General features: G+C 56.4%; 4 protein-coding genes and 2 non-coding genes across 6 annotated transcripts; 2 read left to right on the top strand and 4 right to left on the bottom strand.

The window, feature by feature from the left end:
- Nucleotides 1-40,945: 40,945 nt before the first annotated feature.
- Nucleotides 40,946-47,068, bottom strand: PPP1R15B (protein phosphatase 1 regulatory subunit 15B). The gene is made up of 2 exons (XM_050911250.1): nucleotides 45,355-47,068; nucleotides 40,946-42,353 (listed from the first exon to the last, which is right to left on the bottom strand). Exons 1-2 carry the CDS (start codon nucleotides 46,915-46,917, stop codon nucleotides 42,141-42,143), a joined length of 1,776 nt encoding a protein of 591 aa, XP_050767207.1. The 5' UTR covers nucleotides 46,918-47,068; the 3' UTR covers nucleotides 40,946-42,140.
- A 1,385-nt stretch (nucleotides 47,069-48,453) lies between these two features.
- Nucleotides 48,454-72,557, bottom strand: PIK3C2B (phosphatidylinositol-4-phosphate 3-kinase catalytic subunit type 2 beta). Its single transcript, XM_050911246.1, is given in 35 exon segments — nucleotides 48,454-48,779; nucleotides 48,860-48,988; nucleotides 49,073-49,179; nucleotides 49,283-49,364; nucleotides 49,600-49,717; nucleotides 49,794-49,918; nucleotides 50,051-50,252; nucleotides 50,377-50,486; nucleotides 50,581-50,737; nucleotides 50,912-51,081; nucleotides 51,209-51,345; nucleotides 51,636-51,765; nucleotides 51,875-51,967; nucleotides 52,054-52,161; nucleotides 52,258-52,438; nucleotides 52,517-52,611; nucleotides 52,716-52,809; nucleotides 52,955-53,143; nucleotides 53,986-54,128; nucleotides 54,220-54,331; nucleotides 54,531-54,698; nucleotides 55,579-55,701; nucleotides 56,655-56,850; nucleotides 57,188-57,221; nucleotides 57,525-57,671; nucleotides 57,913-57,976; nucleotides 58,057-58,136; nucleotides 58,244-58,355; nucleotides 60,596-60,716; nucleotides 60,861-61,015; nucleotides 61,136-61,236; nucleotides 62,959-63,450; nucleotides 63,453-63,577; nucleotides 63,580-63,940; nucleotides 72,511-72,557. Coding segments are annotated over 34 exon segments (4,878 nt in total). The 5' UTR covers nucleotides 63,869-63,940; nucleotides 72,511-72,557; the 3' UTR covers nucleotides 48,454-48,590.
- A 1,597-nt stretch (nucleotides 72,558-74,154) lies between these two features.
- TRNAK-UUU (transfer RNA lysine (anticodon UUU)) lies at nucleotides 74,155-74,227 on the top strand. The gene has a single exon. It is a non-coding gene; the product is annotated as a tRNA-Lys (tRNA).
- A 217-nt stretch (nucleotides 74,228-74,444) lies between these two features.
- TRNAK-UUU (transfer RNA lysine (anticodon UUU)) lies at nucleotides 74,445-74,517 on the bottom strand. The gene has a single exon. It is a non-coding gene; the product is annotated as a tRNA-Lys (tRNA).
- Nucleotides 74,518-74,988: 471 nt separating this feature from the next.
- Nucleotides 74,989-96,309, top strand: MDM4 (MDM4 regulator of p53). Its single transcript, XM_050911191.1, has 11 exons — nucleotides 74,989-75,046; nucleotides 81,686-81,792; nucleotides 84,532-84,606; nucleotides 86,042-86,175; nucleotides 86,636-86,685; nucleotides 89,578-89,639; nucleotides 90,405-90,501; nucleotides 91,895-92,055; nucleotides 92,606-92,740; nucleotides 93,483-93,563; nucleotides 95,321-96,309. The coding sequence occupies exons 2-11, from the start codon at nucleotides 81,718-81,720 to the stop codon at nucleotides 95,873-95,875; spliced, it is 1,425 nt and encodes a 474-aa protein (XP_050767148.1). The 5' UTR covers nucleotides 74,989-75,046; nucleotides 81,686-81,717; the 3' UTR covers nucleotides 95,876-96,309.
- Nucleotides 96,310-112,057: 15,748 nt separating this feature from the next.
- Nucleotides 112,058-114,148, bottom strand: LRRN2 (leucine rich repeat neuronal 2). Its single transcript, XM_050911464.1, has one exon. It carries the CDS (start codon nucleotides 114,146-114,148, stop codon nucleotides 112,058-112,060), a length of 2,091 nt encoding a protein of 696 aa, XP_050767421.1.
- Nucleotides 114,149-132,543: the final 18,395 nt, after the last annotated feature.

The raw sequence follows: 132,543 nt of genomic DNA, 5'->3' as shown, positions 1-132,543 counted from the left end.
CTGAGAGCTGCTCCCCCTTGCAGGTCCCATCCTGCACCCCGACACAGATCTGCTCTCCGCCAGCCCTCTCCCTCGCTTGGGATCACCTTAAAAACCTGGGCAATGTGTATGCACCCTGCAACGAGGGGCAGCACTCGCTCCCCAAACCCCCCCAGTGCCGGGCTTTTCTGTGCCACGACTGACACGAGTTATCGGCGGAGACAGCCTGCCCGGCCCACGCTCTGACAGCAGCAAAGGGGGTTTCTGTCACTGGGGGCTGGAGCCGCTCCTGGACCGTTTGCCCCCGGCATGTGACTTTGGAGAGCCATAACGCGGAGGTACTGGGGCAGCTCCCAGGCCCCCCGCGATGCTGACACACAGGGAGGGTGCAAATGCCAAGCGAGCAGCACCCCAACTGCGCCAGCCCTGGAAAGTGGGGGCTGCCAGGACCTGCCAGCATGCCTGAACCCCAGCCGGGGACGTCCCCCAACCCTGTCCACGACTCCGCACCACAGCAGGTTTCCATTCCCGCAGCTGGACTTTCCCCTGCCCCGCTACCAAGCCCAGGACACCCACCCTGCTTTGCAGCCCCTGCGGCTCCTCCTGGCACCCACCCCAGTGCCTCCCCCCCTCCCCAAGTCCGCCCCCACCCCCAGATGTGGCAAGACCTCAGGAACAGCCAGGGAACCCCCTTAAACCACCCCCCGGCAGCAGCTCCCTCGGCTGACCCCGCTCCAGAAACTCCCGAGTTCACATCGCCTCCCAAGCACTGCAATGCAGCAGCCACTGCCCGGGCTGAGGGTCCCCCACCACCGCCTGCCCGCAGCCCCCCCCCGCGACCCCTGCCAGCCCACCCCGGGGTCCTACCTCACCCGCCGGTCCGCCCGAAACTTCAGCATGATGCCAGGGGCCCTCCCAGCTCAGCGCCGGCTCCCGGCTCCCACCATGGCAGCGGTGGGCACGGCCAGCCCGGTGCCGCCTGCCGCCACGCTACGAAGCGATGGCACGTGCCATGGGGGCAGCAGCCCCGCGTGGGCAGGGGGATGCCGGCGGTGAGCGAAGGGTCTCGCTGTCCTCTCCCAGGTGTCCCAGTCTCCCGAGCCCCGCACCGGTGGCATTGGCGTTCCCGGTGGCAGCGGTGGCGGAGCTCCTGTGGGCTCCAGCAGCTCCGGTACAGCCGGGTTTGGTGAGCCCCGGTGTGCGGCAGCCAGCCGGCAGGCAGGCAACGGGGACAAACAGCTCCTGCTCGCGTCCCCGCGCAGAGGAGAGGCGAAGGGCAGCGCTGCACACGCCGCCTCCCTCAGCCCAGGTGCAGAGCCAGGCAGCCGCTGGCGGCAGGCGAAGGGCAAGAGGGGCAGGACGGGGGGCTGCCGGGGCCCCCCCACCCCGGCAGGGCAGTGGTACGCAGGGGCTGCTGCCTGGGAAGGAGGGGTTGTCGCGGTGAGGGAGGCAGCCGCGCTGAGATGAGCTCTGCCGCTGCCCTGGATTCACTGGCTGCAACCCTTCCCCCTGCTTCTGTCCCCAAACCATCCCCGTTCCCCCTCCCCGCGCCGCCGTCCCTTCCCCAGGTCACGCCAAGAGAAAATCCCGGGGAACAGGACAGGCACAAGCACCGACCATGGAACAACCCAGCAGCTGCAGGGGCGGGGGACAGGACCCTGCAGGGCATCCAGCAATGGGGCTTCAGCACCCCCAAAAGTCCGGGGAGCCCTTCACACCCCAGCAGGTTAAGAGTGGGGAGCCCTGGGAGCAGGATTCAGGGTGACCCACCCTCCGCCTGGGCACAGCACTTTGGAAAGCGAATGCAAATACATCAGGACTGTTATGATAATGCCTTGGGAGGGAGGGAAGGCAGCGCTGACATTTCAAAGAAACCTCCAAAGAAGGAAGCGGAGCGCAGAAAGGCAGCTGGCCTCCATCACGCCGCATCCCCGCTCCGCCAGCACCCCGGGACCACCTCAGGACCCCACCTGCCCGCCCGGCCAGCCCACAGTGCTGCTTAGCCAGGACTCTCCCAGCCATTGCATCATTCACCTGCTCCTCCCGAAAACCGGTGCCCTGAAGTTACAGCTATACCAGTCGGTCAGCCTGGGGCAAGCTGGGTCAGCACCAGTGCCCGGCTCAGGGATGCTCCCACTGCTCCTCGGCGGATACAAGTGCTCCCTGCCAGGAGGGTGGCGGAGAGCAGCCAGGGACGGGAACCACGTCCCCAGCATGGGCAGAGGATGTGCCAACACAGCGGCATTACCCCTCCCAAACACCTAAATCCACCCCTTTAGGGCACCCTAGGCCGGAGCTGCTCTCTGGGCATGGAGGAGCTGAGCTGTGCCGCCGCTGCTCTCCTTGCTGGCACGCTGCCGGCCACCAGCCACAGGGTGAGACACGCATGCACGGAGGAACCTGCCCACCACAACACCCGCGGGCACCACCAGCCTTGTGTCGGCGTCCACGCCGCTGGCAAGCCCACCGGCGCTGGCTGTCCCCACGTCCCCGCAGCAGCGACTTACCCGCTCCTCAATCACCGCCGCCCTCTGCAGCAAAGCAGCCGGGGGTCAAGGTCCCCCAACGGCCCGCGGGTGCGTGCCAGCCCTCCGCCGTGCGACAAAGCCGATGCTCACCCGGTGGCGTGGCCGCCGTGGAGGAAGGGGAGCCGCCAGCCAAAGCTGTGGCCCCTTTTGGGGACGGCAGTCCCAGGGGACAGCGTGGCAGGAGCAGGAAAGGCAGCTCCTGGGCGTGCCGGACGCTGAAGGTAGGAGCCACAGCATCCGCCCGCGGCTGTGCCAGAGGCACCGTCCCCCACAACGGCAGGGCTTCACCCCCCGTCACCCCAGTTCAATGGCACAGGGGGCTGCGCTGGGGTCAGGGGCCGCTCTGTGAGCCTTTAACCCGGGTTCAGCCCCAGCTTCATCAGCCCAGAGCAGGCGCAGTTCTCCCTGCACCAGCTGGGCTATTTCACAGTCATTAGTGTCCAGGGGTGGGCAGGGACACGGCATCCTCCACGGCCGATCAAGCGGACACGCTTCAGGGCTCCGAACAGCAGCTCAGGGGTGGGGGGCTCACCCAGACCTCCTGGGAGAGCTGCGGGGGATAAGAGTCGGTGCTTTTCCTCTGGGTAAACGCCAAAGAAAAAACCTCTAAACCTCCTCTTGCTTTTTCATAAAGGTAAGGGCAAGAGAAGGGAATAAATGCAGTAACTGAAGAACAAAACTTTCACTCAATGCTGCTCTTCTTCCCCCTCCCCAAAGCTGAAGTTAGTTGAGAGCAGGAGGACAACCCTCCTGGCTCCCCCCTGCCCTTCCACAGCCCATGAAGGTCGCAGCTTTCCAGCTCTTGCAAACCACAAACCATGACTGGGACACGTCCCCGAGCGAAGGCCGAGGACCCCCACAGTCACTGGCACGCTGCGTGGGTGCCACTCCCCACCCACATCGCCCTGTGGTGTGAGCAGGAGCAGCACTGGGTGCGACCTGGCCGTGCCAGAGCAGTAGCAAGCAGGAGGGCAGGAGGGTGGGCTGCTTTATAGCTGCTCTCGGCTGCAGCTGAGGGTGTGAGAGAGTTAACACCACCCCAGCTGGGAAGAAGCAGGTGAAATGGTGACAGGAGGGAGCGATTTCCCGGCACCAGCCCACGCCAGGGCTTGGTGCATCAAGGGTACCTGCAGCCAGCTCTGGGGGAGCGGGTACGGGGAGCAGTGAGTCCCCAGCACGCCTCGCCATGGGGCAAAGCACTGGTGGGTGATGCCAGCCGTGCTCCTGCTGGGCTGGATTCCTAGCCGGCTGTGTCGGGACCCCTTCTCGTGGGGAAGGTGGGATGCACCAGGGGGGCTGGAAAAAGCCCATTGAGGGCTGGTGCGGGGCGCAGGGGGGGGTCCTCTCCAAGAGTGGATGGCCAAGCCCAGCTCGGCTGGCTGGACGTAGCCAAGCAGCCCCCAAAACCCCGTGGCGTGCAGCAGACGTCAGCTAATGGGAACCATTCCCGCGCCACGGCCCTCCCCGGGGCGTCGGGGCTCCTGGCTGTTATCTGGCGGCTGCGAGGGCGGCGAGCAGGCGGGAGGAGGGGAGGCGCAGGCTCACTGCCCAGGCGCCGGAGCCTGCCAAGCCCTAAATCCAGAGCAGAGCGGCCAGGCAGGGGGGCTACGGGGAGCCCGACCACCCCCTCCCCACCGGCCCTGCCCAGGCTACGCCGGCCAGGGCACGATGCCGGAGCTGCGGGGCTCCCCTCCGAGCGCTCGCCACAGGCTAACATCATCATCCCTCCAGCTCCCAGGCTGGCTGCGTGCCACGGGGATCCAACCGCCTTGTCCTCCCACGCCCCAACCTGAATTTCAGCTCCAGCAGGCCGCCTCGCCGCCCCCATCGCCCCAGCCCCGCGGGGGGCTCGGCTGGGATGGAGGGCTTACCGTCGTGGCTGCTGGGCTCTGCCACCCCAGGACTGCAGCAGGAGGAGGCAGGCGGCCAAGGCTGCCTGCAGCCCCCTCTGAAGCGATAATGAAAACCCTTTGTCTGGAGGTTTTACCCCTGTTCTTGGGGCGAGCATCCAGGCAGCTCCCAAGCAAGGGGCTTGCGTGGCCACTGGCCAAACACGTCCTGCGCGTTGGCCTCCTTCCTCTGTTTTTCTAGCCCTTTCTTCACCTCTCCCTCTCCTCCTGAGCCACATCCCTCTCCTCCAACCAGAGCCCTTGAAAACCCTTTTCTCCCAGTTAACTGCAGTGCTCAGCACCCACGGGAACGGACGTGGGGTCACCCCATCACCCACGGCCCCTGGAAGGGGGCTGGCAGAGAAAATCCACCCTCAGATAAGCAAGTGCAAACTGCCAAGTCCTGTCTTGCAAGGGGAACCCAGGGCAGGAGCAAATGCATTATAATGCACTAATAAACCGGACCCTCCACACCCCCGGGGCTGTCCCGCTCTGCGCAGGGGGTGCATGGGGCTCGGCTCTGCCCCACGGGGCTGGCGCAGCACGTGCTCGAGATGCAATAGGAAAAAAAAAATTAAGAAATTTAAATTAAATTCTGCAGGCGCAGAGTGAGCGGGTCTGGCGGAGTCGCTGCAGCCAGGGGACGAGTGCCAGCAGCTCGGCTGCTCCAGCGTCTCCGCGCGGGGCCGTCCCCAGCTCCGGCTCTCTGCCGAGCGAGGCCCCAGGCTGCTCCATCGCTGCAGCTACTTCAACCCCCGTTGGATGGCTCAAGTAGGAAAAAACAAAAGCTAGCCCTGCGCGCTCCCCACACCCTCGGCAGGGCTGAGCTGGCTGCGGGGCGTCCTGTGCCAGCCCCAGCCCTGGCCAAAAGCCTGGGCCACAACCCAGTGGGAAACACTGCTTGGTGTTTCCGAATCGCCCTGGACTTGTAAGAGTTACATGCCAGCCGTGGGAGAGGGCAGCGAAAGGAGAGAAGGTTGCAGGGCAAGAGGAGACAGAGGCAAAGGTGGGATGGAGAGCTGCAAGAAATCCCCCCATGTCTGGCTGGGCACCGCTATGGGCTCATCAGAGCCGACCGGCAGCCCTGGAAATCTCAGCGCCTGCCAGATTTGCAGCGAGATCCGCCTCTGGGAAAAAAGCGGCTTGTGGGCACTCAAAAACCAGACCTTGGTGCGGAGCTGCACACAGAGGTTTCCCTCCGGCCCATCCCCGCCATGCTGCCAGTTGGCCGGCTCCCGTTGCTCCCGGCACAGCAGGGACCGGCAGCCGGTTCTCCTCCGTAACCTCATCCCTGCCCTAATCCCAGCCCTGAGCAAGCATTTCCGGCACCGCGTCCATCGGGGCAGGGGGCCAGGAGGCAGCGCAGCCCTCCGTGCTAACGAAACCAGGCTTCCGTGCACGCACAGCCTCCTCCCGTGCCCGGCTCAGTGCTGGCACGGGGGCACAGCCGAGCAGCGCCCGTGCCCCTGACCACGGTGCCCGCCTGCCATGCTCCCCCCTCCAGTGCAGCCGCTTCTGGGATGGAGCCAGGGAGGCAAAAGCAAAGGTTAGTTTTGCCTCCTGCCCTCGTCTGTGCTGGGTGCTGCTGTGAAGAGGGTGCCAAAGCAGCCCCAGGAGGGAGGGTGCCGGTCCGAGCACCCTCTGCCACCTCACCCCTGTCACAAACTGTACACGTCAGCTGCCACCACGGTGCCCAGGGAGGGAGCAGCCCGGCTCGCCACCCACCACCGATGCCAGCAAGAGCCTCCCCGGAGCAAGCAGCCTCCGCCCGGAGAGCTTTGCCTCATGTACCTTGGGAGGGTTTCGGCACGAGAGGCTGCAGCCAGCGAGCACTGCGGCCAGGCCAGGCTTTACCACCCGCTCCTGCAAGCACACTCTCGCCATCAACCCTGCAAGTCCCCGTAGGAGCCTTGCCGGGAGGGAAGGCAGAAAAGCCTGAGCTGGATCCGGCTGGGAAAGCAGCAGGGCTGCTGTGCCGGGCTTGCCGAGCCGGGGCAAAGTCCCCGGCAAGGGTGGACGGTGGCTTCCGCACACCCACAACCCACGTGCAACGTCACCGTCGCCACGCAGCCGGGCTGGCACAGGAGCGGCAGTGGCTGCAAGCAGGGACATCCTGGCTGGCCAGGGTCTGTAGGGAGGAAGAGTGGGAGCAGCCCCCGCTGTTCCTCGGCACTGAAGAGCGGGACGGCCGGGAGCAGGGGGAAGTCAGGGGATTTCCAGAGAACAAAGCGGCTGCTGGCAGCCAGCGTCGCTGGCAGTGGGGAGGGTGACTCCCCCGCTCCCGCTCCAGCTGGGGTCAGGAAAAAGCACAAAAAGCACCGGGAGTTTGTGTTTTATCTCCCTGGCAACCCCGGCTCCATCACAGGCATGGCCCACAGGGGCGGCCCGGCCAAAACGCGCTGCTGCGGGAGACGGAGAGTTCAGGGCAGGCGCAGCAGCATCCCATATGCATGGGATGACATTTGGGGGGTGTTACAGCCGTGTGACGGGGTGGTCCAGGACCCAGGGCAGAGCAGGTGACAGTCCATGCCCTGGCAGCACGGAGTGTGTGGCCCTGCTTTAACCATGTCGCTCTGTCGTCCCTTCTTGGGGACAGAGCCCAAACCCCATGTGCATGGGATTGCCAGACTCCCCAAGCCACCGTGCCCTCTCGGGACAGGGCAGCCCCACGGCAGCTGGCAGCTCTGCTGCGGCATCACTGGCCAAGCACCCTTCCCCAGTAACGGGGTGGTCCGGGAGCAGATCCCGAGGGGACAAGTCGGGATGAAATCAGTCATGGACAGATGCAAATGCAGACTGCGGGGCTCAGAGGCGAGGGGCGGGCGGAGGGAGGCTGCCGGCACACCGAGCCGGACCGCGGCAGGCACTGAGAGGCATGGGGCACCAGCATGGGTGAGCAGACACAAGACACCAAGAGCGTTTATCAGATCAGGATGCAATCCTTCAGCCTCTCTCCCCACACTCCACAGCCTCCTACAAATCTGGAATCGCTGTGGGGCTGCAGACCTTTCCCCTCCCTTGGGCCGGGGCTGGGGCCGCAGGGGGACAGGGTGGCAGGGCCACAGCTTGTGGCTGGGCTTGGCGCTGCTGCCGAAACCCAGCCGGGGGGTACGGAGGTGCCTGGGCAGCTGTGACACCTCCGCCAAAGGTGATCCGCTAATACAGCCTCCGAGCTGCAAGCCGGACCCAGACCTGGAGGGTTTAAACCTCTCGCTAAGCTCTTTAAGAAACCACTTCCAGCGGGTAGAAATACCTGTCCTGAGCAATCGCTGGTACGAGGCATCAAACAAACACGGCCCTAACCCCTCCCCAGCCAGGTCAGGTCAGGAGCAGGGATTATGGCAGCGGCGCTGGGGAAACCCTGCTGGGACAAATCCTCAGTACCTGCTGAACCCATCGCACACAACAATCACACCAGCATCCCAACAGCAACGGGCACCGCAATGCCTTCCCTGCTGCGCGCCGCGCCTGCCACATTTCCAGCTGCGTCTGTCACCGCACCGGCCGCCCTCGGGTCCCCGGCTGCTCTCGGCCACTGCCGGGCACCAGCCGCAGACAATGGCCCACGTGTGCCATGGCCGGGCTCCGTGCCGACGCTGCACGCATGCACACACGCACGCACTCACCGGTGCCACCGCGCGTCCCCTCCGTCCACGCCGCTCGCCAAGCCGGTGGCTCGCTCGCAGCCGGGGTAGATGATTTCCTTCCAAGCCCATGGAGACCATCATTGGTATCAATCATTAACAGCCACGGCAGCTGCCAGCAGCCTTAACCCTCTCGGCACCGTGCCGCTGCGGGACGAGCATGGGAAGGCATCCTTTCCTCGCACTGAAAGCCCCTTTAACGGCACCGCGGCACAGCAGGCCACTGCAGCCCAACCTGCCGGGGATGCAAAGGGATTTCCAAGGGGCTCCGCACCCGCCATGGACCCGCAGCCGTTCCCACAGCATCATGTCTCTATGCACCCCAAACCGCTCCCTCGGCAGCACGGGCCCCAGGAGCAGCCCTGCATGTTCCTGTGCAGCCCCGAGGGCCGTATCCTGCCTCTGCATCCAGCCGAGCCACGAGCAGCTCAGCCCGGCGGGAGCTGCAGGGAGACCCTGCTTTCCCCCATCCTCGGGGGCAGCTGGCAGCGTTCATCCCGGGGGGCTGAGCCCCCCAGCCCTCTGCCCCCCGAGGAGCGGGGCTGCTCCTCCCCAGCTGCCCACAGAGGCCGGAGGCACATCCATCCCCTCCTCAGTGCGGGAGCCGGGGCAGACCAGGATCTCTCAGCTCAGGGGTCCCGGAGCTCTCCCTCCGCGCAGCTTTTCCAAGAAACATCAATGGCTGTAACTTTATCCGAGTGTGTTTACAACCCAGCTGCAGCTCTTGGCTCCCTCGGCCGTGCCGGGGGCCGGCTCGGCTCCTGAGGCTGCCGCTCATCCGGCGCGCGGTGCTGCCAGCGCTCTGATGCCAGGGTCTCCCACACGCTGCAGTACCCAAGGGGCTGTCCGGATCACCGCCACATGCATCCCTATGGATAGGGGGCACAGGCACCTGGAGCTGGAGGAGGAGCATAGGGGCTGTTCCTATGTCTGAGGTCTGGGAAGCAGATGGACAGATGTCCCCGTCACCCCCCTGCCACTGGCCGTGTTAGCCAACCTGCGAAGGGGTTGAATGATTAACCTCCAGCCACACCATCGCCAGGAGCCAGTAGAGCCCTGCTCTGCCCATGCACAGCCCTGCGGCGCGACGGCACCTGGGGAGCAAACCCCTATCCCCCCCCCGGCCCCAAGCCCAGCCAGCATCACCAGCCCCCACTGCCCCAGGAGCATCCCGTGCCAGGCCCCGGAGCAGGGACACGTCCGGCTTGGCCAGCCCGGGGCAGCCACCGCGTCCCCTGCAAATGTAGAGGGACACAGAAGGGGCTCAGCTCCTGTCCCTGTCCCAGCTCCCGTGGGTCTGGAGGTACTCACAGCCCGCGATGCCCTACCGGCACCGCATCCCAGCTCCGGGCTTCGGACACCGACATGCAGCGAATTTCGCCTTCTCCAGCCCCAGCCGCGGCCCCGGGGGCGTCCGGGCTGCGAGTGCTCATAAATAGCCTTGGACAAACATCTGCACGGCACCACCCCGCGCAGGCTGGAAAGCGGAGGGCTGCTGTGGGGATGGTTTTAATCATGATATAAGACCATCAAATGGCTAAAAAAAACCATGGACAGGAATGAGACGCAAATAAGTGCAGACACAGCAGCTGATAAGACCCGCTGGCAGTGGGGCTCGGCTCGGCTCCCCATGCCTGTGATGTGTGCGGCCCCTTTGCATACAGGCACGGCTTTTGAATTTCCCGTTCCCCACACCCACGCGGGATACGAAGCCACAAGCTCCTTGCAAACACCCCGAGTTGGGAGCACTTGGAGGGCGCAGGGCGCGGAGCAGGGTGCAGCGATGCTCTGGTGCAGGGTGCTGAAATTAAGCATCCCCCTGCTCCCGGCAGTGAGTCTTGGGGCTCTGCAGAGCTGGGCGCCGCTATTCCTACTCACCTCTGAGCCCACCAGGACACGGAGCAGGGTGAGCCCCAGCCCGGGCTCAATCAGCCATGGCAGGTTGTGCCGCTCCCTACAGAAGCTCTTGATTGTTTTTGTCTAAATTACCAATTTTCCGCTGTTGGATCTCCCACGGGCAGCTCTCACTCCAGTGCTTTATCAAATGGGTGCGCTCATATGGATGAAAAATAAAGTCGTAAATGCAGCACCCCAGGGTGTGGGGGGCATGACATGGCACGTTGCTCTGCTAACACCGACACTGCCAGCCTGCGTGGCCCTGCTGCCATTGCGGGACCCTGGCAGAGCGCTGCCGGCACGCTTCCCACCGGTGTTTGGGTTCGGGGAGGCTCTGGGTTAGGGGGTTGCGGCAGCTCTGGCTCTGCCCCAGCTCACGAGCTTCACCGCGCCGCTGCCAGCCCTCCAAGTGACTCACTGGCTGCTCTGCACCCCAACCTCCTGCAGTCAAGTCCCAACGCATTCGGCACATTCCTGGCATAGCCGGCTGTGCCGTGCCGCACTGTGCCGTGCCGGCATGGAGCCCCACACCTGCCGGAGCGGTGAGGCTGGGTGGATGCCAGCAGCACACTCAGGGCTCTGCAAAGAGGCTCATGCAGCCCAGGGCTTTGTCATCGTCTAATGGCCACCACGGCCCAGCATGGCCACGTGTGCCTGTGGGGATTTAGCCCTGGGCAGGAACAGCTCAGCTCTACCTCCCATGCCGCGGCAAAGCTGGCCCAGCCGGCAGGTTGTCATCGCGGGCAGCCTGTCATCCTCCCCAGCAGCGCGACTACCGTCCCAGTTGCCTTCCTCGTGCAATGCCACGCTTCGCTTACGTCGGCATGGGTGTGATGGCGGTATATGGGGAAACTCTCCATTTTTAGATCTGATCCTGTACCTTCGCAGTCCTCGGAACAGCTTGTAACCGAGCTGTGATGCAACAGTGCACGCGTCTCAGTTGTGCAAGTGCATTGCACCAAATAGGTCCCAAGGACAGGGTGAGCACCAGCTCCGGGCAGCTTGGGGCTGGCCAAGGCTCTCTGACCCCGCAGCCGTCTGCAGCACATCCCACAGTCCCGGAGAGCAGCCCGTGATCACAACGTGGGTGCCAGCGGGTGCAACGTGCGGAGCAGCCGAAAGCGCTCCCGAGTGCCTGGGAAGAGCCACCACGGTGGGGATCCGCCATGGGCAGGAGCCAAGCCTGGCACCCATGGATGCCTCCAATTCCTCCTGGCCCCAGCCCCGACGGACCCCAGCCCCAGAGCTGCCCGGGCACATGCCCATACCGCTGGCCTCCGTGTACAAACAGAGCGGGAACCAAAGGTCCCCCAAACCGGGAGGTTTGTTCTTAAGCAAACAGACTAAACCAAACACGCACAGGCACCCTGCCAGAGCCCAGGCACAGGCTCGGGATCCGCTGCCTTTGCCGAGCTTGCCTCCGCCTCTGGCAGTGGTGCCATCCCGGTGTGGGGCATCCGAGGGGGAACCACAGCCGACCCCCCGAGCCCTGTGCCGAGCTGACACAGCCAGAACAGGTCTCTGGAGGCAGAGATAAATCAGCATGTCAGGACTCTCTGCACCAAATCCCAGCGGTTCCATAAACCGCAGCTGACCAACGCACGGGTCCCACTCCCCGTGGCCCCGGGGGATCTGCCAGCTCCTGCCTCCAGCACAGCCGTCCTGGGGCACAGCCTCCAGCGGACAACTGAGGCTGGACACCGGCCGGTTCCTATTAATACCCACCAAGAGCTTGGCTACCTGCAGCTGCTTGCCATATCAAGCCATTAGCCTACTCCACCGGCCATTAAACGCTCAGCCCAGCCATTAGCACCAGCGTTAGGATGGGCGCAGCAATTCCCTCGCTGCCCTCGGATGGGATGGCCCTGATTTTATTGCCATCTCCAGCCCACCACACCCTGGTGTGGCAGGGCCGTGGCTGGGGCAGACGGGTACAGCTTCCCAGTGAATCACTGGTCGTTCCCAGCTTCCCAACCGCGTCCTAATTAGTGCATGCAGCCGACAGCAGCCCCGGGGGGCAGCTGCACGGCAAAAGCAAGGAATTTGCTGGGGGAAAAGCAGAGGGAGCTGCAAACCCTCCGGACCCACCAGACCAGACCTTCAGAGTCTCCTGGGGTGGTGCAAAGCCAGCGTGGGGACAGGGCACGCCTCTATGCCACCAAACAGCTCTCGTCTTCTTCCTCATCCCCCTCCGCGCAGCCACCTCCGCAACGGTGCAAACACCACGGGCGAGTTTAGTAGCATGGCGTCGGCTCTGCAGAACGAGATCTTCCCCTGAATGAAGTTTAGTCACCGTGGGATGTTTCCAATTGGAAATCAGGACAGTTCCAGGCTGAACGCACGCCAGCTTTCCACTTCCCAGAAATCCCATTTGCAAGCAAGCCTGTTGCCAGTTCCCCCTTTTCCCCCAGCATCACGTAAATAAACGCTGCCTCAGCCCTCCCTCCGCCCCGGCGGGGAGATGCAGCCTTCGGGCTCCGGCTGCAGCACAGCCCAGCCCGGCTGCACAGCCTCCAGCCCCAGCCCTGCGTCCGCTGCCGTGCCCGGGGAGGGAAGCCGGTGGGACGGGAGTCGCTGAGCCGGGCTGGCGCTGGAGCCGGGCCAGTCCCAGCCCGGTGAGGGCCCTTGGCGATGCCTTTGCCGGTGGCGGTGCAGCCCGGATGAGCCCTTCACCGACGCACCTGCCTGCAGCGTCTCCCCGAGGATGCTCGCAGGCAGCTGGGGCCGGGGAGCTGCATCAGGTTTAGTCGAGGGGAGCAAGTGCGGTGGCTGCCCTCTACAAGGAACTGGTTTGCTTGGTGCTGGGAAGAGCCAGAGGCTTGTGCCGAGTTTCCAGAGGGCAGAGATGGGCCGATACACATGGGAAGAGCAGTCGGGCGCCGGAGAGGTTGGGAGATCCCTTCGCCAGGTGCCTGCAGCACGGTGGCTCCTGCTTTCCTGTGGGTTTGGGTCAGGGGAGGATGTTCCACATGCATGGAGACCACTGTCCCCAGCCCAATCTGGCCCCGAAGTCACTGGGAATCAAGGGAACGGACAAGGGAACGTGATCACAAACCTCAACTCCTTAGGAAACCAGTAAGTGGAAAAAAGCCAGCCATGCACTTGACTTGCCCTGATGCATTCTTCCTCCCCACGTGTCTCCCTGCCCCAGCAGGATGGAGCAGGCACTGCGTGGGGACCGCAGAGGTGACATCCCAGCTCTGCACTATGCTAGGCATGGCCAGAAGCTGCGAAAGGTCCATCCTTGTCACAAAACTAATTAGTGGCCCTGCGGCACTGGGATGGAGTGAAGGACGTGCTGCCAGGAGGAGGGAGCGCTTTGCTCCAGACCAGAGCTCGGTTCTTCACCCACCAGCACTGGAGCAATAGGGGAGGAAGGAGCAGGACAGTGCCAGGATCAGGCTCAGCTACAAACCCACTGCCCTGCCAGCGCTGGAGAGCAGCGGGGAGATCACTTTCATCTCCCGGGCATCCCCATGGATGGCTGGGAGCAATGGGATGGAAACCACAGCCATCCCATACTGCAGACCAGAGAAGACCTACAACAGCCACAACACTGCTGCCAGCTGCCGAACAGGGGCTGCGGCACCCACCGCTGCCCGGTGCTGGAACATCCTCCAGCACTTGCAGGGTGCTGGTGTCATCATCCCTCCCAGCCGCTTCGTGAGACAGCAGCGGCTTGGCTGGAGGGTCTGGGGAGGAAAGGGCTTTTCCAGGCTCTGGGAAAGGAGAGGGGAAGCATGGCAGGGTACAGCAGAGGGTATAGCAGGGTACAGCAGAGGGTCGCTTTAAAAAAGCCTTTCTTAAAACATCCCTTTAAACAGAACAAAGCAGGCGACGCAGCTGGGTCTCTCCCCCAGGAGGAGAGGTGATTTTAAGCAGCGCTTCCAGGAGATTGCAGCATTATTCCCCAGCTGGCTCAGCTAAGGGCAGGGACGGCAGCTCCCCCAAGGCTTCGGAGCCAGCCCATGGCACAGGGCACGGGCATGGGCACAACCCCTCCCAGCCACGAACGGCCGGGTGGGCAGGATCCCACCCCGCATCCTGGCTGGAAGTGGAGCTGTGTGTACGGGCTTGGGTGCCTCTGCCCCACTCCCAGCTCTGCCAGCCTTATCATGCTGCCACACCTTCCATTGAGCTCCCTGCAAGGAGTTTAACCCCTGGGAGAGCGCAGCCAGGCTTTCCCGCGCACCATGCCCATGCCTGTGCCCGGTGGGACGCGCTGCCCGCCCGTGGGCATGGTGCGAATGCCTCCACCGTGCCGACGTCCAGGGCCACGTTCACAAGCCGCCCTCCCCACGAGCCCTCACCCCGTGAGCGGCTCTGCAGCCGTCCTCCAGCAAAGCCCGTCTCGCCGGCTGCCCCGGCGCAGTGCAAACCCCTCCAGCATCTCCATCCCTTTTGCTCCAGCCCTGGGGGCTCTTCCTCCATCCCTCCCGGTCCCCTCCTTACCCCCACCATGGGCCAGGCTGCGAGGACAGAGCACCCACAGTTGGCTCAGCCTACCCGCTCGTCGGGCGCTGCCGGGGCCACGGCACCGGCCGTGGGGAGGGCGGTGGGCTCGGTGCCAAGGCGGGGAGCCCCGGGCTGGCGGGGAAGGGGGAGAAGCGTCGGTTGCCTCTGAGAGCCGCCACGTCCGAGCGTGGCAGGGACGGCCCGGTTGATAAGCGAGGTCTGAAATCTGAAACTGTAGGTTAGCTCCTTCCTATATAAACAGGCGCTCGCACACACACACACACCCCCGTGCGCGCCGGCTCTCACGCCACTCCCGCTGCTCCCGGCCACGCCAGGCACCCGCCAGCCCTCCGCCGAGGACGGCCACGCCGCCCAGCCGGCCGGCACCGCTGCCCGAGCCCCCCGCCACCAGTCCTGGCCCTGAACGCGCTGGTACTGGCTCAAAGCGAAGCTTGACACTGGTTTATATTGTGCTCCATATGTATTTTCATTCCCCATAGAGTTCTGCCTCTGGGCAGCGGGAGCGGGCTCTGTGCTTTGGGAAAGGGGCAGGGACCCAGTGGTGGGCACTGGCCAGGCACCATCTGCCTGGGTGCTAAAAACAGCAATATGGGAAAAGCAAACAGTGCATTTTTTAACCTCATAAAACAGGTCAGAGGGACTCAGCACCATGCTGGATCAGCCGACGGGGTGCCTGTGGTCATAGAAAATTTTGGTCCCCCTCGCCTAGCAGTGATGGGCAGTGATGCCACGTGCACAACCCAGGGTGGTGGGTGCCCGTCGCCATCCCTGCTGAGCAGTGCCCGCAGCTGAGCCCCTCGCTCGCCAGGGCCACGGTGGCCGACAGCCAGAGCGCAGCCGCGCCGTGCCACCGTAGGACTTCCTTGTGCCAGTGCCGCCGCAGCCGCGCTTCCTCCAGCGGGACGAAACACTCAAGAAGACAAAACCCTGCCCTGTTTTTCCCAGTTCTCCAGGCTCACCTACAGCCCAGAACCGGGGCGGCCACATACCATCGGCGAGGCTGGGCTGCGCACACGGCTGCTTGCTTCACCCCAGCTCCAGCCCGCGGGGTGAGCGGGGCCGAGCGGTGTGCCCTGCTCAGGGACGCGGGGCCGGTCCTGGGCATTGCCCATGGGAAAGGGGAATCCCAAAACTGCTTTGCCAGCTAGGGGTGAAGCCACTCTGTGGCATGGAGAGGGTCTCGGTGGGCACATCTGTGAGGACCTCTCCATCGTGTGGCCGCACGTGGCATCTCTGTGCCGGGGAGGTCGGTGCTGAGAAGAGGCAGCTCATGTCTGGGGGCTGCCGGCTCTGCATGAGTGCAGCCGGGGGTTCCCCTGCGTTCCTGGGGCTGGATCCAGCCAAGGAGTCTCCATCTGGGGTGCAATGAGCCCCACAGTGCTCTGAGCCAGCTCCCCGCCCTGGTTGCACAAGCAGCCCTGGGGCGCTGCCGGGCAGCACACAAACAATAACAGCCTGTTTACGAGCAGGCAGCACGAGGCCCCGGCTGTAGGCAGGGCATCGCCCCAGCCACCTGCCTCCAGAGCTCTTATCGCCCTGCCGGATCCCAGGGAGGAAGAGCGGGAGACATGTCCATCTCCAGCCCGGCTGCCCGCGGCTCCCCGGGCACCCTCTGCTGTTCATTCATCCCGGGGCAGGGCCACCAGCTGCCCTCAGAGCCCCCACCGCAATGCTGCTGCAGTGCAGGGCATGAGGACCCTTCCCAGTACAGGCACCAGCACGGTGGGTCCACCCCATGCAGCACCCTGACCCCCAGCATCTTGCAAAGGTACTTTGGAAGAGCAAATTTGCCTTCGGAGACCCTGGATTAACTGGGCACAAGGGGGATGAGACGGCCTCGGGTGAGGATTTCCTCCCCAGGGCCACCCCGAGGGACTTTGGCCCCACGGCAGGTCCTCCTGCCCCACTGGGACAGCACCCACTGTGCCCTGCAAGCAGCCCTGGCACCGGGCAGCACTTCTGCACGAACATCTCCCCTCTCCGGCTCCTCCGGTGCACACCGACATGGGCCGGCAGCACCCAAAATCATCTTCTTCCAGCAAACCATAAATCCCCTGGGAATGGAGCAGAGACCACCAGCAAGGTGCGGGGCTCCTGCTGGCACAGACTGAGATTTTGGGGGTTGGAGGGAGAAGCTGGGGGCTCATCCTCAGATATTTTGAATACACCACTTCTACGTAAGCAGCCAGAGGAGCCCAGAGTTATCTCCTTGGCCTAAAATGGTTTTTTTGCACTTTCTTTTGCTTCAAGAGAAGAAGGGACAGGGTGGAACCTGACACGCTGTTCCCAACCTCAGTTTCTGCACCATCCATGCAACGAAAGGTGCACGCTCCACCCGCCCGTGGGAGCACGGCAGCCGCGGGGGGAGCTGCTTTGTGCTCCCACCCCTGCGCACCGAGGTGTTGGGGAGCCAAGCCAAGCCGCAGAGGGACCCCACACCAGTACCCCCACCCCTGAGCGTGGGGACTCAGCCCCCACGGTGCGTCCCTGCTGCCCACCCGTGCCCCGGCACCGGGACACGGAGCATCGCTCCCCCCAACAACCCGCGCCTGAACCCAAGGTCCTGCTTATCTGCAGCACAAGCATGTCTGGTGATAAGCCCAGGGATAAGATAAGGCCCCATGCAGCCTCGCTGCTATCACAAGCCCTTCCTCCGGTGCTGTGCCCCAAGGCTGAGGGGTGCTACACCCCCCAAACTCCCCCCCCAGCCTTCCCCCCCTCCCCCGTGGCACGCACACAACCTCTCACTTTGATGAGCTTTAAAAGATTCATTATGTTCACACACAACAGTTGCTTGTTGTTTCCAAATCAGACGATCCACTTGATTCAGGGGAGAGGGGAAAAATAAAAAAAAAAAAAACCAACAAAAACCACACACCGAAGCAAACAATTTGTCTGGGGAAACCTGGCAGCAAAGGCGGGGTGAGGGGGCATGACGGGGGGAGAGAGGCGCACACAACCCGATTGCATTAGGCTCGCAATAAAAACTGGAATTGCTAATCATTGCTGCTCAGCCAACCTGAAAGAAGAGATGCTGCCGAGGAAAACAAACCCACAGGACGCGAGCATGGGGCATGTGGACTTCACCCGGGGCTGGCACACACACCTGAGCCTTCCTCGGACGACTTCTCCTCCTCCTCGCTGCCTCTCACCGCATCACCCTGCCTGCACTGCCAGGAACCCAGGGCTGAGCATCCCTCACAGGGCAATGCCACATCCCAGGGCAGGAGGATGCTAACCCACCCTGGGAGGGGGGAGAGCGGCTCTTGGGCCACCCCAAAATATGAGCTCTCCCCTGGTGCCTGTCCGTACCCAGCCCCTTCTCCCTCCCACCCGAACTCAGCGCCACACAGTGCCTGGGCACGGCAAGGGAAGAAAATGGGGTGGATTGGCACGCTCGGGCCCATTCCCAGGATCTACAAACGGGATCTGCCAGCACGGGGGCACCCCCACCTCCGGCAGAGCCAGCCTGGCCTTTAAAATAGGAGGATCGGGAAAAAAAAAAGACCAAAACAACCCCTCCTCCACACATGTTTGCCTCCCAGCATCCGTGCCAGGCTATAAATACCCGGCACTCTCCGTTCAGGCTGCGGGGAGGGGGGGTTTAAATAGGACCGGAGGGAAACGGTCCCACAGGGCAGGAGGAAGGGAGAAGAGCCCTCTTCTCATCCAGCAGCACTGGGGGGATGCGGGGCCAGGATGGGGTGGCTCTTCCCCTGGGGCAATATGGGAGCATGGCACGGTGGCCACAGGTCGGGCAAGCCAAGGGGGTGGCCGTGCCAGCAGGGACAAGCGGGGGCGAGGCAGAGGAAATCCCCAAAGGGCCCTGGAGGCAGCGGGGCGGGTGCCAGGAGGGAGTGAAAGGCAGCGCTGCTAGGAGCCGGGGCAGCCTGCCAGGCTGGTGCGGGCACTGCAGGGACACGCCACTTCCCAGTGCCCCCAGTGCCACCCACTGGGAGGAACAGAGCAGGAGGGGGGCAAGCGCAGAGGAGACCCCTCTATCTGGACATCCTGCCCCAGCTCTCTCCATCCCACTCCCAGGAGGAGTGGAGCCAGCGTTGACCCCATGGCAGGCACCCACCCACCCCAGCAGCCTGCGGAGGAGGACGGGGCTCGGGGTGCAATGCCGGGGGGGCTGCGAGGAGCGGCCAGGGGCGGGGGAAGCCCTTTTAAGTGGAGCCGCGCCGCAGGATTGCTACCTCATTACAGAGCAATTACAGACTAATTATATGATGGTAACACCCAAACCCCGATCAGGAAATGGGACTGCTAGGTGCCAGATAGTGCACGCGTGCACAGGCGCACACACACACACGCACACACACCCCACGAAACCTCAGGAGCTCTCTGGAGCGGAGACAGGACATGTCAGAGGGAGGCACCTGGCCCGAGAGAGGTCACCGGCTCAAATCCCCACTGTGCTGGCTCTGTGCCTCAGTTTCCCCACTTGTGGCTGGGCATCCTGCTCCCAGCCGCTGGCCTGCCTCTCCCCAGAGGCATCGATACAGCCCCATGCTGGGCTGCCCCAGCCCTGCCCTCCGCTGCAGCCCCCCTGCGCCCCAAAAGCACCGACAGTGGCTCTGCCTCGGCGAGCAGCATCCCCATCCCACCAGCCCCATCCCGCCGCGCTCCCCTGGCCTCAAGCCGGCAGCGGGATGCTGCTGCCGAGCCCTGGTCCCATGGGACTGGGAGTTGGGGTCCATGCTGCTCCACTGCCCACGAGCATCCTCCCGGGAGCTGGAGCAGCCCCGAGAGCCCACTCCCAGCAGGACCAGGGCTATGGTGGCACCCGGACCGGGGCCACCTCGCCACCCCCGGGACAGGGCAGCCCTGCTCTCAGCAGCCCCAAACCTCCCGTAAGCATGTGCCCAGGACAGCTCCTAACAGCAGGTGAACTTTAACCGCATAAATAACATTCCTGTTGGCTCCCCACCGGCACAGCCCTTATCTGCGGTGGGCTAGCACAGGCCTGTCCACAGCCCGGAGAGGCCACCGGCCCTATCGCCGTGCCCAAGGACACTGGGGAAGGGGACAGCTCACCAGGAGCGTGTGGGGCCAGTGGTCACAGGCAGGAGCCGGACCCTCACCACCGGCACCCGGTGCTCTGCCCCATCACCCCACAGCACTGCGAGTCCATCCCGGGCTGCCCACTTCCAGGGACCCTCGGGGACAGGGGGGACATTTTGCCATCGGAGCCTCCTGCGATGGCAGCGGGGACAAGGTCACGGCAATAACAGAGTGCAGCTAGCAGGGAAGAGATGCAGGGAGGACGGGGACAGGATGCAAAGCAGCAGCACTGATGGCTGGTGAAGGGCCTGGCATCTCCGGGCACAGGGGGAGAGATGGGAAACGAGCTCTTTCCTCCCCTCCGGGAACTCATCACTGCGATTGCAACTGAGTGTTGGAGCCCAGAGGCCCTGGAGTTTGCACGTAGCTCTCGAAACCCTCATCTCCCTGACAAGCGGGAGAGCAGCCGGCAGCCAGAGCCGGAGCTCTGGGCGGCCCCCGCGAAAGGTCACTGCATTTGCACATTCACAAAACATGCATTTAAAAAAAAAAAGGGGGGGGGAGGGAAAAAAAAATCCCGCGCTCGCACAGCAGAGCCGGCGAATGAGCTGTGGGAAGATCGGCACGGCGGAGGAGCCGGCGCACACGAGCCCACCCTGCCCCAGCCCGGGGTCCCCCCAGCCCCCAGACCCCTGGACTTGGCAGACTGGCACCGTACAATTGGCTTTTAAATAATCAGACACAGGCAAAACCAGCAGATTTGTATCTCCTGATTTGCTTTCGCTTTCTGGGCCCTGAGGGTACAATCGCATTTTCAAATTCTCTGGAAGAATAAAGGCTAGAAAATTAGTTTCAGTGCATCAAGCAGATGGCCGGGGGCCGAGGCTTTGGGAGACCTCCCACCCCCCGAGCATCCCCCTGCAAGGGGGGGCAGAGCTGAACCCCCACCAGGGCTGCAAGGCCTCGGGGTGTGGGTCCCGGCCGTAGGACCCAAGCAGCCAGCCTGGTCCCGGGGATGGCTGTGCCGGGGGACACGGGGACAAGTGACAAGTGACGGTGACTCCAGGGACTGCGAGGATGGGGGTGAAAAGGGAGAGCAGGAGCCTGGAGCGGGAGCTGAGCTGCCTCCGGCCGTGCTCAGGGCGGGTCAGGGATGCTAAAGCTGCATGAGCTGCTCTCTCCAGCACCGCTGGAAACAAGCAGCGTTGTCTCACTGCCCCACGCACCCTGGCCTCATCCTGCATCTGTCCGCCGGGCCCCGAGAAGCACACAACCCCGCCACCGCCAAATCAACCAAGGGTTTTAACCGGCTGGAAGGGAATCCCTGAAAAGCCAGGGGGGATTCACCTCCCGTAACCGCAGAGAGGGGCAGAGAGCACGGTGCAGGAGGGGAGGCTGGGCTGAGCCGCTGGCACGAGCGAGCGACCGCGCCGAGCCCACACCGAGCTGCAGCCGGGCTCTCCCTCGCCAGCCCAACCTGCACCAGCAGAGCCCTTTGAACCCAGCCAGCTCTGGGCTGTAATTAGCCCTCGCCCTACAGATCACAGGCACTGCACCACTCCCCCGCCGGCTGCAGCTCAGCACCCACCACGGAGGGGCCGGGACCTCCCACCCTGGCCGGGTCCCTCCAAACCCTCCCGGGTGCCCAGCCCGGAGCAGAGGGTGCGAGGGTGCTGGGGTCAGTGCCAGTGGGATGGAGTTTTTAAGGTATTCCCCCCACAGCCTGGGACGCTGTGCCCAGCACTGGCTCTGCCACAGGCACATACACCCCATCCTCACCTGGCACCGAGCACGGTCCCCCCGGGGCCCAGCACCCTAGGATGGGTGCTGAGCCCAGCACCCACTGCATCACCCAGGTGTGCAGCAGCATTGCCACTCGGGCGCCCGGCCGATGCCCCGGGAAGCGGTGAGCACAGGCCTCGCCGCGCCGGCTGGTGCAGAACCGGCCAAGCAGGGCTGGGAGGCGGCTGGTGCTGCCGGCGCTGCCAGACTGGTCTTGGCTGTTCTGCCGGGCGCCAGCCACGGACGGGAGCCTGACCCACGGCACATCATCCCCCGGGTCTCTGGGGCAGGAGTGGCACTCCCGCCCTGGCTGCACCCAGAGAGGCAGCTCCTGCTCAGCCCAGCCCCAGCTGAGCCCGGCGATGCCAGTGCCGGTGCCCCCACCGTGCGGTAGAGGCAGTCGGCAGCCACACGCCTATTGCCAACGTGGTGCTGGGGTGGCCCTTACCTGGCTGCCAGCGGCCGGTGCGAGGCTCCAGGCCCCAGCGGCACCGAGCTGCCTGTGCTGCCTGCGCTGCCGGAGCGGCTGCGCTGCTGCTGCTGCCGGCGGTTACGTAAGGAAGCCTCGGAGGCGAGCGCCGGCTCCAAGTCCCCGGCGACTGCAGGCAGGCGGAGAGGAACAACAACCTCTTGCTGCTCGGCAGGCACTCATGGCCCTGCCGGCAGCAGCAGCGGGAGGAAGATGGGTGCCAGAGCAGTGGGAGGATGCGGGAGGATGCTCTCCGCTCGGTCACCGAGCGAACCGCGGGGACAAGCCCCTGTCCCCAGCCCCAGTCCCCAACTCCAGTCCCCCAGGGGCTGGGGACACTAAGAGAATAGGGAAGGATGGTACCTGACGAGGGGAGATGGTGGCAGTGGAGGGGACAGCCCGAGCCCCGCGTTGGCCGGATCCTGCCTCCCTGCTCCGAGAACAAAGGGCTGCGCTGCAAAGGCTCTGGCGGCCACTTAATTACCAGCGGGACTCGGGGGCTCAGAGCAGCCGAGCTGCCACCCGAGCCCCGCAGAGCAGGGACGGGAACTCCTCTGCTTTAAATAATCAGAGGAGCATCAAGCGGCTCTTTTGAGACCCATCGCGGTGGGGACATGGGGTGGTGAAAGAAAACCCCGAGCTGCCCAGGTCTGCCAGGCTGGAGCAGTGGGGCAGGCAGCGGGGCAGGCAGGGGGGGCAGCATCCACGGCAGCCGGCGAGAGGGGCCAGCGGGACACAGCACAGGGAGATCACAGACACGGCACAGGGGGATCACCAACACGGCACAGGGGGATCACCAACACGGCGCAGGGCGTTTGTCGACAGGATGCCAGGCGCACACAAAAGCCATCTCATTATCCCCTAATTAGTGCCTTGCCAGCTCCTGCAATTAACACCCATGCAAGTGGCTGTTGTTGAAGTAAACAGAGGGTTAGAAGCACCCTAGAGAGCTGGGGGCCCTGGCAGGGTGCAGACCACCCATGGGCATGCACTGAGGAGCAGGCGGCCCCGGTGCTGAGCTGGGGAGGGTCTGACCCACGTCCCCGAGCCCCTCGGCTGCTCCAGAAGAGCCTGCCAGGGCTGGGCAGGGCACTCTCATCCTCGCTGCAAGGCTGCCCTGCACCTTGCAGAGAGCAGCACGGCAGCAGCAGGACCTTGCGAGGCTGGTGGCACTGCCCAGAGCATCCCAGGGGAGCAGGACGTCACCCAGCACGGCGCGGCAGGGAGCACCCGTGCTCCGCAGGGAGAGGAGGAGAGACTTTCTCCAGAGCTCAGCCCGTGACTCGGGAGCTGCCGGGGTTGGACTCCAGGCTGCGGGTCCTGCCTCAGAGGTGGCCGAGCCACACGCCCTCCTGCACAGCGCACACTGGCAAGGTGTTTATTCAAAAGTCGTCTCGTTCAGAAACATCAAAGGAAAGCAATCGCCCGGGTCTTAAATGGCCTTTCTCCAGCTGACCTAGAAACATGGATCAAGAGCTGTCTCATCCCTTAATTGAGAAGTTGGTGACTTTGACTCTTTATTAAAGAGCTTTGGTGAATTCACAGATTAAGGGCACAACCGGCCACTGCGATCATCCAACCTGATTCCCTGCATACCACGGCCGGAGCAACCTCACCCTGCAGCCGCTGCTCCTCGGGGAGCCCTCGCCGGGCTCTCGCCAGGCTCTTTGCGCTGCTGCTGCGGAGCGAAAACTGAAATAAAACCAGAACCGCACTGGACACCAGGAGGGCCTCGACCTGCCTGCATAGAAACAACACATTCCCAGGGTATTTTCCAGCTTCAGATGCTGGCAGGAGTGGGCAGGGCTGGGGGGGGGGGGGGGGTCGGAGCGCGTGTGCCCCCTCCCTCCCTCTCCCTGCAGGTCACCTCTGCCTTCCCATCCACCCATCGTCCCACACCGGGGGATGCTCTCCAGCAGTGCCTTGAAAACAGGGGTGTTCTCGGAGAGGAGGGCTGGCAGGGCACAAGGCACCCACCTTCCTCCGCCGCGGTGCTGCCCGTGAGGCGGTGGGAAAGGGCGGCACGGCTGCCACCGGAGCAGGGCTTCCCCGGGCGGCTGCGGAGCTGCCAGATCCCGGGGAGAAACGAGGCTAAAGAGGAGACGGCACATTCCTCAATGTACTTTTTCTGCCTGCTGCGGATTATCGTGTTTCAAGCTAAGGAAAACAGAAGGAGGGGATGCTACTACAAATGCCTGAGAGAGAGAGAGGAGCAGCTAAGGAGCTGCGCTTTCCCCTCCAGCGAGCAAAGGCAGGCAGGAGAAATCCCCAGCTCAGCTGATTCCCAGGGGCACAGATGGAGCAGAAAACAACCCAAGACTCTGCCTGGCTGCTAAGGGTTCAGGCGGCCTCAGCAGCCTCGAGGGGATTAAGCCCCGTGCTGCCCATCTGGGTTGGTGTTTGTGCCCGATGCCAGGCCTGGCCGCAGAGTAGCAGCGCAGCGGTGTGCATGGGTGTGCACACACACACACACACACGCACGCACACACAGCCCGTGGCACGGCGAGCCACGGCCGGCAGACAGGGTGATGCTGGTGCATCTTCCCCGTGGCAGGGAGCAGCCTGGGGTGGGCATGGCTGCTGGCACCCTCGCAGCAGCCGGCACCGGGTGCAGCCGCTTCATCCCAGCAGTGCCAGGCATGGAGCTCACCCTCCTGCCTGCTCCTGCCCATCCCTCCTCTCCCTCATCCCTGCCAGCCCAGTGGCTGCTCCCGCCGGTTTCTATGGGAACTCGGCAGGAACACACGGTTTCCAGCAAGGCCAGTGCCGGCCAGGCAACCCAAACCCAGGCAGCGAGCTTTGGGGGTTTGCCTGCGGGACCCCTGCGCCTGGCTTTGCCCCCTGTCCCCTCGCCACAGCCCCTCTCCCCGAGGGGACAGCCAGGGACGTGGGCAGGGTGATGGGATGCTCAGAGCCAGGATGGCGCTGGTAGCCCAGTGCAGCAGGATGGGTGCTGCAGCCCACTCGGCTCCCCAGGATGGGCTGGGGGTGCTGGGGCTGCTCCCCACAGGCAGACTCTGGCCGAGGCAGCCATAGACCGGCCAGAGGGGACAGGCTTTGTGCTCGCCATGTGATTTTTAGCAGACGCTCAAGAATTTTAATGCCTCGGCCACCCCTCTCCAGGAGTCCTAATCCCGGCTTTGGCTCCCTGAGGGGCTGGCTCGGGGTGGGCGATGGGGCTGGGCATCCCCCAGCCACAGCTCCTGCCAGGCGCAGGAGGGAAGGAAGCTCCCTTGGGGCCACGCGGGGAAGCCTCGTCCTCTCCCGGCAGAGTGAAGGGGACAAGAGGGACCGGTGCAGGTTGGAGCCGGACAGGAGCTCTCCTTCCCCACGAGGAAATGCCAGCGGGGTTCACGGGAGGGATCCGGAGCAGCCACATGCACAGACAGAGCCCAGTGTGTGTGCACGCGTGTGCACACACATGTGCATGGCTGTGCACCACAGGATGAGCCATACTGGGAGCAACGGTGCAGTGAGCAGCAGTCCCAGCTCCTGTCCTGCGCTCAGCCCCAGGGATGCACAGAGGGATGCACAACGGGATGCACAACGGGATGCAGACGCTCTTGACGTGGAGAAGTGGGAGAAACCAACGGGTGCTGCTGATTCCCAGCTGCAGAGCAGCATGCAGCACCGCAAGCAGCCTCGCCTGCCTGGAAGGACGTCTCCCCCAGCAAATGCCACCCTGGCTCCCTCCGTGGCCGGTCCCTGGCAGGCCTGCCTGCACCCCTCCACACCCCGGGATGGCCACGCACCCCCTCCCTGCTGCAGCTTCCCTCTCACCTCCCCACACGGAGGGATTACACAGCCGCTCCAGCAGCCATCTGGAGGGGGGAGCCGGCCCCCCGCATCCAAGGAACCGCGGCAGACGTCACGGGCGGGATGGCGGGGCCAGGCGGTACAGATCAAACCATGCACATGGGACTCGGCCCTCCCACGCCACAGCACGGCCCCACGGCACAGCCCTCGGAGGATGGCAAAGACCCTGCAAAGAAGTGACGGAGGGGCTGGACCTCCCTCTGCGGAGGGGGACCACGGCCAGAGCTGGGGTCCCCACCTGAGTCCCGGGGGAGAATGGCCCAGGGCGGCCAGTCCAGCCCCTTCCGCTGGGGTTTAATAGACTCGTGGCGTATTTAACATGCCCCATCATGTGATGAATCAGACCCTGTTCCCTCAGATCTAACAGCGGCACAACAAAGCTGCAATTGACTGCTCAGGGTAGCGGCTGCGGCTCGCGCGCCGTCTCCGGCACTGCCAGACACCTCGATGCAGGGGGGGCCAAGCAAGCACAGCATCTCGCAGGCGACACGCATCCATCCCCAAGGCGGTTTGCTCTCTGTCGAGGAGGGGGAGGCTGGCTCTCCGCTAACAAGCAGGCAGCGAGACGGGAGCTGTGAAGCCCAGGGAAGCGCTCGGGTCCCTGGGAAGCGTCAGACGACATCTCAGGCTCCATCCATCACAGCCTGTCCTGGCTGCAGCCTCAGCAAAGCGCCCAGCCACAGGGACGAGCCCCGGCACACAGGGTTGGGGGGTCTGGCCCATCTGAGCCCCCGGTCATAATCATAGGGGTTTGGGGGTGCTGAGCCAGGGTTCCAAAAGCCGGGTCTCTCCCAAAGCCTCAGTGCTGCCCACCTGTGCACAGAGTCGGGTCCCAGCCTGGGGGACCCCAGCCCGCAGCCATGGGGGTCTGGGGACACAAGCAAGCACACAGCACATAAACACACCGCGGGGGCAGCTCAGGGGGTCCCCACGTCTCACCGAAAGCGCGGCAGGAGGGGCGGGGGGGGTGCAGGGGGAGCCTGGCCCCCGGCCCCTCGGGCAGCCGGGAGGTGCTGGCCTCCGCAGCGCACCCCGCTCTGGCCACGGGGTGCACTCAGGGCACCCCGGGGGGGCTGTGACCCCCCCCGGCTGGAACACAGATCCCCCCCACTCTCCCCTAAGACAGCACCCCCTGCACAGCTCGCTCCCCCCCCGCCTGCCCCATGGCACACGTCCCCGATGAGGGGATGCTCTGCCGCCCCGCGGCCCCCCCGCAGAGCCCGGGAGGAGGAGGAGGAGGAAGAGGAGGAGGAGGAAGAGGAGGAGGAGGAAGGGAGCCGCGCTGGGGGCACTCACCGTGCGGGGCGGGCAGCGGCCGGGACCCCCCCCGCTGCCTAGGGGCGCAGCATCCTCCCGGCCAGCCCCAGCCCGAGCCGGAGCCGCAGCCCGAGCCCGAGCCGGAGCCGGAGCCGGAGCCGGAGCTGGGCATGCTCGGGGGCCGCCGAGCGGCACGTGATGCCGGGCTGGCACCGAGCACCGCGGGGGGCCGCGCCTGCCGCCCCCGCCCCGCCGCCCCCCTGCGCTGTCCCCCCGGCATCACCCGGGGGGACCGCACTGCACCCCCGCCTCCCCCCCCCAGCATCACTTATGGGGAGCCGCGACCGTGCTGCCCCCCCCCTGCAGCTCTTGGGGGAGGGGCTGGACCACACGGCCCCCCCGCATGCACCCCTGCATCCCTGGGGGAGCAGCCGGGACCATGCTGCCAGCCTGCATCCCAGCATCCGGGGGACAGCCGGGACTGTGCTCCCCCCTACAGCCCAGCATCCGGGGGACAGCCAGGACTGTGCTCCCCCCTGCATCCTAGCATCAGGGGGGCAGCCGGGACCGTGCTCCCCCCTGCATCCCAGCATCAGGGGGCAGCCGGGACCGTGCTCCCCCCTGCATCCCAGCATCAGGGGGACAGCCTAGACCGCGCTCCCCCCTGCATCCCAGCATCAGGGGACAGCCGGGACTGTGCTCCCCCCTGCATCCCAGCATCAGGAGGACAGCCTGGACCGCGCTCCCCCCTGCATCCCAGCATCTCTTGGGGCAGGGGAGCCCATTTGTTCCCAGCCAGGCTCATGGGACCTGCTGCAGCGGGTCAGGCAGCACCCCCAGGCTCTGCACCCCAGGGAGAGCTGCCCGCAGGGAGGATGCAGCACACAGAGAACGGGCAGCAAAACAGCTCAACAACCACAGCTTGTTCTCTGGAGCACAAAGGCCACCACTCGGTCCCCTGGGCCATGCCGAGGGCCGGCAATGGCTCAGGCAGGGCTGGCAGGACCCTTCCCCAGCCCTGCTCAGGCCCCCAGCCCTGGCCTGGTGGCAGAGTGACTCCCAGGCTGTAGAGCTGGGTGCTCACAGAGGCGCTGGGGAGCTACAAACTCCCTGTGCCCTACAGCAATGGCACTGTGCCCTGATCTATGGCACTGCCCTACTTCTGCCTTTCAGAGCTGCCAGGCACCACGGCTGGGATCCTGCCTGCACCCAGCCCGCGCAGCCAGAAGCTCAGACCCCGCAGCACACAGGGACCCTTCATCCTCCACAACCGAGCTGGCGTGGTGAGAGACGTGGGCTCTCCAGGAAGGAAAAACTGGCGGCTGCCCTTAATCCTATAATCCCCCCATTAGCCACACGGCACTAGGGGCTGGGGAGGGGGTTGGCTTTCACTGGATGCTCTGCCTCCTGCATCTCCCTCTCCTTCCCCCACAGCGATGGGCGCGATCCTCCCTCCCTGCCAGCCCACAGCAGAGGGACCCCCGCATCCCTAAAGTTACACGCTGCGCCTGCGAGTCGTCCCCTCTCCAAGGTCACTGTCCCCAGCCATTCCCCTGCTCTGCAGGCAGCGGGGACCTGCTGGGGCGGCTCTACCCCCTACTGCCCTCCTGCTGCCCAGGAGAGCCCCAAGAGCTGAAAAACATCCCAGGAAGCCCATGAGCAACTGGGGAGCTGTGCTGCTCTCGGGGGAGCCCCCCCCAGCCTAGCCAGGCAGCCCTAAGCACCAGCCGCGTGTGCACCCCAGCCAGTTTGGGGGCCGGTTGTTCCCCACCCCGTTGCACAGACGAGAGGTGCATGGTGCTGCCGCATCGGCTCCCAGCCGCATCTCAGCCCGAAGGCACAGACACAGCAGGGCCTTTTCTTCTGCAGGCAGAGAGCTGGAGGCAGGAGTGGGGTGGAAAAGAGCCCTTTTACTAGCAGTGCTTCCCCACGGGAGCACCCGGCCAGGGCACGGGGCTGGGTGCTGCCCTCCCGCACCCTGGGCTGGCACAGGCAGGAGGGTGCCCAGCATCGCACGGAGCCAGCGGTTCCCTTCTCTGCAGCTGGGCCCTGCGCACGTGTGCAGCAACGTGCAGGGCATGCACCGCTGCGCCAGCCTCAATGCCACCTTGTGGGTGCTGTCGCAAAGGCAGGAGCCAGCACAGCCCATGACAACCGGGGCTGGGGGTAGCATCTCCCGGTCGGAGCCCCCCACCTCCAAGCCCAGACCCGCTCCCCACTCCGCTGTGGCATTCCCAGCTGCCGCGGTGCACAGGGAATCACGGGCACAGGTAACACGTTGAGCACGCAGCGACAGCCGACTGCGAGGGAAGATGGTCCCAGCCATGGAGAAGCATCGCAGACATGCTGCAGGCACGCAGCTTGAACCTGACCGGGAGGTTCACCGCCGCAGCCCTCGCCCAACAAGTCCCACTGCCGGCGACGTTTGTGGCTACGCGACTCAAACACAGGGCTGATTCAAGGACACCTTGGCTCTGCTCGACAGATTAGACCGGATAATGCCGGTGCTTTGCTCCAGCCCTCAGCCCACCTTGGGATCTTTGCTCTCGCCAGGTTTACTGCCGTCTGAGCACACAGAGAAACCTCCGTGCGTGCCAGATAGGGACGGGCTCAAAGATCCCGTCTGAAACACCCTCACCCAGCAGGACCTGGAGCCCCGCGTGAGGTGAGGTGAGGCGGCGGCGGCAGCCTGCAGCTCAGCCTGTCTAGACACCAACATCACCTCGCCAGGGTCCCAGTTCCTGGACTGGAGGCAGGGAGGGGGCAAGAGGCAATGGGAAACAACCCGCCAGGATGAACGGGGGCTCTTGGAGCAATGCCTCAGGCCCGATCCTCACTGAGTTACACTCCTGTTGCATTCACCCCAGCGAGCACAGCCAGCTCTGCACTGCATGCCCCGTGGCAGTGCATGCCCCAGGGACCCTTTGCACCACTGAGCTCCCTCCCACAAGGGTAGGGTGCTGCAGGGCCCTGCAGAAAGTCCCCACTGGGCTCCAGGGGACCTTTCCCTGAGGGATGACGCAGGGCGGGGGGCTGGCTGGCTCGCCCACGCCACCCTGGAGCTCCCAGAGCCCTCAGAAGAGACATTTGCATCTGAAACAGTAACTTGGCACAGAAGCTCCCTTGTGTGCAGCGACGGGGCGAGATTCGCCTGTCCCAGCAGCACTGGTTGCAGGATCCCGGTGCAGGACATAGCCCAGAGCTGGGTCTGGTCCCTGCTAAGCACGTACAGGGGCTGCCCTGCCACAGCCACGCAGGGACAGGTAACTCCCGCCTGGCCTCGCAGTGCTGTGCTGGCACAAGCTTTAGCCCTCTGCTAAAGCTCGCTGTGCCCGAGTACGCAGGGCTCGCTCACCGCAGCATCCAAGCAGCCTCTGAGACATGGCCCCGCACATGTCTACCAAACCCAACACGCTGCTTTCTCCCTCGCCAGTGGGAGCTCCAGGTTTGTTCAGCTGCTGGGACCGCGGGACCATCACAGCCATGTCTGCAGCAGCGTGGGGCGAGCCACAGCAGGACCACAGGCATCCACCCACCCACCCAAGCCCGACATACACTAGCAGCACGGACCCTGGCCCCATCCTCTAGCAATCACTATGCTCCAAAGCCTCCCAAACCACATCTTTACTGCCCTGGTCCTCTACGAGGCTGGATTACAGCAGCCCGTGCTGCACTCGCAAGGATTTCGGCAGCGGCTGCCTCTGGGCAGAGACAAGCCCAGGGAGCAGCATCCTCCGAGGGTGCAATGGCACTTGTGAGCAGGAGGCAGAAGCCTCTCCCCTCAGCCCCTTCTCACTTACTTGATGAAGTAGAAGCCCCCGTGCAGCGTGGTGTCCACCTCCCAGCCTCGGGGTAGCCCTGGAAGGACAGGGCAGAAGCAGCGGTCACCCTCCCTTGCCCCACGCAGCCCCTGCCCTCCCTGTGGGGTGTTGCACCAGAGCAGAGTGCTTGCCCGAAGGATCTGCTGCCGGACAGTTAGCAATGCTCGGTGTCACACCGAAGGCCTCACTTCACCGGGAAGCAACCGTGGAGGAGACCCCCCTTGCAGGAGGCAGCACTAGAGAAGGGCAGGAGCGCGTGGGCAGGGAGCCACGGGACGATCGTGACACTCATGGGGTGCCACGTCCTGCCGTGGTTGGCTCTCATACGCTCAAACTGTGTTCTTTAAGTGGTTTGGGTCCCCTCCCCATCAGCAACAGGTCTCAGAAACTGCAGGGAGTCTCTCTGTGGAAGGTGACTCTTAAAAGCCCCCCGAAAACATCTCTCCAGCTGCCTGAGAGATGCAGCATCACCTCATGCATCATTCAAAGTCCCCCCACCCTCCCCAGCTGCAAGGCAGCTCCTGCTGGCTCAGCTTTTTGGGGTCTCCATTGCATTTCTGGAGGATTTCACTCCACACCTCCAGATTCTGATCAGTGTCCGGGGAGGGCAGAGAGCAAACGCTGAGACCCGGGAGCCATCCCTTACCAGCGCAGGAGAAGTGCCCGCTCTGGATGGAGTAGCCTGTGCCGGGGTGCACCCAGCTCGTGGACTTGGTCTCATCGCTGCAAAAGACAAGGAGTGGGGCTGTCAGCACCCACGGGGGCCCACGGAGCCCCCTCTCATTGCCGGGAAAGGGTCTTTGCAAGATGGGTGACTTTTCCAGCCAAAGGAGTGGAAGGACCAGATTTTAGGGAAAGAGGGGAAGAGCATCCATCAGGCTGGGAGAGCCCCAGGAAGAGAGAAGTGGGGGGAAAGGAGAGATGACCACGTGTGATAGGAAAGCAGCCAGACGCAGAGGCTTGCAGCAGGGGGTACCCCTTGTTCCCAGCCCAGACTAAGCCCCCGACGCCCCGCAGCCCCCCCAGCCATGCACCCGGCTCCCCCTGCACCCCAGCTTAAACCCCATGCCTGCGGCAGCCCCCGCTCCGTGCGAGCTGCCAGGCAGGACCGTACTTGATGAAGAAGACGCGCCCGTCCCCGCAGACGCCATAGGTCCACCTGCCCGGCAGGTCCAGCCAGTCGATGTCATCCCCCATGGGGGCGGCGGTGGGGGGGCTCGGGCGCAGAGCAGCCCCGCGCTGCGAGGAGGGACGGCACCCAGCTCGGGAAGTGCCAAACAACTCCCGGTTCCCCTAGGAGCAAACACTTGCTCAGCTCAGACCTTCCACCCCGACTCTGTTTGCTGCAAAATAACCAAGGAGGGAGGGGAAGAAAAGAAAAAAAAAATCCCAACCAAACCCATTAACTTAACCCCCTCGGAGCCGGGCTGCCACCCTGCCTGCAAGCCGGGGTTCAGAGGGCATCCTCCCAGCACCACGGCACGGCTCTCCAAATGACTCTTCGGGGCTAGCCCGTCACAGCTTCCTCCGCTGCCTACTGAGTGTAATTACCGTCAATTAACTCGGGGTGAGTAATTATAGAGTTGTTACTTCCCTCTCCTGTTCATTTTAAACAATGTCAAATTCTTCTCCCCGTCTGATCTCGCAGCCAAGCCGAGGCAGTATGTAGGGCACCCTGATGATTATCTGCAGCGCTTTCGGAGCTGCCCAATGGGTATTTTCTCTCTGCTTGTTCTTAGCCGTCAATTAAATGTCTTTTAAGGGGAAAGGTGGGGTCTGGGAGGCACCTGGGCTGGGCGACTGTGAAGCAGGCAATTGCCCTCGTGTCTCAGCGGCGCCTTTGCAAAGCTTCTCATGGCACAAGGAGAAAGACGCTTGCTCAGGAGAGGCCTGAGAGGCGGAAAGGAAGGAGCTGGTCCCCAAAGCAGGGAGGAAGGGGCTTGCCCTGCCAAACTGAAGCGCAGTCCCCACATCAGAGCAGTTCCCTGCCAGGATTTGGGGAAACCAGTTCACCCGAAGCCTCAGGAAGGCTCTTCCTATAGTTCTTTGAACCACCGGGTAGGAAAAACACGTCTGGTTAGTCCCAGCGAGCCTGTCGGGAGAGCATCCGACAGGACCCCAGCGTAGCAGGGAGCGATGTCACGATCCTGGGCATCAGTTCACCTGGGGAGGCTCCATTTCGTGGGAGAAATGCTTGGCTGCAAACTGTGGGCCAAGCTGGTGTCCTGCCTGTGCCACGGATGTGACTTGAGCTCTGCACAGGCGAGCGTGTGCTCAGACCTCCACACTTGCAGCCCCGGGGGGACTCAGAGCACGGCTCGCCAGGATTACGTTACGCATTGGCTTTTTGCAAGATTGGGCTTTTTGCCTGGGTTTGGGCTGACCCGGGATAGCGTTACGCCGAGCCTCCCTGCCCCAGTCAGGTTACGGTCACGCCAGGGCGGCCGGGGAGTTGCCACCCTTATCACGTTACCGTCTGCAGAGCTAAACGTCAATCACCGCCCGATTAACGACCACGGGAACTCCCAGGGCTCTGATGCTGCGATGCGCCCCGAGATTGGGGAGGTCACGGCGTGACCCTGAGGGAGGCAGCTCTGCTTCCCCTGCCTCCGCTCTGCCTCCGCTCTGCCTCCGCTCTGCCTCCACAGCCACGCAGGGTCTGCACGCGGGAGCCAAACCACAGCGAAGAAATCCCGGAGCTTAACGCTCGTGGCCAAACCTCGGGAAGCACATGAGCAGCTCGGTGTGGCGATGCTTCATCTCAGGGTAACTCAAAAAGAGGCAGCTGTGGATAAAGCTGCCACATTAAACTGTTTCCATCGTGGTTTTTTGGGGGGAACCCCGAAAGCCCTGGCCGAGAGATGGCTTGTGGCACGTGCTGGCTCAAGGCAGAAATAGTTTTATGAAGTCAAACGTGGCAAGAGGTCTGTTCCTAAGCTGCCCTAATCCTATTTCAGCGCTGGGGGAGGCACTTTGGGGATAACCACGGTGCTCCTGGAACCAGCGGGTCCTCCTGGCCACCCTGCCTCTGCAGCCGCTCGCAGACGGGGTTTTCTTTACTGGGGAGCAGCCTCTGACCTGAGTCACGGCTCACACACAGCGTTAGTCCTCAGCACAAATATTTCGGGGACCCGGGTCTGTGAGCGGCTCCACGCACCACTCCCGAGACTCCTCTGAGATCTCCCCATCATACAGCTTTCAAGACTGAGCTTTCAAAACCGATGCCCATTTATTTATGTAGATGTGAAACAGAAACCTTAAGAGAACCAAAACCGAACAAGCCCTCCCTGCAGTCCCAGGGTTAGCAGCTCACTGTGCATGGCCCTCACCTTCCAGCCCAGGGCAAAACCTCTCCAATTACTGCAGAGTTATTCTCACACGTACCTCGAGGGTATGCGGGATCAGGGTCCATGCCGGATAAGCTCATCTGATCCTAAAAGATTTCCTTCCTTCTCTAGTCACCCCCAGGGAGGGATGCATTTCCCTGACCGTACATACTCTCAGGGTCCCCCTCCTTTGTCCACGGCAATTACAGGGGAGCGACTCATCAGACACTAACATCAGAAAGAAGGAGCTGGTGCAGCCCCCAGGGTAAATAATGCTGAGGTTGTTGGAGGGCTTTGTAGGACCTTCAGCCAAGAATCCCGAGCAGCTCCAGGCTCTCTCCTGCCAGGTAAATGAATCAGCTTTTATTGCTTTCCACAAGAGAATTTTTTCCCCCTATTTCTTTATATCTTAATCCAATGGAAATTCAAAGGGGAAATACCAGCGGGGCTTTTTGTTTTCATTTGGTTTAAAATCCTTTTAAAAGCTCCTTGTTCACAACCATCCAGATTAGGGAGGAAGGGGACAGCAAGCAGGTACACACCGAGGTTTTCTTCGCAAAACCACCCATATTCAGTGTTTCTACTGATGGTCCCAGGGAGGCTCCCACAGCATCGGGCACTGCCACCTCTGCCCTGTGCACCGTGTCCTTCCTTTAGCAGGGACACGGAGGGATGGGGAAGCCATCAGTCTCCCACGGGACCATCCTGAGAGCAGAAGCCCACCAGTGGGGAAATGGATTTGTGTCGGGACCAGGCACAGGGAGGAGATGGAGAAGAAAGCCCAGCAGATGTATTTGCTACAGCAAGAAACAGCCCCAGCACATCAGCCATCTTCTGGAGACGTGTGGCTGCTGGCAAGCCCAGGGGCACCAGGGCACCCTTGTGCGTGAGATGCTGGTTTGGGCAGAAGGATTTCACTTGCCACCGTGCCAGGAGCAGCCCGGCACCGCGGTCCCTGCGGAGCAGCCACCGGCAGCCGCCACCTCCTACATCCACGCAGCGCCGAGCCTTCGCTTCGAGCCACGGTGGGACCACGCGGAGAACAAAAGGCAAAGGAAGCGAAGCACGCGGAAAAGGGCTGCGCTGGGTGAGCAACGGCGTGACACAGGCACCGCTGTGGCTTAGTTGTGGTCAGAGAGGACGTCTGGCCCCGGCTGCTGCCTGACACCCAGCCCATCGTGGGTGACCTGCCCTGCCGAGGAAAGCAAACGAAGGCTGAGGAAGTTTCCTGCGTGGAGTCCTCATGGGTCAGACGTTAGGAATGCCACAAAACCGGGTGCTTCTGCAAAGAAAGGGACGGTTATTGCACTTGCCCCACATTTGCCCGTCCTGCCCTGATACTCACTCCGGAGCAAGGCGGCAGAGCACCTTCGGGCCACTGCGGAGGGATGGGTGGGAGGGGGCTCCGCAGGGGGACAGCCGGGGAGGGGGGGGACACCCACTCAGCCAGAAGTGCCTTGGGGTGGCGGTGGCTCCGGCAGCGTTGCAGGCTGTGAGTCCCGCGCTGCCGTACGGTTCTGGCACCATCTCCTGGACAAAAGCTTCCCCAGAAACAAGACCAGAAATGCAGTCGCAGAGCGAGTCGGCCAGGCGCTTCCACCGGGCCCAACCTGATGCACCCCGAGATGCACGTTGTGCCCCCTTCCCGACTGTTAATACACAACAGTCTGCAGGCTGCCCCCCCGTAACTTCAAGCTGTCATCTCCTCCTTCCCCTTTACTCCACACGCTGCCCACCCAGCTGCTCAAATGCCCCATCTGGGAGCCAGGCTGGGGACACGATGGCCCTCGCACCACCGTGCTTTGCAATACCGGGGCAGGCAGGAGCGCGCTGCTCCCTCTTGGCTTTCCCAGCTCGAGCACAGAGACCAGTAATCACCTCAAGTGAAAGAGAGTTGCTAAGCAAAAAAGCTAATTGCTTCATATTCTTTATGTCTGGTTGTAAACTGCTTGTAATTTGATAGATGGTGCCAGGGAACGCCGCTGCCGGGAGCGCTAGTGGGTGCTGCTCCGTGGATCCTACCGGGCTGGTATGCTGGAGCCCAGACACCCAGATTGCAAGCAGATGTTTAACAGCCTTTTATCACCAATCTGAGTAACACATTTACCACCAGGCACGGCAACCCACCGCTCCCACATCCACCCCGAGAACTCCAAAGCCTGGTACGGCTCGTTACCATAGCTCCCAACAGCCGGCATGGGAGGAGGCATGGAAAGGTGCCAGCGCAACATCCCTCCAGCTCTAGAAGTGAAATCTTTTTAACCTGCTCCTGCTTCCCCTTTGCTAGAAGCTTTGCTTAACCTCAGATCTGGCCTAAATTATCTCAGCAACCTGAAACAGCAAGCCTAAACCAAGCAGCACAGTGCACGAGAAGGAAAGGGGAAAAGGTGCTGAATCCAAATGTCCCTGCTGGGTCTTTGTTGCTTCTCAGCACAAAGTCCCTGTGAGAGACCTGGGACCGTATCCCAACCGCTCGCAGCCAAAGGCTGCTCTTTGCATGCAGAAGGCCTGCAGTCGGTAGCTATTTTCTGTTTCTGATGAGGTGCCTCGTCTCTCGGTGACGGGGAAGGAAGCTAGCCGGCGTTTCCCACGGGGCAAGGAGCAGCTCACGGGGGGGAAGAGCTGCTCCAGAGCGAGGTTAAACACGCTGCTTCCATTACACAACCCTCCACAGACCCATCAAGCATCAAAGCCCTATTTTCCAAGCAGGACCTTTCTTTGCTCTGCTCTGTATGTATCAGTTATTCTTTATGGCAGCTATCTTCCCTGAAGACAGGCGTTTAGATTTAGCTTAAGATAGTACCATCCAGAGCTGTCCAGACTGTATGTGACAAAGATAGCAGGAATTTATCTTCAGCAGCTTCGTTGCACTAGCTGGTGGGCTAGCACAAACCAAGTTTGTCCCATGAACCAGTAAACTGTGCTGAGACAGACCTCCTTTCCCGCAGCCGCTTCAAAGCTTCGAGCCCAGCCTGCCGGAGCTGGATACCCCAAACAGTACATTTCTACAGGCAGGGGTTTTTGTTGGATATTTTTTTTTTTTTTTTTTTTTTGAGAAGCAACACACCTAGCAATTGCAAGAGGAAGAATGAAGCCAGTTCACGTGCCTAGCAAAACGCCACATGCCATCCTGAAAACAACAGCCAGGCAAGGAAAGCAACGAATATCCGATGTGCTCCTACAGCTGGGGCGGCTACAAAGCAGCCAGCGTTTTTATTGCTAAGTCTTATCGTAAGCATTAGCAGGAGGGGCAGATGGATGCCTGATACTAATGGGCTCTCATACTTTATACCCTCAAGACTAATGGACAGCTTTTACAAGACTTCATTTCCCCACCACCACCACACACACTGAAATGAACCTTGGATTATATCCGCGTTACAGCCCATCGGGTCAAGGCCGTGCGGCTGGAAAGCAGCGGACTCTCCCTGGAATTGCAGTCACGTCGTGATTCACAGTCATTGCCTTCTCCTGCCTGCCAGTTTCAGAAGAAACTTGCTTTTGTGGGACCAAACCAGCTCCGCAGCACTATTAATTTGCAAATGGCATTTTAGTGGACGCAGTCAGTAGTGACTACAAAAATAGCAGCTTATTTACTCCCCATGTGCTTTGCTGACAAACAAGTTCTTAAGTCCCGTGGAGAAGATGCAGCTACCAGAGCAAGAACAATTCTACTCCACCACAGATAAATTGTCAACTAAACTCCAACTGCAGACCTCAGTGCTGATAGAATAAAGAAATCCCAGCAGGATTCCTACATTCCAGATGGCATCTGGATGCACTGCCAGATACACAGCTTTCATTTAGCACGCTATTTCTGTAAGCTATCTCACTGAATAAAGAGAAATTACAATGTTCATTTTCAAGGCAGATTTTAGAGCCAGCAGAACAGGTGAATATGACTTTAAAAAACCACTTTAAAGAACCACCATAATGACTACATTCACTACGTTCAGCTTTGTTCACTGTTTTCAAGAGCATTGCAGGAAGTTCAAACAATGTTTTTCCTGGTCTAGTCCAGCAGTTTTCTACCCGTGATACTCTTACAGAAACAAATACTGCATCATGGTGTTTTAGAGACACCCAGACAAGATGCAAGCACAGGGCGAAACAGCTTGTGCTGCACGACAGGAGCAAATAGTATATAGTACCGTTCCAGCACTGAGCTCTAAGCAGCACACTTCTTTAAGGCATAAACTAAACGATGAGTAACTTGAAAGCTCTCCCCCCAAAATGTCGCTCTAGCAGAGGTGTGACCAACCCGCAGCCCTTGAACTCATTCCAGAGATTCCTATGCCATGTCACATGCAGAGCAGAGCGATGACACTCCTGGTGACACTTGTCACCGCTATCGCTGCTCCAGAGGAAGCTCGTCAGCAGGGTTTTGGCTGAGGCCAAAATCCTCACGCCCATCCAGGCCGGCCTCATTCCCCAGTAAGCCCCTGGGAACCCCTGGAAAAAGCCAGTTTGTGCCTATAAACCACACCAGGCACCTTCACGCCGGAACTCAGCGGTATAAAGCCCACGTCTTGTTGCTGCCCTGGTCTGCGCCGGCAGCAGCACGGCGCTTCCAGCCTCCTTCTTCCCACCCAGCAAAGAGCCACCAGCCCGACCAGCCCCAGCCGAGGACCCCAGAAAGCACCCAGCTCCCGTGAGGCATTCAAGCTTCACACTCGTGGAAGACTGTGCCAAAATTATGGTATTCCCTAGTCTAAAAAACACGGAGTGGTAGACGCAGCTTTACACAACAAAAAAAATCCTTCATTAAAAATAATTATGCTGGATAATGCTGTGCAGGATTAAGCGTCACTGGGCATTGCCACCTCTTGCGTATTCTAAACTCCTTACCAAACATTTTACTCCAGCTCATTAAAACATAACCAAGGGAACAAATCATTCACTGCATTATAGGCCAATGCTACATGGCAAAACACAGGGAAGCGTTCTGGCTCTCATCTAATAGAAGATCGGAAGTTTGGCACCTTCGAGCCACGTCCACTCACAAGGTGACACCTCAAATCTGTTTCAGTGCAAAGCCTGAAAATACATCAAAAAAACCCCCTGAAATACCTTTAAAACCATGCAGTATTCATATTTAAAGTTATGCTAACCAGTGAGGAAACTAAAATCAAATCTCAATACTCAGCTTCAATTAGGGCAACAAAACATTAACATCCCTGCTTACATCAAGCCAACACCTAATTTGCATACAACTAATTGCACTTGCACACTTTGTATTTTCGTTTAAAAGCTCCATCAGTACAAGGAGCCCCTACAATCACGCATTTACTGGTTCGGAAGGAAATTCACAGGGGAGAGTGCCTGCTTCTAAATTACCATAACCTCCTCTGAAACACCAAAGGTGATAAAAAAAATACTTAATATTCTCATAAAGCTAAACATACGTGCACAAATCGTGCTTTTGCAGTTGCCTGACATCTCCCATAAGTTCTTACAAAGAAAAACAATTTGGCATTATCTTGCAAATATCTTTATTACAATTTACAGATTAGTTCTGAATAGTTTTATTATGTACAGAAATATAACTTTAGATATAAAAACCCAACAAACTTGACACAAATCAATTAAAATCTGTATAAAGCCAATGTTGGAGGTTTTCTAACTTTCTCTAAATTATACAAAAATAAAATCTGATAATTACAGTTTTGATTTAAAGTTCAACAAGTGTTATTTTTACTGTCTCACTCAAAGCACTTACACGTGTACACATCCTGTATGACCACTTTAAGATATGTTATAGGGCAAAATGGTGACAACCAAGCTTAGCTTGCTTTTAAGATGACATTTATGGTGACAAATTTAGTGTTAATTTGCTATCACCTTACAGTGGATGCTTTGAAAACATGAGGTTTGAGAAGCTTACCCAAGCAGCTATGTTTCAGTGAGAATCAGCAGTGTTAGAACAGAGTGCTTGGTACACTGCACGTTGGAAGAAAATAATTTCTCAAATCTTAGAAGCACTTTGGAAGCAGCAGTTTTTAATCTAGTTTATATCCAATTTGTCAATTCTGTTTGTTTCCAGCTGTAGCCTTTTCCAAGCCCCTGCAAACAGTGGCTCAGTATTTGCAGGTGTTAATGCACACCACTCTAAAGCTTCTCACAAGCACCAGGAAACTGAGTTGTCCAGAGTAACTGAAGCACCAACAAGTTCTCCAAGGTCGAAGAAACTAAGAGAGTAACAGAAAAATGACTATAGTATATTTTAGCAAGAGCAATGAACAGCATTTTTACTTATCAGTCACACTTGGACCATAACTCAACAAATTTTCTATCTTAATTCGACATTTATCACCCTGCATGCTTTTTCCTGAACAAAAAAGCAAAACACCTGTTATCAAATATGATACAGGAAAATGAACTCCTAAAAACTAAAAGTTATTTCACAGGATTTGAGGGCATTAGAATTACGATTTCACAACTAAAATTATCTCTTGTAGGAGCGGAGAATCCAATATTTTTTATGCCATGGGGATGAAAAATAACATTGCTGCGTTGCTTTCAAGGAGCCAGTCTGTAAGGCTGCTTGAGGTTTGGCTGTATTTTAAGTTTACACGACAACTCTACTGTAGTTCACAGTTAACCCTCTGAATTTCATAATTGTAACACTTCTAACTTGTAGCAGAAAAAGTTAATTTTTAAAGTCAAAGAACATACTTTATGCAATGAGAATAAAGTATAAACCCAAAAACTCTGACATTTTTGAGAGAATTAAGAGATGGCCAAAAAGATGGCAGGATAAAGCAGAAAATTCAGTAAAACTCTGTGAAGCTCTTCTCTCCATGTATCTGTAATTTTTTTTTCAAATTAAAAATTGTCATCATTAATGAGATAACAAATCTGAAGTGTTTTTAGGTTTCTCCCTTACAAAAGGGAACCAATTCCGGTCAGCTGAATGAACCAAGTAGGAAATCATTTATTCATGCAACTTTGTGCAAACAGATACGAATTCTTTGATGTTTGGTATTTATTCCATTGCATGACTTCATACCTGCTTGAATAACAGCCACACAACATCCTTCAGGTCCAAACACATATCCAAACGGTGCTTTTTTATTTTGACTGAAATAACAATTAAACATTGTAAGTTAGGAACATAAATAAGGAGTGTCTTCCTTCCACCGAGGACCTCAACTTTCAGACCCCAAACATGAAATGTTATTTTGGTACCGGATGAACAAAAGTGCAGACGCATAGAGGTATTAATACTGGCTTTTGGTACAGAACACAGCGATTTGTAGCCTTAGATTTCCATAAGTCAAAGATAATTCTCCTTACAAGTACCAGAGCAAGCATACTGGATACAAAAAATATGAGGAATCCTCCACTTCAATCCATCTTCAGAAAGCAGAATCAATTACGGCAAAGTTACTCTAAAAGAACGAGGGGCTAGTTCCCTTTGCGTGGCTACTTAAATTCAAACTATCAGCCACAGCCTCGATATGTACCTTGAAGCTTTAATTATTGATCAGGATGAGGCCTTTCACTGCCCTGAAAGCAAAGAGGTTTGGTGCACAAGCAGCCAACACCCTTTGGAACAGTACTGGGTAAAGGTATTATTATTTAAATAAAGACAAACCAAAGGGCTTGTAGTGCACCAGAGTTCCCCTGACCCCCCAGTGTGCTAGACTGAAATATTAAGACATCAAAGCGTTACATAAACACTCAAACGTTAGATTACATGCAAAACTGCGATCTTAAAAGGAAGGAATAAACTGCCTTGCACAGTAAAGTTAACATTATTAGCTAAGAAAATTTTGAGACTTTTGTACAAGTTAGAGAAAATGGACAACCACAAGAAAGTAGCACATATCTCTAGAAACTTTAAATCAAAACTGCAATAACTAGGTTCTGAGCCCCATAAATATTTCCTTCAAAATAGGTTTTGCTTTTTCAAAGTGCAAAAATCCAACTTAATAGTCACCACTTCTCCACATATGGCAGACAAGGCATTTCTGGAATGGATTTAACCTAAAGCAGTCTGTTTCTCAAGTGTTACTTAAAAGGAATGCAATTATACCACCCTTACCCCTTGATGATACTCAAAAGATTTTGTCTGGATATCAAAATGGGACACACAGGTATATTCGTTGGCTGAATATCAAACTGGGAAAGAAGTGTTAAAATCCCACTTCTCTCCCCATTTCAAAATAGCACATGCAGCTGCCACCTCTTGTTTTGAAGATGCTCGTGAGCGATCAGGGTCACACAACTACCAGATCTTTTAAGGTGCTAGAAGAGATCAACCCTCTTGTAGTAGGTTTCTTGGAGTCTATTAAATACTCTTTGTCTATGCTCTGTTGTGAAGCAGTATCCTATGGCTTCTTCTGTTTCTTGGATACGTTTCTGGAACCTGCATCCATCTCGTGCAAGCTCTTCCCAGGGTCCTTTACGATCCTCCTCACTGCTTACGTAATACTCAGTAACTTTTTCAAGGAAGGTTACCTGGAAAAGACAAGTCATTTAGTAAAGCATTAGCCAAACACTCATGCAAAAGGAGCTTAATACTTATTTGCACATATGATTTTAGGTTTTTTTAACATAAGTTATAAAATGCGTAAAATAGCAAGAAACCTCAGATATGCTACCAGTTCATGCTAGGTCTCTGCAGCACCTAGGCCAAAGTGTATTTCACCTCTCAGCTTTAAAAGCAACCAGCTGCTGACTTCCCCCTCTACCAAAAGTAGTTCTCAAACTACTACAGAGTTTCTAAACTGCGGCCTAAGAGGCCTCTTTAGGCTGACAGCAGATCACACAATGTTCCCTGTGAAGTAACACCCCTCCCCGACATCAGTACTGGCTTATAACCTTACACAGATATAGTTCAAGCAGGTTACTCAGTAGGACATGCCAGGACACTCACTTCAGGCTAGAAATATGCTACCAGCCAACATCTCCGATTACTGAAGCTTACATAATAAAAAAAGGAAGAATCATTGTTCCGTAGAGTAAGCAATCGTGTGAGTCAGCTTGTACTTCACCACCAGGAAAAGAAATCACACTACGCTACATATAAGGAAGCAACACTCATCACTACGTGACTGGAACAAACCCATCTATTTAGAGCTGGTATCAAATTCCAGTGCATTTAAGTTCATGCTCGGAAATGAAGTCACAGCACTTCAAAATACGTATGAAAATTTTTACTCTTCACTATTTTTAAGAACTACTAAGCTATTTTAAGAAAACAAAGAAACTTACAGGTTCAGGATCTAAACTTGACAGTATTTAGACTATTACTATACCAAGGATTTAAGTCTTTCTGTTATCGAGTGATAAGCAAAAAGCCAGACTATTTCAGGCTCCTACTGAATTATGCATTGCTTTTCATTCAGCTACACAAAAGGCACAAAACTGAAGGACAAGCTAACTAGCTGTCAGCATCCATCAACTCAGACTACGACCAATTCTTGAAGACAAGCCAAACACTGTCATTACAGATGACTCCACTGAATTTGCTGCAGGACATCTACTTCTTGAAAGGTCAGGAAAAAACGTGGGGAGGTACAAAAAACTCCCTGCTCCATTCCTACATTTTATTAACAGAGAACCCTAGTTTCACAGTCCGGTCATGCTAACACAATGAGGAGTGTAGAGTGAGATTGCTTTTTGTGGTAGAGCCATCTTCCAACCTTCACAGAGAACATAAAGATAACAGATATGGAAGAGATGACCTCCAGGAATAATCAGCAGTTGAGGATACAGAGCCACAAGAGACTGTGCGAAAGCAACCTCCAGAAGTCATCTAATTCTAGTGCAGCAATCCCAAATTACTGCCGAGCTGCCTGTGAAAGCAGGGGCATCAGACCCCACACATCCTCGCACAGTGTCAATGCATTTGCCAATTCGTAAGTGAAACAAAACGCTCCCAGGTTTTATGACTTTACAAACATGAATATTGCTGCCGTTTGACTGCAGGATCCCAGATAGAAAATAGCCTTGAGCAGGATTAATGACTTGAAGATTTTCTGGGAACACCTTGGTCACTGCTCGGCAATCTCTGCTCTGTTTTGCAGACCGACCTAATTAAGTACCTGCTTTCAAGCACACGGAGCTGTTACATCAGCTTATCCCTTTGCGAGTTCCTACCTTACATCCTTTTTACATCAGTCTAAGACACCCTTGAGCACAATTACTGGATTTTGTAACGTCACGCTGAATATTGCATCTAGATCATCGTTCTTTCACCATGTCAATAGATTACACAGGAGCAAACAATCAATTAGTCAAAAAATTACTACTGTTAAGTCTACATCCCTGACACACAACAACATTTAAGGTCACCGCAGTATGAACTCACAGGAGGGCTCATCAGTGCTACCTTGCAGCATTTCAGACAGAGGCTGTCAGTTACAAAGGACCACTTGCAGAAACTGAGTACTTTCCATTTAGATTAAAATATAATAGTTTATCCTCTGTGAACCATTAAATGCCACTTGCCCTAGCAAAAACAGGTGTGAAGTTACCTCCACGTCAGGCTCTCAATTAAAGGAGCAAACAAATCTCTCTGCTGTAAGAATGCTAAAGCAAGCATTATACAACTTTTCTATTTTGATAACTTGTTAGACTAGTGTATTACCCTGGGACTTGGTATCACAACTCATATAAGTGTTTGAAGTATCAGGCAAGACTCAGACATTATGCCTGAAAAGCCATCTTGTACATCTGTAGCATCACAAAACTTAGGACGAATTTGTTTATCACTATTTACCTAAATCCTAGCACATGTATTAGAAGTTTTTTAATGCACAAACTCCTCATAAACACATTACACTCCCAGTTTGTGCTCAAAAGCCCAGTTCCAGATTACATCCTTTTTATGAACGACTGCTGAATTATAACAGTCTCTTAAATGGAAATGGGAGTATTACTATACTTTGTATTGAAACTTCAGTGGCTTACTGTAGCATGTGTTAACCCAAACAGAAGAGTTCTTCCTACTCCAAAAGACTTCTGTAACTCAAGCAGGCTTCTCACAAGTCCCAAAACGTTTACAGTGCTTTAAGTCTCGACTAGACTACACACGTGCAAAGGTCCTAAAATACTTTATAAACATTATTTGTAACAGAAACAGGTACTTTCCAGAGGAAAAACTTACACCACAGTTCTCATCTGTTTCTCTGATGACAAAAACTACGTTACAACACAAATACAGAATGAAAACCACAACTTAAAAGGAAAATTTAACTTCAAGTCTAGACATTTAAAGAAATTATCTGCCCTGCGTCACTGAATTACGAAATCTACCATCACGTGTAAGGATGAGGCACACTCACTTCAGTCAAATAATTAGACCATAAGCTCATGGGGGCATGATCTGCGTACCACCTTGGCTGGAATCCTGGCACGAGTGACCTCACCCACTCACATAGTACTTAGCGCAGTGTGGGTTTGTTGTTTGTTTTTTAGCATCTCCAAAACACAAAAACATAAACGAATTATATACCTTTTTCCGCTTGGTACTTCTACCTTTCTCACCAGAAAGACTGACATGCTGCACAAAGTCAGTGACCCCACAGTTATGTTTTTCCAGCTGCACCCGACAGACAGTTAAGTGACTGCGTTCAGAAGTGACCAAACTCGGCCCCTCTGCTGCTTTTAAACCAGGCGTCCCTTTTTTCTCTGCTGTTTGAAAGGCTGCCTTGAAATTTAAAGGATTATATGGATCATCCGAGTTACAGAACGAGTTCCAAAGTTTCAAGTTTTCTGCCTCATCCACACTGCTACAGTCCCACTCGTCCTCCTCTTCAGAACTAGGGTGAGGAGAGCCTGAGGACTCCTCTGCCCACGAAGAATCTTCCTCCTCCTCCTCCTCTTCCACATCCAACATATCCTTTCCCGGATAGCTGGAAGATGTCTGAATGGTGGCTGTGAAGTTCTGAGGGTTGTACGGATCCAAACTGTAGAAGGAATTCCAGAGATGAAGCCTTTCCCCGTCCTGGCTACCGGCATCTGAATCCGAGGGGAGCCCTTCGCTATCAAACCCGTCGTCATCATCATCATCCCAGTCTTCCTCATCATCCGCACTCTCCTCCCCACTGGAAACTCCCCCTAGGATATAGTCTATTAATTTATTCGCACAGACAGGTCTGGCTGAAACTGGAAGGGTTTGCTCTATTTCGGAGTCTTCGTCATCCTCTTCAGTCAAAGCTTCTCCCTCGAGTGCCCCCTTCTCAGCTGAACCCCTTATCCCCTCCTGCTCCAAGGGACCACCTCCAGGTTGCCTCCCCGCGTCGCTCGGCTCCTCGGGCCACTTCAACTCCCCGGCATCGCACCGCTGCTCCCGCCATCCCCCTACCTCTTGACAAACGCCCTTGTGCTGCTGTTGCTGCTCCTCCTCCAGGCTGTGATAGCCGTGGTCCGGGTCTGGCACGGCCAGGCTACCGCTCGCCAAATGCCACCGCTGGAGAAAAGCCAAGCGCTTGCTACGGAGGAACTCAACCTCCGGCAAGCCGCCCCGGGCGGGGCAGCCTCGCCAGGCCTCGGCGGGGACCTCGGCTCGCAGGGGCTGGGGCAGATGGCTCTTGCCGGAGCAGCAAGCCTGGCCCTGCTCCGGGCCCAGCACGTACAAGTCCACACGCGGTACGGGGAAGGACACCAGGCTGCTCCGCACCAGCTCGGTTCCCCAGAGGCCCGCCGGGGACTCCGTGCCACCCTCTCGCCCCTTCTCTAGGGGTTCCTCTGGCCACGGCAGCGTCTCCTCGGCCCAGTCCAGCGAGGCGGCCGGCTCCGACAGCAGCAGCAGCGACGGCTGGGGGCCCTTAGCGGGCCCGGCGGCGGGGCAGAGGGCAGTGCTCAGCGCGGGGCCGGGCAGCAGCCGCTGCAGCAAAGCGGGCAGCGGGGAGAGGAGCTGCGACATCAGCCGCAGCCAGGAGAAAGGCGGGCTCGCCTGGGGCGAGGCGCCGGCGGGGGCCGCGCTGGGCCCGGCCAGCTTAGGCCAGGCCGCGGCGAAACCCAGCCGGGTCCACCCCAGGCCGGGGCCGGCGCGTTCCCGACCGCTCGGCTCCATGAGCGGCGGCGGGCAGAGGAGGCTCTTCAGCGTTCCCAGCGGTGCGGTCGGGCCTGCGGAGCGGGGCTCCGTCGAGGGGCTGCGGGGCGGCGGGCGCGGCAGGCGGCGGGCGGCTTCCCTCGGGTACTCGACTCCATCCTGCTGCGGGCGGCGGCACAAAATGGCGGCGCGGGGGCGAGCGCAGCGCCTCAACCCGCCCGCGGCCGGCGCAAGCCCCGAGGGGCGGGGCGCGCCTAACGCGCAGGCGGCTGCCCGCCTCCTTACCGTCACACCGCGCCGCCGCCGCCCATTGGGCAACCGGCGCGGCGTCGCAACTTCCCCGCCCCTCCGGGGGACGGAGGCCCCACCCCCTCCCTTCGCGTGGGGATTGCATCAGCCGGAGGGCGGCGGGCGCCGCGCGGCAGCGCCCCCTCTGGCGGCGCGGCGGGGCGCGGCCTCGACGGGGCGGCCTCGACGGGGCGGCCCGGCCCGGCCCCGGCAGCGGGCAAGGCCGCCGTACACCGGGACAGGGCGGCCAGGGGCAGCTGCCCGGTGCCCCGGAGCCCGTCAGTCAGCGGCAGCGTTGGTCCGCGGAGCCGCTCCACCCGGCTGCCCACCCCCCATTAGCGTTAATCAGCCGTTTGCGGGCACGCTTTGTCGGTCCTCGGGGTAAGGATGGCCGAGGGATAACTACTGGGGAGATGAGGTGGAGGGGGCCGGGGTCCCTGCATGTGCCGATGGGACGGTGCCTGGGGACCGAGGGAGCCACGTCCCCGTCCCCCCCAGGACTCGTCCTCCTGGGCTCTGCGGCGGGCAGATGTGCAGGCAGAGGTGCAGGCAGGGCCCACGTGCCACCCCGTGCGTTTCATCTCCTTTATTTTCACGCCACCCTGTTACAGGCAGGAGGGTCCCGACCGCAGGAGGGTGCCAGCTCCAGCAGCCCCAGCCGCTGGCGGGCCCAGGCTGCTTCCCCCCCCCTCCACCTCCCGCTAGATACAATATTTAAAACTTTTAATATAAAGGTTAAGTTCATTATTCTCGATCCTGAGAAACATTTCGTCTGTTTACGGAGCTCTCGCTGTAAACAAAGCACCACAGGCACCAAGCCCGCACCCCGGCGCAGGCGTCCCCGGCTCTGGGGCCAGATGGCAGACGAGGAGACGGATGTCCTCACTGGCACGGGGACGGGAAGGGTGGCCGGTGGTCCCCTTCCCGTGGCGTCGGGGCCGGGGGGGGGGGGTGGGGTGTCAGCCACACAGGACGGGCACCATGCACGGCCCCGCCACGCCGCTCTCCTTTGGGAGCGAATTCCACGGGATGGGAATTGCCCGGCTCCAGGCAGGCAGCTCCTGGCTGGAGATCTACCCGGGGCTCTGCGGGTACACGCACCCCCAGCCCCCAGCGAACCTCCACGACGCCTCCCCTCTCCTCTCCGCCCCGGTGCCCGGCCGCACGCTACTCGTTATTAAAAAAAATTAAAATACAGATATCCCAAAGGAAGAAATACCCCCCCGAAGCACCCCACCGGTCCTCCCTGCCCCTCCCTCCCCACGTTGCTCCCTTGACACAAGGTAAACTTAAAAAAGAAGACGCCTGCGGCAGCGCCCATCGGTGCCCGGTCCCTACGGGCACATCCCAGGGCAGGCAGAACCGCGGCAGTGGTGCCGTGGGTCCCCAGCCCCGGCGGTGGGACCTCAGAGGGTGCCGTGGCCGCGGGATCCCAGGGCAAACCAGCCCATCTTCTCCTGCGCCAGGTCGAGGTCCCGCAGGCGGATGCCGACCTCCCCGAGGAGGATGTTCTCCCAGAAGCCTTCCTCGCTCAGCACGCTCAGGCGCAGCTCCCGCTGCTGCAGGTCCCCCCTGGGGATCCCATCGTAGACCAACTGCGGGGCAGAATGGGCAGACCCTCAGGCACGGCCCCCCCGGACCCCCCCAGCCCCAGCCCAAGCCCCAGCCCACATACCATCTCATTGTAGGTGGGGTTGCAGGTTTTTCGGGCCACTTTGGTTTTCCTCTTGGTTGTTTTTTGGGGGTCGGGCAGCAGGTAGGTCTTGACGTAGGGGTCAGGGTCATTGCCATCCTGCAACGGTGGCTGTGGGGCAGAGCAGGGGGCACCCCGTGAGCGCAGCGGTGGGGCGGACCCCCACCCCGCTGCCACCGGGTACCGCGCACCTACCAGCCCCCGGATGTGCATCACCATGATGAAGAGCTTGTTGTTCTTGTAGGAGATGGAGAGCTTCACCTCCCCGCCGACCTTCCCCACGGGCCGAGCCCACGTGGCGTCTGGAGAGGAGAGGAGAGGAGGGGCATGGGTGGGATGGGAGCCCCCCCGCCATCGCCCCGCACGGTGCCAGCCGGCTGCCGGCACTGCCGCCAGCCCCCCTACCTGCCGGCTTCGGGGTCGGGTTGGTGCCAGCCGCCTTTTCGTCCCGTGGCAGGGGATGGAAGAAGGTGTAGATGAGGTCGCACTGCGGGGCGAGGAGGTGACGTCAGCGGTGACGGTGGTGACCGTGTCCCCCACCATTTGGGACCGGTGCACGGTGCACGCGTCACTGCCTTATGCACACAGTGCACGCACCGATGCTTTACGTGGTGCATTGGTCCCCAAGCACTTTCCCACCTCGCCGGCGTCCCCGACACCGTCCCCACCTCTTGGGAGGCAGCAGCCCCCCTCTGCCCCACTGGCCCCCCCCAGCTCCGCACCTCTGCCACCTCGGGGGCAGCGTGGATGAGGTGCCAGATGTAGCCGTTCAACTCCTCCTTCCGCCGCTCGGCCACCGCTTCGCCCCGCGACCGTCCGATGACGAACCTGCTGGGGAAGCTGCGGGGACGGACACTCAGCAAAGCCCGGGAGGTGGCAGGGAGCCCCGGGGGTCTGTGGGGGTCTGCGGGGGTACCTGGGCAGCAGCGAGGAGGGGAAGAGGAGACGTAGCTTGTTGTGCAGCTCCTGGAACTCCTCGAAGGTACGCTGCACGAAGGTCACCTCGCCTGGGCTCTCCCGCTGCACCTTTACCACGTAGGTCTGCAGAGAGATGGGGCTGTGACATGGGATGGGGACCCCGGGGTGCCCCAAGCCCATATGGGGCCGGGAAGGAGCACCAGGACAGAACCGCCTGAGTTGTCCCTTCGCCTGTCCCCAACCGTCCCCACTCACGTAGCCCTTGCTGGGGTTGAAGACCCTCTCATGGCGGCAGAGGAAGACGTCGCGGATCCGGCCGGACGTCTTGATGGTGTGTGTGCGGGGGGCGAAGGAGAGGGTCGGGCGGGCGTCGGAGCCCGTGAACTTCATCTGCGCCAGGTTGTGGATGAAGAAGTTGAGCTTGGTGGCCACACTGCCCAGGCTGGACTCGATCAACCTGCAATGAGGCCGCCATGTGCTCAGCACGGAGGAGCCCGTCAGCGTGCCAAGCCGGAGCCGGTGCCTCTGTCCGAGGGCTCCCTCCATCCTCTCCTGCCCCATCACCCACCCATGTCCTCTACCTGGTGAAGTAGGTGGTGGCATCGGCATCAGAGTCCTGTGGCCTCAGGGCATCGTAGACGTACTTGAGGTCCTCCAGGTCGGAGAGCTCGGGGATGCCACAGGACAGCATCTGGGAGGCAAGGCAGGGGGTGAGGGCAGGCGGCGGCAGGAGGACCCCTCCGCTGTGCCTGGGGGGGACGGGCGTGTGGCCCCCCAGCTCTCACCAGCCCCAGCAGGTTGAGGAAGAGGTGGGTGTGCTTGCGGATCAGGTTGTAGGCCTGGCAGCACAGGTCGACGAAGTCGTGGAAGCGGCTGGAGGGCTTGTCCCCCCCGTTGATGACGTACGCCATGTCCGAAGTGAAGACGAACGGTGCCCGGTCCCTGCACCACGGAAGCAGGGACAGAAAGTGAGCACGGCCGGGGGTCACCCACCACCAGGACCACAGCATGAGATTTCGCCCCGTGAAACTGGGGTGAACCCCAATGCTAAAGAGCCACAGCCCCTCAGGGACGAGCCCAGGCGAGGGGGAAGGGGATGCCGGAGGCATTTCTCACCTCTTGATGTTGCCAAACATCTGCGCGTGGCCCAGGAACCTGCCGAAGTCGATGTGAAACATGTGGCCGGTGGTCTTGAGCATGATGTTGTCATTGTGCCGGTCGCAGATCCCCAGCACGTAGGTGGCCACGCAGCAGCCGGCGCAGGAGTAGATGAAGTTTTCCACGGCCTGGGAGGAGGGAGGGAGGGAAGGAGCAACCAGGCATGGAGAAAGGCTGGACACGTTGGGAAGTGAGGGGTCTCGTCCCTGGAGAGGGGGGCACGAGGAGTGGGGACTCTGCCAGGCTCCTCCTCACCTTCTCGTACTCATCCTCCTCGGGGTTGTGTTTCTGCAGCCAGTCTGCCAGGGGCCGGTCTTTGAAGGAGCCCGTCACGCCGTGCTCCACCTGGATTTTGCGTAGGGTCTCGGCGTTGGGGATCATCTCCACCATGCCTGGCAGCCGAGACAGCAGGGTGAGACCCATCCATCCTGCCCGAGGGGCACCGAGACCCCAGCCCCACTTTGCCATCAACCCAACTGCTCCCCAGCCGTCACCGTTGAGTGACAGCCTGCAAAGCCACGTTCCTACAGACGGGCTGGTGGGATCAGACCCGAAGGTGGATCACAGCTACCCACAGCAGCTCCTCTCTAGCAGAGCCCTAGGATCTCCCGTGCTGTCAGCAGCCCGAAAGCATCATGACCTGGGGCCCGATGCTGCCGGGGATGCCCCGATGCCGAGTTACCTCGTCCACGGCCGGTGGAGAAGCAGCGGAAGATGACCATGCGCATATCCAGCCCCTCCTGCACCCAGATCTTGTTCATGATCCGGATCATCTGCAGCGTCAGCATGTCCTGCCGCAGGTCGTCGCCGCACTGCAAGCCGGCGGGGAAGAGCCATCAGAGCCGGGGGGCAGCAGGGACAAAGCTGAGCCAGCCCCAGGTGGGCTGGGGGGTTTGGGCATCACCAGGAGGACGGGCTTACCTTGAAGATGACTCGGATGTTTTCCCCAAGGGGATCAACGTTCTGGAAGGAGAGCTTCAGGGGGACGGCGTTGGAGTTGAAATAGGAGCAGTCCTGCCGCAGGGAGGAAGGCACAGCCCATCAGGGTGAGCTGGGTGCGGGCAGAGGAGCCCCCCGACGCCCCCAGCTCCAGCACTCACCCGGGGCACAATCCCCTTCACCAGCAGGCTGGGGCTGAGCGGCAGCCGGCACGACCCGTTCACTTTGAAGAACTGCTTCACGTCCTCCAGCCCCTCGCGGAGGATGCCCTGTGGGGTGGGCATGGGATGGGGTGGGCATGGGACAGGGGGCTGAGACACAGCCTGGCACCCCCCTGCACCCCTTCCCACCACCCCGGCACTCACCTGGCGTGCGGACGGGGCGGCATCCCGCACTTGTTGGGCCAGCCTGGCCAGTGTGCTGACGAGCAGGCACTGCCGGTCAAACTCCTCCCGCAGCCCCTTCCCACAGCAGCAGAGCAGAGCTGCCAGCAGGTACTGGTAGCGGATGCTGAACTGGGAGTCCTTGAGGCCGTCCTTCAGCAGCCTGCTCGGAGCAGGGGCACGCGGGGTCAGGCGAGCCCCAGGGTCCCCCCCGCCGCTCCCGGACCCCCCCAAAACCCACCAGAAGAAGTAGTGGGTGATCTTCAGGTCGCAGATCGCTCGCTTCATGAGGAAGCGCACCAGCGGGCTGTCCAGGTAGCACTCGTACTTCAGGGCCTGGAGAGGGGACAGTTTTGGGGCACAGCGGGACCGGCATGCACCCCATGCCACGTCCCGGTTCTGGCACGCACCCCATGCCACGTCCCGGTCCCACCACGCACCTGGACCAGCTGGGGCAGGTAGTCCAGCAGCTCGGTGTCGGAGATGGAGTCGATCCACTGCACAGCCGTCCTCCTCACCTCCTGGTCCGGGAACCTGCGGCCAGGACAGGCGTCACGGGGACAGCATCCTCAGCATCCCCCCTCCCATTGCTACCGCTGCCCTCTCCCTGCCTGCACGGGGAGGGCAGCAGTGCCAGAGCATGCATCCCTGCGGCACCCGCAGCCCACCGGTGGCTTACGTGGCATGCAGGAGCCCCAGGGCGTCCTGGTGGCTCATGTAGGTCCACTGGCCGAGCAGGGCATAGATGTCGGGCAGGCAGGCCCACTCCCAGCTGGGCGCGCTGGCCAGCAGCATGGGCAGGGCGCCGGGTGCCGCGTGGCAGTAGTAGCGCTTCTCCCACAGCCGCTTGCGGTCCGCGTCCATCAGCCTACGGCAGCAGGGGGACGGGGGGCACGGCTCAGGCTCAGGGCAAGGGAGGGGATGGCATGGATGGGACGGGGCTGGCAGGTTGGGGACATGGCATCCCTCTGCCCCCACCATGCGTGGTGCACGGGACACAGATAAATGCCTCCGAGCCCTCCTTGCTGCCCCACCATGGCCCTGCCCACAAAAAAGAGGAGTTGATGGAGAGCAGGATCCTGCCCGCATCCCCCCCGGCTGGGAGAAGCTCAGCAGACAGGTCTGTGTGGTGCTGCAGGATGCTGGGGGCTCCCCCCCATCCCCACACTGCATCCCATCCCCCAAGGGACAGCCAGGACCCGAGCACCCATGCACACGGGTGGCTGGGCTGCTGCAGGGATGGCCCTGGCTGTCCCCCTGCCCGGGGACCCCCAAGCCAGCCGGGCTGGCCGTGCACCCCAGGCCTTTTTTGCAAGGAGCATCAGCACCGTCCTGCGCAGCGGATCCTGGCGCAGCTGCCGACACCTGATCCTCCCGTTTATAGCCAGCGCCGGAGGACTCCGGCCGGCTTGGCCGTGCCGGGCTGGACGAGGGGCCGGGCAGCTGTCCCCACTGCGGGGGACGTGGCTGGAGAGACCCTCCCCAGAGAGGAGCAGCCAGGGAGGGCAGAGCACAGGAGGATCAACAACAGGCAGCTGTGGGCAGGCAGCTCTGCCAAACACCAGGCTCCAGCCTCATCCACAGCCCCCGGCAGCCAGAGGCAGGGTCAGACCCTCAGATACCCCCTCTGCGTGCCAGGGCAGTGCTGGGGGGTATATCAGCAGAGTCTCCCCTGGCAGAGTGATGCCATCCCTGCCCCGGGTTGCTTACCAGTAGAGCGATTTCTTTTGCATCGCCTCCCGCAGCTTCCGCTGGTCCTCCTCCCCCAGGCTGCCGAATTCGTACTTGGGGCTGAATTCGGCCGCCGGCGGGCTGGTGAACTTCACCTCGAAGGCGGAGGCGGGGAAGTCGATCTGGGACAGAGGCAGAGCGTGAGCCGGGGCCGCACGTGGGGCTCGGTGCGTGTGTGTGTGTCCCCCAGAACCCCCCGCCGCCAGGACGTACCTGCAGGATGACACTGTCAGGCTGGTTGAAGTTGGGGGCACTTGACCTGGCTCTGGAGTTGTCCTGGGTCGCTGGCCACAAGCCCAGGAGCTTTCGCCCACAGGTCAGGACCCTGGAGGAGAAGGAGGGGTGAGAGCCTGGCACTGGGGGCTACTTTGCTGGGGCAGGAGGGTGGCACCGCTACAGTGATGCTGTCCCCATGCTAAGCCGAGGTGCCGGGGACCCCACGGCGCTGGGCACCCTCCTGCCCCACCCTGGGGATGCCGGCGCGGCCCCTCGCCATGCCCGGCGTGGCGGGACACCCCACGTACTGCCTGAAGTTGAAGAGGGGGGTGGTCACCCAGCCCAGGGCCTCGGGGACCCGCCGCTGCTTGTTGGCGTCAGAGGAGCTCCCCGGGGGCGGAACGGGCACGGCGAAGAGCGTGACACTGAGCAGCGTCTCCCGTGGCAGACGGTTCACCTGGATGGGGAAGCAGATCCTGCAAGAGAGCAGCCGGCGGCTCAGCCGTGCCGGGGACGGGCGCTGCCAGCGCCCCGCGGCACCGGCCAGCCTCCCGCCTTGGGATGCCAAGCGTGCCCCGGGAGAGCCCAGCCCAACAGACGCCTTTGCTGCTGGCACTGGGGGTGCCACGTGCCCCCCAGCATGGGATGGAGGTCCCATGTCATGGGCAGACACCCCACGAGGGGCAGCCGGGTTTGGGGAGAGCCAGCTGCTCGTGTACCCCGGTCCTCTCCCGGCACTGGGGAGCCCTGTTGCTCTCTGTCCCGGGAAGGTGACCGCGGGGCAGGGGGGCCGCCATGGAGGGCCTCCACCGCACACTGACCTCGTCCCACGGCTGGGGGGGGCTGCATGGGACCCCGGGGCCGAGGCTCCTCTCCGATGCTCCCGGGGAGCCCAGGGTGGCAGCTACATCCCGCCCGTGGGTGGGCACGGGAAGGGGATTGCCCCGCGGAGAGGACCGGCACGACTCTGCTCCCCGCCGTCCCGCCGGCCGCTCGGCGCCTGTCCTTGGGGGGCACCGGCGCCTTCTAAAATTATCCTGTTCCATCCCCACCTCCCTGGGCCACTGCGAATGCCAAGCGTGGCGAGGGCTCGGCACAGCCTCCCTGCCTGCTCCCGGGGCTATTTTTGGAGCAGATCCCCTTTCCTGGGTGCAAACACGCAGGTCTCGGGAGGGCAGGGCTGGCGCCGGGGCTGGTGCTATTCCCGGGGATGACACAAGAGCTTCCGACACTTGAAAACCAGGGAGAGGCACGGAGAGGAGCTGCTGGAGCAGGGGAGGAGGAGGAGGAAGGCAGTGTGGCTGCGTATGGCACCGGGACCCCCCTGCCCACCCCACGGCCGGGGCGCTGCCTTACTGCTGGTCCCATATGATGAGGTGGAAGAGGTATTTGTAGACATGGGCCTTCCTGGTGAGCAGCGGGCTGCACAGCTCCTTGCCGCCGTGGCTGAGGGAGCAGGAGAGGTAGAAATCTTCGTAGCTGCAAGGGGAACAGGGGGAGCCATGAGCCGGGGGGGCTTTGCCTGGGGCAGGGGAGCCGGCACCCAGGGGTTCACCCCGCCATGGGGCAAATCCTGCACCAGTGGGGTGGGGAGGATGGAGGTGCTGACCCTCCGCGTCTTCCCCAGGCTGGGCTTGGGAAGGGGGCTGCGCCAGGGAGGGGGCGCAGAGCTGGGAGCCCCCGTCTCCATCACCATATGCCACCGTGCATACCATCACACGAGGGGCTGCCGGGGGGGCCCTGCCATGTGGCAGGTGCCGAGCGACAATCCGGGGAGGGCTGCGGGGCGCCGGAGGTCAGGGGATGCCGGCATTTCCCAGGCTACCCGCTTTGTTTGGAGCCAGTCACCAGGGGGAATACATTAAGGACAGGACAAAGGCGAGGGGTCCCCGGTGGGGCGGCTGCTGCTGGCGCCGCTGCCTCGCACGCCCTCCCCGCGGTGGGCTCCTGCCGCCCGCCCAGACCCCCGCTGTCCCCCTGCGCGGGGCCGAAAGCGGGTACGGGCACCGAGACACCTAACAAAGGAGCACGCCGCTGATGTGGGGCGAGGGCAGCCCGGCCCTGCCGCACTGGGGCCATCTGTCACATCCCCGGGGCGGCGGTGAGCCCGGGAGCGATGCTGCAGCCCCAGGGATTCGTGGGGTTGGGATGGGAGAGCACAGCAGAGCCAGTCCCACCCAGAAGCTCTGGCATCAGCTGGCTGCGAGCATCCCTCACCGCCCGTTGAGCACCAGCATCCCCATATTCCTGCCCTTTAGGAGGCTTGGGGTGGGTTAGCTCTTATTCCCTCCATGCCTGCTGAGTATCTGGGACAGGGACACACTCCTCAGCTGCCCAGGGGAGGGACACCCCTGCTACGGGGTGTTTAACACGGGTGTGAGCCCCAGGACGGAGAAGCAGAGGCTGAGCAAGGTCCAGGCAGCTGCCCTTACCTGGCAGCCCAGGTGATGGGGATGCGGTGGGTGGCGTAGACGGTGAAGGAGAGCGGGCAGGAGAGCAGGCGAGCCTCCTGCACCACGCCGTGCTCCCGGCTCCCGTGCACGGCCGTCTGGAAGTCAGCGTTGAAGGTGCTGCAGTAGAGCTCAACCAGGTTGAGGATGGCGGCCGTCAGGCTCTCCACGATCCTCTCTGAAGGGGAGGTGGGAGAGGGGTGAGACGGGCTGGCTGCCCGCACCGCTGCCCCCCACGGCGTCCCTCTGGGCTGGGGTCAGGATGCTGGAGGGACCCCAGGGCCAGACTGCGGGCAGGTCTCCCCCGGGACAAAGCAGGTGAGAGGGAGAATTTCAGGCTTCCCATTTTGCTGAGTTCATGGGGAGGAACAACAGCCATCGCCTCCAGAAACCCTCTTTTCTTAACCAGAACGGTTTCAAACACATTTTTGGCCTTAATAATTGAGGGGGAGGGGTTTGAAGATTAAAAGCACCAGGAACTTGAGCCCAGAAGGGGAGGAGGAGAACAGAAATACCTCGATTTTCCCTCTTGGCCAGAACATTTGGATCCTGTTGAGGAAAAAAAAAGAAACCACAAGAGCAACATCAGAATCAGCCCCGCGCTGTCGGCGGGGAGCAGCTCGCCAAGCCAGCCGCTTTACGTAACCAGCCCAGGCTCCTCGGCTGCCAGAGCAGGCAGCGTGGCCAGGCAGCTGCCTGCTCCCAGCTATTGAGGAATTTTCCACGTGGTACGGCGGGAGGAAGGAGGGAAAGAAGTCAGATGGAAAAACGTGCTTCCCCTCTGCACCTCCCGGCCGAGCCCCCCGGTCCCGCACCCCGCAGGGACCAGCCCCTCCAGCACCCATCACTTACCTTCTGGATTTTGGGCTGCATGCGGGAGGGGCAGGGGGGCATCTGGTTGAGGGCTGCCGTGATCTCCTGGGACTCCACGGCAGCCAGGGCGTTGCAGATGGCCATGACTGACTGGATCACCCGTTCCGCCTTCAGTGGGAAGTCTCCCTGGAGGGCACAGGGGGGCTGACGCGGGACCCCCGGGTAGCCGAGGGGGCAGGGGCTGCTCCCCGCAGCCCGCACGCCATGCACTGGGAGGTGCACCAGCCCGTGCCTCAGTTTCCCCTACTTTCATGGCCTTTCCCCTTCTCTGATGCACCCTTAGAGCCCCATAACGAAAAGGGGAAAGAGTCCACAGCAAATGAGGCAAGGTGGCCCCAAAAATGCCGCCTCCATCCCTGGTGCTCACCTCGGCTGCCAGGAAAGCATCCACCTCGTTGTGGAAGGTGTCGAAGAGGAGACTCAGGGCCTGCCTAGGGGACAGAGAGCAGAGCTCAGCCCCGGCCAGGCGGGCACCTGGCACGGGGAGCCGGTCCGGCCGTGTCCCCGCTACCTGCTGATGGTCTGCTTGATGGGTCTCTCCTGCAGGTGGATGTAGTGGTTGAGTGTGGAGGGGCTCTGGTCGTCGTTCGCCTGGAGATGGAGAGATGCTGTGCCATAGCTCGGCTGCTCACGGGTGCTCCCGCAGCAGCGAGATGGCACGGGTATCCCTGCGCTGCCCCCCGCACCCAGGCACCCACCGTCCGGGCCAGGTCGCTGCGCACCCCCTTCCTCTTCATCAGCTGCAGGCGGATGTCGATGTCGAACTTCCTGCAGTGCTGGATGTACTCGTGGCTCCCCAGCACGTGCTTGCTGCGGGGACAGAGACTGCACGCTGAGCCCGCGGCCCCTCTCCATCCCATGCGATGCCCCAAAATTCAACCCGGGATGCCCCATCCCAACGTCCCGCAGCCAGGCAGCGTCGGCTGGGGTTTGGCCGCGACCGCCTCGCCTGCAAACGGACGTTTGTGGCACTGGGTCGCTTGCACTAGGAAACCCGAAGAATAAGCTATTGTTTTCCCTCCTTCCTCTGCACCCTCCAAAAAGCCGTGCCCGGCCCAGCCGGCGCGACGGAGCCGGGAGCGGGCGCGGCAGAGCCTGTCATGCCTGGACCTGCCCGCCGATGCGTGGGAAGCAAAGCGTGGACCCGAGGAGCCAGAGGATGCTCCAGCTGACAGCAGGACCGGGGCGAGCCCTGGAGCAGGGAGTGACAGCCTGGTCTCACCATGACGACCGGCATGGGAAGACCCCCCGGAGCAGGACCCAGAGAGCTCGCCATCCAGACCTGCTTTCTTTGCCGGCTGCGGGGGAGAACGAGCCGATTCAGCCCTGGCCGGCACGGCAGAGCCACGGGCACGGTGCCGAGGGGGTGCGGGAGGCTCCAGGCAGGATGGAGCTGCAATGGCAGAATGCGGCGGGGGGGGTGGGTGGTGGGAGAGGCACCCCCAGGGGCTTGCAAAGCTGCAGGGGACAGGGACACGGAGTCCGATTGGCCCGTGGCCACCGGTGCCACGTCCTGCCCCAGGGCCAGGACGGGGAGGAGGTGCGTGGGGAAGGCGTCGCAGGAAGCCTTGCCCGCAGCCAGCTGCGCAGGCAGCAACGCGCCCACGGGGCCGACATCCTGCTCACCCCTGCCTGGTCCTGCCTCCCCCCGCGCCTTGCAAAAGCAAACGGGCAGCAAGTGACAGCAGTTCAGGCTGATTTGCAGAGCTCAAGGGCCCGACCGGCTCCGCAGGGAGGGTTTTGGCACTTCCAGCATCTCTTCTGCCGCGGGAAGATGTGGAAAGAAAAGATCGGCGACAAAAGGGCTTTATGTCCCAGGGCTTTCTCAAAGGTCCTTTGAGGGCCCCGGGAGATATGGCAGTGCCTGCCTGCACCAGCTCCCAGGGAAACGCTTGCTGGGGACTGTCCCGCTCCGTGCCCAGGATCCCATTCCCTGCCAAAAAAGCAGGAGGTTCATCCCTTTGGGAAATGCCCTCCAAGCTGGCTGGATCCGTCCTACAGCTGGGTGCTCCCTGGCAGCCCCAAGCCACCCACAGCAGAGATTTGCTGTATGGAAATGCTGCTGTACCCACGACTAGTTAACAGCTTGCACCCCTGCTGTGTGCAAACACACGTGTGTACACGTGTACACATGCATACACATGCACACACATGCACTGGGCTCAGCACCGATGGGAATAACCCCTTCAGACAGCCGTCCCAGGCAGCCAGGAGCAGAGGCTGGGCTCTGGTCACCCTCCGCTCGGGTGCCGTGCAGGCTCTCCCGGGCTGAGCAATTCCCAGCCGCCCCTTTAGGGCCTAAACCGGCAGCTCCTGGAGGCCATGGCAAAGCTCCTGCAGATTTCCCGCGGCAGGGCCAGGCGCAGGGCAGCTCTCCAGCAGCAGGAGCTGGCTCGCTGCACTGAGCCGCCGGGAAGGACGGCGTGTGCCTGTGCACGCATGGCTGCTGCATCTTCCTCTGCAGAGAGCTCTCCCAACCCATCAGACCCCAAAACCTCTATGGAAACGCAGCCTTCCACCAGGAAAGGCAGCAAGGCAGGGAGGGCAGGAGGGATCTGTGCAGGTCTCAGTCCCCATGACCCATCCCCGGCTCTGCAGCTGAGGGAGCCCACCACAGCCCTGATGCTCCCGTGCCCCCCACACCCTCTCCCCCCCAACACATCCCTTTTCCACCTCCTCCTGCAATTTAAACAGCAGGCTGGGAGAAGCCGGGCTCTGCCGCTCCGCTCAGTGACACAGTTGTTATTAGTACTGCTCCAAAGAGCTTTTTTGGCAGCTCCCTGGTTTTCAGGCCTTTCTCCAGGCGTGCGGGGGTCAGCGTGACGGATACCCTGCCACCGGGAAAGATGCTCCCAACATGCTGCTTTTGGCAAGAGCATCGCCGCAGCTCGGGAGGCAGGAAACGGAGTGGAGGGGCTCCCGCTGTGCACGCCAGGATCAGCCCCGGCCATCCATCACACCCGGCCGAGGCCACACACGGGGCGAACACGGCCGAGCGCGTGAGCCCCGGGATGCCTGGGTTGTGTTGTGTCCCCGCTCCCGACACTCACTTCTGCAGGAACTCCTCCAAACCGCAGATCTTGAGCACAAAGTCCTCGACGTCGATGGCGTGCAGCTCGTCGTGCGTGTAGCACAGTGTCTGGTAGATGAGCAGGTCCACGGTGGAGGAGCCTGCGGGGAGAAGGTGCAGCGCCGTGAGCCCCAGCGATGGTGGGACTCCCCCCTCCCCAAGCCTTCACCTGGGGGTTGCTGGGGTCCCCCCCGATGGCTGCAAGGGGGGGACGGGCAAGCGGCCATGCGGCGCGGCACACTTACAGTCGCAGGTGAAGGTGAGGGGCTCTCGCAGGCTGTCACACACCACCGTCACCTTCAGGCTGACACCGTGGCCCAGTTGCTCGGGGCTGAGGTTGACGGCGCTCCATACCAAGCCGGTGAGGGAATAGTCCTTGGTGCTGTAGCCGGACCGCAGCCTGCGGAGGCAGGGACAGGTCAGAGATGCTGCCCTGCTTTGGGTTATGCCCCACTCCTCAAAAAATGCCTGTTTTGGGGCATTTTGCAGTGGGATGCTCCAACCCCGGCTGAGTACTCACACATCCAGCATGTGGCAGAAAGCAGCCACCTCCTCATCCCGCTCCTCGGAGACTTCGAAGAGCTCGTAGCCGTTGGCGAAGGAGTGCGGCCGGGGGGCAACCTACGGGGCAGAGCACCAGCCTGTCAGCCGGCTGCAGCATCACTGGGGGGTCCAGCCCGCCGCCCACCCGGGACGGGGTTTGCTGGATGCCCCCATTAAGAGCACCGGGCACCGAGAGCCTTTGCTCACCCCGGCGTTGCTGCGGCCGGGTGAAAGGCAGCTCTGCAGCGGCGCCGGGGGGGACGTGGTCCAGCACAGGAGGGGTTTGGGCCAGGCAGGCGCCAGCCGCAGGATGCATCACCCACATCTGCACCAGCACCTTCCCCACGGCTGGGAGAAGGCAGACCCGAGGTCTCGCTGCCCCCAGCCCCCTGCCCACAAAACTGGCCATTTCCAGGCTGTTTCCAAAAGCCCCATCAGGGAGATTCTCCAGTGAGACAAGGGATGGGCAGAGACAGACCGGAGGACGCCGCGGGACAGGCAGGGACTGTCCCAAGGCCACTGGGGTGCTGCAGCAGAGCCCTGCCCATGCCCGATCCCACACGCCGCCCTCCTGCCATGGTGCCGGGGCAGGCGGCACTGCAGTGCCAGGCTCCCCCCGCGCGTGGGGGTCCCTGGGCCTCCATCGCTCTTTCACAGCGAACAATGGCCCCACTGTCAGAGCAATTAACCCAGCCAACAGCTAAAGGGAGGCAGAGCCGCTAGAGACAATTTTAATGCTCTTTTATAATTAGTTTCTGGCACTAAGAAAGCCGAGAGTGACTTACGTAGCCCCCGTCAGCGGTCCCCGCCTGCATCCCTCGCTCCCTGGGGAGGGGGGACCCCGTGAGGAAGGCGACTTCTCCCGTTATCTATCTCCTCCTCTTGCCGGAGGCGGGATGAGCCACACCAGAGCCGGGGCTCTGCCCCTGCAACGGGCACCCCCTTGGGGACAGAGGACCTGGCAGCCCCGAGGAGAGAGGCAGCGGCAGCGCCAGCAGCCCCCCAACGCCTCCGCGCGCAGAGGGGAGGTATCCTGCTCGCTGCTCAACGGAGGGAAGAAGGGAGCTGGGATCGGAAAGGACTTTGCGAGCCGAACAGGAAAGCGATCGCCTGGCTCTCGGGAGGAGACTCCCAGCTCTTTCCGGAGGATCTTGTGACATTTCATGAGCTGACGGGACACAAGTCCACTGCAAACCACCTGCAGCGCAGCCTCCGGAGACGGTGTGTGCTTGCATCCCCGGCGCAGCAGCTCCAGGGAGCTCGTGTGCCGCACCAGCCGTGGGGCCGGGGACTGCCTGCACCCTGCTGCGGGCGCCGGGCTTCGGGTGTGGGGTCTGGGCAGTATCTGGGGTCCAGCAGTGTCTGGGCGCAAGGGTGCGGAGAGGAGACAATGCTCGGATGGCAGCGCACGGAGCATCCCGCCTGCTCGGTGGCAGCAGGATGATGACTGGGTGGGACTTGCCCTTCTGCTTGGCTTCCCGGCCCCGGTTCACCCACCCCAGAGGGTTTTGGCCACGGCTGCACGATCCCACGCCCCTCGGGGAGCTGCGCAATCTGGAGAGGTCTTATTAACCCCCAGGGACGGTGTCTCAGCATGCGGATGCCTCCGACTGTGATGCAAACAAGACTCTGAGGAGCCCCAGTGACGGGACAAATAAAACCAACCCAGAGCGAAGGAAACGCAGCAAAGCCGCAGGCACCCAACAGACCCATTTGCATCCCAGCGCTGGGTTCCCTCTCCCCAGCACCTCGGCTCCATCCCAGCCCCACTTCCAAGGGAGAGAGAGAAAGGCCTCTTACCGGGTCGATGGAGATCCTATGGTTCTTGTTCGGTGCCAGATTCTTCCGGTTGCCGAAGCGGGAGACATATGTCCGTGGGGGGACCTGGGGGGGCATGGTCTTGCTCCGCGCCACCGGCTTGCCGCTTGATTCCTTCTCGAAGATGCTCCTGCCTTCCTTCCAGCCGCGGGCAGCTTCCCGCAGCACCTCCGACTCGTAGGTGGACTTCAGGTTGAGGCAGGTGATGGCGTCGTTGATGCCGCCATAGTCGGCGATGCCGTAGGGGTCCTCCTCAGAGATGCGGCGGCCGAGCAGTTTGCTGTGAGCCCGCTCGTGGGCCGCTGAGAACATGTTGATGTCCCTGGGCTGGGGTCCTTTGGAGGATGGGGGGGACCCCTTCCCCGAGCGCTGGCTCCCCTCGGGGGAGCTCCAAAGGGGGTGCCGGGGGGGCAGCGGGGGCGGCGAGAGCTTTTTGGGGGAGCTGCCCCCGCCGTCGTGGGGTGAGGTGCCGTTGAGGGGCTCCTCAAGGAAGTCCCCCCCCGACCCTCGAAGATGTACAGGTAGTCCCCGGCCAGAGGTCCCTTCAGCCAGGGCTGGGGGTCCGGCCGGGGGGGGCTGGGGCCGGGGGGGGTCCGGGTGCAGGGGGACCCTCAGGTGCCACCGGGACGTTGTAGCTGAGCGTGGGGTCGGAGCCGGAGAGACCACGTGCCGCTTTGATGCCGGCGCAGCCATTCCTCTCGGCGGGATCGTCCCAGGAGATGAGGGGCCGGTCTCCCCGCTGCTTGGCCCGGTTCTCCTCCTTGTCCTGCCGCAGGCGGGAGAGCGCGTCGTACTCCATCTGCAGCGCCTCCGCCAGCGCCAGCTCCTTCCGGCTGATGCCCACCGACTCCAGGGACTTCCAGTGCTCCCCATTGCCGCGCGTGGCGGACATCTCTCCGAGGACCAGGACCTCTTCCTCCCGGGCTCAGGGGTCAGGAGAAAGGCATGCTGCACCGCCAGCCACCTGGGCGGAGGGGAAAGGCAAGGGTTAATGGCTGGGCAGGCTACGATAACGATAACGAAGCTTGGCTAAGGAGGGTCAGGCTGGCAGCATTGGTGGTACAGCCCTTCCTCTCTGCGATGGAAAAAAGGAAACGTTTAGAGGCTCAGCAATGCGACGGGTTAAATAAAGATTTTGCTGCTGCCCGCCCCCCCCCCATGGCCACCAGTCAGGCAGCGCAGGCAGGGCAGGCAGGGCTGGCTGGCCCCGCAGCAGCTGCTGGGGCTATTGCTGGAGCCCGATGTATTTCCCCGAGGACAAAATAAGACGCAGAGAGGGGAGGGCAGTGGGGCCAGTGCCTGCAGCTGGGGCTGACTCAACCTGCAACCCTGCTGCCGTGGGGAGCCTGCCCCGGCACGGGCTTCGCAGTGGTGCTGATGCTGCGGCGGCATGCCTAGGACACGGCTCTGAGCCCCCTTGCTAGTCTCATGACCATCGCAGCTTTGCGAAAAAGACAGCCTCCGCAACCAAAACTAGGGCTTTTTGAAGCAGAAAGGAAAAGATGAGAGAGAAGGGCAAGGAAGGGACGAGACATGGTGCTGCCTGGCAGCACGCTGCTCTCTCCCCGTCTGAGGGCCACGGCATCCCACCTCCAAACCCTGTTTCAGCAGAGAGAACCATGCGTGGCCCGGGACAGCCAGGAGCACCCGCTGCTCACCAGATCTTGCTGCTGTTCCCCACCACCGACCAGCCCGGGCTGCTTCAGCGAGCAAGAAACGGGGCATGGCAACGGGCATCAAGGCATCACGCTCAGCTCTAATAACCACCGGGAGCTCCAGCCCGCTCGAACAGACCCGTGGGTCCCTCCGAGCCTCTCCACAGCGCCCGGCGCTGCACGGCCTCCAAACCCAGCTACTTTGCAGCATTCAGCTGCGCAAGCAGAGAGGCGAAACAGCCGGACTGGAAACCGCTCCCTGGCCCCCGACCAAAACCCACCGAGGGCGGTGACCGCAGGGGAGGCTCTGCTCTGCCCTGCCAGTGCTGCGCTCCCCAGGGAAGGATGTTTCACCTCCTCTTCCCTTCCTAGCAAAATAAATAACGAAGTGGATGTTAAACAGAAGAGTGGAGTGAGCCCGAAGCCCCTGGAGACAGCCGGCACTTGAAATCTCTAGAGCCGAGAGGCAGCTGAGTGTTTTCGGGCTCTGGCCAGGGCTGGCTCACGAGCCTCAGCACGGGGAGGACACGGGACCTCCGCTGCCACCCAGGGCTCTCCTCTGCCCCACACCGCTTGCTCTGCACCGCGCAGGGCTCTGGTTGATGCTCTGATTTAGGGCAAAAGGGTGCAACCGTCCCTTCGCAGTGATTGCAAGTGTTTTTGCTGGAAAGCGCTGCTGGGGGCTGCGGACACCGCTGAACCCGAGGACCTTCCTTCAGTGCTCGTGGTGCGGGGAGCCTGCACTTACAGAGCAGAAAAGCCCTTAACCACGAAGTGCAGGAGTGGGGAGAGGACTGGCAGACCCCGCCGCTGCCTGCTCTGACCCCCAGCGACGGAGGAGCCCATCTGGCACGACATGTGCCCCCCACATCCCACCCCACGGCACGGGGCAACCACCTCCAGCCTGGGCTATGCCAGTGACCACCCTCCTCCGGCTCACAGCACTCGGTGGAGCATCACCATCATCACCAGGCTGGTCCCCGCTGTCCTCTCCCAACCTGGTTGCTGATAATCGCCTGCGGCAGCCCCCCCGGACACATCACCCCCTCCCCACCCACAAATGGGCCCTCCTGACCCCAGGAGCAGATGGCTGCGAATTAGCCCGGCCCAGGCTTCGCCTGCTGCAAACACATTTCCTGCAAGCAAGGCGGGCTTGACCCCCTTGCCGGCACAGGTCCCCTCTTGGCCCCCCAACACCAGGCTGGCCGGGCACCTCACTCAACCAGCTTTTTTGTGCTTTCTAACTGGAAAAATGGCTTTGGGAGGGGGGGGGAAACAAGCTGGAAATGTTCCCTTCCCTGGCATTTCAGTCCCTGCTGGCAGCCGTGGGCTTTTCCTGGAAAAATAGAAATCCCAAAAGCTGGCAGTCCTGGGCTTCTGGAAGCTGAACAAAGAAAATCTGCTTTTAACCCAAAAGCAATAAAATCAAACCGATTTTTGTGGCTGACAAAGCCACAAACCCATTCTCGTCTCCAAGAGAAGCATCTACATCTTGCTGACATTTTGAGCAGAGAAACGCCCCTGCCTGGTCGAGCCGAGGCTCCTGCGTGTGCCGGCGGGATGCAGCCGGACCCGCACCAGGGCAGCAACAGCAAACCTGGTCCTCCCTTCGCCGCGAGCTGGGCGGGCACCGTCAGAGCAGACGGGACATGGGGATGAGGATGGGGAGGCAGGCTCAGCCCACACCAGGCACAGGAACCCCGCGGTGCCAACACCAGCCGGAGAAAAGCCACACAGGAGGGGGCTGCATGCAACCCAGGGGATGTCACCTCGGCTGGGGACACCATGGGCATCCCCGAGCAGGCGGCTCGGCTCCTTCCCTCCCGAGCCGGCACGGCAGCCGGACTGAGGCGATGCAAACCCATGTGGAAGAGCCCCAGATTCTCCTGGTCACCCTCCAGGTCCTCGGCCAGGGGCAGGACCAATGCTCAACAGCACCTCAGTGCCGCTGCCGGCTCCTGCTCCTGGGGGTTTGGTGAGCGGCCGCTCGCTTTTCCGCTGAACACCTCTCTCCCCCAGCAGCCTGTTATAAAAATTACCCAGGACTGCAAGCCGTGAGTTAGGTCTCAGCACGGGAGCTCCCGAGGCGGGAGCCGAATTCCAGAGAAGCAGAGACAAGCAGATTTTTTTCCTCTTTAAAATACTACTACTAATAACATAGGGATAATTTTCTGACTTTAAATTTCCTGGCATTTGCCACAGTCACGTCAGCCTCAGGAGACCCATCCAGCTTGGGATCCCACCTTTTGGAGAAATGCTTCGCTGTGCTGAGTTACTGCGGCTGCAGCACACAGCTTGGCTGGAGGCACACAGGAGGGAAAACCACTTGTCCACTGGAAACCCTTTGCCCTAAGCCCCCCATGATGGTTTAACACAATTTTCTTCACAGTTTGCACCAGCACGGCCCTGTAAGGGAGACTGCAGCCTTGCAGGGAGCCACGCACAGACACCACATCGCTCGTGTAACCCACCAGCAACCACTGCTCTGCTCTGCGTGGCCACATCAGCAGAGCAGAGGGATATTTCCCCATCGATGCACTGCCCAGGTGCATGAAGCCAACCTCCTCTCAGGGACAGCCCTCGAGAACATCTGTGCTGAGACCAAAGGGCAGCAAAACCAGCTCCAAATCCTTTCGGGAACCTCTTGCATTTTTAAATGCAATTTCAGAGCATCTGCTGGTTGCAGCGCGGCCCCTTGTCCGGCTCCCAGCATCGGCACCCGCTGCAGCTGTGGCTGGAGAAACGAAAGCCCTTGTCCCTGTGGGCTCCGAGCTCACCTGCCCTTCGAGGACGCATTTGCTTTGCCCTGATCTCACCCCCCGAACAGCTACTGCCTGCAGCCCAACCCCGTGCCTGCTTGCCAGCCTGGCCAACACCCCCGGGCTCCGCACGCCCTGGGCCACCCTCCCGGGATGGGAAGGAAAGGGAGGCTTGGGGTGAGGCTCTCACGCCTGCGTGCTGGCAGATCCCACAGAGTTTATTTCTCAAATACCAGAACAGTGGGATCCACCCAGGAGCAGCCCAGCCCTACGGCAGCCCTCAGGTCCTCCCCACCAAGGGCTGCGGGGCTCCGTTAGCCCCCTCAAAATCCCTCCACACCAGCCGGTCCCGCTCTGCGGTGGCTCTTGGGGACAGCCTTTCTGCAGGGCTTTGGGGCAGAGGATGCATGGGCTCCCCGTAGGGCTCTCCCTGTCCCCACACCCAGCATCGGTGGGACAGGGAGGGACGATCCCAGCCTTCACACAAAGAGCTGAGCATCAGGTTGGGAGGAGGGCGAGGAGGACCGGGGCAGGCTGGGGGGGACCCGGGGGGGCGGCTCAGCACCGCCTGCAGCCACCCCGCGCCCACCCCTGCTCCTGGCAGCTGAGCAGCACCTGCTCGGCGCGGGGAGGGATGAGGGAAGCCGAGCAGAAAATCATCCTACGGGATCCCACGGCAGAGCAAACGCCGCAGCCAGCCCTGCCTCCCCGTGCCCGGGGACGGGAGCCCGAGGCAGAGCCGCTGCAACCGGCGGGGGCTCGCTGTGTACCCCCGGCTCTCCCCATCCCTCCCTCCCTTCCCCCTCGCAGGCAGCTGCGTTGGGAGCAGATAGAAACGTCCGAAGCATCTGGGAAGACATCAAACATCTGAGGGCGAGGAAGCAAAGCAAGCCCCGGAGGGGCACCTCCCCGGGGTGTGGGAGCTGGGGATGGAGGTTATGCCTATCAGGGGAGACAATTCACACCCATTTATAATCCGGCGGAGGGAGGAGCGGCCGTGAGAAGGATAAAGCACCAGCCTTCACCTCTGGGGCTGCGGGTCCATCCATCCATCCTGCCGCTCCCGCTGAACAGGACGAGGCACTGCGTTCCCAGCCACCGGAGCGGCCCCTGCCCGGCCAGGAGGATGGCGGGGGCTTCCCTGCCTTGGGGACATGGAGCCTGCTCCTGGCTGCATCCCCAGCCGCATGCCATCGCTCCCGCTGCGAGTCACAGCACATCGTAGGGTAACAAAGCTCCCCGGACAGGCTGGACCCCAGGGCCGCCCTCCAGCAGCGGGGATGCTCCTACATCCATGAGGCAGAGCCAGCCCCTTGTCCCATGCAGCTTGTGGCATACGAGGGGGCAGCTTCCCAGGGCCCCCCACCAGCTCCAGCACCCCCCAGAGCAGGTGGGACCCAGCTCCCCCAGCTCCAGAAGAAACTCTCTGGTCTCAATTCTTCTCTTCCCTTCCAAAACGAGAGGGAAACGGGGCCTTTTGGGACCTCCCGGGCAACGTCATGACCAAGGAAAGCCCTTTGGGTGGGTCTTCGGGGGTGTTTTGACACAGGCAAAACACAGGATCTTCATCCCAGTTTGGAACTGGAGCTCCAGAAAAGGAACCCGGTCTCAAAGGTCATTGAAAAATGAAACTGAAACCCAGAGCGTTTCACTCCTGGAGCCACACTCAGTACTGCTGAAACACCACCCATCAACCCAAAACCCAGCAAAACCAACACTCCGGAAGTGCTCGCAGTGAAAACAGCATGATTCCCCCCAAAACCGAACCCAGCAGACATTTTCAGGCACCTCTATTTGTATTCCCCAGTTTGCAGACAAAAAGCCGAACTCCAAAAGCCGAGGGGCTGCGCTCCCAGGATTTTCCAGAGGGGGTTTGGAGCTGGCTCCCCCCACCAGGAGCTGTCACCAGCATTTCTCGCAGGGCGGTAGGAAGGGTCCGGAGTTGATTCCCGTCCCCTGGGATCCAGCCCCACAGCCGGGTCCCTTCACCAGGCTCCAGCCCCGCTTCATCCCCCAGGAGCCACCCTCACCGTGGGCTGGGCACGAAGGACATGGCTCCTTCTACACACCCCGAAGCCTCCCATCACCGGGGCAGATCTGCAGCACTCGCCGCTGCAATGTGGAGACCTGCAGGATCCGGTCAGTTCGTTTATGTGCAGCAAAATAAAAGCAGGCAGCTGCCGTCCCGCACACGCCGAGCTGAGCAAACGCCTTGAAAACAGCCAGTGCCACTCGCTTCCAACCTGTTGCCTTACGGCAGGAGGAGTTTCTTCCTCTTCAATCCGATACGTCTCCTATTAATAGCAGAGCCAAGTCCAGTCCGGTCCAAGCTCTCCAGAGGAGGCAGGATGTGAAGCTGGCTGATGCCAAAGGCTCTTCCATCATTTTTCTACATATTTCCACCCTCGGGAGGAAATCCTGCCCTGGGAAGACGGGTCGGGTTTGGGACGGGAAAGCCCCCGACTCGGGGCAGCTGAAGGAGGGAGCTCTGCAGAGGCACCACCCAGAGCCCCGCATGGCGGAAGCCGAGTCCGCGATGGGGACAGCGGAGGGGACAAGGGGGTCCCCTCCGTCCCGGCCAGCCGTGGGGCGGGAGGCAGCCTGGGTGGGGGGATGTCAGAGCCCCCCTTTGCAGCGAGGTGCGACAGCCACATGCTCGGCTGCACAGGAGATGCTGAACCTCACCCAGCGCCTGCGAAGCAACCGGGGGACAGGGAGGAGCGAGGGTGGGACCCTTCCGCAAAGCCACCCACCGCTGCATCCCCCCCGGCTTTCCCACGTGGCAGCTCTGGGCCCCACAGCAGCTCCGACGACGGGGCCAAGACACCCCACGCCTCCTCCTGCTCCCTGGCCCCGGGGCACACTCGCGGTTGCACTTTCCAAATTACTCAAACCTTGCTGCTCCAGCGCCCAGCACCCATCCCCAGGGCCAGGTTTTCTTGGTGCTCGGCCTCCCTGGGGGATGCTGGCGGTCAGGCTCTCCCCGGCGCGGCAGCTCTGGCACTCGGCTCCTATGCAAATCTCAGCTTCCTCCGCGGTGAGCACCCAGCACGGCGTGGCTGGCTGCGTGACGGCGCGGGTGTACATGCACCCAGCTGCACAGCGGCCTGCCGTGCACAGCCTGCACGGGGGCTCAGCTAGGCAAGGAGGGACTGGAGCCCTATATACGCCCAGGACAGTCGAGCAATGTAAAGCACGGCACCTCTCCAGCCTCGGTGCTTCTCACTGCACCAGCACCCACGGGAAGAGTCCTGCTTGCATGGCAGAGCTGGCATGGGCTGGCAAGCGGCAGCGTGCTGCCCTCCCTGCCTGCGCTGCCCTCTGCCCCGCAGTCTGGGTGAGCCCCAAGGGACGGATCCTGCTGCTGTGATTGCAGCTGTATCCGTGCCACATGCTCCGCAGGGCTGTTCCCTATGGGAACATGGGGCTCTCCCTGACCCAGATGCTCCTGCAGCTGAACCAGCGGGATGCACTGAGGACCTGGGGTGCACCCCTCTGCCCACAGCACCCTGTTGGGGTGCACGGGGCCTGGCTGGCCCCACGCTGCATGCCAGACCCAGCCCAGTCTGCAATGGGAACCAACTCCTTACGCTGCTCAGCCCTGCTCTGCCCGCAGGATTTACATGCTGTGGAAGAGAGCCGCAGCCCAAGGACACACCACAGACACAGGCCGGACACACGCAGCTCCTCCAGAGCACCTGACATGCAGGGAAACACCTCGCTGGGGATGGGGCTGGGGATGCTGCTGCTGCTACAGCTCCGGTGGTCCCTCCCCATGGCTCAGGACCCCAGGACCCCTGGCCTCGCCGGCACTCCGGCCTCGCACACATCTCCCCTGCCCCACAGCCTGGGGTGCCGGCGAGCACCGGCTGCGCACACATCCTTAGCGTGCATCCAGGCAACGCTCGCACACACACACACACACAGAGCACCTACTTACACTGCAGCACGCAAGGAGGGCTGGCGCCCGGCTGCATGTCTGCTGGGCTGGGAAGGCAGCTCCTTTCGGCTCCCGGCAGCGGCGCGGATCCTCTCCCCGACCTCGCTTTACTTGGTGTTTAGGAGGGTGCTCCCAAGGCGAGGTGGGGCAGGCGCCTTGCCAGGGCGGTTAGCCCGGGAGAGCGGGGTGCCTCGTTTGCCAGGCAGGTTTCCCTCACCCCACAGCTCCCTGCTACCCCGTCCCTCCCGCTTTGGGAGGAAAAGATTGATTTTTCTTGATCACACTGGTGCTAGTTCACCCCGGCCCAGATCCCGTGAACAATTACATTCGTGCTTGGCCTTATACACATGAATAGCTGCGGTTAAGTCAATATATCTCCTTCGCTTAGGGGTAATAGCTCGCATATCTCTGGAGTTTACTGCTAAATACACACATGAGCATTTCTGCAAGTTCAGGATCCGCTGTACCGCAGGAGCAGAGGGAGCATCGCAGCTCGCTGCAGCACGCCCAGCATCCTCAGAAGTACTTTCTGCCCCCACGCACCGTACCCAGAGCCCACGCCTGCACCGTGGCTTTGGTGGGATGAGCTGACCCTTCCTGGCCGCACACGAGTGCTGGCTTGTCCCTGTCCCCATCCCTGTCCCGGCGGGGGGACTCTGACACGATGGGAAAGAGCAGAAACCCCAGCCCTGCCTCTCTACTTTGCTGATGGGCAACTTTGCAATTTGACGGGGACCGTTTCATTGTTCTGCTTATAAAAATAACTCAACTTTCCGCCCCCCCTCCCGCTCCCCCCCCAGCCCCGACGGTGCATTTCAAGAGACCAGACCCAGCACCGTGCCCTGGGGGTGCAGCGCCCGGGACCCCGCCGCCCCCCCCCCCCCCGGGGCTTTTGGGGGTTTTCAGTCCTGGAAAAACACAAGGCTGGGCTGGAGCTTTCGGGCAGCGCTGGGGAAGCGACTCGCAGCAACCCCGTCCGCGACCCGATGGAGCTCCCGCATCTCCTCCCACGAGGTGAAATTATTTATATATACCTATATAAAAATTATTTTTTTTTTTTTTTTAAGGGGAAAAACCCGGAACGAGCTGCTCATTGGAGGAGCCGGCCTGCTCCCACCACCCGTCCCCCCCCCGGCACCCACCGTCGTTCCCCCGCTCCCCCCCCGGGGTGCAGCCCTACCTGCTCCGAGCGGGCTGCGGCGGCGGCGGCGGCGGGCCGGGCCGGGCGGGGGCCGGGCGGCGGCGGGGCCGCGCCGCGGCGGCGGCGGCGGGAGGAGGGAGGGAGGGAGGGAGGGAGGGGGAGAGAGAGAGGGAGGGAGCACGGCGGCGGCGGACAATGGAGGGGCTCAGCGCGGCGCGGGGCCATCTCCCGGCGGCCCGCCGCATTGCACGGCGCCGGGGGGGGCCGGGGGCGAGGCGGGGCTGGCCCCCCGCCGGGCCCCCGCCGAGCCCCCGGTGCCCCCTCGGCTTCCCCCTACATGTCTCCGGGATGCTCCCAGCTCCCCCCCCCACGGAGCCCCCGGGATGCCCCCCGCATCCCCCCCCACCCCCCCCAATCCCGAATCGCCCCCGCCCCGTTGCCGGCGGGACGGTCGGTGGGCGATGAGCCGCTCCCGCTCCTTCGCCCTGGCCGCAGCGCCGGCCCCCTCCAGCAAACGCTGCAGCCCCATCCTTGGGGACATCCCTGGGGTCCCCATCAGCACCCACCTCCTGCTGCTTCCCACTGGGCTAGTACTTCCAGGGGTGCAGGTGCTCCACTGTACTGCAAGAGGGTGCTGAGACACCCCGCTGGGGCTGGGGTGCTCTTGCTGGTCCCCAGAGCCCCCCAGGTTGCTGGGGACATGCTCCCGGCTGCAGCAGCCAGCCCCCGGGGGCTTGGGGGAGAGCAGGGGCAGAAGCGGCTGCACAAGCACATTGTGGGCAACAGATGTGCTGGAGCCATCGCAGCGGTAGCTGTAATTTGTTTTTGCAGGCAGCTGGCCCTGCTAGACTCTCGCGGACGGGGGTAATGTTCACCTCCGAAACCCCAGCGCCGTGCTGGAGAGCCGCGAGCCGCGCTGGGAGGGCTGCGGGTCACAGCCTGTGGTTTGGGTTTAGCAGCGAGAGAGTATTATCCCAGCCTCCCTGAAGATCCCCAGGAGATGGGAGGAAGGAGGTTGTTGCAGGATTCACCACGCCGTGTGGGGCGAAGCCAGGACTCAGGGGTCCCCCGGTGCGGCTGGGCACCCCCCAGGCCCCATCTCCCACCAGGCCCTGAGGGAAAAATGGCCCCAATCGGCGCCATGTCCGCCTGCGAAACCCGACGGGCTGCACCCTCCCTCTGACGGGAATCATCACCCATGGTGTGGGGATGAGTTGCAAGCGGGGCTGCAGGTCAGCTGGAGAAATCCCACTAATTAAACACACCCCAGTATCCCCTGTCCTGGGACGGATTATTCCCTGTCCTTCTTTTTGCACTTTGCCGAACCCCATTTGAAACACCCCAGGTTTCTCCAGCGCTGCCTTCCCAGCCTCATCCTGCTTTACTGGGGGGGAAGAGGCGGGTGGACCCCCAGGGCCCGCAGTGGGGGACCCTCCCCTGCCCAACAGCCCGTGCGGCACCTACAGTAAGAATAAGGTGCAGGATCAGTGAGAATAAGGTGCAGGAACAGCCTGCGCTGGTTTATTTGTATCCTGAGCTGTGCCATAACCGTGGCCTTAACCAGCTGGCTGGTGGGGGTCCGTGGGGATGTGGGCTGTAGCGGGGGGCAGGCAGGAGGGTGCCGGCAGCCGTGCGGACCGCGGGCAGCGCGATGTACAGGCAGAGCAGGCAGTCACTGTCAGAGCCCGGATAGCTCAGTCGGTAGAGCATCAGACTTTTAATCTGAGGGTCCAGGGTTCAAGTCCCTGTTCGGGCGACTAGTTTTTCCCTCTCCGCCTTCTCCTATATTTTTTTTTTTTTTTTTCCTTTCTCCTCAAAAGCCTTTTACACCCGCGGCAGGAGCGGCTCTTCCCGCAGGGGGGTCCCGGCTGCGTCCCCGCACAACCCTGGGAGGGAAATAAAAAAAAAAAAACCAAACCACCCAAACCAACAAACTATCGGAGGGGAAAAAGAAAAAAACCCAAAACTATTTTCGCCCGAACAGGGACTTGAACCCTGGACCCTCAGATTAAAAGTCTGATGCTCTACCGACTGAGCTATCCGGGCTCTGTGCAACGCCGTCTCGGGCCGCTGCTATCACCGCGCGCGAGCATGGGGGGGGGCTCGCACCGAGCTCGGGGGGGCTTGCAGCGGGCCGGGGTGAGGGCACATCCCTGTTCCAGCTGGGTAGGTGGAGGCATGGGAGGGCTGGCACTGGGCTGGAGGAGGGGGGTGCAGCTCCGTACCTTATGAAGCGGTTCCGGCGTGGGGGGCTTGCACCGGGCTGGGCGGGGGGGGGGCTTGCATGGGGCTGGGGGGACACGTGCTCCGTCCTACAGCTCGGTCCTCCACCGCAGAGGGGCGGGCGCGCTCCCTGCGCGGGGATTTCGTCCTCTCTAGGAGCAGCTTCCGGGGTGCTCTATGGCGCGGCCCCGCCGGACCGGGCGCCCCGGCGGAAGCGCCCGCGCAGCCATGTTGCTTGCGAAGGGAAGTGGCGTCCCGGAGCCCCGCTAAGATGGTGGAGAGGAGCGCTCGGGGGGTGTAGGGGTCCCGTCCCCCCACCCCCTCGACCCCGGCCCCATGGAGCAACTATAGGGTGAGCCCGCCGCGGGAGGCCGGAGCTCGGGGGCGCAGTGCTCCGGTGCCGAGGAGGCCGGGCCGGGGGAGGGCGGCGGGGGCCGGGGTGAAGGCGGCTGAAGAGCCAAGAGCGAGGTGCGGTGGGGGATCCGGAGGTGCCGGGGGCGCAGGGCTGGGGGGTTCGGCAGGAAGGTGCCCCCCTCCCGCGGGAGCGGTGCGCGGCTGGGCCCGCGGTGCCGGTGGGAAGGGGCCCGGGGGAGCGGGAGCCTCGCACCTGGGTTCTGACACCGAGGGGTTGTGCGTGTGCATTTCCAGCCAGAGGAACACTTACTGTGTCTTACCTTGAAAGCATTTCTGCTTGAGAATTATCTTCGTGGGCAGGGAAAAAATAAAAATAAGATCAAGTGTCAAAACCAAGATCCAAACCTTCCCGTTTGACTGAAAAAACGGTGTTTGGGTAGCATCGTCCCGCTGCCTACAGCAGCGCTGTGCACCATTCGCTTAATCGTGCTGGAAGCACAGCAAGGGCTCTGTCTTCACGAAGTCATGCTCTGAGAGCTGTGCCACTGCCATTCAGAAATATGCTTCCAAACTTCAGGTATTATTCTAATTATATTTCCTGCTGAACGCTTTTAAGGACATCTTACTGTTGTCTGACAACTTATGGGTTGCAACTGCAAAGTAGCTGATGCTTATACCATCTGCTCCAGTAATAAAAGGAGATGCGACAAGTGTTTCTGCATTACTGCATCTTTTCCAGAGCACACCTTTTGCTTTCTGATCTTTTGCATTCCTCATGGTTATCTGCAGCATTGATAACTTTGGCAGCATTTAGAGTGAAAGTTTCAGAGAAATACGATACGACCTGACTACAGCAGAGAGTGGACTGGGACTCTCTGTGGCCATGTGTCATCTTTCACACCGTGATTTTAACCTTAAACTCTGCCATGCTTTTCCAGGGCAAAACACTGCCAGACGCTGTGCAGTTTAACGGTTGGAAGTAGCTGCTCTGCTAAGTGCAGTATTAACAACAAGGAAGTATTTTCAGGGGGGGATTAATAACTCAAAGATCAGATGTGTAATGTTTCATGCTATTAAACAGATGGACTTTAAAAGATGATCCCTCGTTTCTAGGCTGATCACTTCTGACACATCCTGTCTGAGGTAGTGCAGAATTTAGGGCTGTAACGCTCACTGGGTTAAAAAGAGCTGAAATAAACCTACAACTATCCAAGACTTAAATTTGACAGAGGCAGAGTTGAATAGATGCAAATTATGAACTTTTAGAGAAGATAACAAGTGAGATTGAAAGGGCCACTGAAATATGAACACAGTGCCGTTATAAGAACTCAGACTTGTTTCTGCTCTGGCATCTGTTCATTTAATGCTCTCCAGCAGCTCCAAGTTCCTGCATTGCCAGCGTAGGTGGCCCTGCTCCAAGCAGGACAGCGTCAACTCTTTCTGCCGGGTAAGTCAGGTGCCAAGCACTGCCCTGCGTTACACCCATTGCTAGGAGACTGCATGGGGAAACGTACTGATCAAAAAGCGTTAAATTTCATATCCCAAGTGCCTGCTTCTTCGGAAGTGTACTGTGGACTGTGTGTGGCAGACAGACACGTAACAGGACTTTGAGTGAATGCCTGTATATTTAGCAACTCCGTTAGGAGTAGAGCAAAAGCACCTAGATGTTCAGCAATACGCAGACTCGTAAGTGAAACATCACGCAGCTAGTCCTGCTGAAGATGTGATTAAAATAAGGGCTTTTCTCATTTTTCACTGCTGCAAAAAATAGGTGATTATTAGCTTCAGTTTGACTCATAAGTTCTAAAGTACTTGGCTCAACACTGAAGAGAAAGAAGTCTACAGCTAAGCTGTAGATTTCTGTGACAGGAACAGTCAGCATAGTCACTTCAGGGTATTATATGGCCGTTACCTGGTGAAGAAGCTTGTTTCGATGATCTAACTACTTCTTGCTTCATGGTTGAATGCGTTAAAACAGTGATATTGATTTGACATTCCCTTAAGGAAGTATCTGCTATTGGGAAAAGCAACCCCAAGAAAAGGCCAATTTCATCTGTGAAAATAGAGGTAAATGGAAACAAGGGTGTGCACGGTGAGGTGGAAGTGCTGCCCCATTCCAGACATCATCAGCAACAAACATTGTCAGCAGCAGCTGATTTAGGGAGATGTGCAGAGCAATTTGCCAGTGTGCCTTTTTTAAATTGAAATGATCAGTTTTGTTTTTCCTCCTACTTGACACGTTTTGCAATAAAAAGAGTGTTGCATAACATTTGTATTTGTTAACTACTAACATTTATCAAAGGTTGGCTAATTTTGGTGCATTATTGGCAGACCTTTGGGGAGCAGCACACAATTTGTGGCAGATGTATCATGTCAGCAACGAAACTTATGTCAGGTGAAATTCAGAATTAAAATGGGTTTTGTGTTAGAAGATCTGGATTTTACTCCAGAGCAGTTGCCAAAAAGGAACTCTTTAAAATCAGTGTTTCAGCTAAATATTAAAAATAGTAGCCCTGCCTTTTGTTGCCATAAGTAATGCATTAAAGGACTTCTCCATAGTGAAACTGGGCTTTTCTCTGGATACTTTTCCTAGCAGAGGATCTTTTTCCTGATTGAATGCCAAGTCAATATCAAAGGAACAAATCTGAGCACAGGACAGCAAAAATTGAAGTGAAGCAGTCTATAAAGTGTGAAATCTGTTAGATCATGTAATTCACAGCCCAGTTTTCTCTCCTCCTGCTGCCAGTTCCCACCCAGAAGCCCCCAGATAACCAGCCAGCACTTGCAAGGTCTCACGGAGTAAAATCATGACAAGGCAGCACTTGTTGGGAGGTGGCAGTGGAAGGGCAGCTTTGACATTTCCTTGGCTGGCATTGTGCAGCTCTCAAAGGACACGTATGGACTTGTTGGGAACAGAGTGATGTGATCAGGTGAAATGTATGGCCCAGAGAAAGGTAGAAGCACTGTGACAGCATTGATGGAGCTAAGGCTGTAGTAAGGCATGGTTTACAGCGAGGAGTGATGGTGTTTCTGTCACAAGCCAGGTGAGATAGGTGGGCAGAAGGACTTGCAGGCATGAAAACTCACAGGGATTCACACCGATAGGGACAAACCTAATTAGCTCCGACTCAGTTGTCAGATTAGTACTTGTTTAAAGCCTCCCCTCCAGGGCTACTCTCTACGTGATACTGTACATGCAACTGCAAGTTTGTTTTCAGTAGAAATTTTGCTTTATTTGAAAGCATGAAAAAGGATGATGCTAACTGAGGACAAGACTTAAGTGTCAAACCTCAACCCACTGTTGAAGTGAGCCATTACAGAGTCCACAGGTACACTGAACAGTAATGTCTAGTTTACGCTCCCTGCTGTGTTTTCAGTTTGCACAGAAGGTAGAAACTGTATTCTTTACTTAAAAGGGGACTTTAAACCACAAAATGAACTTGAATTAGAAGTTTAGCTTCAGCTTTTCAAACACTGCTGTCAAGAAAAGTCCATGCACCCTATGCTTGCCCTCTCTTCTGGGTCTGTTAAGATCTTTTGTCTCAAGTCTTTCCTTCTGCAAGCATCAAAAGCTGTGGTCTAGTGGGGTTTTGATGTCTTAAGAGAAGGAACTTTTACTCACAAAACAGCCAGACAACTTGTTCCTGTAGTGTACATGACCATATAAAGTGTTCAAATGGGAAAAAAATGGTTAGTTCATGACTCCTTTGTGATTCATGGTTTCCTCCGAATCATTACTGTGGTCCAGTGTCATTTTCTTATATATGCAGCTCCAAAGCTATAGAGGGGAACAGCAGTAAGTTCACTGGTGCTTCGTTCAGTTGGCTGCGAATTAGTTTAGATGCTTCCAGGGTTGCGGGGTAAAATATTTGGCATAAAATAAGTGGGAAAATAGAGTTGCAGGGGAAAGTTAAGTAGGGCTCACTGAGCAAGAAGCTTCTCAGTTCTCTAGGAATTTCCACCATTTGTGTTTCTGGCTAGCCTATGTACAGAGGGTGGTAACGTAGGTGAGATTTTCTGTCTCGGCAGGACAATGACTGGTGGCTGCCTCCGTAAATCTTGTGGGTATCTGCAGTCCAGACATATTTTAGAGCTTGCATGCTTGGGAAGATAGCATTCAGTAATCCCGAGATTAATTTCTGATTAAAGGAAGTTAGTATTACGAAGAATCAAACTTACTAAAAGTACAGTTTATCTGTAAAGACTGGAGGCAAGGCACTAACTTGCCTGCCGTTCTCTAATAAAACCCGTATTGAAACAGTTAAAGTGATCTTCAGTTGAGTCTCTTAACCCAGGGGTAGCAGAGTCCCTTTCCGGGAATGCAGGGTGGAGAGGAAATACCCTGCTTTCTCCCATTTTGTCTGTTTTTCACACCAACTCAAGCTCTTATCAGAAGCTGATGTTCTTGGTGACTCCCTCTCCTGACTAAAAGAGTTGGAGGCAGGAGCAGTTTTTGAAAGAGCAACTCAGAGCTCAGAGCATCAGCAGGACCGGGAGCCCAGCCAGGCGTGGCAGAGCTCCTGGGGAGGCTTCACTGAGCACCCTCCAGGGCTGCTGGAGTTGCTCTCCTGCACAAGGACCCGCAGACTCTTCTTGGCAGGAGCAAAGGGACCGCTTGGGAAACTGAGGCGGCAGCAGCTGGCCCATCCTAGCAATACTCCTTATAGCAGAGAAGTTCAAGGTTGGTAAGTTTGTCTGCAGCTAGTACAAAGTACAGCTCGGCTTGTACAGCGTAAAGGATACTGTGGGCAGCTTGTGTTGCAATGCTTTTGGCATTATCAATTAGAAACCTTAGTTAAAATTTAAGACACTGATAACATGGAAGTGGTTTTAGCTGTTGTAAGTCACTTATTTTGAGTTACTACCTAGATCTGGTCACTGTCAATGTTATTTACCAGACCTGAACATTAGCTATGTTTTAATCAAGCTTTCCTAAATATTTAGAGGTATGTTTGATCTTTGGGAATGATTTTATTCCTGATAGTGCCTTACTTCAAAGAAATGTAATGCTGTAAGAACTATCAGAAGCCTCTAACAAAGTCATCATAAGTCCCTTTTATTAGATGGGGCAGGGGAGGGATAGGGGTTGAATGGTTATCAGTGGTCAGTAACTTGAATTGGTGCTGAAGCTCAGATTTTTGTCGTTGCTGAGGTTTCTGCACTGCCTGCTAGATAGATGTTCAGCCTGTTTTGTCTACATCTAAAATGTTTGGTTACATTCCTCAGGCATTAAGTCTGGTTATGTTGCCAGTATTCACTTTTTAATGTAGGTAATCATACTGGCTCACATTCTTTGTAACTGATGTAGTAATAACAAAATCATTCTTTGTAACTGATGTAGTAATAACAAAATCATTTACTATATCTGGAAAATTCTGTGAAAGACAATTTAGATATTGCTTTGAAAGTTTTTGGCTTCACATTTTCAAATCTAATTTAAACTGCTGCACAGGTTAAAAGCTGACACTTCTTCCAGATTCCACACAGTAAAAACTTCCCCAAAGTTGCATCTCTGTAGGCAAATTCAGGAGCCAGTCTTCTTAGTTCATCTCATGCTCTAGCCTTAAGTTTACCAAAACGGCAGTTGCAGGGCTTGTTTCGGTGTTGCCTGCAGAAGTGCAACCAGATTCACATTGAAATGGAGATTTCATTGTAACTAGATCCAGGGACACACAACAATTTTACAGGTATATTGGTCTGAGCTTTAGTGCTGAGACTAAGAGGTCAAGACTTAAGTTCCTTCTCCAGCAGGTTCAAGTTACTTTTTTTCAGTGGCTAGTTAATTTACACCATCCTTTCTCTTTAAATATAAAGAAGTTTTCAAACCTGTTGTGTGGGGTAGGTTAAACTGGATTGTGCTGTGAACATGAGTCATTACAGATCATTCTGCATATGAAGCTGTGCTTTTTGGGTGGATACTGAAAGGGCTTGACAAATTCGAATAGCTGCAGGACTTCCCCTTTTGTTCCTTTCCAGGAAAGGAGCATTTCACCTGCTCACTTAGTAATGCTGTTAAAACTGTTAATTTGTAGCCTGCATCTAGTCATTTGGGATGAAGGCTGCAGCAGCTTTAGCAGGTTTTCAGCTCTTGGAAAAGCAGGTGGGGAATGTGTTAATCATTGCCATCAGCACTGACTACTCCTCCTTTTGGGCAGTCAGGGGGTTTCTGTCTTGTGATGATTTCCATTGTGGTTGATTGTGACTCAGCTTCTATTTCCCCACCTTTGACTCAAGGACTTCACCATGTTAAGAGTTTGCCAATGGCCTGATAGAGACTGGCAATTCCCTTGAGCTGGCAAGGTCCCCAAGTTCCTCACCATGTTGTGCCACTCCTAGGGACAGGCAGAGTCAAAGCATCCTCAGTGCCACAGCAGATCTGTCCCAGTTGTTCTCACATGGCTGTTTGTCAGGCACTGGGATGCACTGGATGCAGCTTGGGTAGGACAAAACAGATCAGTTTGGACAGAGCAGGTGAGGGGCACAGTAACATTAGCATTATACAGCAGCCACATGCATTAGATATGCATGCATATCTAATTTTAAACACTAGTTTCCTGGAGCTTCTAAGAAGTGGAAGTGGTTAAACTCAAGACCAGGTTTCTCAGCTTAACTGGTACATGAACCTTCTCATTTATAGGTTTGTGCTATAAACAGCTAATCACTGCCACAATGACATCTTCAAGCTCTGCCCAGCATCCAGCAGCTGAGAATGCCTGCAGAATCACACTGGGACAAGTTAATCAGGTAATTATCTCTCCCACTTATCTTCACTGCTTCCTCCTCACTAAAGCAGTGATTTCTTCCATCAAATCAAAGCTCTCCCAGTACATTGAAGTAAGACGAATTTAGCCTAATGGAGTAGGGCTTTTATCCTGAGGAGTTCTGTTAGCTTTCACTATCAGATCAATGATTTATGAACATTTTAAAGGGGGAGGAGGGGAAAAAGCAGTTAAAACTGGCCATACAAGAAATTGTATAATGCATATTTTTGTGCTGGACCTGTACTTGAAGTATTCCACATACAGCACTCCTCCTAGTGCTAGACTCTTTGTGACAGTTGTATTGGAGCTTTGTAACCTTGTGTGCTGAACTTTGTCTAGTCAGTAATGCATCTCCATGCCTTTTTTAGAGTAGGTAAGTGTTGAACATGTAGTACTCCTGTTATCGACTATTCCTAGAGTGTCCCTGGAACAAGAGGTAGCTGTAGCTGCGAGCCAAGGCCAACATGGCAGGTGTGTGGTTTGAGTATGGCTCAATACCACATTGACAGCCAGTCAGAGAAGAGAAGTTTGCAAACAATAACAGTAAAAATCTGGTCTAAAAATCAGAAAGGTTTCTCCAAGACAGGCATCCAACCTTCCAGAGCCAATTCATTCTAAAAAGCATCTCCACAATATGAGGGGATGTGGCAGGAGTAGAAATAAGCTGATGGGAAGTTGAGAGAGCCTCCCATTTGAGGCTTAATTTAGAAGCTTTGAAATGTAGCCAAGTCTTGTGCAGAATTGATGTATATGCTTATTTATTCAATTCACTCTGCATGAAAAAATAAGTAAATAGGCTCTGATATTAGTAGCAAAATATTGATTGTCAACACTCAGTATCCTAGGCAGTGTGGAATAAACACTTCCATTTTGGCTGTACTGTAGTATCTGAGGGCCCATTTTAAAATGATCAAGCTAACTAGGTTGCTTCTTTAATCAGAAAGAGATGTATAAGAAGTTATTTCAAAATCCATTTGAGAGTGGTCATTAGAGAAATGAATGAATGCAAACACATAATGTCATCTTATTAAAAATCATGTGCTGATACAAGCACTTATTTGAGTTGTGCTGAGCTTTTTCCTAGTGAAAAAGCTGTTCTTCAGAAAGAGACTTGGGGCTGGACACAAGCTGTTCTGTTGGAGCTTGAAAATGCATTTAGCAAACGTAATAATGAGAAAACAGGCAGACCAGACACATTCATAGAGGAGATGAATTTTTACAATATTAGAAAAAAGTGGAACAAATACCTTGCCAAGATACTGTCTGGTAGCTGAGTGACAAATCACATTCATGACAAGCAACCAAAACCTGCTCTCCTTACCTTGTGCAGGCAAATGGTGCTGCAGCTCAGGCTGTCTCTTGAGGAGGTGTTGAAGGGCTGCAAGCAGGCTCCGCTCCTTGGGAAAGGAAGGGGAGATTGCAATTGCATTTATATAGGCAGAAAGGAGGGGTGGGTATGAGACACAGATGAACCCACCTAGCATTGATAGGTGAAGGCCTTACTAGCTAGCACAGGTGACATGCCTTGAGAGGATAAGCCTTGTCAAAGTGTAGAGGAAACAGCAATGAACATCGTGTGCTGAGGACTGGACTTTCTGTCCTGTGACAGACTGAAATATCTTGCTGTATTAGCATCTGATAGACAAGGAGAACAGAGGAGGAGATTCAGTGTGGGAAACATGCATTAGTATACAATATTGTACACAGTGGTGTAGCATTCAGAGAACAGTGAGGGCTTTTTGACGTTTTTAGGGGACGCAAGGCATCAGATCATGTAGTGGCACTCTCCTAGGAATTGTTGAAATTCTTGTGGAATAGATGAAGTAGCAACGTAGTGGGGAAGTAGCTATTTAAAACTTGCTGCTGTTTTATATAGCAGCATCTCTCTCATCTGCTACTCAAAGCTGCTTGGGTGTGTGGGTGAAACCTAAAGGGGTTGTGGAGCAGTAGCATCGTTCCCAGGGTGCTTTATATTTTATATAATAAAGATTTTGGTTGATGACTGAGATCCACAGAAAATACAGGTTCTGATCCTTGGTGTTAATTAACCACACCTTGTGTTTAATGCAGTCTTACTATTATGTGCCTGTTCATGGATCCTAATAAATACATACTCCCTAAGGTCTGTACAGAGCAGGCCCATTTGTTCAGTGCACTAATTGAGAAAATTCAGGCATGCTGCTCTTGAAGTGGCAGTCTGAATGCACCATCATTGCTCCTGAATATATGACTCAGTACATTTGGTTAGTCACTGCCTAGGACTCCATACCAAGGGTCTGAGTTTCCAGTCTTCCCTCACAGGATGAATGACATCAAAGTTAATGGGACAATGTGAGTGATTAAAGCCGTTAGGGCTGCCTGCCCAAATTCCTTGGCTTTTTTTGTCTTGCACTTGAGTCAGAATGATTGTGCTGATTTCCAGTCCTTCTAACTTCTTTTTAAGCATTTGTCCATGCAGATTACTGGTAAAAAAGAATACCAGCCTTCAGCAGGTTAGCCTGAGGCAAGCGGTGTTTCCCCACGACCTCCAAATTGTGTACCACAACCTCCAACTCATACCATGGTTGTCAGCTCTGTGCTTGGTGTGAGTCTTACATAGGTTGACTTGGGCAACTTGGGTTTGTTAGCTGTGATAAGCAGGCGTGCATGCCAGGGTGACGTGCTTTCTTTCAGCAGGGCACTGCTTCGTGTCATTCAAGCAAAACTGTGCTTTGTGTTTTAGGTGCGACCCAAACTGCCGCTTCTGAAGATTCTGCAGGCTGCAGGTGCCCAAGGTGAAACCTTCACACTGAAGGAGGTGGGCTCAGTTTCTAGGCACTGAAACTGTGCCTGTCCCTGGTTGTTTGGGAGATGGCTCTTTGTGGGGAAGGGATGGGACTGGCTATTAATTTTTCTGTACTTTGAAGCCCTATCTGCAAAATAGGGATACCTTACCCCTAGGGCTGTTGTGATTTGATTGATTAGAAATTGTCTTGAGAGCCCCCGGAGGAATTGGAATAGGAGTGTGAAATATTGGAGAAAATTATTTATCCTGGAAAATCAGAAACCTCTAGAGAAAGGAGAGATGGGATAGCCACATTCCTGAGAGAGAGTAGGAGATTCTGTTCAATAATCTTGCTCTCTGCTCAGTGCATGAAAACCTTAAAAATTGGATTCCAGTTGATATTTTTCTTTTAAGTTTCCTTTGAAATGGCTTGTCAGCTAAACCTAAGAGACCCTGTGAATTCATTTATTTTGAGATTACAATGCAATATATGTACAAGATTAAAAAAATGACACTGACTGTGATTTACAAGAGTATCCTGTCTGCAAAGAATTAGATGCAGTGGTTTTTCATTATGAATGTGTCAAATATTCCTGCAGAGCCCTGTGACTTATTTTAAACACTTATGCATTTAAATAACTTATTTAGCTTCTAAAAATTTTTGCAAAAATGGTTTAAATGGGGAGAGTTGAGTATTAAATGTAGGTTACTTGTATATATTAACATTTTAAGTCAGTTAAGTCAGTTTTTTCTGCAATGAATGAAGTACTGTTAGCAACTTTTTGGTGACACTGTCATTCAGGAGGGTCACTTTGGTGGGTAATGGGGGGTGGAACCTGTCTGTATTGTGCTTAATGCACTTTGCTTTCTCGTCTTGTACTCTGGATTCCTCACTGTAGCTGACAGTGTCCCCTAGCTCTTAGAGGATGTTTCCTCTCCATCCTTCTTTGTGATACTAATGCACTTATTTTTGCATCTTGCAAACTGTGTCCTGAGGGACAGCACTGTAAATGTGGTCATCCTTTAGTAATAGCTTATTCTTTTAACTGGGGATACCTTCTGCCTCCTCCGCACCCATTTTCTTCTCTTCTTTACTCTGAGTCGAACAGCAGCAGTCTCCCATCTGCAGCTCTCACTGAGACTGCCCAAATAAAAGTGGTCTCACCCATGTTGTGTTTCGTTTTAACATGGGGTAGCAGAGTGACTGCTATTTGTCCATCTTTGACTCAATTTTCCTTCTTGTCAAGGGTTAATAGTTACAAACCTTACAGCAATATGGTAAAGCATAACTCTTCCTTGGTTGGGAGGCACTGATGAATTGCAGATGTGCATAAAAAGCCGGTACTGTTTGACTCACACGGTATAGGGTAGCAGGAGGCAAGTATCATAAACCAAAGCAAATTCCCTGGGCCTTTGATGGTTTGGTTTCACCTGCAGATATGGCTAATGGTATGTTATGTATCCACAGGTTATGCATTACCTAGGACAGTATATAATGGTGAGGCAGCTATATGACAAAAGACAGCAACACATGGTCTATTGTGGAGGAGATCAGCTGGGAGAACTGCTGGGATTGGAGAGCTTCTCTGTAAAAGATCCAAGGTAGGATAAAGTCACCTTTAACGTATGTTGTATTATAGAGGTTGCTGAGACAGGAGACTGTTGGTGTCATTGTTTCTGTTCACTGTCACATAAACCTCCATGAATATCAAGTGCTCTGCTCAGTGGTTTATTGGTAATGCATTTGACAAGCTTGAGTTGAGCTCCTTTGTTCTGAAGAGCCAGTTCTCAATGGTCCAGGCAGTGAGCTGCTTGAGGTGACATCTTTTCCCTCCTTCTGCACCTTCTCAGGCCCTTGGTCTCACATTTAAGTGAAAATCTGCATCCTTCAGTTAAGTTCTGAGCTAGACTTCTCTGTAGCAAGCATTTAGGAGTGGCAAAAACCCCCACAGCAGTTTCCAGTGTCTCTCTGGATAATACAAGAGAATTTCTGTCTCTGGTTTAAAAGGGTAATGCTGTTTGGTTTTGTGAGTATACTCAACTGTCGCCTTCTTTCCCACAGCCCAGTCTATGACATGTTGAAACGGAACCTGACGTCTGCTGCAATGGCAGGTAGGTTTGTCACAGTATGGGCAAGTGTATTCAATATAGTGTTGATGTAACTTGGGTAAGTAATGATATTCAGAAAAGAGAAATGTTTCTGAAGTTGGAACAAACTGCTAATGAAGGCTTTGACAAGACAATCTCTTTGAGTATGTGTCTTTTCTGTGTGTCCACCATCAGTAGCTGTGATATGAAATCAGTTAGCTGTTTGTGAGTAATGTGGCTGCCTATAACCAATGGCCAAACCTCGGAGCAGCAGATGCACTCTGTCTGGAAGCACGCTGACAGAGCTAAATACTGTGGATGTACAAATCAACGTGGCTGAAGTATCCCATCCAACTCATTATTGATTTCTCAGTCTTTTCTCAGTTTCATAGCATGCTGCGACTTCTTGCTCTCACCTCGTTTTATACTTTCATAGTCTTGAGACTCAATATAAGCGTGCTGGAAAACCAGGCTAGTTCTGCAAGCCAAAGAGGTCTGGACTTTAATCGAACGCTCGAACCTTTAAAGGTCACTGTTACTTTCCCAGCTCATAAGAGAAATCAAATCTTATCTACATCAAAAGTCCTTCAGTCATAAATTAAAATTTATTCTTAAATTAATCGCAGCTGATGGCTTCCTTGCAGCCAGTTTCCATTGTACAGCTGGTAATCTTAATTTGAAAAAAAACTTCTGATGAAACTACAAGTGTGCAAATCATGAGGGACCTGCACCGGGAGAGTTGTGGAGTCTTGTGCCGTACTTCCTGGGGTCTCTAAGCAGATAATATGGACTTAGTTCTTCATAAGGGCTTAGTCTATTTTTGCCCACGTACATAAAAGCTTGTGCAAATTTAGAAACTGAGAAAACATGGCCCTAAACTGCTCAGTCGTCTGCTTTGAGCCTCTGAGGTCCCCCTCCTTTCTTTTATTTATATAGAAGAATCGTCCTAAGTGGACTCTCGTCTAAACACGTTACCTACAGAATAACTGTGTGAGTGCCGTTTCCCTCGCTGGTGATGCCCTGGCCTCTTCCCTATAGGCAGTGTATGTCGAGAGCAAAGGATCCCAGCGAAACACTCTCCTCTGCTGCCCTGTCCCCTTCTCCTTGGTGTGTGCATGTGGCTGTGTGCATGTGGTTGGGTGTGCGTGTATGGTCCAGTCATGGTGTAACTGTTTTTAAACCTGCCAAAGGAAATACTGTTCCTTTAGGGAGATGATCACTGAGTTATACCACCGTGTCTGCTTGTGTATGTGTGTGACTGTAAAACGAAACAAGCTTGGCAGACCAGACCTTTGACAAATACATAGGAAGGATGACTTTAGGTATTGTTTTTCCTTCATCGCAACATAGGAATAACTAGAAGTGCCATAGGGCTTAAAGAGGTCTTCATGTTTCATGTTTTGTAATAGCTGCTTGTATTCATTAGCCAAATCAGTGCTCATCAGCACATCATTTTGCAGGTTATCTTGGCTACTTCTTTTAAGTACACTTGTAGAAAGAAAAGTGACTGCAGTACATCTTGATAATAAAGACTAAGCTTTTACATAATGCTCTTTATCAGATGGTGTCCTTACTTGGCTAGCTTTCACTCTAAGTGTGACTCACAGGAGGTGTATTTAGGAATACCTCACGTTAAGGACATTTTGTATAGTATATGTTGGCTTCAAAAAAGGAAGCCTTCCAATAAGTGGAGTGTCTTTTCACACAGTGTTTAAGGCTAGTTTGCATTATTTATAAAGTGTTAGAAGGGTAAGTCTTCACCTCTTCTAATGCCCCTGTAGAGCCAAAGCAATTATGGATGAGCCAATTGGCTTCTGTTTTCCTTCAGGTATTAAATAATCAGTGACTGCAGAAGCTGTAGGGTGATGGAAGGGAAGAAAGGAAAGCTGAACAAATGCATGGAGGGCAAAGAATACAGGATAGAGCCGTGTCATTTTGTGGTCCTGTGTTTTGGTCCGTTTTATGGACCACTTTGTGGTCCACTTTTCTGCCTATAGCAGCAGTTTTCAGTGTCTTCATATCAGTGCCATGATTCATGGTGTGAATGGGACTGTTCATGTCTGCCTGGCATTCAGCAGAGAATTTCTCTGCTAAATTGAAAGGGGAGCAAGCAGGAGCCATCCTTGCATCTTTTTTTCTCTAGCAAGTCATTCTGTTTAAAGGGTAGACTTCCTAAGTGCAGCTCTCATGTAGAAAGATTTCTGTTAATTTGATTGTTCTTGCTATTTAGGTTGGCCTTTTAATTAACTCTTGGGGCCGGCACAATCATCTGGATTAAATTGTGTTATGGATGTGTACACAGTTACCCAGGAAAGAGCTTGCTGTGCACGGAATTTTCCCTTCTTTAGTCTGGTCATTGTTCTTCATGCCCACACCCTTTAAGAAAGGCAGTTTTCCTGTCTCAGCCTGAGCTGAAAGAGATGGTGTCCTCAGGTATTTATAAAAGTATTACTCTTCTCTGTTCACCTTCTTCAGCATGGATCTGATCCAGCCTTCAGGTGAGAGTCCCCACGCTCTGCTATTGCTCTGGGTTTCTGCCTCCATGCAGACCTCTTGTGTGAAGGACCTAGAGCTTGTGATGGCAGGACAGCCTGTAGGAAAAAGAATAGTTTTTCACATTGGGAAGAAGGTTCTTATGTGCTGTGAGTTTTCATCAAGCTTCATCTCCAAGGAGGCACAGACTGTATTCCATAGGCTAATGCCTCCATATGTACCTAGCAAAGCCTAGGGAATACTGGAGTAATGCCTCTTTAGGAAATGGCTAGCTCCCTAAGGAAGAAAGGGCTCTGTTTCTCTTAAAGAGTTACTTAGAGGTCTGCCAAGCCTGGCTCGTTGGTTGCTTGCTGAAGACCCTCTGTGTTGTGAGAATGGTTATTACCAGGGAAGGTTTTTTCTTTTGTTTTACCTGCCATCTAGATGCTGCACAGAATCTCGCAAAGGAACAGAGCGTCGATAAGCCAAGCCAAGACCAGCTGAAGGTAAACCCACTGCCTGGTGGTTTCTTTTGTTGTACAGAGTGCCCCTTCTCTGTACCTGTGCATGGTGGACTGCCAGAACTTTGTGCTGCTTGGCTGCCAGGTCCTCACCTTCCTGAAAAGTTCTTGGAGTCCACAGAGCAGGGACAGAGTGACCCTTCTCTGTTCTCTTCATAACAGAGTACCAGTCTCTGAGCGCGTTTCTCTGGGGTGTAGCACTTCTAGTCCTCAGTTCCTCCAGCGTGCTCTGTATTTTCATGTCTTTCCCCACTCTCTCCCATCCCCTCTCTGATTAGGAATTGCCAAATAATTAAGCTTTCTGAAACGTGTGAAGAAGTTTTGTGTTTAGTAGGATTGTTTTCAGAAGCTTTCAGGCAGAATCTGAAACCTAGGAAAAATCTTTGCACATTCAAACTTGTTTCCAGGTATATTTTGGGATTAAGGTAGTCTGATCTGGGAGGTGTCTGTTCACGTTGGGGGCCAGAGAGTCACAAAGATCACAGTATTACTGCATTAAAGATGGCAACTTTTGGACTTTTGCCAATCTTAAGATTTTTCCTAGGTTGCAAGTATATTGTTTGTGCTGATTACAGATGCATTAGCCTTCTTAAAGGTTAATAGTGTGTAGTTTTTGTTCTGAAGCTTTTATTTCTCTTCATAACTTCTTGGTCTTGTACTGCAGCTGGTGACTCGGAATGGAAGTGCTACATCCCCTTGTCCCTATAAGCTCTGATGGACTAACATCTGTTTTTTCCTTCCTTCATGCAGTTTAGCCGGCAAGAAGGTTCTGACACTGGCATCATGGAGGGTGAAAGCAATGCTTCTGCTTTGTCTACCTCAGAGCAAAAATGTGAGAACTATGAAGGTGAGTGCCAGCTTTTCTGCAGTAACACAATGTGTACAAGCTCTTCTGCTCCTTCTCCAGTGTGACACGTTGAGCTCTGCATCAGCAAAATGCTGGAGGAGGGTGTTGGGAGACTAATAAAAACCTGTTGTGGAATATAATCTTTAAAAGTCGTCGTTTTATGCTAAAGATTGAGAGAACTGCAAATGTTTGCCAAAGATATTTTATGATGGACCTGTTTTCTAGCTTGGATATTTGGTCTCATAAATAAACAAACACTTTGAATAAAATGGCAGGTTAAGCCCCAAAAGCACATCTATCACTAAAGAATGCCATGAAAAATCTTAGAGACCTTGCTGAAGGGTATTTTAAATGCTGAAATTATACTTGTATCTATTTATCTTCCCAAGGGACTCTCTCCTCTGATTACATAGAACACAGCCTGAGCCGTCTGCAGTCATTACCTGCAAACCAATCAGGGAACTGAATAACAATGGAATTTTTTTTCTATCCAGCTTAAGTGTAATACAGTTCCTTCATATTTAGACATTTCCTTTGTTTTAATGTCTGGGGATTTCTTGCTGGTTCACTCATATGGATTTCTGATGTTATGGAAGCAATTTTCCTGTTTTTCTACTTTCTATTCTCACGTCGTTCTCATATCAAGGAACCTAATTTGTAAAACGAAATCTTCTTTGCAAGTGTGGGTATTTCCAGATCAAATGGGAGTGGTAGATATTTGCCTGGCTGCGTGTACAAAAGAGGTTGAAACAGTCCTTGTCTGTGCCTTTGAAACTCTTGGCACTGAAGAGAGAGAGATTCAAGGTTATCTTGAAATTCAGACCGCTGAGTTTAGGATCATAGACTAAACTGCACGGGCTAAAAAGGAGGCTGAAGCATGGGGTTATGGAGGATGGATTCGTACCTTCCTGCTTCCTGTTTTGAGCCCGGTTTGGGAATTCAGGAGCTCCCTTCACTGGAAATTGGAACTAAATTCAAACCAGTTCTTTCTGCATCTTAAGTCACTCAAGAAATCTAGTCAGTGTTGACTTGGTTAGAGCTCTGAAAGAAGTGTTTGTGTTTCTGTATTGAGTCTTAAAAGTAAGGTAAAGCTAAAGAGAACCTGTACCGTTATAGGGACACTGGGAACACTGGAACACTGGGATGCTTTTCTGACCTCTGACGGCTATGCAGTGACTATTTTGCCAGGTTCACTTGGGTGGATACCCGAGTACAGATGTGCGGCAGATCTAACATCCCTGTGCACTCATACAAACCCCAAAGCTCTTAGCAGTAACTGGCTGTAAGAAGGAGCAAGAAAGATTTCTAAAATTGGATGGGGCCAAATTTTTCTCTGCTAGTCTCTTAAATAATGTAGGTGTGGCATGACTTAGATTCTACTTGGCTCTTACAGACAAAGACTTAATAGAAAACCTCTCTAAAAGCAAGAAGCCTAAACTGGACCTAGTGTTTGAGGAATGGGATGTAGCTGGTCTTCCATGGTGGTTTTTAGGCAACCTCAGAAGCAATTACAAGTCCAGAAGTAATGGATCAACAGATATTCAGACTAACCAGGTGTGTAGACATTTTAAATAGGTGCACTGTATTCTCTTCCTCTCCTCTTTTGGGTTCCAAGTAAATAAAATATTCTTGTTCTTTCTTTCCCCTTCCCACTCCAGGATTTTCAGCCTCTCCCTTGTGTGTTCCTGTCCCAGCCTTTCACATCAGGTGGTTGGTTACCTTTAGTGTTCTTAAATAAACTAGGCGCTCTCTGAAGGCTGTGTTCAGCCGTTGGAGGTCCTTCTGCACTCCAGAGCTTTGGTTGTATTTCAGGAGTTGCCCCTCTTCTGGGTTGAAAGTCGTTGCGCGGTGCAGATGGCTGTAGCGTGGTGGCCAGCTAGCAAGGGGAATGAGCGTAGTGCTGCTTGTGAAAAGGGGTGTCTGTGTGAGAGTAGTGAGCAGCCCCTTTCTCTCCCAGGGGTGACTGGAGAAGCTGCCCAGGGCTGAGAAGACTGTTAGTGAGGAAAAGGGGAGAGGCATTCGCTGTGGTGATGGCTGCGGTGCTGGTACTCCTGCTGCTGATAACCTGAGCTCTAAGTGGTCTCTCCTGTTTCTTTTCCAACAGGACATAGACACGGCCGTTGTTTCGGATACTACTGATGACTTGTGGTTCCTCAACGAATGCCCGTCGGACCAGAGCAGTGCTGCAGTCAAGGTGGAAACGGTTGACTGCGAGGAAGTGAAGGAAGGTGACAAAAAGGTACTTCTTCAAACAGCCACAGTGCATGTGTTCCACAGGTTGGCCTTGTTTAATTGATCTCATGGTGCTGTGCTGATTTTGGAGGAGCTAGATCTATAACCATCCAGAGTTTAAACTGTGTTTAGAAAAGGCTGTCACCATTCCATACATGGGGCTGTCACCATTCCCGTGTAGTCAGTCTGCTTGGGTTTTGGTTTAAATGCGTATATTTTCCAGGCACAAAATTAACTTAAAATTAATTAAAACTTTAGCAGCAACTTACTATATTTCTAGCCAATATCTGCAAGACTAATAAATGAAAAGAATAGAAGAGGAAAATCTCAGTTTGCATTGTGTTAGCATGCAGTGTAACATAGGCTGGCCTGAGTCTGCTAGCTGAGGTGGTAGTGAGACTGGTCACGGGTGGTTAATCGAATGTGTATTAAAAGGACTGAGTTCATGATTTCTTCCATGGAAATTAGTAGGACCACTCAGATGTGTATGTGTTTGTATTTGTGTGATTCTTGCGTGCATCAGAAAGAGGTATGAGTTGACCACAAGCAAATACAACTGTAAACCAGCCCAGTAACAGTTATCAACATTCTGGAATAGATACAGTACATAAAATGGCTTTTCATTCACTTATGGAAATGACTTAATTATCATAGCAATTATATAGTCATTTTAGTTTTGGTGTACAGTGCTAGGCACATCATAAATAGAGATTATTGCGTCCCTCTAACAACATTTCCACTCTTTCCAGGTGACCGAGGATGCATGTTTGCATGACTTTGAGGATTCTCAATGCTTAAGTGATGACACAGATACAGAAGCTGCTTCTGAGGTAGGCATCCTTTAGGTCAGCGTTCCTTGCTTGGAGTGTCCTGCATCCTAGCTGTAGTTGGAAAAACTCAGCTACTGCTGGTTGTGGTAGGAGAAGCTGATTCTTGTATGGGTTTCAAAGGCCAAAAAATCAAGCCAAAAAAGCTTTTTTGTAACCTACATGAAGGAATGTAGAGAAGTTGGCTTGACCTGGTCTGGTTTGTTTTGGATAGGGCTCTGTTAAATTCTAAACTGGATGGGCATTGAGCACTGGCAGCCCATGAATGCTCTGACCCACCCAGTCCAAAGACACCAAGCGTCTCTCCTGGCCGCAGAGCAGTCCTGGAACTTAGGTGATTTCGGCCACTTTTTGTGGCAATGTGAGAGAATTTATACATCCTCTAGCTAGGAGGGTTTTTTGACTAGGAGATTAGGCTCCTTGTTTCTGCATTGTTCGTCCCTTTTGTGCCAGGGTAATGTAGTGTCAGCATGGGCAGCCACTGGCTTTTTACTCATGGTTTAACTTGTCCCTTCACATACCCAGGAAGTGAATGAAGATTAAGCCCTCAGTTTCCAGCATGGTCAGTCTAATGCTGCATGAAGTTAGTGTTAACAATATCCATGCATGTTTTAATAAGGTTAATTCTGTATTGTCCTCTGAAAGGAAATCTGGAGTATAGTCTTTGGCAGAGATTTGGAAATCTAAAGTAGGCGCTTTGTAATCACTGAAGTGCTCATGCTCAAAAAAAACTTGTTAGTGGAAATTTCTGTGTCAGGATCAGGGTTCCACGAGTCCTGGGTGTCCAGGCCAGCTCTGAAGCTGTCACTTGTTTTGTAGTAGTCTCTGGGATGAGAAGAGAATCCACTTCCGATCTCACCCCATTTTTCTGAGATACTTATATGGCCTTTGTCAGGAAGAGAGCCTGCCTACCTGCTGGTGTAATGTCTTTGCCCTTGCAGTGCCTCTCTGAGGACAGACCACAGCTCTCTTCCCTGTTTAAATGAAAAAACAAAGTGGAAAGAGAGAATAAGCAGTAATTACTGGGTTGTCACCCCTCCCCACTACCCCATTCCTCTTCTGAATTCCCTCATGATAGATATTGAGGGACATCAAATCTGTGTTCTTTCATCTGTCTTTTTTTTCTCCCAGTCCTGCAGGCTGCCTTTTGAGGTTTTGTTGTAAGTCAGCAAAAGTGTATCATGATACTCTTTGCAGCTGATGGCACCAAAATTTTTTAGCATAATTTTCTAGACTGTGGATGCTTGACAAATTAGGATGTCCCTGGCATTGGACAGCTGAATCATAGCTCTGAACTTGAGCAGCTCTTGCCCTTGCTATGTGGGGTAATCAAGTAAGCTGCTATTAGTTGTGCAGATTCAACAGATGCTAAGTGATTAGTGAGTCTGGGAAATATATTCCTGACTGATTCCAGGAGCTCTACCCTTGAATTTAGAGTGAGATACTGAAAATTCAATAAACTGCACAGCTTGAGAACATTGTATTCTTCCAGAGTGCTGAAGACTGGGAGGAAGGAAGGACAAATTTTAATGCTTAAGAGATCTGCATCTGTAGAATGCACAGGGGTAGTCAAATTCTCTTTAGGCTTTCTGAGGTGCTGATAATCAAACTAGCAATCATGCATTCGCAAGCTTATACTCGGTAATAAATGTCCTTTTTTGATGAAGCTTCTTTGCTGCTTTTCCTATGTAGAGGAAACGACTCGTATGCAAGAATACACTAACTTGCTGCTGTTTTTGTCTGCCTCAATCATTCCTCAGGACTGCTGGCAGTGCACCAAGTGCAAGAAATTTAACTCTCCAGGCAAACGGTACTGTTACCGCTGCTGGGCATTACGGAAAGACTGGTACTCAGATTGTCCCAAACTGGCTCATTCTCTTTCTCTGTCCAACATTGATGCTATGCAAAACAAAAATGATGGTGAAGGGATAGATGTCCCGGACTGCCGAAGGACTATTTCTGCTCCAGTTGGCCAACCCAAAGACCTGTACATGGTAGAAAACAAATCACGTGTAGATCCCTGCAGCTCTATTGAGTCTTTGGATTTGGCACGAGAATGTGAAGGCAAGGAGTCTCTGTTGCATTTCACTGAGCATAAAAAGGAGGAAGAAATACAGTCTTTAGAGAGTATAAAAAAATTACTGAATCCTTGCTTCTTATGCCATCACAGACCACGGGATGGGAATATTGTCCATGGAAGGACTGCTCACCTTGTGGCCTGTTTCAAGTGTGCAAAGATGCTGAAGAAAAAGAGATCACCCTGCCCAGTGTGCAGGAAAGAGATCGAGATGGTGATCAGGATCTTTATGGGGTAGTTGTGCCAGTTCAGGCCTTCTCCACCAAAAGATAGCGCACAGGTTTTCTTGCACTCGCACAAACTCTAACTTCAGAAGTCGGCCAGTGAATACCAAAGAGCATTAAGATTCAGATCTGACCAAGAACCCTGAGGAAGCCTCTGCATTAAATGAAGCGGCATCCATTTTTCGATGTCCATGTGAATTAAAGCCTGTAGGGCGCAGGGAGTGACTGGCACGTTGGTATCAATGCCCTAGCTTTGAAATTGTCTAAATCTTCTAATTTGAGCCCAGTGGTGTCACTAGGATTCTCTGTTCTGACAACTGGTCCTTGAAGAAAACAAGTTTTGGAAAGAGTTATAACTTTGGCTGTTGGAGTGTTGTTCTCCAGTAAGTCAAACCCTGTGCAATGCCTTCTAAGGGGGAAGTCTGCATCTGAGATAGATATATACAGAGGTGGGAAAGAGGGTGGGAGGGGAGGGTAGACCAAGGTGTTTGCAATTTAGATAAGCCATTTCTCCAAGAATCAGTTCTCCTGAGGGCAGTGACAAGTAAATAACCTGGTTTCTCTTTGTTTGTTTGTTTGTTTGTTTAATGTAGGTTTGTTAGATAAGGTGACGGTGCTCTTGCTCCCAGACTTGAAATTAGTCTTCCCGAACTTTTAATCCGTAGCTATCTCAGGTCACATGGCAAAAGAATAGGGTGTTATACTTTGCTTTGTTATTGGATCTTTTAATTTCTATTGATTCTTTTTTTCATTTAAATACAGTTCTATGTCATCTTGCATAGCTTTGTTGAAGCCTGTCCAACGTTAGCTCAGAATCTGGTCTGCCAGCTGGATTAAATTATAACAGCTCTGTGCATGTTTTGGGCTGTTCTCATAGCTCTCTGCTTACAGCACCATTGCAGCTTCTACCTGCCTCATCTCATCAGGCCAGTCTAGATACAAGACGCTCACTTTAGAGTGCGATGTGGCTTTAAAGACAGGATATGAGCCTTTGGGGGAAAAAAAATCATTCCTGTAAAGCACCGATTGCAGCTGGTTAGTCTATGGGCTATGCTTGGTGTTAGTTTTTTTAATTTTCTCCACTGGTTTTCTTTCCCTGTGATTTAACACTTCAAATCTGTCTGCAGCATTTACGTTGTCCTTCAGAGCTATGTGTGGTTGTTCTATTGGCCGTTAAAACTCAGCTAGAATTTGCCGTTTAAAAACGTCTAACCGTTTTCTGAGATCATATCCTAGAGCGTGCTCAGATCTTCCTCAACCTTCCGGTTCTCCAGGGCTTTGGAGGGCCTGCATCATGCAGCAGTAGCAATAGTGCCTTCACCTTTCAGGTGTACAGGCATTTGAATTCAGTGCAGTGTGTAAAATAAACCCTGTTTTGTCATCTTCTCTATAATTCCCTCTCTAATCTAGGAAGTACACCTGAAGACAAAAACAGAGAAGACAGTGCTCATACCTTGGTGCTTCTCTAGGCTGTTTCCCCCTTGTTTTCCACACTCCTGTGCTGGTCCAGCCCTGGCAGGTCAGGCATGCAGCGGAACGCCCCAGAACCTGCCCAGCAGAAGGTCCCAGCAAACTGCGATGTCAAAGTTGTTGTTTCCCTGCAAAGATATCGGAGTAGGTGCTATATGCAATTGCTGCCTATCACTGCCGAAAGTCAGGTCCACTTTATATTTTGCATAGTATTGTGATTATTTCTGTGTTGGCTACAGTTTAGACTATTGTTGTTGGCTCTTATTTACAGTTGTATTTTAAAAATCAGAGGATAACCGTCTGGCATTTTGGTGCACTATCTGTAAGGCCATGGGAATCAATCCACATGGAAAAGCTGATTTATTGCTCCCTTAACTAAAGGGCTGTTAAATTGCTGGTGATGCACTTTAATAATGCTAAGATCAGCGGTGTTACTGTCTGGAATCACCGAAGGGAGTTCCTGCCAGGTAATTTCTTCCCTTTTCAGGTAGTTTCTTTCCTTTTAAGGGTCTCAGGCTCAGCAGGGTGTGTTGTGGCACTTTGTGGCACTTCTGAATACTGTGAATTCCCTCTCGCTCCAATTGCTTCTAAGAACTAAATGTTTTGCTAAAAGCAGTTTTACTGAATTGTTCAGATCTGGCCACACTGAAAAGCATGTAATTTGTGTTGACCGAAAGAAAAAAAAAAGTCAGGAGAGTTTGAGTTCCAGTTATGGGGTTGAATATCCCTACCAAAATCCTACTGAGATCTGTATGCAGCTTCCATTATTAAATTAAATTTGTCAGTGTGGCAGGTTGTGATAAAAAGCAAATCTGCAGGATAACTTTCAGTGTAACGATCTTTGTATCTGTGACTTCTTCAGTATAACCATGGTGTTTACGACATGCATTTGTCAAGTTCTTAATTCTTTTTAACTGAAGTAGGTAGTGGACATAAGATACCACAATGTTACAGTTGGTTTTCCTTTCTATAGAAGAATAAGCTATTGCAGGGCAAGCACATTGTGTGTAGCTGTAACTGCCCAGGTTGTGGCTGGGGCTTGGGGGGGGGGGCGAAGTTTTAGTGCAGGAGAAGAGGAGAAGAATGCTTTATTGGTTTAACTTAAGTCTAAGTCTAAATAAGTAGCTATTTACTAAGAACTGCTTTTCTGACACTTTTTAGGAAGTGCAGACTTGAGGTAGGGGTTCAAGAACTAGCTCAAAGCACTCAGCTACAATATTTACATTGCAGCGCAGATGAGATGATATTGTCCAGGCGGTGCTATTACTTTCCTTTTCTACAGACGTGGCAGTTAATGTGGACTCCTAATTCAGAAACCTGTGTTTTGGAGGAGCTGAGCATTTACCTGAGGTGGGTTCAAACTCAGGTTCTCTGAATATGTCATTGGTGTCTCGTAGTGGATGACAGTTCTCTCTTACAGTGGTTTTACTATGAAGTGCAATATGAGAGAAGAGGTCCTTGGTAATCTTTAGCAGTCATTGCTGCACGTCTGTTAGGAGAAGTGTTGAGCGCAGTTGTCTTTCGATGCCCAGACTAAAAAGGTTTATCTGTTTCACTGCTTTTTTTTCTTCGGTGACATTGGTTGCTGCTCCGCAGGAACCTGCTGAAGTCTCAGTAGCATGAGTACCTGTAGGTCACGTTTCATTTACTAGAGCCCTCTGCTTTTCAGCCAGAAGTTTTGGCACCAGTTATCTCCAGAACCAGTGAATTTTTTACTTTGGTGGGTATTTAAATACAGTATGGGACCCATGAGGCTTGCAATTGTATAGTGCTGTTCAGCACATTATAGTGCTCTGCGGTGTGAAACCATATGTATATGTAAGCTCTCCGTATTGGCAGCCAGAGGTACACACGTTGCATTTACTCCTGAAAGTCTTTCCAGTTTAAGTGCCTCTTCTCAGTTGCTCTCAGTGACTCGTTTACTGACACGCACAGCACATCAGCCTTTTCTTCAGCTCTCTCTCCAGAAATCTCAGCGTCCCTCTGCTGAGATGTATTATTGAGACAATTTAGCCTAAACAAAGCCTCTACATGAATTACAAAGATCCGTTGGAGCAGCCCCCCAGCGTACTTATTTCTTCTGGATGGTGGGCGTTTCCACAAAGACAGCTATGAACTTTCTGCCCGTGTTGTGTATTTATTACGGTGCATGACTGTGATGGAAACCATAATGTAGCTTGCCAGGGTCTACTCCATCCTTCTGTGTCCAACATAGATTGTATTTGCTACTGAGAAGCTGTCCTTGCAGAGAAAAAGCGGCTGTTGGACAAATGGAAGTGGAAATGGAGTGTCTCAAAACCCATTGGGGTAGCTTGCTTTTGCCTGCTCACACTCTGCCTGTTCTGAGCTTCATCTTCCAGTCCTGGAAGAAAAAACAGAATGCTCTTACTAGAGGCCTTCAGTGAAGGCTGACCATTTTGGAAGATGCCATGATTAAGTGATTGAAGAAAGAGCCAGGGCACTGGTCTCCATTCTGGTTTTGTCCATAAGCTGAGCAAGGAACGCCGAGTCCTGTGCGTGCTCTTTGGCCACCTGGACATTGGCAAGCAGCGTCGGGATCCTTGAAAAGGAGATACTGGAAGGCTGTTCTATCAAGAGCAAGAATGAGACCCACAAATGATATGGGGATGATAAACTGTGCGTTTGGAACAGCTCCGGAAGCACAGATGACCTTCGGACAGCAGCTTTTCTGCTCTGGAAATCCTTCTTCAGTTATTTGTCCACAATGACAGGAATTTTCCTTGCTTCTGTGAAAACAGGTGAGACTCTGCTCGTGACTACATGATAGTGTCTGGCCAGCAGAACGGTCAGCTGCCACAAGCTGGGTTACACATCCCATCAGCTTGCTCTCTGCACCTTATTATGATTAATAGAGGCAGTTGTTGTGATTGCAGTCCTGTTTTTCTGTGCTGTTTTACCCTGGGAATGTCCGCTTGCTGCCCACACATTTGTGGGGACACCCCCATGCCTGCCACACTGAGCAGGTGCTTCGAGAAGATACAGTCCACTGAACTCAGCAGTTATCTTCAGAGTCTCCGACTCCTGGAAGACATAACTGCATCTGAGGATCAGTCTGAGAAGATACTTGAAGAAGGCAGGAACATGTTGTACCTCTGGCAAAGATAAAGACTTGCTGTTCTGGAAAGAGGTGATATCCTGCTGGATCTTCCAAGCACCCTTCCCTACAGCCCGTTGTTTCAAGATATATTTTTCTTGTTTAGAAAAGCTCCACATCTCCATATACACCCACACAGTCACCGCAGTAACAAGCGGGAGCGCTTGCTAAACAACATGTGTGTGTGTTTGCACTACTTAAAAAAGGCATGTATCACAAAATTGATGACCTGTTTTGGTGTCCCGCGCGTAATGAATTTAATTAAATTGAGCGCATTCTGTGATAACGTAGGTTTATTTTTTCATTTGTACTGCGTTTCAGGGAAAACCTTTAAGTAAAGGCCTGTTACCAGTTAAGCAGCCTGCGATCTTCCTGTGTGTCCGTTTCCAGGGAGGGAGAGACCTCCTATCCCTCCCAGGATGCGTCTGCCTTGCAGTTGGGAGGGGAGGCTGTAGCACGAACATACGTGTTTGCAAAAACCAGCAGGAACGGCAGCAGGGGAATGGCTTAAGCTTCATCTCCTGAGCCAGCTTGAAAAAGTACTTGCTGTGGTGTTTTTAAGCTGGTTCCCCAGTCCCATTGCCACCAGTGGCTGTAGCTGCTCCAGGTTCCCAGGAGGGGCAACCACCGCATCATTTGCTTGTGGTAGTGCCAGGAGATTACTTAACCCTTCTCCAACTGTTTTTAACGCTGTTTTGCTTTGCATGTGGAATGGAAGGAGCCCTGGTGAAGGCAGCGTGCACCCGCTGCGCCCGGCCTGCGGAGCTCCCCAGGCAGGCAGCTCACTAGAGGGCACCCGCCGGCCGTGCACGGCATGGAGCGGGATGCTGGCAGTTTTCCTTGCAGCTCTCTTCTCCTTGCCTCCAGGCTGTACAGACCCAGCCTTTACAGCTGGCACAAATAGGTTGCGCTGAGAGGCATGAGTCCCATGGTTGGGGTTTGGCTTTCCTTATTTGCCTCTTGGTTTATGGTGCTGGTGGAGACCCGCAGGCTGCATGAAATCAGGAGGAAGACAGAGGAGCGCGCTCTGCTCTTTTGTATTGTAAACTAGCCCCGCATACGCCCAGCAGTGATTTATCACTAGTTGCTTGCCAAGGAGGAGATGCTGCTTCATCATGAAGAGCATCTTGATTGCTTTGTAGGAAAACAATAAAACTCCACCTGTGGCGTCAGAACAGGAGAACCAGAGCTGGTTCCCCCGTCCCCGACGAGAGGATACCTGCTGGCAGAGGGCAGAGTTGGTTGTATTTATGGTCCTGCCCAGCTGCCCCTGCTTGTTCCCTGCCTGCGTTTCTACGAGCAGCTTTAGGTAGGGCTGGTGTCCAGGATCACCCGTTGGCAGACAGCTGGGTTGCACCCAGCAGCCGTTTCCATTCTGTCCTGCAGCAGCTATAAGCGCAGCAATTAGACTTGCTGGTAACCTCTGCCAGTCTTAAGCCTGCAGGGAAGTTTCTGGCTCTGCCCCCGCAGTCCTCTCTCTGTGTAACCTTTCCTTGCACCCTGCCAACAAAACCAACCTGTCCCAACGTGCTCCAAAGCACAGAGGCTGCATAAAGTAGAGCATCTGCATCTGTCTTATTTGCCAGGGGCTGTTTTTAGTCCTGAGATCCCCCACCCTCACTCTGCCCGCCCTGGGTGAGCAGCAGCTCTCTGCCAGCGGCTGGCAAAATGAATCCTCCCGGCTTTAGCAGAAAAGGTATTGGAGGAAGGTGGAGTTGCTCACCTCTGAATGTGACTTCTTAACAGGGGAGGCTGGCCAGATGCATGCTGAAAGGAGATGGCTGTTCGTCTCGTACAGGAAACAACAGCATTTCATCTTCCTCGCAGGTGCAGCCACGATGTGTTCCTGTGGGGAAGAAATACTATTCTGTATCTTACAAAATAAAGGATCCTTTTTTGCTGTAGCCTGTCAAGTAGCCAGAGCTTGGTATTCCAACCCTGCTCAGCTTCTGCCCTCTGAAGTCCCTCCACTTCACCTTGCCTTTTTTTTTTCCCTCTTTTGTAGGAAAGTGATTATTTTGGGGCAGCGTTTGTGGTGCTCCCAAACTCCCTTAACCAGTTGCAGGTCTGTGCAGGAGCACCCTCTAAAACCTGCGCTCTTCAGTCTGTTGATTGGAGGCAGCGGCACTTCTTCCTCCTCTGCCTTGGGGTAACAGACAGCAGAATCTGGCCCACTGAAAATAAACAGTCTCGCTTCATGCAAACACCTTCCCCAGAATTGTCAGTGACCCAAATCTTGACACTGGGGAAAAATAAAAGCTATCAGAAAGATTGGGTTTCAGAGATGAGCCACACCGCTGCTGTCCCAGCCACCAGCGCAGGCTGGGAGACCCCCTGAAGGTCTGTTTGGGGTCTCCAGCTGGAGCTTACTGGGGCAAAGAGGCAGGCGGTGTGAAACCTCGCCAGCAAAGCAGGCGTGAGCTGCCAGTGCACAAAACCCAGGGTGGTTTTAAGAAAAAAAAAATGCAGCTTTTAGCAGCTAAAGCCTCATTAATTTGAAGATCGAAAAGGCCACACAATTGGAAACTGGCATCACAGTCCCAGCAGTGGGACTGAGCAGGGATTAAAAGGAACCAGCGTGAGACCCCGAGGTCTGGGGAAGCAGAGGGAAGCGCTGCGGGGGCCGAACTGTCTCCTGCATGAAGGATGGGGGGCACGTACCTTTTGTTTCTGGAAAGCCAGACCAGCCTCTCTTTGCTTTGCATTTGTAACTCTGTTTAATGAGACGGCGGTACTCTACCTCAGAGAAGAGCAGAGCCCTGATGCCCACCAAGGACTTGCACTTTCCCTGCCCAGCACCAGAGACATCCCTTTACTGCAGCATCCTCTAGTTTAGCCGGCGGTAAATCAGGAAGGATTATTTACCGGAGTGATTTAGTGGGATGCTTTAAATGGCATGTAAATGTTTGCATATTGCTTTGAGCGTGGGAACAGCTTTACAAGTGCTAGCTATTGTTATTTTGCTTTGGAAACCATGTTCTCCTTAAAGTCAATACCACAAAGAAGAATGCCTGAACAAGTCAGTTAGCTCGCTACGATACTCTTATTATTGCCATTAGCAGAGAGGATTGTAACCCACGCTGACAGAGCCCTTTGAGCTCTGGGTGTTATTCTCCTTTGGTATAAAGCAACACTTACTTCATCATGAGAGAGCACCCTTACCTCTGACCCTTGCTTGCAAAACTGTGTTTTCTGCTCATACCTAGAAATACAACATGTTGCAGTTAGGCCTTTAAACTATAAAAAAACAAACCAAAACAACGGAATGCACAGAGAATGCATTGCTCTGGCTGAAAACACAGGTCCACAAACATTTTGCCATCAATCAGCTGGGCTACAGAAGAGGACAGCAAGCACGGGTGGTTCGTTGTGTGGGCAGAGCAGGCTCTGTCCCTCGCTGTTAACCCTGTGCCGCCGCGCTCTGCGGCAGGACCCGGGGGTTGCTGGCACTTGGCGACCCGAAGCGGGCTTAATGGTGGAAACATTTGGGTATCCTCCCCGGCCCCGATTCTGCACGTGCTTTCAAGTCCTGCTTGCTCCCCAAGAGCTTGGGTAGATGCTTTGGGTTTTATCCTAAAGCAGGGCTTTATCTGGCAAGCTGGGAAGCGTGGGGGGCTCCCACTGGGTGCCCGCCGTCCTTGTTGGAGGGATGGGCACAGCCTTGTGCACCCACTCCTGCCCCCAGCCCCACTGAGCTTCGCCAGGCTCTGCGAGGGGCTTCCCCCCCCCCCCCTTGGTGCTGAGCTGAACCCCTGGCTGCAAACTCTCATTTTTGGGTTTCCCTTTTTTTTTTTGCTCACCCCGCCGCCTTGCAGGAGTCCATGGATGCCAGGGCAGAAAGCTGGTGCCTGCCCCGGCTGCTCTCCCAGCGCTCCCCGCAAGCTGCGCTCAGCTGCCTGGAGGAAGGAAGCACTTTATTCCTGCCTTCCTGGAAGGGGATATTTTATTTATCTCCTCAGTGGCTTTATCTGGATTTAATGTTCTATAGGTGCCACTTTTATCTCTCTTCTCCCCCCTTTCCCTTAACCTTGTTTGTGTAATCACTGTGCCCAAATTAAATATTTACTGTTTTCTCTGTACTGGTGAGCCTCCCAGTTCCTTTCCACTTTCAATTAAAGATTTACTAGGTGGGAATCAGCACTTCTGCAAGGCCAACAAACCAGCCCCCCTCGTTTGATTTTTAAGTGCTTCGTTATCATAGTTCAGCAGAGCACACCATAATTTAATTCTAAAACACACCGGCACGCACGCACACACCCCGCAGCGCCTGGCTTCATCCGTGCGAGGCTGAGCCTGAAAGCAGCGGGGTGTGAGGAGCAGGACAGGCGAGCACGTGTCTCTGGAGGGGTCTCTGGCTTCCCCCAGGATGCTGGATGGTGCGGAATGGGCTGGGGACAGCCCTGCGGCAGGGACACGGTGGTGCTGGGCTGCACTGGACAGGGCTGGGTCAGGCACCGCTCCCACCACAGCTCTGGTCTGGTTGAGAGAAGGAGGACAGTGGTCTGCCAGGCAGACCTGGTACCCATCCTCAGGCCACGTTAGGACAGGGCAGCTTACCACAGAATGGGACTTTCTCATCACTCAGCTGTAATATTTATCATTAACCAACTTTTTAGATCAGTATTTTATTGGGAAGGTTGCTGGGGTAATTCACACTTCGAACATCTTCCCTCCATGTGCGTGAAGCCTGGGCTATTAGGAATAATGAACTTTTTGCTAGTTACCTTTAGTGAACTAATAAATCTTTAATGCTAGCTGGAAATTTATTAATGGAAATTTAGTCTGTGACCTCAAAACTTACAGAAAAAGGTGAAGGAAGCGGATGGGGCGAAGCAGTAGGAACAAAGTGGCGGGCAGGAGCTCGGTGGCACAGCAGGCAAACAAAGCCCAACCCGGGCGGCTTTGGCAGCAGGGATGCCGGAGGGATGCGGCGATGCAGGGAAAGGAGCTGGAGGACCTGCAGCCCCACGCACGCACCGTGCTCAGCACCGCCACGGTCACGCAACTGTTCGGCAGAGAGCGAGAAAACGGCAGGATTTCCCGGTGAGCTGTTGAGCCAAGGGGGTCGAGAGACCATCAGCTCCTGGCCCTTCCTCAGCCGCTGGGCACCACTGCAATGCACGCTGCTGCTTATTTGCAAGCAGGAGAGAAAACGCTTTTACCCCCCACTTTTTCCCCCACCTCCCTGGGCTTTTTGGGAAGAGCCCAGGGCTCGGCATCGCCAGCCTGCCCCCTCCAAAGCAGCCATTCCCCCCCCACACACCTTGTCACAGCCGAGCGGCTGTCAGGGACCTGCATTATTTATCTGCTCGGTAACATTTACTGGGATCTAGTGTTTAATAACTGTCACTCCAATATATCTTTTCTTAATCCCCTCAGATCTGTTGCTGTGGCAATTTTAAATATTTATCAACGCAGTTTGTGTGTTCACTGTTAAGGTTGCAATTTTCTTGTAATTAAAGATTTACAAAACACTGCTCAAGATTTAGAGAGGATTGGCAAAGATCAAAGCTGTTTGGTATTCACACTGGAAATCACCAGCTCTCCGGAGGTTTTCTGCAGGACCCTGATACACAGGTGACGGTGCAGACCTCCCCTTTATATTTGGTTATTTTTGCTGTTGCTTTTAACCATTTTCGCTGGCTCTCATTGCAGAAGTGAGAGCTTTTGCCCCCCTCCACGTCTCCCCATATCTTGCTGACACAGCTGAGTCCCTGCCAAAGCTTTATATTCCTCGGGGCCTCATCCAGCCCTGGGGAGAGCTGCTTCGAGAAGGGCCCTGCTCACCCCGCGATGGCCCTGCCGGTTCCTGCGCTCGCTGCCTGCTCCTGCCGCCACCGAGCTGGGCTCTGGCTTGTTATTCCCTATTAATATTCATTCTCCATCAGCACGAGCCCTGCCTGCCTTTCCCCGCTCCCGGCTCTCTTCCCATTTAGCCACATGCAAATCCAAAAATCAATTCTTCCTTCCCCCACCTAATTAAGATTTAATACAGTTCCAGGACAACTCGGGAGCAGTGAGGGTACCAGGGGTGCCCCACACATCCCACTGGCATCAGACCCCGGGATGGGAGCAGGGTGCTCTGCCTGCTGCTGCCGCTTGCCCCGGGTGGCCGTGGCCTCCTGCACCCTTGCTCGCTGTGAGGTCGGACCCCAGACACCCCAAAGTGCCCCCTGGGTGCACACTGGTTTCTTAATTAATTATTTAAGCCTGTCTGGCACAGGCAGCATGAGCAGACCCAGTGACCAGCAGCAAGGACCCATCTCTCACCAGGACCCGCAGCATCCATGCTCCGCTGGCACCACTGATGTCTCCTGTGATGCTGCTGCTGTGCATCCCCGAGTCCTCACTCCTCCAGAGACCCCCTGCACCGTGGGACAAATTCAAGCAGCAGCCTCATCCACAACAGCATCCCCTGCAGACGGCTGGGCTATTGGGAGAGGAGCCAATGCTGGGAAGGGAGCTGGGCTTCCCAAAATACTGCCTGGCAGAGAGGGAAGGCAAGAGCTGCAAGCAGCCAGCCGGGGCTGTGAAAGCAGGCAGAGCAGCTAATTGCAAACCAGCCCCTAGAGAGGTCAGCGCTTTTCTAGCTTCAAACAGCTCCAAACTGACCTCGTGCCACCTCTCCTGCCCCGCTGCTTTCCATCAGCCTGATTTTAGCCTCAATTGCCCACTTGAATGCAGCTGAATCCATTTACTCGGGCCGGCTGGGCTGCTCTAGCAGGGGGCAGGAGCCGCTTCAGCTCTGAAAGGCTGGAAAAGGCAACGGGAAATAAATGAGCTGCAATCATTTCTCCTCTGCGACTCCTGCCTTCGCTTCTTCTTCCTTTCTTTGGTGACTTCTGGATGGAAAGGCCAAAGAAGCACTTGTCTCCTGACCCCAGCACGTGCTTGGAAGGGGAAAAGGGACCAAGGACCGTAAGTCACTCAGCGGCTCCCTGCCTCAGTTTCCCCACCTGCAGATCAGTGGTAAAGGAGGGAGGGCGAGAAGTGATGAAGCACTTGGAAGGAGAGCTGCTTGCCGTGGAGATTGACAGGTAGATTTTCCTAAAGGTTTTGAAAGCTGCACCTGCTTCATCATAATGGCATCATGCATATGGATAACACCGCTGACATTTGCCAGGGAGGTCGGGTGTTTTAAACTAAATCATTTTTGAGGAAGTGCTGGAGAGAGGAGGAGAGGCCTGCTTTGATTGTCTAACGAACTAATAAATATGGGCCTGTCGTGTTCCTCCCAGAGCCTGAAAGCCTTTGGTGCAGGTAGCCAGCCAGCCAGCCAGCCGCCGCCTGCCCTGCCGCCCAGTGATGGGTGCTGAGAACGGGGCGTCTCCACCGCGGGGCCCTCAGCAGGTGCAAGAGCTCTGCGAAAGAAGAACACAATGATGGAGCCACTCCAAAAATCAGTTTTATTAGGTGCTTAAAATAGAGCCTGGCACGCAATGTTCTCACTTGGCTTTGTCGAGAGAAGCTCAGTTGCATATGAGATCCACGATGCTGTTTGCACTGAGAAAGAGGAGGAGGAGGAGGGGTAGAGGGCAGAAGAAGCAGAAGTGAGGACTTTTGCTGCTGTCCTCAAAGTGAAGGTAATAAAAAAAATTAAAAAAAAAAAAAAAGGAGAAATTAAACCCGACGAACAGCTAAGCAAGAGTGGTTTATGGGAGAGAAACCAGTGCCCAGGGGTGAGACCTGATGGGACAGGCTGGAGGAGAAGCATTTCCCAAACAAGCCTTTGACATCCCAGATGGATGGAGGGGGAGGGCCGGGAGGTGATGGAGGCCACCCCTGCTCGCCTCCCCTGCCCCACTGGGCCCCCCAGCACCCCTGGGCTCGGCTGGCAGCATCCAGGAGGGATGTCAGGTGTTGGTGACAGCCTCTTGGGCTTGAGAAATTTGGGAGCCTCTTCACTAGAGCATCTCTTTGAGAGCTGCATCCCTGCGTGGTGCTCGGAAATGAAGACTGCTGTCCCCTGCTACCGGTAAACCTGCTTCAGTGGTTAATTACTTATGCTGCTTAATAAAAACCCGTCTTGTTTCTAATTTGAGTTGCCCTGACTCTTGCCATGCCTTTGGGGGGCAGATTAAAGAGCCCTCTAGTCGAGAGCATCCTGGGTCAGACACTACTTTCCCGCTTTCCGAAGCATCTCTGGTTCCTGCCACATCTTTGCTCTCTGGGCTGGGAGATGAGGAGACCCCGCAGAGCGAGCCCGCCTCGGCGCCCAGGGGGGCTGCTCCCCCTTGAAGGAATTTAAGATGCAATTAGATTTTGCTGTGCCTAAAAAGCCCCGTTTCCCCTGCCTGGCACCCCAAAATAACCCTCACGTGCACTAGTAAAGCATCCCCAGGTGCAGAATCCAGACTCCAAGCAGAGGACGAACAGTAAATCCCCATCGCGAGCCCTGTAAAACTTTGCAGCCGCTATAATTCACCCGGCGAGGTTCATTTTTGGCCAGATACCTCCTGCTGAGGAGCGTGAGCATCGCTTCCCTGTGCAGGGGGCTCGGTGCCGCGGGGAGGGCGGCAGCCGGGGCTGCTCCCCCAGCAAGATGCGGAGGGTGAAACATGCTGCGGGGCTGGTGTGAGACGCTTGGCTCTCCCCCGCCTCCTCCAGCGAGGGCTGGCTTTAATTCAGCCGCCTGCCTTGGATGCACTCGCTTGTGGCCTTTGTAGGAGGAAGAGTCTCCGAGCAGACGGGACCTTGTCCCCCTGGATGACAGGGGACGGTGCTGGTGAGGCTCTGCCCGCCGCTGCTCCAGCTCCACATGCCCCATCCAGGCTTGGGCACAAGGGACAGGGAACAGTTTATGGAGCATTTCCTCCAGCACGGTGCCCAGGAAAAGCTGGCTGGTGCTTTAATAATAAATAACAACAACAATAAATAATGTATGAGGCACCTACGGTGCTCTCAGCTGATGTCCTCGGAGGAAGGGAGGGGATAGGAGCGGTTCACAGCAAAGCTCCTGTTTTGGGGCATTGGGGGGGTGATTTAGCCACCCCCCTCCATGGGCAGCCGGGGCTGGAGCACCCACCCAGGGACGCTCGGGGCGGGGGACCCACTGGGAAACGAGTCCTGCAGCGGCGGGTGCCTCTCTCTGAATGCACTGCATAGAGCTCCTTGGGTCGCTCCGGTTTCAAAGGAAATCAAATTAATTGCATGTATCTTGCATTTTAATCTCTGGTTTGCAGGCATCGCTTTTAGATGAGAGCACACAATCCAGGCAGCGGCTGAACCTTCACCTCCCATCCCAGTGTGGCGGCAGCAGCCACGATAACTGTGATCAAAGAGGCTTTTTCTCTACACCTACAAAATTACAGCCTTTAAGGGGCTCGGTCCTTGCTTTGTTTGGGAACCGATGATGTTTTTCGCAGAGAGTGGGATGGTGGAGGGGACGGGAGATGCAGGCGCTGCCCAGCTGCCTGGGGCTCAGCCCATGCATCGCAGGGACGAGCAGGATTAGATCAGGGACACGTTTACACCGGGGAAATTTCTCAGCAACAATTTCTACATGTTCCAGCACCAATTTAGCTGAAAAACAGGGAATATATTTTGCATTTAAGTTTCCCCACTGTACAAAAGGCAGAGGAGAAAGGCTGTTTCAGGCCCCGAGTCTGCAAACACTGATGGTTGCACACCTGAGCAGAGCCGGTGGGGCTGGGGCTCTGCAGCTGAATATTCAAAGCAGATCATGACTCTAATTCAGCAAAGTATTTAAGCCTGCACTTAACTTTCAGCTTGTGCTTAGGGCCCCTGGAGATCTCCCTGGGTCCTGAACACATGCTGAAGTGCTTTGGTGAGCGGTGATGGTGTGCTGAACGGGGACCGGGGAGAGCCATTACCCTCCGAAATAATTACCCGGTGAAGGCGCAGAAGCTGTTTCGCGTGCCTGGCTGAGCACGGAGCTTATCCAGCGGGGAACCATCTCGCCTTGGCTGGAAGATGAATGAGAAGTTCAAAGAGCTTTTTACTGTGTCAAGGTTTTCTGGTCCCTTCAAAGCCCCGTGCACGCAGCAATTGCACTGGCACAACCGGCTTCGCCCGAGGGGGCACCACATCTGCACGGAGACCCTACCTCCTGGGGTACCTGCACCCCATCACCCCCATCAGCCCCCCAGGTCTGGCTGGGATGTTTTTTCTTGGTCTTTTCCATGGAAGGACCCCCAGGCGAGGTGCCAGTCAGGCTCTGGATGCACCCATGCCCACACCACGGGCTGCACCAGGGTCTCTTGGGGCCGTGTGTGTGTTGGTAAAGGCACATTTTGTTTAGGGTTGCAGTTAAACTGACCCCAAAGTCCTCACCTCTAACAAGCAGGGATTAGGTTTAGGCCTAAGCAAAGGGATGGCTTGTTCACGTTAACCAGGGAGGGGAATATTGCCGGCAGCATCCGTGCCCATCGAGCGGGAGGGGAAGGGCTCCTTCAAGCCCCGCTGATTTAGGTTCGCTGTGTCCCTTGGGTTTGGCACAACCCGGGGACACACACACACACTGGTGCTGCCCACTGCTCCCATTCATTTGCAAATTTAATTGCTTATCAGAGAAAGAAGTGGCAACAGCCCAGGAGAGCAGGTTTTGCATCCCTCCCCCCCACCTGCACCTCCCACCACATGCCCAGCGATGCGCAGGGTGCGTGCCAGGACTGCTGTCACACAGGGACTGTCCTGCAGAGCCTCCCCAGCCCCTCCTGCACCTGAAGCAAGGGGTTCCTACCATGAAGCCCTCCCGCTGCACACCAGTATTACAAAGGATTTCCTTTTTTTTTCTCTCCTCTTTTTTTTTTTTTATACAAAAACAGAAAAGCAAGAACTTCCTCCCCCCCACCTTTTCCTCCCATTTTTCCTTTTTTTAACATTATCCACAAAAGTTTACAAAATAGCCTTGAGATTACGCTTGTGGGATACAGGATCCAATCAACTCTGGCAGAAACCAGCCAGCCCCACAGGGATGCCAGTTAAGAGATGTGTCACCATCGTCATTCCTGTTGCTTTTGCCCAAAGTCCCCTCCTTTCCCCTCTGCTTCCCTCCAGCCGACGGCAGCGAGCAAGCGACAGGGCAGCGGGAAGGCGCTGGGGGTGGGTTTGTGGCTGATTAGCTGAGTGCTCAAAAAAAAAAAAAAAAAAAAAAAAAGAAAAAGAAACAAAAGAAGAACATGTATCCCAAAGGAAAAGGCCTTTTTTTGTATTTCCAAAACAGGGACTGTCCAGTGAAGGAGCTGACACTGCTGGGGTGTCTCATGGTGCCAGGGGGACGTGGGGAAGGGGTGATCTGCTGATCATCTGTATGGCTCTTTGACCGCTCGGGGCATCATCCCCTTCAGGCTTGGGCCCCTCTGAGCCCTCCCGGCTGCCCAGCGGGTGCTTTCAGGAGCCATGCACAGATCCAGACCCTACGCATGGATCCAGACCCTGCCAGGACCACGAGGAGGCTCTGCAAGCCCCGTGCCCAGCTCTGCTCCTCTCCATCTGCCACGCTGCTTCGACTCTTGGTCGAGTCCATGAAATCCCTTTTTTTTTTTTTTTTGTTCAGTTTTGCAGTTTAGTTATTTTTTTTTTGGTAAAAAATAGTTTCTCCCTCCCCACCCCAAACCACCCACAGTCAGCCCCACCAGTGCATCAGCCTTCAGCAGTCCAGGGGGGCTGCTTGCACCTCCACGGCCAGGAGCTGCCCCCCACGCTGCCCCTGAGCCCAGGGCTGGGTGAGGGGGGGATAGACCACGCGCATGGCCGTGGCACCCCGGAGCAGCTCCCTGACCCTCCTGGGCTCTGCCCCGACGCCGTAGCGAGCTACAAGGCTGGCAGCAAGGAGCAGGAGACAGAGGACCAGCACCATCAGGAGGCTCTGCCTGCCCTCCAGGAGCCAGTAGCGGTGGGCAGCCTCTTTAGTCCTGGCGTTCACACAAGCCACCTTGGCCTGCAAGTCTACAAAGGCCACGTGGAGGCAAGCCCAGTACTCCGTGTCCTGGTGGAGCCGGGTGATGTTGTACGTGTGGGTCCCCATGGGGATCCGGGCCACGTTGGTCATGTCCAAGTTGGAGCTAAGCAAGAAGCTGGACCAGGTGAGGTTGGAGGAGACGGTGTTGAGATGCGGCTTCCAGGCAACCAGGATGTGGTAGGCCTGGACATCCGCCACCACCAGCTCCAGGCTGTCCTCGCTGAGCGGGAAGGAGTGGTTGACCGTCACACTGACACTCTTGGTGTCTGCCCCGAGGAGGTTGTGAGCCACGCAGGTGTACAGCCCGGCCTCCCGAGCCGAGATCCCATGAATTTCCAGCGTCCCTTCGGGGTGCACCTTGTACCACCCATCTTCTGCGTAGGGGATCAGCTTCACCCCAGAAGGGGTGACCCAGTAGATCTCCGGGTCCGGCTCCGCCAGAGCTCGGCAATGCAAGGAGACATTGTCACCATCCGCCACCTCTAAGTGGGAGGGGAAGCTCTTGGTGGAGATAAGAGGCAGGCACCGGTCTGTCATCTCCCGGAAGGGGACATCCCGAATGTGCCTCCTCTTGAGGTCAGGGGGCTCGGCGCACAGCGTGGACTGGGGTTCAATGAAGCGGATGTGGTTTTCCGTGCTGTTGACCCAGCGGATGACGCAGTCGCAGCGGATGGGGTTGCTGTGGATGCTGATCTCCTGCAGGTTGGGCAGGGACTCGACCGTCTGCTTATGCAAGGCACTTAGGGCGTTGTTGTTGAGCATGAGGGTTTCCAGTTGGGGAAGGTGGTGGAACGCGTTGGGGTGGATAAAGGACAGCTTGGGGTTGTTGGTCACGTCTAGCTTGGTCAGCTCGGGGAGGTTGATCAAGGCAAACTGGTCTATGGACACCAGCTCCTCCATGTTGTTGAGCCCCAGCTCTTTGAGGTGCAGCATGTTCGTGAAGTCGCTTTGCTTGACCCTCTGCAATGGGTTTTTGTTCAGATCCAGGAACTTGAGGCCAGGAACTTGCTGCAGCGCCCGCTTGGGGACATTCACGAGCTTGTTGTCATAGAAAGAGAGGCTCTCCAGGCTCCGCAGCCCTTCCAGCGCATAGTCCGAGATCTCCCTCAGGTTCATCCCAGCCAAAACCAAACTCCGCAGGTTCGACAGGGGCCTGAAATTCATATCCAAGATTGCATCCACCCTGTTGCCCCCGATCATGAGGATCTCCAGGCTGGGGAGCATCTGGAACCAGCGGCTGTCGACTGTCCTCAGCAGGTTGGAGTTGAGGTGGAGGCGCAGCAGGCTGCCGAGGCCGGAGAAGGCGCAGGGAGCGATCCTGCGGAGCTGGTTGTGGTTCAGGTAGAGCTCCTGCAGGTTGCCCAGCCCGGGGAAGCTGCCATCGGGCAGCTCAGAAAGCTGGTTCTCCTCCAGGTGCAAGCTGAGCAGCTGGGGCATGCTCTTCAGGCCAAAGTCCCAGACATCGGAGAAGCTGTTCTGCGACAGGTCCAGCTCCGAGAGGTTTCTGAGATAGTCCAGCTCGCTCTGCTCAAGCCTGGCGATATTGTTGCTTTGCAAGAGCAGGGTCTGGGTCCCCTCTGGCAGGTCTTCAGGCACAGCGGAGATGAACAAGTCATTGCAGTCCACTGTGGCAGCCTCCCGGTACACCGAGCGGGGAGTGTACCACGGCCTGATCTGGCAGACGCACTGCGGTGGGCATTTGACCTTCCAGGGCACGATGGGGATGGCAGTGGCGGCCACCACGCAGAGCAGAAGCGAGCTGGTTTGGAAGCGTTTCATTTTCGGCTGGTGGGACCAGCTTCCTCCCAGGCAGGAAAGGTTCACAGGGCGCATCCGGAGCAGGGCATGGGGTGACAGCCGGGAGGGGACAGCATCTGTGGGAGAAGATGCTCCATGCGAGCTCCTGGCACTGATCAGGCCGTGCTGCCGGCTGCCCTGCCTGGCCCCCTCCGCCGAGAGCACATAACACCCGCAACCCGGGCTGGCGCCTTCAGTCAGAGCTTCGCCTTTTCTTCCTCCCCAAATGATTCATTTTTGCACTCGGCTGCATCCTTTGGGTTCCACCTCAAGGTCATTCCTGAAAGAGGCCAGACAACAAGTTGTGTTAGAGGAGACCTCATGCACGTGGTGAACAAGTATCAGAGAGAATAAACAGGCTGGAGAGGCAAAACCCCATGCACGGGACCCCCAGCACCCTGCCCAGCCTCAAGGCAGACCAATGTGTCCGTTTAATCTGTTTTATATCCATAGCATTAACTGTGCCCTCCCATCCCAGAGGTTTGGAATATGATTAGCCCAGAGATGAGTGTGATTAGCCCAGGGCCACCAGCAGCCCATGGACCAAAGGCTTTCCCCTGAGCAGAGCCCAAGCTGCAAATGCTGGGAAGAGAAAGTTTCCATGGGAGCAACTTTCCTCCAGGCTCTCAGGACTCTGCCTCCTGCCCGTTATCCTCCCCAGCACCAAGCACCCGCACCCAGGAGCTCCCAGCCCTATTTGCAGACCCCTAACATGTTTTTCCTTGGTGGGCTTATGGAGGAAACATGCCACCAAGCACAGACCTCTTTCTTGGCATCTCTAGCAGAAGCCCTGTAGCAGCACAGGGACCACAGGCTCCGAGCTCAGTTTGCTTTGCACTGGGACAGATTATCCCAGACCCATCTCATCCCTTTTTATTTCTACACTAGCAAAGCAGTAAGCACACCTACCTCCGCACAAACTTGGGCCTCAAGGGTTAAAGTAGCCGATACTGGGGGGCTGGTGGCCTGGGGGGCTGGTGGCCCAGAGGGCTGATGCTGAGCGGAAAGCCAAGCTTTTAGGGAAAGAGCAGTGCACAAGCAAGCACATCCCCCTGCACAATAAGGCTAGAGCAGCCACACAGACCCCTGCACAAACCTCCCCTCCAGTATAAAGCCCCCCCAGCTCCTTTTCAAGCACTGGCCCAAGGTGGGGGCAATTTCCTGGGAGCAGAAAACCCTGACTGGGCTCATTAGAAGCTCCTGGGGGGAAGCAGAAGCCCCTTAACCCCCTCCATGCTGGGTGCGACCCTGGCTTTGCCCCCTTGCCTTGCACCCTTTCCAGGGAAGAGGGGTCGGGGGTTCCTCGGTGGGGTGTTCGGTGAGGGGCTGGGGTGGGGGTGAGCCCCCCGGCACCTCCCTGCCCCTCTCCCCATCCGGCTGCGGGGTTCGGAGGAGCTGGAGCTGGCCACCACCTCACCTTTGATTTTTTGATTTGCTACAGCTCTCCTGACCCACGCTGACACAAATCAAACCAAGCCCCAAAGCTTCTCCCCGTCTTAAAAGGCTCTCACGCAGCACGAAAAACATTAAAAAGCAGCCAGAATGGGAAAAGAAACTTTCTCTCCAAGCAGCTCTATTTTATCACCCTCTTGTTCTCCCTGTAAAGGGCTTCCAACCAAAGTTTATTCAGCGTCAACTCATCCAAGCCTTGCACCAGAATTGATGCCACACACTTCCCTTCTTGCCTGCTGTGAGGGCATTGGTTTTTAAAACATCTCCTGGAGAAACAGCATTAAAAAAGAGGAAGACTGTATTGATTTCTGCATCCTTCTGATGGACCCACATCTTTCTTTTTAAGTGCACGGGCATTTCTGTGACTATAAATCTCTCCAGCCGTTAAAATATTATAGAATCTTTTCTCCTTAAAAAAATAATATGGAGGAATGGGCTTTTTTCATTTCCTCAAGGCTGTGAAGAAAAGCCCAGAAGCAGCACCTTGTTTCAAACCCCATTTTACAGGGAAGACCCTCCAGCTCTGCTGTTGGGTGATATCTCTACAGGGTTTGTATCTGTAACCAGGTTTTATCACTTTTGCCTGGCACGGGATGGGGTTGCAGCACTGATGTCTGTGGAAAGTCTTGCGTACAGGATGATGCCCTAATAGTCCAGGTGTTTGTATAAGTAATACGATCAGAGCTTGCAGAAAAATGTCATATTTTGGAAACTCTGGGTACTAAACTTCATGCTTCCTGGTTTCAAAAGCAAACCAAACAGGGAGGGCATCAGCAGCGTGCGGTCCCCGCTGCAGGGTACGAACCCTGGGGAGGACAGTCCTGGCAGGGGACGGAGCTGACCCCCCTCTGCTGTGACAGCCCTGCTCCCTGGTGACAGCAGTGACACCCTGGGGACTTGCACCCTGAATTCCTGCAGTTCAGCCATGGCGTGGTGTGGAGACAGAGAAGGAGAGAGCAGGAGCCCGTTGGTTGTCTTTTATCCATTACCCAGTGAAGTCGGGCTCATTATTTCTTAATTAGGCACTGAAGAAGCCTGCAGGTTGCATGCAAACTCATTTAGCCTTTTATTGCTCTGCACCAGAGATGGATGGTGCGATGGACCAGGCAGTCCCGCAGCTCCCACGGCCATGGTTTTAATTCAATCGGTTTACCATTTGGGTTCGAAAGCCTCCCCCCGTGGAGCTGCATCCCCGCCAGCCTGGGGAGTCGGTGCGGGAGCCAGGGCTGGCGAGGGTTAGGGATGGGGGTCCCGGGAGAGAGCTGGCCCAGGGGAGACCCGGACCTCGAGGGGCTCACACAGGGACGATTCCCCATGTGCAACTTTGCTGCGATTCACGTGCACACACACACGCGTACCCCAAACTCCCACCTGCGCCATCCATCTGCGACTCTCCGGCAGCACCAAAGCACTGACCGTGCCCCGAAAGCCCTTGTTTTCCCCCCAAACAGACTCAGGGCGCAGAATAAGACAGAAAAGCGGAGGGACCCGGGATCTGAGGCTAACAAATAGAGAGATCAGGCTCGAGACGTGGCTGAGGTTGCGAGGCTAAGTGGTGTCTCCCAGGGAGCCCAGATTTCATCTCCTCTCCAAGACAGACTGATTTGCCGCCTTTGCAGGCGGTGGGAAGACGCTGCCCAGGCTAATGGGAACCTCAGTGAAACCAGAGAGGAAGGAGGACAGCAAGGAGGAGCGGGGACGTGGGTTGCTGGAGGGTCTGCTGGGGACCAGGACCCCCTCCGCGGCCAGGCTAGGCTCCGGCGAGGCCACGGGCCCCCCGCTCCCCGCCCGCCCCCGGCTGCTATTTCAGACTTTTCTTGGCGTGGGCTGCGGTGCGGCGAGAGTGACAGCAGGGAGCCGGGTGATGTTTCTGCTCAGAGTTTCTTTTTTTTCCAAAAACATAGAACCAGGGCACTGAAACATTTGCTGCAGTGCCCTAAACACCAGGAAATGGAAAATACCCCCAGTTTCCTTTCTATCCCCAGGAGGACTCAAGCCCAGTCCCCACACTGGGGATGCTGCTTGTCTCTTCCATAGTTTCCCAGCATTTACCCAATTCCTTGCTCTCCCTAAGCCATTTCTGTGACTTCTGCCTTCAAAACTTCCTTCCTGCAGGGAGGACTGGGGGGGGACAGCTTGGAGCCCCTGCACCTTGGAGTCCCACACCCACCTCTGCCATGAGCGATCGCAGAGCATCCAGCGGCCGGAGGATTTGAGGCTGGAGGCTCTGAGCCGAGGGTTTGGAGCAGCCACTGAATTACCAGTTGCTGGGACAGAAAGGCAACATGTGGCACTGCTGGAAACCACGAACGGCTCCTTCTGCATCCCCAGAACAGCAGGAATTTTGCAGCATAAAAACACCAGCCACCCCGGGGCCGGTAAGGGCTGGTGCATGCAGCGAGCCAGCAAACCTGGGCAAGCTTTGCCTGAGCATCCCCCAGGCATGAGGCTGAGCTGCATTAGTCGCACACAGAGCAGGATCAGGCCAGCCGGCACGTGCAGCACCAGCAACCTTCACGATGGTGCTGGGATAACTTCACTCACTCGGGAGGTGTTTCTGCTCCTCTGCAAGTGAGGAAACAAGACAGAAAGTGATAGGGCCAGCCAGGGCACTGCCCCAAATGGCACCAGCCTGAATTCGCCACAAGCCCACGACATCATCTGCAGTGTCACTTGCTGATGGGGGGGCTCAAGGAATCTGTTTCCATCCCAGCCAGGCGTGCTCAGGGACAGCAAGGGGGATACAGTGGAGAAATATGGAAGGAGAAGGAATAAGGGGGAATGAAAGCGCCACAAAGCGCCACAAGAAGATAAAGAAGGAGGACCAGAGATGAAAAGGAGAAGGAAAGGGACAAAGAGACCATCAGAGAATGAGGCCAGGAGAGGGAGACGAGGGTGTAAGAGTAAGAGAGACGGGGTGCGCAGCGCCGGGGAGAGGGGAGCGTGGCTGCTTGAACAGGCAGCAGAAGCCCAAGGAAGGAAAAAAAAAAAAATAGAAAAGCAATGAGAATGAGAATTGATGAGGCACAGAGAAGGGAAGAGTCTTTTCATCAGCAAGTTTGCTGGATGAAGCCAGGAGATAAATCACCCAGTGGAAGGAGCCTTGGTCTCAGTGCTTGCACCGGCTGCCTCTCTCCCTCTGTCATCTGTCTAATAGCCTGGCTTGGGGAGATAAATGGCTGCAGCTGAGCCCCGGGCTCTCCTGCCCTTCCCTCTCCCTCACCGCAGCCAGAAGAGCCCGACGCTTCCCCCAGCGTGCTGCCGGGCTGGAGGCAACGCAGAGCCCCTACACCCCGAGGGGGACGGGGAGGACCCTGACCGCTCCTGGGGTCCCTTGGCTGGGGAAAGGCAGGAGCGGGGCCATGCTCAGCCCATGGCTCCTCGCTGCAGGCAGCAGCTCTCCCGCAGCGATGTCCCCAAGGGGTAGCAGACGCCCCAGCCCGCACCGCATCTCCCCGGGGGCCGTGAGCTCCTGCCAAGCCTCTGTCTTTTCTGGGTGACGGCTTTAAGCAAGCAGTGCACACAGCAGCTTGCGACACCGCCATCGCTCTCGAGGCTTTCCAGGGCTGCTGCACTTCGGCGGCTGCTAAGCCTTCACGTCCCTGTCACCGGCCCTGCCAGCTCCCGGGCGGAGGCAGATGAGAAGTGGCAGTCGGATGCTGTGGGAAAATCCTCCCCCCGCCCGTCCCCGCCGCCTTTTGCTCTTTTCGACGGCGTGATTCAAATCTGCAGCCAGCCCTCGGGAGAAGACGCGGCGGCGGGGAGCCAGCGGCTCCGCTGAGTGCAGGATCCGGCCTTCGTCCTGCCCGGGGCGGGAGGATGGGAATGACCTGGGCATCGTGTCCTCTGGTTTTGCTGGGTTTGCAGCCAGAGACATGCACACGCTGCCGGTCCAGCCTGGTCCAGCCTCTCTGCAAACTGAGACAACGCTAGACCAAGCTGCACAGCCCCACCGTACCCCCAGAAAAGGAATTTTTTTGACATATCACCTCGCCTAGCTCTCAGCCCTGGCTGCTCTGGGCTCAGGACTTTCCGTGGTGGCACCCAGCAAAGTTTGTCCCTTCAGGCTGAGGTCACATCTCCCCTGTTTAAACTTTTGTGTAAAAGCTTCACTTTTATTTGTGATAAAACCAACAAGAATTAAATAGGTTTCTGTATCAATTACTTGTAAAACTTAGAAACAGGGTACTCTGCTGTTATCAGAAACACTCCTATATCTTTTTTTTTATCTGGAAGGAGATGCTGTATTAAATCCTGCAGGGTTTTGCTGTAACGGCCAGTTTTACGAGGTTGGCTCTGGGGTCTTGCTGTTTTCAGGGCTGTCACCACCCCTTGGCACGTCTCCTCTGAACCACCACCCCCGCCAGATAAAAACTCCTTGGGACCTCCTATTTTCAGCGGTGCTGAGCACCCGCAGCGTGCCTGGCAGCTGTCTGCAGTTCACACATCTAAATCCAGGCTGGGGGGAGAGAAGAGGAGAGGGACCCCATGGACCCCGGGGTCCTGGCAGACCAGCCCTGCCTCTGCTGCCGTCGCGATGCCAGCTGGGAGCGTGACTTATTTATGACACTTTTATAGCATAAAAGCCTTAGTGCAAATGCAAACCAAGGCCTTTCCTCCCCCTGGGTATCTCGTGCCTTCTGGGAAGTGAGGACTAACGATGCCAGCGCAGGCACTTTGCGGACCCATCCACCCTGGGCCAGCCGCTCGTGCCCGGGGCGGCTCTGCCCACGGACCTCGTATGCTGCCCTGCGTCCCCGTCACTGCCTGCCCCCACCATGGAGCGCAGGATCAGGCCAGCCTGATCCAGATCTACAAGTACAGTTACAGTACGGCAAATACATCCCAAGGGATCATTAAATCGCATGCATTCTGGATTAGCCACTTATACAATTGTGATACTAATGGTATCTATTAGATAGCTGTTAATCTTGAATAAATGTCTTTAATGATCCACTGCTTAACATACAATAACTGATGTATTAAATCTCAGTTAAGCTGCAGAGGTCAAGTCGTTATCTGGGGCTAATGGTGGCAGGGATGACGCGGAGACGTAACTCTGGATATTGGGAAAAGGAAATATGTCCTTCAAGTGTTATATAGGCTCTTGAAAGGTTCTTCTGGTGTAGGGACCAGCCAGTGCCCTTGGGCACTACGGGGGATGGAGCAGTGATGGGGTGGCTCTGGGATGTGGGATGAGCCCTGGGCTGAGCATCCCCACGTGCCTGGGGGCAGAGGGAGCCCCGCAAGCCCCCATCCCCACGGAGTCTCACCCCTGTTGCTCATGGATTCCTAGGGATTTTCTCCATTTGCACCATCAAGGGGACGAAATGGTAGGCGAGAACTAGCCAGGCAGCCGGAGGGATGCCTCTGCAGGCATCTTGAGCTCGCTGCAGCTGATACAGGGATAGAAAATGGCAGAAATTGCTGTGTGAGATACCTGGTGCTCGAGCGAGGAAACCCGTTCAAGCACTGTGGCCCAACGTCCACCCAAAGCTTCACTTTGTCATAGGAAGCAACGGTTTCTCCAAGTCAGCCGTCCTTGGCTGGCAGGTCTCCTCGCCTCACCCACAGCCACGAAGCCCAAAGCCCCCGGCCAGGTTTGACTTTCCCTCCCGGACCTCCGACGTGTCACAGCGGTTGCACTAGTCGGCACTGGCGAGATGCACAATGTAAGAAGGAAAACTTCACACATAGGGAACGGAGCACCAGGGGGCTCAACGCAGCCAGAGACCTCCGTGGAGTGTTGGCTGAGCTCAGCTCTCCCATGTCCTGGGCTTTAATTTGCTCCTGTTGCTGATGGGAAACTCCTTCACGCAAAGACATGTACAGGGTATCCCCTCGGCGCTGTGGGTCAGGATTTCTGGGCTCAGTCCTCATCTCAGACCTGCGCTGGGACTGTGGCAAAACAGTTCAGGCTTGCTCTTCCCAAGTGCTGTGTCCTTACAAACCCAGCATGCAAGGGCATGGCAAAGCAAGTGCTCGGTGTCTTTGGAAGTGGAATACATCCCCTCCCTCCTGCTGGTAAAAGGGGGCTGGGATGTTTCAGCAAGGCTGCTGCGGAGCTCGTATCTCCAAGCAAGCATCTTCGAAGCCCTGGGGTGGAAAAGCAGCTGCTCTGTTCAGAGCAAAGATCCCGACACAAACCTTGGCAGGGAGTTTACCGCCGTGTCAGAAAACAAACAAATAAATAAAGACACCGAATCTCCCCCTGTAACGTGGCAACTGCTCCCCCCGCATCCACGGCAGCCTCCCTCATCTGTATGCTCCGTCACAGCCCCGCACCATCCGCCGGGTGAGCACCATGGCAACACCGTGGTCTTTAAACACAGGAGTTTGTGCTGCAATCGCAAACAGCATTAGGCAATTTAATTAAGCAGCTGGCAAAAGGAAAAACTTTGTCTGTTTGAGGCATTTTATTAAATTCCGGCATATTATGCAGCTTTGCATCTTCGCTGTCTGGTTCGAGGGATGGGAGGACGCTCCCGCCCCAGCCTTTCTGCAGCTTCACCCCCGGCTAAAGCAAACAAACACACCCAAGGCGAGCGGGGCGGCGTGGCGTGGAGCACGGGGAACCCCCGCACGGGTCCCTGTATCCCATCTTGTGTGCTGCCTGCACCCACACATGGGGCCACGGCAGCAAAGCTGTGATCCAGCCTCCAGCCTCGAGCTGTAATTTTAGGTCAATATCCCCCAAAAAGCATTTACACGAGAGAGGGAACAGACGTCTCCAAAACCAGCAGCACCGTGGCTGCTGCTCTGCTGGCTTTTCTGGTGGTTTCTTTCCTTGGTTAAGCCTTGTTTTACGCAGAGAGACCCAGGGATGTTGTTTGTGGGCCTTCTCCTGCATCTCTCCTGGCAGGGAGGGCAATAGCGTTATTTCTGCTTGTCTAGGAGGAAGCCAGGAGATAAAAAGCTGCCGGGAGCGTGCAAAGCAAACCGCTCGGCTGCCTGCACCTTGCTATCGCACCAATCCGCCCGGAGCCAGCGGGCAGGAGCGGTGCCTGCTTCTTATCTGAATGCTTCTCTCCCTCCACTTCGGATGTTTTTTAAATGAGGAGGGCTGGGAAATAAGCCTGTTGTTCTTCTTCTTTTGCTTTCAGGCTCTGGAAGGGTTGCGGTGGCTCTGCCTGCCTCCAAAATGCTCCCACAGGTTCCTGTGGCTTCCCGGAGATGCTGCTGCCAGCTTCAGGCACAGACTCCAGCCTGGAGCACGCAGGATTTGACCCTGCTCAGCTACAAACTGCCCACGCAGCGCTGAGCACATCCCAGAGCTGCTTTTGGTCCCACACTCATTGCCTGGGGATAAGCATGGTCCCCTCTCGCCAGGACATCAAGAGACCGGGTGCCTCGGCGGCTAGGGAGATGCTCAGGGAGGAGCCGGGGTCCCTGGGCTGGGGGTCCCTGCAGACCAGCTTCTCCAAAACATGGCTCAGTGGCGTTCAGGCATTCAGGAACAGTTTGTTCCTCTTGGAGGTAATCAACAGGGCCCTTCGCTGCCCCTCATCTCCCTCATTCTCTTTGATTGCAAAAGTTGAGACCACGAGACCTCGGAGGGAGCAGTGCTGGGGCTGGGTGGCTGCGCACAGCGGTGGGGAAGGATGCTGAGATGGCAGCCGGCTCTCCTTGCGACATCCAGAGCCACGGCCGGGCTCCTTAGCCCGGCCAGGAGTTAAATCCATCTGTGCTGCCCTGCCTGCCTCGAAAGGCGGCTTTGGAGGTGCCGAGCTGCTGACATGAGCTCTGAAGGCAGCAGGTTTGCCCCCTGCATGCGGCATGATCACGTCTATGGAAAGCCTCAAATCCATTATTTTTCAGCTGGGCAGCCCTGAGGCCATCTTGTTTTATTCCCGAGAATCGCAGGGCTGGTCTCCAGGCCGCGGGGTTAACTGGTGCATTTGTAAATGTCTTGCAAAAGCCAACTGGAAAAGCTGGCTGATCTCTGCTCCGGATTGCCTGAAGAAATAAGAGGCTGGGAAGATGGAGTCTTGGTCTTGGCTTGTAGCTGAATTGTCCTTTACTCTGTAAAATTTGCATCGTTTAACAAAACCCGTGCTGCATTGGACTGCAGCTCGCTGCATTTTTGGAAGCATCTCTAATCACTGGCACTGCCTCCGGGCTGCAGCAGGACTCTGCGCCTGCAGATCCCCCTCCCCAGGGCCCTTGCGGTCCCCTTTCAAATGTCAAAGTCAAGAACATCCTGGGCAGAAAGGGGATGGAGAAGGGGGAGAGAGGGGTCAGGCAGGGCTGGTGCCTGTGAGCTCGGTGAAAGCAGGAGGGCTGCCACGCTTGGTTTTATAGGCACCTCTCTCCTCCCCCCGCAACTGTCTCTTTTGCAATCTGAAGAGCCCTGGCCCATTTTGTTCTTCATACAAGGACTGTTTCACAGCTCTGGCCATCGCCGTTTCCCTGCCCAGACCCTTCCCGGGCAGGAGAGGCTGCCGGCACTGCTCAGATCGCAGGCACATCACTGGCTTTGGTCTGCTGCTTTATTTATTCCCTAATAATCCCCAGCCTGCCATGTGCCCTTTCCGACTGTTGCTGCACTGTGTCACGGTTTCCAGAGCTATCTCCAGGATCTTCTTCCTGAGTGGCAATAACTAATTTAGAGCCCTTCAGCCTCTAAAAGCCATTGCTGAGCCTCTGAGAGCCTAGTGCAGGGTTTCAAATGGCATTTGCCTCCTTAATCACCCAGAGGCTTTAGAAAATGCTATCTGTGATCAACAAAGCTCTAGTCCCCAGCACGTGGGGAGCTGCGTGGAGCTGCGTGCCCCAACCCCAGCACCCACAGAGAGGTCCTAGCGTGCCAGGATGCCCCGAGCATCCCGAGCTCATTCAAAACCCTTACCCTTCCCTTCTGCTGCGCTCGATTCCCACCTTCCAGCTCCACAGTGACCCCCTGCTTGCAGGCACCACGTCCTTGCCCCAGGACCTTCCTGGCAAGGCTCAGCTCCAACCTGCCTGGGTCGGAGGCAGAAAGCGCGGCTCCCTTCCCCGAACCGGCATGCACAGCAGCAGCGAGCACTGGCCGGCAGCAGGGAGCTGTGCCGCAGGCACAGCCTGTCCCTGGCACTGCCGTGCCGTGGCTGAGAGACAAACAGCCCCGGCCCGGTAATGAGCTCCCCCAGTTCCTCCTCCCTGCCGTGCTGTGGAGCGGCATGTTAAATAATTCAGGCGAGCTCCTGAACTGCCTGGAAAACACCTCCAGCTCTTTCCTAATGAGCTCGCAACGGACCCGCTGTCCAAGGCTAGAGGAGCAGGGAGAGCCAGTCCCTCCACCACCACGCAGACACCAAGCAAGCACAGGCCACCACCGTGTCCCCGAATGCTGCGGCATGGCTGGCTGGTGGGTCCCCAAATTCCTGGGCCACGCACGCAGCACCATGAGCACCTCACGGTAGGATGGAGGTGGCCGGGCCACGTCCTGGCTGGTGCAAAGCAGACCAGGAGCTGCATCGGTGCACGCAGCAGGGCCACAAAGCACAAGCAGCAGTGCCAAAGCCAGGCAGATTCAAACGAGGCAGAAACGGTCAATGCAACAGAGAAAAAAACCTGGCGCGAAGCCCCCCACGGGGAGATGGACTCTGCTTGCTGGTGCTTTCAAAGCCAAATCCTTTCAGCAAGGCCCAAGCCCGGGTACCGGGCTGGGTGCTGGGGCATTGCACAGAGCTCGCAGGTGGAGCAGGGCACAGCCTCCCTCCGGCATCCCTTCCACCCCCAAAGCCTGGCTCCGTAGGACGGTGGCACAGGCGCCTGGGGGGAACCACACCGGACCCCACAAGCAGCAACAGCTCCGGAGCGGTGCCAGAAAGCCTCAGATCAAGCCCTGCACCGCTGGCATTTCCCTGTGTCCCCTCGTTTTCCCCCTCCAGCTACCCCTTTCCCTTGTGCCAAGCCTCACGGTGCCCTCGGCAGAGTCCGGCCACGTCCCCCAGCCCGGTGCGGAGGGGCAGGAGTGGGGCACTGCGGACACAGCCCTGCCGCCCACTGAGGGATTACGCAGTAATGTCACTTGTGCCATCAGCAGGGCCCTTGTCCTGCTATTACCTGTCATTTTCTGGTTCTCGGTGACAGGCTCCGATAACAGACGCTGCTGCTGCGACATGACTCCCCGGGAACAGGAGGAGGAAGGGGGAAGCAGGGGGGTGGTGGGGGCACAGGCCAACACATGCATCCTCCTGGGATGGAGCATGTTCAGGAGGGAGGATTTGGTCTCACTGAGGCTGGCTACAAATCCAAGGTTTAATGTTTGCTTGGCAACCTCCTGCAAGGGGGTTAAGTCTATGATAACAAAGCCTGCTGCCTGTCAACGGTGTTTTCTGCTGCTGCTTTGGGGCTACGGGAGGGACAGAGGGTGAAAATGCACGTGGGAAGAAAGCGGAGGGAAAAAGAGGGAGATGGAGAGATCCCCCGTGGGCTACGGCACTGCGGTGGGCTGCTCTCACTGCCCAAATTCCCACCCAGCTTTCGTCTCAGGGGGAATTCCCTTTGCCCACTGCAAGCCAGAAACTGAGTAAGACCAACACGGGCTTGTCTGTGGAGTCCTGGCCTTGAAAGCGGAGCAGACGCAAGTCCCAGACGGCCCTGCCAATTCCAGCTAATAAAAAGGATATTTCACACATCAGGCACTTTGCAGACACGTTAATGAGAGCAAACAAAGGCTCTGCGATGCAGATTAGGGGATGCAGGAAAGCGACTCCCAGGACGGGCTCTGCTGGTTGCAGCCAGCCCAGCCGCTGGGCTTTGCCATCCTGTTCCTGGGGGACACCCCCAGGAGCATCCCGGGGACCACAGCCAGACTCTGCCCTCCAGCAGCTCCACGAGGTTGAAACACTGCTTTGGAGGGTAGTACCGTGGGGCTCAGCCCTCCCTGATCCTCCCCGGCAACTCTGACCGGGTGCTGGGGAGGGGATCGGGCAGGCTGGAGCCCCCAAAATCATCCCCGGGGCTGCAGAAGGGATCAGCGTGGTGCGCTTCCCCGAGAGCAAGAGGAGGCAGGACGCCAAGGAGCCATATTTTTCATGGGGGAGGCATATTTTCAAATGCAAGGGAAGGCAAAGGGGTGAAGGGGGAGCCTAAATCACTGCCCCCACTCCTGCCATATACTTCAAGTGTGGAGGGAGGGCCAGCGGGCAATGGAGCTGCCCGGGATGCTCACTGCCAGCCAAGGGGATAAAGCACATGGCTGTCCCACTCATGGGCAGCAGGTATGGCCACGAGCCAGGTGGGATGCAGCAGCTCCCGTCATCACCCTGACGGAGCAAACGGCGGCACTCAAACCGATGTGTCCTCGCCCTCCCCATGGGCGACTCGGGGAGAAGGAGCTGTGTGCCCTGATGGGCTGTACCCACTCAGGACACGTGTCTCAGCGCTGTGAAATCCAGTGTCAGCTCTCATCGGGCCAGTACTACTAGAAGTGGACTACGATCCAGGATCTTCCAGTTGCTTCAACTCCAGTGACATTAGGAGCTTTAAACTACCCATATGCCACCTTAAAGCCTGATTTCTGCTACTTCCCGTGTGGCCTATCCAGAAATGGAAGCATCACTAGAAGGATTAATTCCTCCCCACCCCCCCCCCTTCCTAAAGGAGAGATTTCATGCCATGCTGAATAAATAAAATAATGTGATATTACAAAAGACTGCAGCACAGTACATTAGATACCGCAGCACTGTTGCAGGGCATCTGTCAGCACCAATCACGATGACTGATGACTTATCAAGAATGGACCTGACATTTCCAAATGAGCTGTTTTGATAGAGTTGTCATTCACAGGGGATCTAAAATAAAATAATAATAATAATAAAAAACCCAGATAGGAACAGGAAGAGAAATGGAAAACATTTGCTGCCTCTGTCCCACCTATTTAAGGGTTCCCAGCTTGGCAGCAGGACAATTTGATGTACAGCATCGGCGGGTCGGGAGGGACGTGCACAGAGACTTTACTGAGGCACAGCTACAGCCCAAATTTCCCTTCCAGATCCAACCCATAGCCAGGGTGCAGAGGGACAGACGGCCCCAGCACCCTCGTCCACACAGCAGGGCAGGATGCGGCCACCCCGGCTGCCAGCTGCCTTGCTAATGGAGGGGGGTCATGCAGCCGGCGTGCGGGGGCACGTGCTCCCATGTCCTTTCCCTCAAATGGCTTTTAAACTCTCCGATTTCAAAGATAAGGAGGCAGCTACGAGTTTTGTGAAAACAAGCAGTTGGGGAAGGCTTCGGTGGGGGTTTAACCCCACCAGGCACTGGAGGCATCGAGGAGAGCAGCACTGCCTGACTGCAGCCAGCACCTTCGGGGTGCCAGAGCTGCTCAGCATCCAAACGCGTGTCAGTGGGACACCCAGCTACAACTGCTCTGATGCTCACGGCACGGTGTTATCCACCTGAACACCGGAGATCTCCACGCAGACATTACACATCAGACCAGTGCGGTCTGTGCCCGGGCCTGTGCCGCTGCTGCCGTGCTCGAACAGCTCCTGGGGCAGAGCCTGCAGCACAGGGGCACTGAACAGGCAGAGCCGTTCACGCTTCATGGAGTAGCCTTTGGGGAGCGTGTTGCTGTGTCTCCTTGCCTTTTCCTCTAGGCACTGTGCATACACTTGAATTACTTAAATAAAATAATATCACAGTGTATTATTGCTCTTCTGGAGAGGAAAATTTGCAAAGGATATGGCATCTGTCTTGAAAACCTGGGGCTGTGTCGAACTGCAGGCAGCAATGCTGCACTGGCCTTCGTGGCTGGGAGCCGATGGAGCCCTGCCCGCAGGACAGGCTCTGCAAGCCCGGGAGCCCGTGGAAGCAATCCTGCACCCACGGTTGCTCGGAGCTCTGCAGGAGTGAAGGTGAGGGCTGCCCAGGGCTGGATGCAGTGCCTTGCCATGGGGAGAGCCTTCCCACAGGCAATGGGGCAGCTCGCAGCCCCGGCACAGAAAGCCTTGATATGCAGCATCCCCCATGCCAGAGCTAGCTGAGCCCACTCCCAGCCAGCCCCTTCCCCTTGCAGCCAGCAAGAGTGGGGCCACAGGGTCCCTGGAGAACATCTGTGGCTGGTGGGTGCATCCCCAGGATGGGTGCATCCTCTGGGTGGGTGCTGCTGCAGCCAGAGCACCCAGGAGCTGCGTGGGGGGAGAGACAGCCCGCCATCGACTTGTCTTAGGAGGAACTGACAAAATGTTGTTTTCAGAAAACCACGGAAGCTACTCTCCGCATGACTGAGCTCTGAGCAGATCTTCATCCATTCGTGTCGCAGAAGGAGGGAGAGGGGCTGTTTTTGGAGGAACTTTCAGATGTGTCATTATGTGTTTAAAAGGACTGTAAGAAAAGATAAACCCGACGCGGGATGTAGGCATGTGTGTGCATATGTATGTGTATTAAGAGCAAAGAGAAATTCAGGAGCCATTTTCAAGCAAAAACCTACAGCGGCAGCAACATGCTAAGTTGTTCTTCTACATAATGCAAAACAAAATAAAAGACTTTACCTTTCCAATGCCTCCTCTGCAGCCACCTCCAGAGTTTTTACACCAACCACGGTAGGGAGAGAAGAGCTCAAACACACACTGTCAAGGGGCCAAGTCTGGGGCCAGGCTCCTCTGAGGGTGCACAGGGTGCAGATTTACAGCCCCAAGGCTCTCAGAAATCAAACCACCACAGGGAAGCGCTCTAGGAATAGCACAGGAAAGACACACCACTCATCCACAGCCGCTGAGCCACCAAAATCCTCCAGCTGGCTGCAAAATATCTGTGATGAGCCCCTTAAGACCAGGGTTTAATGAGCACAGAGTCCAACTTCTGCCTCTCCAACCTCCCCAGCAAAGCAGCATCGCTCAGCACCCCCCTGCACCCCCGCCACTCGGCACCTGCCCAATTAAACAGGCAGCTCCAGGATGGCTCTAACGGGGTCTCCTGGCCCTGACGAGGCCCCATCATTACGTGATTGCTGCCAACCCAGCTCCCGTGCCTGGAGCGGCGGTGAGTGACGACTCCGCGAGCTGCCAATCACCATCCCAGTGACAGCGGCAGTCAGTGCCAGTGACGCCGAGACGGCTGCGTCGGGGCTGGGTTGGCATCACTGCAACACTGGTTCGGTCAGCTTAGGGGAAACTTTGTGACCCCCGGAGTCGGGCTGGTCCGGCTGGGCATGCAAGGAGGGCCGGATCCTGCACACGCTGCCGGCGTGGGCAGCTGGAATGGAGCTCGCTGGAACAAGGGGGTCAGATGCTCGGGGCTGAGTGGGTGAACGGGCATCCTGCAAATTGCAACCCTGACAAGGCGCAGTGGGATGCACTGTGCGGGGCAAGGAGGGAGGAGGGAGCTGCCGGCTGCAGCCAAAGTGTTGCTATGCTGCAGGCAGCCAGGTCTGTGCTTAAGGCCTTCCAGGAGTGACTTTAATTGTTTTTAGCTTCAGACAAGACGGGCTTCGACCTCAATTGTGCAAACAGCTAACCAAATCAGCCCTAACGGAGCCCGAGATGTCTGCAGGGCGCATTAGTCGTAACTCCGGGCAAGGGCTGCGGAGCGAGTCGGGGCCGTGGCTGGGGCAGGATTGCCTCTGGTTCCACCCCGGGTGGCACGAAAAAGCAGGGAAGCGAATCGAGGTGGTGGCAGTGCCAGGCAGGGTCTGCAGGCTGCCGTGTGACCTCGCAAGTTGGCAAGGGTGCGTGCGGGTTAGGTCGCAGGATGCTGCTGCTGGCGGCACGCTGGGCTGCAGAAAGGGGGTGAGCAGGGAACGATTTCACTTACTCTAACTGGCCCTGAAAGCCATTTCATCTTCATCGCCAGTTCGTTGCAACCCCTCCCCGCCCCAAACTGGAGATTACATTTTTCCCTGCGAGATCAGCTTTTGTAGCTGTCATTTAATCTTCATCTTGCTAATATACTCATTTCTCCTCTTCCCTTCGCCCTACTCCTTCTCGCAACTCGCTGCCTGCTGCTTTTAATAGGACAAGGCAGCAGGGCTGTTGGACACAGCAGAGCAGCAGCGTCCCAGCGTGGGGCTCGATGGCATGCTGATACTCAACCTCGCAGGTTTCAGATAAGCTCTGAAACCAGGTTTCTGTTCACTCAAAGGTCACAGAAAGTACGTTTTCCCTTTAAAGCGAAGCTATTAAAACTCCTGCTCAGGCCATATTCCAGTCTGGGTGATTACTGCCTGCCAACGTCTCATTCCCGCTGCAGTTTTAATTGGTGCTATTAAAGAGCTGCAATGCTTCACCCCAGAACAGGCTCAGTCTCTCTAGCAGGATGAAGGAGCCCTCTCCTTAGTGCTTGTGTTAAAATTATCAGACACTTGGGGCTGGGGAGGAGGAAAAGCTGTGCAGACTTGGCGTGTGGCAAAACGCCTGCTCCCCAGCTCGGGAGCGTTTTGCTGTCACTTTGCCCCGCGTTGAACAACGCACAGAAGCTGCAGAGCGGGAGGGGGCCGGGGCCAGGCTTCTCGGAGATGGATGATGTGATGTGCGAACAGATCCAGCGCCTAGGGCTGCCATATCCCAATGACAACTCGTGCGTCTGCTTCGCGCTGAGGATGGAGGAGAAGGGAGGCTGCAAGGCTCACAAAGTAGCAAAGTTCACCAAACTCGGACGGCTTTGCTCATCCCGACCCCATCAGGCATCACGCAACTTCCAGCCAAAGCTACACCAGAGACTTACTTGGTATTCGAGACCCAGCAACCACCTTCTTCAATCTAAATTAAGTATTAAAGTGAAAGGCAATTCAGTGAGACCATGAATTCATTAGAAAACATAGCTAGATCCAAAAGGTGCTGCAGATGATAACGCATCAGGGAGGTGGGGATGGGGCAGGGGGAGCAGGGTGCAGACAGAGATGTACAAGCAGCAGTGAGTTAAAATCAGAAAGGGGAAAAAAATCAGTGCATTATTTTAGATGAAGATTAAATGACAGCCCCTGCTTCAAAGGGCAAGCGCAAGAGGCTAACAGGCTGTGACAAACCAGAATGCATGGACACAGGCAGCCAATTCCCTTAAATAAAACTTTTATTGGCCATGATATCTGAAACCAAGCAGTCCGCAATAGGGATTAATGGTTTTCCCCAGCCTCCCCCAGCACTCTCCATCCCGGGGAGGGCCCCGGCTGCGGGCCGGGTGCTGCCTCCCCGGGGGGCCCTGCTGCAGCTGGGGATGCCAGAGGGCCATGGGGCCAGGGGAGGAGGAGCGAGACGGAATCACTTAGCCTTCATTAGGCCAAATTAAAATCAGAAGTGAGATGACAATTACAATTTGTGACCGGCTAATTGTTCGCCTCAGAAGCTGATCGTTGTGCAGATTGGGAAAATTAATTGTTCGCAGTCCCAGGTGGGTTGGCTTTGAACCCTGCCGAAGAAGTGGAGCTCCTGCTGGCGATGCTGCCGGCTCTCCAGCCACCCTGGGGATGACGTCCTGCAGGCTGCATCGCCGGGGGTCTCCAGCCAGGCTGCAGAGCCCCAGGGGGCTGGCAGACCCCCAAAGCCCCTCACTGCCTCCGGCTTTAGCGCCTGGAGCGGAGCAGAGCACCCGTGGGGCCACCCCTGTGTTAAGGACCTGAGCTTAACAGGTAACCTGATGGCAGTGCTGGGACCTGCCGCCTCCACAACGGGAGCACCCACTGTCCTCGCCCTGCGTGGTGGCACGGTGGGCTTGCCTGCAAACCTTCCTCCCTGCCCTCCCAGCCGGGGAGGGAGCTCCCTTCGCGCTGGGGCTTGCGAGCACTGCAGCCGTCGCTGCTCCGTCATCCATCTGGCGCTGAGCGTGGTGTGTCAAGCCCAGCGCCCATCAATCAAGCCTACCCCTTCAGAGCATCCTTCTTGATTTTTATCCCCAGGGTGCTCAGGAAAGGGTGTTGTGAACACTCGGGTATAATTATAGCTTCTAATGGGTCTGCCAGAGAGGGGGAAGGTGCCAGATTTCAGCGGAAATGGAGACCTCCAGCT

Source organism: Gymnogyps californianus, chromosome 27 (assembly GCF_018139145.2).
Source record: "Gymnogyps californianus isolate 813 chromosome 27, ASM1813914v2, whole genome shotgun sequence".
Classification (NCBI taxonomy): Eukaryota; Metazoa; Chordata; class Aves; order Accipitriformes; family Cathartidae; genus Gymnogyps; species Gymnogyps californianus.
This window is presented reverse-complemented; position numbering and strand designations above follow the sequence as displayed.

What these genes read in the sequence shown, in the direction of transcription:
- MDM4 (XM_050911191.1), top strand. Translation starts at nt 81,718, where the DNA reads ATGACATCTTCAAGCTCTGCCCAGCATCCAGCAGCTGAGAATGCCTGC. An exon ending in AAACCTTCACACTGAAGGAG is followed by an intron (nt 84,607 to 86,041) that starts GTGGGCTCAGTT and finishes ATGTATCCACAG; the next exon opens with GTTATGCATTACCTAGGACA. An exon ending in GACGTCTGCTGCAATGGCAG is followed by an intron (nt 86,686 to 89,577) that starts GTAGGTTTGTCA and finishes CCTGCCATCTAG; the next exon opens with ATGCTGCACAGAATCTCGCA.
- LRRN2 (XM_050911464.1), bottom strand. Translation starts at nt 114,148, where the DNA reads ATGAAACGCTTCCAAACCAGCTCGCTTCTGCTCTGCGTGGTGGCCGCC.
- PPP1R15B (XM_050911250.1), bottom strand. Translation starts at nt 46,917, where the DNA reads ATGGAGCCGAGCGGTCGGGAACGCGCCGGCCCCGGCCTGGGGTGGACC. An exon ending in GAAGTACCAAGCGGAAAAAG is followed by an intron (nt 42,354 to 45,354) that starts GTATATAATTCG and finishes TGTCTTTTCCAG; the next exon opens with GTAACCTTCCTTGAAAAAGT.